This window comes from Heptranchias perlo, chromosome 8 (assembly GCF_035084215.1).
Source record: "Heptranchias perlo isolate sHepPer1 chromosome 8, sHepPer1.hap1, whole genome shotgun sequence".
Taxonomy (NCBI): Eukaryota; Metazoa; Chordata; class Chondrichthyes; order Hexanchiformes; family Hexanchidae; genus Heptranchias; species Heptranchias perlo.
Genome location: NC_090332.1, coordinates 34,598,848 through 34,718,012, shown reverse-complemented (window position 1 = coordinate 34,718,012; position 119,165 = coordinate 34,598,848). Strand labels below are relative to the sequence as shown.

Genomic DNA, 119,165 nt, shown 5'->3' with positions numbered 1-119,165 from the left:
CATGATTTTATTTCTAATACCATCTGAAAGTAACAAACATACACCAATAACTTCTACTATGACAGGGAGAAAGTGACCTTTTAGAGCCAGCTTCTTATTTCAACTCCATTTTAAGGTTATTCAATCAGTTTAACCTAAAGGTGACTTGAGTCTTTTACATTCAAATCTCAGAACCCCGAAATAGGAAGGAAGTAGTCCTCTGTGCAACGTGTAAACCAGCTTTAAATATTACACTGCCACATTCAGAAAATGTTATAGGATAGAAAACTATTTATAAATTAAAATGGAGTGAGTTGACTGGATTGCTCGGCATGAGGGACCTATTGTTGTGCAGAAAATTGTGAAAAAAGTGAAATCATGGCTGAGAACACTGCAAAGTTTAGCAATATTATATGATGGAAGTTTAATTATATCAGGTGTATTGCTCAGCATGAGTCTTCTCTTACTTTTTTCTAGGTTAGTATGAAGCATAATGTGAATTTTCAGCCTGATATTATTTGGGAGCAGGAGAACCATCAGTGATAATTATAGTTTACACCTGAGCTGTAACACTAAACTAGCACTGCCAGCAAGTAAGGGTGTGGAGATGCCGGTGATGGACTGGGGTTGACAATTGTAAACAATTTTACAACACCAAGTTATAGTCCAACAAATTTATTTTAAATTCCTCACCGTTCACCTGACGAAGGAGGAAGCCTCCGAAAGCTTGTGGAATTTAAAATAAATTTGTTGGACTATAACTTGGTGTTGTAAAATTGTTAGCAAGTAAGGGATTATCCCTCATTTCAAAACATTGGCAATAAAGGCTAAGTCGGAAGGGGCATGACGGTCAGCAAAGGCAAAGGGCAGGGATACTATTGCCTCTCAACCCAATCTGCACGTTCTGTGGCAGAACGTGCAGGAATCATTGCTAAGACAGCAGCTGCAGCCATGATTGTGGCTGGGAGTCATCTTGTCAATTGGACAGGACTCCAACCATACGTTCCCTATTCTACAGCAGGACGGTGACTTATTTCCAAGAATTTGCCAATAGCACTCTGGAACTAATTGCAGAAAGGTGCACAAAGTGCGCCAGGGTGACTTTCTGACCTAATTTTCCCCCTGTCTCTAGAAAACTGTCCAACTTCAATTTGTGCCTTCATCTGATGATTGACTCAAAGTTGAGAACTCGGTGAACTTTCAATGTAGGTTATACACTCAAGCTCTGCAGGGGGCTTTGAACTCACAACCTTCTGACTCAGAGTCAAGAGTGCTACTGCTGGGCCAAGTTGACACATAATGAAGACATAACATATGTCCAAAGCAATTGCCAGACAGGGTTTGCTGTTCATTTCTTGGATGCATGACCGAAAGCTTGCCTAGATCTCAAGACAAGGATAGGCACTCTCAACAGATATGGGAAGTTGGGACTCAGAAATGAGAGTGATCTAAGATATAATAATCTAGGGCAAGAAGGTTAGACAAGACCCAAAACCGTAATTGAAAGCACACTTAAAATGTTCTTTTTGAAACATTTAAATTTATACATTGTCTGGAAAAGCTTGAACAAAACAAATTATAGAAACAAGAAAAATGCTTTTATGTTAAAACTATGAAGGTGTCTAAAAGCATGGAGTATTTCAGCCTCAAAGGCAAAAGCAACATAATACATAGCAATCTGAGTCTTTAAGCAGAAAGATTTAAAGTAGGAGCATAGTGCACATTGTAAAAATACGAGAGGGAATTTTAATCCCTGAGCTTTCAGCCGGTGGAAGGCACGAAGGCTACCCAGCCAGCATTCAGGCAAGACGTGGGGAGGGAGGAGCCCCACAAAAATAATTTTTACACTATCTGTAAAAGACTCTGCTGCTTGCCCACCAGATTTTACTGACGTTCCATCCAGTAGGCCGTTAAAATATATTTGGGATCCTATGTACATCATAGGCCCCCGATTTATATGAATTCATGAGGCTCCTGTTTGAGTTGGGCTAGCTCCTGAAACATTCAAGAAAACAGTGGCATTAAAATGGCTGTGGGGCAGTAAAAGGTTAAGTGTACTGTTTTTCTTTTAACTTCTGTTCCACCAGGTTTTTGCTGGGCGGAGGGAGTTAAAATTCCCTCTATGGAGTCAATACCAATATGGCTACACAGTCTTCTCCAGTCCAAGTTCCCTCTCTGAGCAGTGTGAAATCACAAGGGATTTCTCGCATGGTGGTTCTCTCAAGGACAGACAGACAGAATACCATTAAAGGGCAGCCACCATGCATTCCAGATGAAAACCTCTGGGACATGGATTGACATTCAGCACAGACTGATGGAAAGAAAGTCCTCTTTGGCTGCTGGTTATAAGGATCCTGCATGAAATGAGTCTCAGTAGCCTCAATCCAGTTCCACAACATAAAACTACCCTTAATTGGCACTACATTAATCATCTACTAGATTAATATTCTCACTCAGAAAAACCACAATATAAATAATGTTGGAAATATAAAAATCTCATATTGATGCTATAATAGGTGCTTGTCTGAGGTTGTTGTTGTGACATTTTTAAAGAATAGTAGAAGGAGGTTCACTCTGCAACTAATCATGCTATATCTGACCTGGAAGTGTTTGATGCTGACATTGGGTAACCTCAGAGCCCAAACAGGTCAATTCAGTACTTGGAGACTTCTATCCAGAAGTCAAAGATCCTTTGCAGAGGGAGATTAAGATCTTCTCCACTTAAAATAAGAAATTCCACTTATACAGATACTTAAGACATCTCTCAAAAATATCCCAAACTGCTTCACACATAATGAACAACATTGTGGAGTGACTGTTATTTAGATAAACATGGCAGCCGCTTTGTGCATAGCAGGGTCCTACAAACAACAATAAGAAGAATGACCCAGTTATTTTTTTTCTTTTATGGTATTGGTAGAGGGAGGGCCACTGAGAGAACACTGAGAAGGGGCTTGATCGGGTGGATGCGGTAAGGATGTTCCCAAGGATGGGTGAAACTAGAACTAGGGGGCATAATCTTAGAATAAGGGGCTGCTCTTTCAAAACTGAGATGAGGAGAAACTTCTTCACTCAGAGAGTGGTGGGTCTGTGGAATTTGCTGCCCCAGGAAGCGGTGGAAGCTACATCATTAAATAAATTTAAAACAGAAATAGACAGTTTCCTAGAAGTAAAGGGAATTAGGGGTTACGGGGAGCGGGCAGGAAATTGGACATGAATTTAGATTTGAGGTTAGGATCAGATCAGCCATGATCTTATTGAATGGCGGAGCAGGCTCGAGGGGCCGATTGGCCTACTCCTGCTCCTATTTCTTATGTTCTTATGTTCTTAACCCCCTGCTCTTCTTTGATTGGTGCTGTTGTACCACTATCATTTCCTTGAGCCACTGGAAGAGGCAGATCGTGCTCAATTTTAACATCTCATCCAAACGTTGGCAGCTTCATCAATAAAAGTCTCTTTCAGTACTGTATTGAAGTGTCTGCCTGGGTTATACGCTCAGCTCCTGATATGAAGCTTGATCCCTCAATCTTCTGACTCAGAGATGAGGTGCTGCCAACTCAGTCAAGGTGACAAATTCTGTAGTAGAGACCTTTCACACTGAAGGATAATAACTTAATATGTAACATTACTTCAAATACAAAGCTTCAGTTATGAATATGTATGCTGCAAGATTCTGCTTCACCTTCAGCCAAAATCCCAGATGGAATGTGGGTGATATATCCTACAGCAATCCCAAACATAGACTACCCACTAGTGACCTAATCTCAAACATAAAACTGCTAAAGTATAGAAAAATACCCTGTTAAAGGGTTCAACCTCACAAAATATCGGTATTGAAAATTTCTCATGTTCTAGAGCTTCAAATTGGAAAAATCACATAGGGAAGTTGCACCCCATCAATTAATGACTGAATAGTTGGTAATTGGCTGGGAGGTAGGAGACAGGGAGCAGGGTTAAAGAGAACGTTCTCCGATTGGCGGGATATGACAAGTGGTGTTACCAAAGAATCTGTACTGGGGCCTCAGCTTTTCACCATTTATATTAATGACTTGGATGAAGGAATAGAGTTGTATATCCAAGTTTGCAGATGACACTAAGTTTGAAGCATAGTAAGTTACAAAGAGACATGGATAGACTAGGTGAATGGGGAAAACTATGGCAGGTGGAGTTCAATGTGGAGCAGTGTGAGGTCATTCACTTTGGATTTGAGAAACACAAATGGTGAGAGACTAGGAACCATGGAGGAGCAAAGGGATTTGGGTGTCCATGTGCACAAGTACAAAAAGTAATCAAAAAGGCGAGTGGAATGTTGGCCTTTATCTCAAGGGGGTTGGAATTCAAAAGTGTGGAAGTTGTACAGAACCTTGGTCAAATCCCATCTGGAGTACTGCATTCAGTTCTGGGGACCAAATTATTAAAGGATGGATTTTATTTATGATTAGATGTTCTATCTATTCCTCAAAATTGATGAGGTTCATAGTGTTGTGGTGAAGCACATATATTTATTAAGCTTTTTAAAATTTCAAAATATATTTTATTTCATTGAATTTAAAGTTATATCTATTAAGCATACAGTGCATGCAATAGTACTTAAACATATACTTAAAAGATCATACTTACAACCATACAGATGGTTGGGACTCAAACACATTACAGTTCTGAGCTCAGCATACAAATTGATTAAATCTTTTCAAATACTAACTATTTCTATAACCTGCCACTTTTTATACAATTGTAAACAATTTTACAACACCAAGTTATAGTCCAGCAATTTTATTTTAAATTCACAAGCTTTCGGAGGCTACCTCCTTCCTCAGGTGAATGATGTGGAAATGAAATCCTCGAAATGAAGTCGCATTTATAATTCACAGAACAATGCTTGGTGATTACAGACAGTTTTTTCTACTGCCCGTTGCCAAGGCAATCAGTGTGCAGACAGACAGGTGTTACCTGCCAGGTCTCAGAATATACAAATCACCAAAAAAAACAACAAACAAAAAAAAACAGAGATAGAGAGGTAGAAACATAGAAAAGACAGCAACTGACCCGTTATATTAAAAACAGATAACATTTGTTCGCTGGTGGGGTAATGTGTAGCGTGACATGAACCCAAGATCCCGTTTGAGGCCGTCCTCATGGGTGCGGAACTTGGCTATCAATTTCTGCTCGACGATTTTGCGTTGTCGTGTGTCTCGAAGGCCGCCTTGGAGTACGCTTACCCGAAGGTCAGTGGCTGAATGTCCTTGACTGCTGAAGTGTTCCCCGACTGGGAGGGAACCCTCCTGTTTGGCGATTGTTGCGCGGTGTCCGTTCATCCGTTGTCGCAGTGTCTGCATGGTCTTGCCAATGTACCATGCTCTGGGTACTGCCTCCCAAAGATACACAAAGCCAACACACCCGGACGTCCTATCGTATCAGGCAACGGAACCCTGTGTGAGAACCTCTCTGGATACATCGAGGGCATCCTGAAACCCATCGTACAGGGAACCCCCAGCTTCTGTCGCGACACTACAGACTTCCTACAAAAACTCAGTACCCACGGACCAGTTGAACCAGGAACACTTACCACGATGGACGTCTCGGCACTCTACACCAGTATCCCCCATGATGACGGCATCGCTGCGACAGCATCAATACTCAACACCAACAACAGCCAATCTCCGGACGCCATCCTACAACTCATCCACTTCATCCTGGATCACAATGTCTTCACCTTCAATAACCAGTTCTTTACCCAAACACACGGAACAGCCATGGGGACCAAATTCGCACCCCAATACGCCAACATTTTCATGCACAAGTTCGAGCGGGACTTCTTCACTGCACAAGACCTCCAACCAACACTATACACCAGATACATCGACGACATTTTCTTTCTATGGACCCACGGCGAAGAATCACTGAAGAGACTACACGATAACATCAACAACTTCCATCCCACCATCAAGCTCACCATGGACTACTCCTCAGAATCAGTTTCTTTCTTGGACACACGAATCTCCATCAAAGACGGGCACCTCAGCACCTCACTCTACCGCAAGCCCACAGACAACCTCACGATGCTCCACTTTTTCAGCTTCCACCCTAACCACGTCAAAGAGGCCATCCCCTATGGACAGGCCCTGCGAATACACAGGGTCTGCTCAGACGAGGAGGAACGCGATGGACACCTACAGACGCTGAAAGACGCCCTAGTAAGAACGGGATATGACGCTCGACTCATCGATCGACAGTTCCGACGGGCCACAGCAAAAAATCGCATAGACCTCCTCAGGAGACTAACACGGGACGCAACCAACAGAGTACCCTTTGTCGTCCAGTACTTCCCCGGAGCGGAGAAACTACGCCATGTTCTCTGCAGCCTTCAACATGTCATCAATGACGACGAACACCTCGCTATGGCCATCCCCACACCTCCACTACTCGCCTTTAAACAGCCACCCAACCTCAAACAGACCATCGTTCGCAGCAAATTACCTAGCTTTCAAGAGAACAGCGTCCACGACACCACACAACCCTGCCGCGGTAACCTCTGCAAGACATGCCAGATCATCGACACAGATACCACCATCACACGAGAGGACACCACCCACCAGGTGCATGGTTCATACTCCTGTGACTCGGCCAACGTTGTCTACCTCATACGTTGCAGGAAAGGATGCCCCAGAGCATGGTACATTGGCGAGACCATGCAGACACTGCGACAACGGATGAACGGACACCGCGCAACAATCGCCAAACAGGAGGGTTCCCTCCCAGTCGGGGCACACTTCAGCAGTCAAGGACATTCAGCCACCGACCTTCGGGTAAGCGTACTCCAAGGCGGCCTTCGAGACACACGACAACGCAAAATCGTCGAGCAGAAATTGATAGCCAAGTTCCGCACCCATGAGGACGGCCTCAAACGGGATCTTGGGTTCATGTCACGCTACACGTTACCCCACCAGCGAACAAATGTTATCTGTTTTTAATATAACGGGTCAGTTGCTGTCTTTTCTATGTTTCTACCTCTCTATCTCTGTTTTTTTTTGTTTGTTGTTTTTTTTGGTGATTTGTATATTCTGAGACCTGGCAGGTAACACCTGTCTGTCTGCACACTGATTGCCTTGGCAACGGGCAGTTGAAAAAACTGTCTGTAATCACCAAGCATTGTTCTGTGAATTATAAATGCGACTTCATTTCGAGGATTTCATTTCCACATCGTTCACCTGAGGAAGGAGGTAGCCTCCGAAAGCTTGTGAATTTAAAATAAAATTGCTGGACTATAACTTGGTGTTGTAAAATTGTTTACAATTGTCAACCCCAGTCCATCACCGGCATCTCCATATCATGACTTTTTATACATTTCTTTCATCCCAATTACGTGACAATTCACACGCTTCTGCATCACATGATTATACCAAAAGTTAAAATACAACTCCATATAAGGAGAATTTAATTGAACGTGTCCCTTATCAATAACTTCAGTTAATGGTTTCCTTTTACATTGGGCTAATGAGATTGGTATAACTCCCTTACTTTGTTATCTAATCAATAATTTTGCTCTTATGTATTATTGTTATACCACCAAGTGAATTATAAAAGTATGTCTTTAATTCTGTACCATTCAGCACTAGCTACTTGTTCCAGTCAACAGAAACCTCAAATTAAGAGACAATATTTACCCAGATGTTTTCCTTTTGCAGGAATAACTGTTGTCCGTGCATCCATTATCAAAGCTTACAGCTCCCTGAAACTTATAAACCAGTATGCAATGACATGTCTTTAATTAAGTTCCCTCATTAAGCAGGTGATTACTCCACTCTAAAACTGACCATTACTGTAAGGTCAGTCTCAGTTCAAATTTTAAACGGTCACTACTTTAATATTGAATCATACTTCCCCACTTAACAAACAAAGGCTAAAGACTATCATTACTACAATATAAAGAAAAGTCATAACAGTATTACACTAGCAGGCTTCAAATCAGTCTGATTAACCCTTTCCTTACTGAACCTCAGGAAAGATATATTAGCCTTGGAGAGGGTACAGCGCAGATTCAACAGAATAACAGGGCTTAAAGGGTTAAATTATGAGGACAGGTTGCATAAACTTAGTTTGTATTCCCTTGAGTTTAAAAGCTTGAGGGTAATCTAATAAAAGGTGTTTAAAATGATAAAGGGATTTGATAGGGTAGATACAGAAACTATTTCCATTGTTGGGGGGAATTCAGAACAAGGGGGCATCATTTTAAAATTAGAACTAGGCTGGTTCGACTGTCCAGTTTTATGATTTATGTGATTATTCTATTCTGTGTTTGTTTGCAAAGGACATATGCTAGGAGTTTTCTTGGTTTGTGCCCTGCTTGTAGTAGTTTCTCAGAAAACTGACAGGTTGGATGTCATCTGAATTGGGTTGCCAGATAGATTTAGCAGGAGGCAGTGTAGCAATTGTGGGGCGGCATTGTCTTGTTGTGTCCACCCTTTCGCATTCAGTGGCGTGTCACAGATCTTGCCTTGGCGGAGCCCTCTGTTGTAAGTGCTTTTTAATTAAACTGAGGGTCTTAGAGGTGAGAGAGCAATTTATAATGGTTATTGTAGAGCAAAGATGTGGGGAACAGTTTGAGCTTGCAGCAGCTTCAGTGGAGGGAGAGCCCGGTCTGTTTGACCAGGACAGGAAGAGAATCAATAATTCTTCAGTTCTCCTGCTCCCAGAGCTGGGTAGAAGGGAAGCTAGCAGAAGGGATCATGTTTGGGGAATGGAAGGTTGTTTCCCATGATGGTGGCCGTGGGCTCATCCGTAGCACTTCCCATTGCTGCGTGGGGTCTTCATTTCACACTATTTTGCTAGGTTTTTACTCGTGCTTGTGCAGATTTTGGGCAAAAGGCTGGCAGCCAGAAGGAGCTCTCTTAAGCTGCAGTACTGCTCATGCTGTTGGTGGAAGTCTTGAAAGTTCAAGTGTGGTAGCTGCATGTTTCTATTTATGAAACAATGTAATGTTGGCTAGCTACGACAGTTTCATGTCAAAACCAATCCAACTTGTCTCCACCCAAAGCATTTTAGCTAAGTTGTGTAGGAGTTTGTGTAGAAGGTGTGTTGTCCAAGAAACCTAAAGTGACCGGGGCGGGGTGGGGTGGGGGGGGAAGCTGCTGATTCCGAGGGTTTGTTGAATAGACCACAGAAGGGGATGTCATCATCTTATTCTGAATAAAAAATACTGCAATCACAATGTATCTGATTGTCTAATCTCAGAAGGTTTTCTTCAGATTCATGTTGGTGGTTAAATAGTTTTGGTAAGAGATCTGCTTCTCTTGCCACAGCATCTGCTATTTTTCTGTCTTCACCCAGAATCGCCTCACCTGCTTGAAAGAAGGTAAAACAAACCATGATGGATTATGAGTACTTCAAATTAATGGTTACTGGTCAAAGCCTGCAAAGAAAGATTGTATACATGAAGGAAACACCAGTCTATGTATATGCCCTTGCACAACGTTGAAGATTCTAACATTGCTCCAATTGAACTGGTTTTCCAGGTCATAAACCTTGAAATACAGAACCCCCTCCTGGTCCAGCAGGCATTCCAATTTTGCATTACTGTCCACCAAGCAGTAATTCGAAACGCAGATGCAACTTGCAGCCACCTCCAACTGGTTCTTTGTCTGAATGGCAGAAAAGAAGATTTCTGACAGTTGAAACTTAAAAGTTACTACACTGGCCTACATTTTGATTTTTATTCAACATAAAGTCTTAATCGTAAAGTGTCTCCAATGTTGATGGTTTATGGGAGTGACATTAATTCTCTTTGGTTTAAGAATGCATATTTTGATTCATGTCACTCTTAGAAATAAAATTAGAAATACATATTTAATGGGGTTTACAATCTGGATCTCACTCCTATCACTTGTCCCTCTACTCTTCCTCAACTACATCATCCACAGTCATGTGATCAGCTTCCACATGTATGCTGATGACACCCAGCTCGACCTCTCGAATGCCTCTCTGCTATCTGTCTGCTTGTCCCACATTTAGTCTTGGATAAATCCAATAGGAAATTCAGGAGAAACTTCTTTACCCAAAGAGTGGTAATAATGTGGAACGCACTACCTCAAGGAGTAGTTGAGGCAAATAGCATAGATGCATTTAAGGGGAAGCTAGATGAGCACATGAGGGAGAAAGGAATAGAAGGGTATGCTGATAGGGTTAGATGAAGAGGAGTAGGAGAAGGCTCGTATAGAACATAAACACTGGCATAGATCAGTTGGGTTGAATGGCCTGTTTCTGTGCTGTAGACTTGATGTAACTCGATGGATGAGCCACAATTTCCTTCAGTTAAGCATTGGGAAGAAGGAAGCCATCGTTTTGGCCCCTGCCACAAATTCCGTACTCTCGCCGTCAACTTCATCTGCCTGTCCAGCCACTGTCTCAGGCTAAACCAGATTGTTTGTAATTTCAGTGTCCTGTTAGACCCTGAGCTGACCTTACAACACCATGCCCTCCAACATAAAGACCGCCCATTTCCACCTCCGTAACATTGCCCAACTTCAGCTCATCTAATGCTGAAACTGTCATCCAAGTCCTTGTCACTTCCAGATTGAACTATTCTAATGCTTTCCTGGCTGGCCTTCCATTCTTCACCCTCTGCAAACTTCAGCTCATCCAAAAATCAGCTGTATGTATCCTATCCCACACTATGGCTCACTCGCACAGAACCCATGACCTCACTGTCGCACTTTGGCTCCCAGTCTCCCAACGCCTTAGATTTAAAATTTTCATCCTTGTGTTTAAATCCCTTCATGGCCTCGACTCTCCCCATCTCTGTAACTTTCTCTAATGCTAAAACACCCCCTTCCCAAACTTCTCGTTTCTCTGAAGGGGGGTGGGGGGGGGGAAGAACTTGCAACTTTTCCTGTGCCTGCCATTGTCCACAATCTTCATTTATGGTTGTCTGCAGCCAAAGTGCACCTCCACTTTAAGAGGTGCAGGTTGCCTTTAAATGACATCAGCAATGCGCATTATTAACCCCACCCTCCCTCCAATTAGGCGAGCTGCCAATAAATAGCATCAATAGCACTAGCAGGCTGCCTATTTTATTTTAATTAATCAGGGGCATCAATGTGGGACCTTAGTTAGATCCACGTGATCGGGCATATACTCTGAGCACAGCACCCATTCTTCACCTAAAAACAGACTTAAACCAATTTCTACCCCTAGGCAAACTCTGTTCCCTAGCCACCAACTCCATCCCTCTCCTTGGCTACTGTCTGAGGCTGAACCAGACTGTTCGCAATCTTGGCATCCTATTTGACCCTGAGATGAGCTTCCAACCACGTATGTGCTCCATCACTAAGGCTGCCTACTTCTACCTCTGTAACAGCGCCCGTCTCCACCTCTGCCTCAGTTCATCTGCTGCTGAAACCCTCATCCATGCCTTTGTTACCTCTACACTTGACTATTCAAATGCTCTCCTGGCTGGCCTCCCATCTTGCACCCTCCATAAGCTTGAGCTCATCCAAAGCTCTGCTGCCCATATCCCTAACTCGCATCAAGTCCTGTTCACCCAGCACCCCTGTGCTCGCTGATCTACATTGACTCCTGGTCCGGGAACACCTCAGTTTGAAAATTCTCATCCTTGTTTTCAAATCCCTCCATGGCCTCGCCCTTCCCTATCTCGGTAATCTCCTCCAGCCCTACAAGCCTCTGGGATCTCTGCGCTCCTCCAATTCTGGCCTCTTGTGCATCACCGATTTTAATCGTTGCACCATTGGCGGCTATGCCTTCAGCTGCCTAGGCCCTAAGCTCTGGAATTGCCTCCCTTAACCTCTCTGTTGCTCTCTCCTCCTTTAAGACACTCCTTAAAACTTATCTCTTTGACCAAGCTTTTGGTTACCTGTCCTAATATCTCCTTATGTGGCTCAGTGTCAAATTTTGTTTGAGAATTGCTCCTGTAAAGCGCCTTGGGATGTTTTACTATGTTAAAGGGGCATGTTGTTGTTGTAGTGTAAATTTATTTAGCTTGACACCATATTGATATAAGTGGGTACAAAATTTACAAGCCTCATGCACAAAATTGAATGTAATTTGCCACCTTCTGTAATGGGGAAAAAGGCGCCAAAAAGGATAGAATCCAGGGATGAAAATAACTTCTACCTGGCCGGAAGCCAAAAGAAAAGAACAAACAACATCTCTGGGGTCTGCTGTTCCCCACTCCTTTGCTGAAGGTGGTGATGCGACAGTTGGGGTGCAAGCTATATATAAAGATAATTAAAATCATTGTTTACCGATTTTCACAAGAAGTTTATGGGTTCTTACATGTTTGTGGATTGTAGTTATTTAATAGCTAGGAGCAGCAACTATCCATATGTGATTATTTCCTGTCTGTGTCTTATTATGTAAAATTTGAATGATGGGGAAATAAATGCTGAAATCAAATTTAAAACCAAAATAAAGGCTGGCTTGGGAAGACCTCCTTTTCTTGCCCACAGTACTGTCTACCTTAAAAAATAAAATATAGAATTGAAAATCTGTTTCTTTTTGTTACCCGAATCTGTTGCACTACCTCAGCGTCCCATCTGGCTCAGCTGATGCTGAACATTTTCCAGACTTGGCCATATCTAAGACTCCAGGAGAAGAAATCTTGGCAAACACAATTGAACACAACTGCTTCAAGCATATCCTTGCAACAACTGCCATCAAGGCTCATAAAAGTGATGTCTGTTAACAGTGCAAATAATTGTGGGTCGTCATTTAGCATTACTATGTCTTTTTGTTAGCCTCTTGCTTGTTTTTTGAGGTTTTGCGATGCTAGGGTTGCCGACCTTCCCGGATGCTGCTGCAAGCAGCCCAGGAGATCCACGTGTTTTAAATTTCCCACCACATCAGCGCCCCCCCAGCTCCATGACATCGCCAGCTGCTGCCGCAGAGAACCCTCCAGCTCGGTGTCATAACCACCCCCCCTCCCATTAAAGGGCTAAGTGAATGAAACCTGGGGATTTTATGATGTGTAAATAGTGAAAGATTGTTTCCACGGAGGGCAAATGGGGAACAAGGAGACAGAGATTGAGGATTGTCACTGGAAGAACCAAGGAGGAAGGGAGAAGGAAGGTTCTTGAACTGAAGGCTATTAGACTATGGTATGCTTCACCACAAGTGGCTATTGAAGTATAGATTAGAACATTGTTTAAAAAGGAAGGGGATAAATATTTGAAAAGGAGAACTATAAAAGGATCTGTGGGGAAAGGAGTTAGAGGAGAGAGAGCCTGAATGGCCTCCTCCTGTGCTGTAATTTCTACCATTTAATGAAAATTCTCCTTTGTTGAGTCTGAGCCCAGGGAGTGGTTTAGAAATGTTGGAGGGAGAAAGAAAAGACTTGCATTTATGTAGCATCTTTCACGACCTCTGGACATCCCAAAGTGCTTTACAGCCAATTAAGTACTTTTGAAGTGTAGTTACTGTTGTAGTATAGGAAACACAGCAGTCAATTTGCGCACAGCAAGGTGTTGATGACCAGATGATCGGTTTTAGCGCTATCAGTTGTGGGATAAATATTTGCATGGATATCAGGGAGAACTTCCCTGCTCTTCGAAATATTACCATGGGATCTTTTACGTCCACCCAAGAAGGCAGCCGGGGCCTTGGTTTAACGACTCATCTAAAAGATGCACCTCTGACAGTGCAGCACTGGAGTGTCAGTCTAGATTTTTGTGCTTCAGTCTCTGGAGTGAGACTTGAACTCACAACCTTCTGATTCAGATGTGTGAGGGCTACCACAGCCACAGCTGACAAAAAAGTGGCATTGACCAGGGAGCCAGACTGCACCTTGTGCAGTGTAAGGGATTCTGGCTCTAGTTTCAGAGTGAATATCAGCAAGTTATAGGATTACTATTAGTTATAGTTGGGATATTGGCATGACACCAATTATTACCAGTTACATATGGACTATCAGTGAGGTATTGTCTTACTGTTGGTTATGAGAGGAATCAGAGTGTTATCAATATTACTATTAGTTATCAATGTAATTTCAGTGAGTTACCATTAGTTACTGATGTAATCAAAGATCCTCCCACCTCTGGTTTCCCCTCTGCGAATCGCTTCCCCAACCTCTGGCTTCCCCTCTGCAAATCGCTTCCCCCACCTCTGGTTTCCCCTCTGCGAATTGCTTCCCCAACCTCTGGCTTCCTCCACCTCTGGTTTCCTCTCTGCAAATCGCTTCCCCAACCTTTGGCTTCCCCCACCTCTGGTTTCCCCTCTGCAAATCGCTTCCCCCACCTCTGGTTTCCCCTCTGCAAATCGCTTCCCCCCACCTCTGGTTTCCCCTCTGCAAATCGCTTCCCCCCACCTCTGGTTTCCCCTCTGCAAATCGCTTCCCCCCACCTCTGGTTTCCCCTCTGCAAATCGCTTCCCCCCACCTCTGGTTTCCCCTCTGCAAATCGCTTCCCCCCACCTCTGGTTTCCCCTCTGCAAATCGCTTCCCCCCACCTCTGGTTTCCCCTCTGCAAATCGCTTCCCCCCACCTCTGGTTTCCCCTCTGCAAATCGCTTCCCCCCACCTCTGGTTTCCCCTCTGCAAATCGCTTCCCCCCACCTCTGGTTTCCCCTCTGCAAATCGCTTCCCCCCACCTCTGGTTTCCCCTCTGCAAATCGCTTCCCCCCACCTCTGGTTTCCCCTCTGCAAATCGCTTCCCCCCACCTCTGGTTTCCCCTCTGCAAATCGCTTCCCCCCACCTCTGGTTTCCCCTCTGCAAATCGCTTCCCCCCACCTCTGGTTTCCCCTCTGCAAATCGCTTCCCCCCACCTCTGGTTTCCCCTCTGCAAATCGCTTCCCCCACCTCTGGTTTCCCCTCTGCAAATCGCTTCCCCCACCTCTGGTTTCCCCTCTGCAAATCGCTTCCCCCACCTCTGGTTTCCCCTCTGCAAATCGCTTCCCCCACCTCTGGTTTCCCCTCTGCAAATCGCTTCCCCCACCTCTGGTTTCCCCTCTGCAAATCGCTTCCCCCACCTCTGGTTTCCCCTCTGCAAATCGCTTCCTCCACCTCTGGTTTCCCCTCTGCGAATCACTTCCTCACCTCTGGATTCCCTTCTTCACCTGCTCACAGATGATCTCCTGGTTCTCAGAACTTCAGCCGCTGGCGTGAAACCACAAGCAAAGATGCTCAACTAGAGGGGACTCAACCTTTATAAGGCAAATGCAATACCATTTGCAGATGTCATGTGATTGGATGTCACATGATAACCATGAACGATGAGGAAAGAAGAAATCATGCATTTATATAGTGCTTTTTACGATCTCAGAATGTCGCAAAGCACTTTACAGCTATTGAAGTGAGGTCACTGTTATAATGTAGGAAACATGGCAGCCAATTTGCGCACAGCAAGGTACCACAAACAGCAATGAGATAATGACCAGATAATCTGTTTTCGTGATGTCGATTAAGGGATAAATGTTGGCCAGAACACCAGGGAGAGCTCCTCTGCTCTTCTTCGAAATAGTGCCACGGGATCTTTTGCATCCAACTGAGAAGGTAAACAGGGCCTCAGTTTAACATCTCATCTGAAAGATGGCACCTCCGACAATGCAGCACTCCCTCACTACTGCACTGGAGTGTCAGCCTAGATTTTACACTCAAGTCTTTGTAGCGGGATTTGGACCCTTAACCTTCTGACTCACAAAATAAAAACTGGAAAACACTTGAATAGTCTGTTTGTTTTAAATGAGCTGTAAAAACCGACTTAACGGTGCTTAATACATCCTTGTAATTTACTGTGAAATGCCTTGGATCTCTTTTTAAGGCGCTTTATAAATGCAAGTTGTTACCACCTGCAGACCCAAACCTGTATTTTACCATGAGCAAAGTCAGAGGGCGCTGCTCTAGACTGCAGTCGCTTTATTTATATAATTGAAAAAAAAACACAAGTTGGTTCCTGCCTCTCCTCCCGCGTTCTCTTCCTTTGTTCCGGAGCGTGCCTTGGAGGCACGCCTGACGTCGTGCGTAGTGCGTGCGGGGGGGTGTTCGGGTTCGGCCGGTTACGTGAAGGCTGGAGATTGTAGTCGGGACACAAGGAGAACGTTCTGAGAGTAAAATTGGCCGGGGTTCGGGTTCGGGAACGGGAACGGCGGGCAGTGACTGCGCAGCGCTGAGCCCCGCGCTCTGACCCTGCGAGCCATGTGAGACCTACAGTATGTGTGTTAATTGTTTAGCTGGGCTGCGACTTCGCTTAATTGTGGGGGGGTTTTTTTGCGGTGGGGGGGGGGGGGGGACGGACTCTAGACAGTAAAGCAGCCGGGTCATTTTCAAAAGGGGATCTTGCTTGTCCATTTCTTAGCATTGAGACTTCACTAAGCCTCTTATATCTTTCAATTGAGGGAGCCGTGGGATTACCATCGCGAGATTATTTGTATTTTTTTTATATAGGTGGGGGAGAAGGAGGGAACGTTTAATGTTGTAGTTGATCGACTTGAAAGTGAATATCGTAGGTTTGAAGTGTTTTTCTAAAATAGGCATGGCACTGAGTGAGGGAAGGGTTAGTTAGCACTTATCAGCTGGGGGGTATTGTGAACAAAATAATCACCGATTGGTTTATTTGTATTCTTTTCGTGTCTTATCATTCTTGATAGGAAACCAGCTTCTTCTTGGCCCAGTGGCTTCAGGCAGCTGATGCTCATCCCCGTTATAGCTGTGAGTAACTGCCCAGACGGTCAGTCCATGACCCCTCAGCTCCCTCTATAGTAACCATCCAGCGTCCTCTCGCCGTTCACTGCATCTCGGTCTTATTTCCATTTATAGATACTGGGTCACAAACAACATAGGTAAGGTTGTGTTTAATATTTCTGTTTGGATTGGGTGGTTCAGATATTATTCTAGTTTTAATTTTGCTCGATCGCATTTACAAAACCGTGGGCGTGGAAGTCATGAGCAAATCGTGCTGTTTCTATCAGACATTTATCCAGGCGATATAGAAAGTAAGTCGCCTGCTTTTTGGCAGTCGTGACAAAAGTATGAGGACGAGACAGTTTAGAGGGATAAAGTGCACCCTTGTGAGTGTAATCGGCAAGATTCCTGGCCAGGATTCCCAAATTTGAATGATCTGTATTTAGCCTGCGACTGTAAATTTAATCCGGGACTATCTTTTGGTTTTGTCTTTTGTAATCCAAAGACATTTTTTTTTGTTTTTGTTAAACCGATTAAAGGAAATAGAAATACAAAGTAGTGACGCAACTGGGGCGTGCGCTACTCCAATGTCCACTCCACTGATGCGTTCGTTATATTAAGTGCCTGCCTTTCAAAGTCGAAGTTTTCAGAAGTTAAAATTTGGAACGTCTCCTGTTAAATATATGTTGAGGTTAATTTCCCTTCTAATTGACCTTCACAGCACCACTCTCGTTATTGCCAATGAGAATCTGTTAATTGTTCATTTATGAATGTATTATGAAAGTTGAATGTATCTTACTCTAAATCCTATTTTTTTCAGTTCTTTGACTTAGGGCTGTAGGAGATGGTTTATAATTCCCATTTTCATAAGAATGAAATGTATGATGAGTGGATGGGATTAATATTCCATGTTTTATTTTTAATTTGGGAAAGAAGGGTTCAGTGAGAAGAGGTATTTGTACTTTTGCAAATTAATTCTGAATTGCTCTAACAAAGCTTCCAAACAGAAAAATTGTTTTTTTTTGGTTGCAGTTCTCAAGTAACTTTGGCCTTCTAGACTAAAACCTGTAGGCTTAGTCATAAACGGTGGTTTATGTATGCTTATTGTGTTGTGTTCCCAAATGCAGGATGATGCTTTTGCAAATTAGCTGCTGATAATGTCGAGTAAGTGTACAGTTACACTGCTGTTGTAAAGCAAAAATTATTGTAAAACTCTACAGTCAGATCCTAATCTGGTTCCAGTATGCAGTGGTATGAGACACCCAGAGGAGACTGTCACACCCGCTTGGGCATGCCACTGAGAGGAGTATAATTCCAGTCCAGTCCTGTGCAGTGTCAGTTTAACAAGTGCTCAGGTGGTCTATTGGATTTCCTAGGTATTTTATAAACTTTAGCTTTTTTAATGTTTTGAAAAAGCAAATGCTCCTCCCTGCACTCAAAACATAAACATTTTTGCAGTATTGACAGAGCAGCCGGTGTGTAATTCACAGCCAACAGTATAACTCCAGTGTTGCTAGCTTCAAATCCCACTGCAGTAATGGAATATAACCACAGCCTAAGCACGACCAAATATTGTGCATATAACCACACTTTCCCAAAGGTTTTTGTGATAGTTAACCCACTTATGTTTGACTAGGCCAGTTTTGTACAGTACATTTTTTAGTTGTGATTTGGACTTGTTTTTATTGTACACTGTGACCTTGGCAGCCAATGCCCTATGGGCAGTAGCTGTTCTGCTCCCTAGATAGTTCTCAGCCTTCATTTCAAGCTCTGCAACTGCTGAATTCTACTTCATAATGTTCAGCATTGCAAGGTTAGGCAATTGTTTTTAGATCAATTGCAAGATACACCTTTTTTTATACTCTGTCCAGCTTTTACATATGATAGGTACCAATACTCTTCATAGGAGTTCCTTTGACTGATGTTACCAGTACTTTTTAACTATAATCTGTAAGGTTATCACAGATGTTCATGTAGAACTTCAATACTAATTAAAGTGACCGAGATAAATAACTGCACCCTTTTTTATGGTCTTTGCTGCAGAATACATAATTTGTAATTGATTTTTTTGCATTTTGTACAAAAATCTTTCATTATTTCTACAGAACCAGGCAGAGGAGGTAGAGGCATGGCAATGAACAGAAAAGACATTCAGCGTGGGAGCTGGATATTGGTGAAAGGGACACTCCGATTTGTTTTTATGATCATCAACAACTTGGTTGCGATTCCATCCTATGTTTTGTATTTTATAGTCCTTCAGCCATTGAAATTACTTAATATTAAACTGTTCTGGCGTGTGGAAGGAATAATGTTCAAATGGCTGCTGGCTATGGTATCTTCATGGGGTTGGACAGCAGGCTACACAGGTAAGAATTTAAGAGATGCGTGTGTGTACAGATCTTTGCATTGCTAAATGAAGTACAATTTGAAATATTTGTACAGTGGTAGTATTTGTGTACATGTGCTAATCTTGGAGTAGAAATCAATAAATGACCAACAAATATGTTTATTTTTCCACTTCTCAAACACTTGTCCCTATCCATTCTGTTGTGAAGCAGGTTGGAAGGTAATCTGACCCAACAACTTGTCAGTCTTGCTCTGACCACTAGCTGCGAGGAGCAGTGAGAATATTTATGTAGGACTTGTCCACTGACTATATTTTTAAAAATGTTATTCCTCCCACCCCGTGGGCAGTATCCTGATCCACTTAGCACCTTGTCCTGACACTACTGAATGCAATGAGGAACTTATAGAGAAATGTATGGTGCCTGCAGCAAACAAACATTCATTGTCTTTTTTTAAAGATTTGTTTTTGTAAAAAGGTATGTTCCAAAGAATAATTAGGGAAACCTATTGTTACTGACGTACCACTATTCAGTACTGAGCAACACTAGCTTACCTACAGTGATTTCTCCTTGGAGTTTAATTCTGTAGGAATTATGGGGTTATATTTTTCTTTGGTAACTTAAGCAGAAAAAACAGACACGAGTATGAAAAGTATGTTCAAAATCTACCTCATCGATCATGCTTTCTGTCATTTCCTGTAACTTCTACTGCGCACTGTCTGTTTTTGTTTCTGTGAAGTACCGTGGGACTTTTTGCTGTGTTAAAGACACTACAAGATGCTGTTGATCATGATTTTTTATTTGCTAGAATTGGTGAGTGGTGGAAAATACATAATTATGTGGGGATAACCCTGCTGCTAAGAATTTCTGTTCATTGAAGTATTGTTGAGTGATGCTACCTTTTTCCCCTCTCCTCCTTTCTTTGTTCCCTATGACGCACCTTTCCTTTGGCTAGTGGCTTAATCCAATATGTCTGCTTCTGATACACTCAAAGTAGCCACTAGAAGGTGTATGATGGTCATCCTGCATAATTCCCCAGCTCCCCATGGATGTGGAGGATGTGCTTAATTGACTTGAAATAGTTGAAATCAGTACATGGTGCACAGAACTGAAGAGTCAAACATTTTGCTCAGCAGTACATCTGGTTCTTAGGAAACATTTCTAATAGCAATAAATGGGTACAGTTAAGATTATTAGTAAAGAATGTGTTCTGAGTCATCTTCCTGTACATGAGTAATGCTGTAGAAATGTATGTTGTTGAGCTTAAGAAAAGACTGTGATGACACTGCTTGGAGATTGGGAAAGTTCAACAAGGCTTAGTTGTTATTTGACTTGTATCATAGCACTGTGGCATATTACAACAATTTGTTCTGCTAAATTCTGCTTGTTCCCATTCTTGCTGTTTGTATCTTGAAGGAGAGACCAACTTTTCTACCCATGCTCATGATACTCCATTGACATCACCATCTCCTGTGGCCCCTCTACTCCAATAGTCTCTGTCATTGACGAGGCCATCTCCGACACTTCCTTGTACACATCACCACTCTCGTTCCTCTACCTACTTCATACTCCACATCCTTCTGTGTCCCCGGGGAAAAAAAATCTTGCAAGTCACCTACGACTGCCTAGCCTTTGGTCCTCCATTCGCCATGATACCTGAGCAGTTGCTGATTTTGCTCAACCACTCTCTGACCTCTTTTTTTGATGCCCTTGTTCCCAGCAAAACCTTCACTGTCTGTCACGCCTGCTGATTCCTTGGTACAGCACCCATCTTTGGTCCCTCCAATCCAGGAGGCGTAAACTTGAGTGTATCTAGTGCACACTTTGCTTTCTTATCTATCACTAGATGTGGCGGGACCACATTTTGCTCTACTGGGCCTCCCTCTCCTCTGCCAAAAATCTCCCACTACTCTGGGATTATCCTGAGGAGCAAAGATAATCCTGGCTTCTTCTCTCCACTACCACTAATCCCTGTCCCCTCCACCCTCACTTCTAACCACAAATGTGAGGAGCTCGTGAATTTCTTTGTTTCCAAAGTAGAGACCATCCGTTAAGCTGCCTCTGCTGCTTCCACCCCACTCCCTTTCTTCACCACCCTAGCTGCGAACACCTATCTTCCCCCTCTCCATGCTCATGTCATCCATGAGGCCCACCTCATGCTCCTTTGACCCTGTTCCTACTAAACTGACCATCCAACTTCCCTTCCTGGCCTCAATGCTAGCTAACATTGTGAATGTTCCCTTTCTTTCAAAACGTCCATCACCCTCCTCAAAAAAAAACACCATTGACTCCTCTGTCCTTGCAAGCTATCACCCTATTTCCAAGCTCCCGTTCCTCCCCATTGTACTTGAATATGTTGCTTCCCAGATCCACGCCCATCTCTTCCTCAACTCCCTGTTTGAATCCCTGCAGTCCGATTTCCACCCCTCCCATAGGACTGAAAAGACCTTAGCCAAAGTCACATTTTTTGTCGCTGTGATCATGGTGCATTATCCCTCAATCTGTCTGCAGTCTTTGACACCATCGACCCTACTATCCTCATCCAACACCTCGCCCCTGTTGTACAGTTCAATAGGACTGCCCTTGCTTGGTTCCACTCTTAACTATACGATCGAAGCCAGAACATTTCTACCAATGGCTTTTCTTCCCACCCTGCGTTGTCACCTCTGAAGTTCCCCAACGATCTATCCTTAACCCTCTCCTCTTCTAGATGTTGCCATTCAGTGACAGCATTTGTAATAATGGAATCATCTTCCACATGTACACAGCTGACATAAAGCTGTACCACTCAATGACCTCTCTTGCTCCCTCCACTGCCTCTGCTGTCAGACTGCTTGTCCAACACCCAGTCTTGGATGAGCCGTAATTTCCTCCAGCTAAATATTAGGAAGACCAAAACCATTGTCTTTGGCTCCCGCCATAAACTCTGTGCCCTCATCATCAACTCTATCTCCTTCCCCAACCACTGTCTCAAACTAAACCAGGTGGTTTGCAACTTTGGTGTTCTATTTTACCCCAAACCGAGGTTCCGACCCACTTTTTTGACCCAGCTTTTGGCCGCCCCTCCTAATCTGTCCATTGGCTTAGCTTCCATTTCTTTTCTGTTATGCCCCTGTGTAGCACCATGGGACATTTTTCTAGGTTAAAAGCACTATACAAGTTCAAGATATTGATACCAGGCAAGTTTCCAAAGAGAAGACAAGTTGCTCTGTGTCACTTGGCAACTTTCTAGCGACCACTTCATAGGCCATTGGATGTTGGGTACCTGCCAGCACCTCCCAGCAGGAATGGGATGTAAGGGAGGAAAAAAGGAGAGAAAATAAAATTCTGAAATGAGAGGAAGAAATCATGTATTTCAGAGACCAAGACTGAGAACTGCTTAATTTTTAAAGGCATTTCAACTTAATTTGTTGAATAAAAATGAAAATATATTGGCAATATGCATTAACATAGAAATGGTGCCTCTACAATCCAAACCATTTAGGTATTTAATTATTTGAACAAATATTCTCTTTATTGTTTAATGAGAATGTGTGACTCGATGTCAAATATGATCAGTTAGCTACTGTGTTTGACACTGAATGTGATCCTATATTACGGTTCACCAGTATGTTTTACTGGAGTGGGTGGCAATATAGAAATTTTATTAAATTCTAAAGATTTTTTTTCAAACAATGAACCATTTAAAATGGGAGTAGCTATGTGGTTCATTGTGAACATTGGGTGTGGCTTTTTTCAGATTTGTTTGCTACAATTTATCCTTTTCAGGATTTCTCAGTAGATTTTGTTCCTGTACAGTAACATACTGCTGGGGGCAGCATTCCACTCTGTTTCCATGACTTTGCTGTGCTACTTGGCAACTTTCCATGATGTCCTGGCAAGTACAACGTATGGACTTCCTGTTTGCCTCCCACGTTAATGGTGAGCCTTTTACTGACCTCGAGAGTGCAGAAACCACTGGAGTCGAACCCATAATCTCTTGGCTGCTTGCTGATCACCTACCAATTAGATTAACGGAATACTTTTTTTTAAAAAAACTGGTTGAGGAAAATTCCAAAATATCAAAAGATTAACAGATAATGTAACAGAGTACAAGTTGTATAAACTGGGAACAGTATTATTTATTTGACCAGTCCTAAGGTCTGACGTGTACTATTGACATATCAATTGCTAAGCAACATGGCTTCATACCTATCTGATAGTGTTAGAGGCTACTGGTGTTGAGAGGTGAAGTGGAACTTAAGGAATATATCACCTTCACAGAATTTCCATTGTCAACAGGCCCATCATTTCCTCGAATAGCTCCAGTAAATTTATTAAGCAAGACCAGTCTCCCATAATTCCATGCTGACTCCCTGTTACCATACCATACTTATTTAGATGATTGATTATCTCCTCACTCAATATGCCTTCTAATACAATGTCCACAGCAGATGTTAGGCTCACTGGCCTGTGGTTTCCTAGGTCATCCATATGCTCCTTTTTTAAAGATTAGTGTTACGTCAGCTATTTTAAAATTATACAGTACTACTCCCATTTCTAATGATTCCTTAACGATAGTGGCAAGCACATGACCAGTTTCATGGGCCACTTGTATGAAGTCCATCTTGGCCTGGTGCCTTGTGTTCCTTTACTTCCTCAGCCTGTCAATGATCACCTGATCTGAAATTTCACTTTCTTTAGTACTTTCTTGGTTACTCTGGAAATTCAACTTTCTTGATGGTCATCTCTGTGAACACAGAAACGAAGAATTAATTTAGTATATTTTCTGTCACTTGGCATCATTGCCTTTCTAACATTTCAGTAGTTCTGTTCATCTGCTTGCTGTGAATATATGCTTGACATTTCTTTTAATATTCCCTGCTATCGTAACCTAATTTTCTATTTTATCTCTGCTGTCCAGTTTCTTATATTTTGTTTTTATGTTCATCCCAGTCCATTGTGCAACCTGTAGGAACAATCTCTCTTTTCCCCTTATCCTAGCATTACTTTCATTGTTGTCCGCATTGCTCATTTCTTACTTTTACTCTGCTTTCCAATAGCAGGTGTCATGTTGTATTTTGTCAACGATAGATTGTATGTTGCATTTTTTCTTGTGGTCATAGTGCACACTTGGTTAAAATTTGTTACTGCTAGCTGCTTCTGCAGGCTGCAGAGAATATATAACCTAAACTGGCTGGTGTATACACCTCAGTACGAGGCAAAACTGAAGCTTAGTTCAGGAAGGCCTTCATATGATGGACCAATTTCTGTCATTGTTTTTGGATGGGGTCTCGCCTCACAGATCATTGAAAGTATTTGGAACTGATCAGTGGGTCAAAACATTCCGTTCAGTTACATCCGGTGGGGCTCTTTTCAGCATGTATTTGTTTGGCAGCTGTATTTTTGTGGGAAAATTATGTTTTGAATCCTGTGAATGTCTGACAACCTAATGCTAGCTATGAGAAGTACAGTTTTAATGTCCATTGTCCTGGGATATTGTAAAAGGAATCTGGAACTGTGTCTTGGGTGGTATTGCACAGAGGCGGCAGTCACTTTGAAGTCAGCTGAAATGAGGGGAAGGTCAGTGGATCTCTGGCAGTGTACCGTCATGTAAGAAGTAAAGGAACCACGTTTCAAGGGTCACCAATGGTGAGGGTTAGCCCAGGAGAAACACTCATTTTTTTTAACATTGGAAGGATTTTTGACATTTGAAGAACATTAGGAAGTTTATAATTACTATAAATATACTTTTTATACTGAGTAATGTTATCTGACTAATTGATAACGTTGGGTGCTGAGCCATTGTTAAGTGACAGATCCAAACTGTACCCTCAGTAATCCCCTTTGTTTTTTTTAAAATCATGAATGCAGCATCCCAGGATCCATCAAAACAAACAAACAATAGTGCAAAAGAATTTGTGTGGTCTGAACACAATGGCCAACAATTAAGTATAACTTGGGTTGGTCTCAGTCCAAAACACAACAGAGCAGAAATCGCCACAAAAACACCTATACTGGTACAATCTGGTAGTGAGCAAAAAAAAAATTGGAATTGTCAGAGTGGAAAATGTATGCACCTGAACTGTAGACTCAAAGCCCCTATCCCACTACCCCAGTAAGCAAAAACCAAGAGTGCCAGAACCACCCCACTTTAGGAAAATTATTGGAAAAAATTCTGAAGGACAAAATTAGTCTCCACTTGGAGAAGCAAGGATTAATCAGGGATAGTCAACATGGCTTTGTCAAGGGAAGATCATGTCTGACTAATTTGATTGAATTCTTTGAGGGGGTGACTAGGCGTGTGGATGAGGGTAACGCAGTGGATGTGGTATACATGGATTTCAGTAAGGCCTTCGATAAAGTCCCGCACAGGAGACTGGTCAAGAAGGTACGAGCCCATGGAGTCCAGGGTGCCTTGGCACTTTGGATACAAAACTGGCTTAGTGGCAGAAGGCAGAGGGTGATGGTCGAAGGTTGTTTTTGTGACTGGAAGCCTGTGGCCAGTGGGGTACCACAGGGATCTGTGCTGGGGCCCTTGCTGTTTGTGGTCTACATTAAGGACTTGGATATGAATGTAAAAGGTATGATCAGTAAGTTCGCTGATGATACAAAAATTGGTAGGGTGGTAAATAGCGAGGAGGATAGCCTCAGTCTGCAGGACGATATAGATGGGATGGTCAGATGGGCGGAACAGTGGCAAATGGAATTTAACCCGGAAAAGTGCGAGGTGATGCACTTTGGAGGGACTAACAAGGCAAGGGAATACACAATGAATGGGAGGACCCTAGGCAAGACAGAGGGTCAGAGGGATCTTGGTGTGCAAGTTCACAGATCCCTGAAGGCGGCGGAACAGGTAGATAAGGTGGTAAAGAAGGCATATGGGATACTTGCCTTTATTAGCCGAGGCATAGAATATAAGAGCAAGGAGGTTATGATGGAGCTGTATAAAACACTGGTTAGGCCACAGCTGGAGTACTGTGTGCAGTTCTGGTCGCCGCACTACAGGAAGGATGTGATCGCTTTGGAGAGGGTGCAGAGGAGATTCACCAGGATGTTACCAGGGCTGGAGCGCTTCAGCTATGAAGAGAGACTGGGAAGATTGGGTTTGTTTTCCTTGGAGCAGAGGAGGCTGAGGGGGGACATGATTGAGGTGTACAAAATTATGAGGGGCATAGATAGGATGGATACTCAGGAGCTTTTTCCCTTCGTTGAGGGTTCTATAACAAGGGGGCATAGATTCAAGGTAAAAGGCGGGAGGTTTAGAGGGGATTTGAGAAAGAACTTTTTCACCCAGAGGGTGGTTGGAGTCTGGAACTCACTGCCTGAGAGGGTTGTGGAGGCAGGAACCCTCACAACATTCAAGAAGCATTTGGATGAGCACTTGAAATGCCATAGCATACAAGGCTACGGACCAAATGCTGGAATATGGGATTAGATTAGACTGGGCTTGATGGCCGGCGCGGACACGATAGGCCGAAGGGCCTCTATCCGTGCTGTATAACTCTATGACTCTAACATAGTAGCACTCTTAACACCTACCCCTGCAGAACAAAAATCATGAAACAGAATTCCGGCTACCAAACCCACCTCCACTCTTAGCGGAAATTCATCCCAAATTCCCCCTCCCCTTACTGAAGACAAACTAGGCTCCTCCTCCCCCAGTTAGGACAAATTAAGCCTCCAGGAAACCTATCCACTGCAGGATGAAGAAATCTGGCCCTTTTTGCTGGATGGTGAAGAGAAGGAACTATTTGTTGCTAAGTTGCAAATTTTATGGTTGTATAATGGAAACGGGGAATGTTGCTGCTTTTGTCTTTCCTGCACAGTGCTCTTGGTATTGGAATTGTGGATTTCAGGGGGAAAAAAAGTGTCATTTAGTCCCACAGACCAGTCTGTGCTGGTCATTTGTCAAGCTGTGTTGAGTTAGGTGATCTCCATTGCGCTGCAGTATAATAGGCCTCAGTAACCTAGGGTGGGTGGAAAGTGCACATGAATGTAGGGACACTAGAATCAGGCTTGACTGATGTGCCCAAATAACATGTGTAAACAATCTTACAACACCAAGTGATAGTCCAACAATTTTATTTGAAAATCACAAGCTTTCGGAGGCTTCCTCCTTCGTCAGGTGAATGTCAGGAAATCCTTGAACCTTTTGCATTTATATTCAGAGAACAATACCTGGTGATTACAGATAATCATTCCAACTGCCCGTTGTCAAGGCAATCAAAGTGTTCAGACAGAGAGGTGTTACCTGCAGGACCACCGAATATACAAACGGACAGAACACAAAACAGAGAGAGAGAGGGAGAAACATCCGAAAGGAAGAGAAAGACAGAAAATGACCCGTTGAATTAAATACCGATAACTTTTATTCGCTGGTGGGATTACGTGTAGTGTGACATGAACCCAAGATCCTAGTTGAGGCCGTCCTCATTGGTGCGGAACTTGGCTATCAATTTCTGCTCGACGATTTTGCGTTGTCGTGTGTCTCGAAGGCCGCCTTGGAGTACGCTTACCCGAAGATCGGTGGCTGAATGTCCTTGACTGCTGAAGTGTTCCCCGACTGGGAGGGAACCCTCCTGTCTGGCGATTGTTGCGCGGTATCTGTTGTCGCAGTGTCTGCATGGTCACGCCAATGTACCATGCTCCGGGGCATCCTTTCCTGCAACGTATGAGGTAGACAACGTTGGCCGAGTCACAGGAGTATGAACCATGTACCTGGTGGGTGGTGTCCTCTCGTGTGATGGTGGTATCTGTGTCGATGATCTGGCATGTCTTGCAGAGGTTGCCGTGGCAGGGTTGTGTGGTGTCGTGGACGCTGTTCTCCTGAAAGCTGGGTAATTTGCTGCGAACGATGGTCTGTTTGAGGTTGGGTGGCTGTTTAAAGGCGAGTAGTGGAGGTGTGGGGATGGCCTTAGCGAGGTGTTCGTCATCGATGACATGTTGAAGGCTGCGGAGAACATGGCGTAGTTTCTCCGCTCCGGGGAAGTACTGGACGACGAAGGGTACTCTGTTGGTTGCGTCCCGTGTAAGTCTTCTGAGGAGGTCTATGCGATTTTTCGCTGTGGCCCGTCGGAACTGTCGATCGACGAGTCGAGCGTCATATCCCGTTCTTATGAGGGCGTCTTTCAGCGTCTGTAGGTGTCCATCGCGTTCCTCCTCGTCTGAGCAGATCCTGTGTATTCGCAGGGCCTGTCCATAGGGGATGGCCTCTTTGACGTGGTTGGGGTGGAAGCTGGAAAAGTGGAGCATTGTGAGGTTGTCTGTGGGCTTGCGGTAGAGTGAGGTGCTGAGGTGCCCGTCTTTGATGGAGATTCGTGTGTCCAAGAAAGAAACCGATTCTGAGGAGTAGTCCATGGTGAGCTTGATTGGTGAACAACAGCCAATCTCCAGACGCCATCTTACAACTCATCCACTTCATCATGGATCACAATGTCTTCACCTTCGATAACTAGTTCTTTACCCAAACACACGGAACAGCCATGGGGACTAAATTCGCACCCCAATACGCCAACATTTTCATGCACAAGTTCGAGCAGGACTTCTTCACTGCACAGGACCTCCAACCAACGCTATACACCAGATACATCGACGACATTTTCTTTCTATGGACCCACGGTGAAGAATCACTAAAGAGACTACACGATAACATCAACAAGTTCCATCCCACCATCAAGCTCACCATGGACTACTCAGAATCGGTTTCTTTCTGAGTACACAGGATCTGCTCAGACGAGGAGGAACGCGATGGACACCTACAGACGCTGAAAGACGCCCTCGTAAGAACGGGATATGACGCTCGACTCGTCGATCGACAGTTCCGACGGGCCACAGCGAAAAATCGCATAGACCTCCTCAGAAGACTAACACGGGACACAACCAACAGAGTACCCTTCGTCGTCCAGTACTTCCCCGGAGCGGAGAAACTACGCCATGTTCTCCGCAGCCTTCAACATGTCATCAATGACAATGAACACCTCGCTATGGCCATCCCCACACCTCCACTACTCGCCTTTAAACAGCCACCCAACTTCAAACAGACCATCGTTCGCAGCAAATTACCCAGCTTTCAGGAGAACAGCGTCCACGACACCACACAACCCTGCCACGGCAACCTCTGCAAGACATGCCAGATCATCGACACAGATACCACCATCACACGAGAGGACACCACCCACCAGGTACATGGTTCATACTCCTGTGACTCGGTCAACGTTGTCTACCTCATACGTTGCAGGAAAGGATGCCCCGGAGCATGGTACATTGGCGAGACCATGCAGACACTGCGACAACGGATGAACGGACACCGCGCAACAATCGCCAGACAGGAGGGTTCCCTCCCAGTCGGGGAACACTTCAGTCAAGGACATTCAGCCACCGATCTTCAGGTAAGCGTACTCCAAGGCGGCCTTCGAGACACACGACAACGCAAAATCGTCAAGCAGAAATTGATAGCCAAGTTCCGCACTCATGAGGACGGCCTTAACTGGGATCTTGGGGTTCATGTCACGCTACACGTAACCCCACCAGCGAATAAAAGTTATGTTTTTAATTCAACGGGTCATTTTCTGTCTTTCTCTTCCTTTCGGATGTTTCTCCCTCTCTCTCTCTGTTTTGTGTTCTGGCCGTTTGTATATTTGGTGGTTCTGCAGGTAACACCTCTCTGTCTGAACACTTTGATTGCCTTGACAACGGGCAGTTGGAATGATTATCTGTAATCACCAGGTATTGTTCTCTGAATATAAATGCAAAAGGTTCAAGGATTTCCTGACATTCACCTGACGAAGGAGGAAGCCTCCGAAAGCTTGTGATTTTCAAATAAAATTGTTGGACTATCACTTGGTGTTGTAAGATTGTTTACATTTGTCAACCCCAGTCCATCACCGGCATCTCCACATCATCCCAAATAACATGGCAACATTTATTATGCTCGTGTGAAGGATCACTTCAGTAAAGAAAGAGAGACTTGGCTTTGTTACATTGCTCAGAAGCATCTGTGTTTCACATACAATGAATTACTTTGAAGTATGGTGACTGTTGTCATATGGACAAAATGCTGTAACTATTTTTCACACAGCAAATCCCCACTAATAGCAATCAAATGGATGATCTGTTTTAGTTATGATTGAGGGAGGGGTGTTGGCCAGGATGCCAGGAGAGCTTCCTGCCCCTCTTCAAATAGTGCCATACGCTATCCAGCTTTGAACAGTTGCAACATCTCATCTAATGGACAGCACCTACAGCAAGTACTGTAGGAAGGGAATGTCAACCTAGATTATGTTTCCAAGTAATACAGTGAGACTTAAATCTGCAATCTTCTAACTCGACAATTGAGCCAAGCTGATGCATTTAGCAAAGTGCAACCCCATGGAACTGTACTCCAGCAATTGTTAATGCCTTCAGAGGAGGAAAGGATAAAGATATGTAGTTGGACAGCTTTCACTCTATCGTTTCACAAAGATCTTGGTTCCTAAATCAAATTTGTTACATCCTAATTTGTAGTTACTACCTTATCTAGTGCTTCAGTGTGTTTTTCTTAAATTATTTTGTTTTTTTTACTGTATGGATTCTTGACACTTTATGGACTTCTCCAGCTGGCCCCTCTGACTAGGCCATTTCCTGTTGTCACTAGGATTTCAGTAAAAGCCTTATGTTGAGTGTCTGAAGTGCTCATATGACTACTTTAACTGCCAAAAGCACACAGCAGTACAATTATAGAATTTTGTCCCTCTAAACTCTGTCAGGAGAGAGTATTTTGAATTTTAATTGATACAGGCTTGTTGGTGGTAGTGGTGAGGCAAGTTGAGGTAATACTTTGAATATCACGCAAGCATATTGGATTAAATTGGGGTTGTATTCTCTCGAGTTTAGAAGGTTAAGGGGTGATCTGATCGAAGTTTATAAAATATTAAGGGGAACAGATAGGGTGGATAGAGAGAAACTATTTCTGCTGGTTGGGGATTCTAGGAGTATGGGGCACAGTCTAAAAATTAGAGCCAGACCTTTCAGGAGTGAGATTAGAAAACATTTCTACACACAAAGGGTGGTAGAAGTTTGGAACTCTCTTGCACAAACGGCAATTGATACTAGCTCAATTGCTAAATTTAAATGTGAGATAGATAGCTTTTTGGCAACCAAAGGTATTAAGGGATATGGGCCAAAGGCAGGTATATGGAGTTAGATCACAGATCAGTCATGATCTTATCAAATGGCGGAGCAAGCACGAGGGGCTGAATGGCCGACTCCAGTTCCTGTGTTCCTATGTTCCTAAATGCAACTTTTACTGTAGTGTATTGATACCAATAAACTTAATACATCTATTAACAACATGGCATTTGTGCTATCGGCCAACTGCAGAGCAGCATTGATAGTCACAATAAAGAAACCACAAGGTGGTACATTGGCACTTTCTGCGTACAAGTTAAAGGAAAAATTATGGAGACATGGGGCACCCATGAGGGACATTAAATTAAATCAGATTAGAAATGGGAATTAGTTCTGTGGAACATGTTACTGCAGAACTCAGACTCAAAACCTAGTTAGTCCTACTCAGAATGTCGTGAAAAGGGAGGAACTGGGGGAAAGGGGCATTGGAAACATTTTGAGGATTGCAATAATGCGTTAAGTATATTTTCTTCGTGTTTTACATTATGCAAAAAACTTTGTCCTTTTAAGGAGTTCTCTTTAAATTCTCCAAATACAAGTTTTGTCATTCTGGTGGTGCTGCATTCTTGGTATCATTTCCTCAATATCTGATCAGTGGATCCTATCTCCTTCTAATTAAATCTTCCGTTTTTGGAATACAGCCTACAGCAATAACCTGACAGCTTGTAACTGAGATGGCCTTCAAACAGCGAAAGAAAAAGACTCTGACGTCAGATTGCTTCTATTGGGTTGTGCTGTGCATGGCATGTTTTTTCCCTATTTTATAATAAACTTTAAAAAGTTGTGATATATCTTTGTAGTAACCTAATTGTGAGTGTATTTCTCGGGCCTAGCCATGGAGCTACAACAGCTCTACTGGAAAGCCACACTTGATAAGGATTGACTTTCTAATCTTGCCATAGTCTCCAGCTTGGATTACATGCTTTCCTTTCTCCAAAGCCTACTTGATAAATATTCTAGCACTGGCTACTGTCCATAATGTGAGATGCACCATGTCAGATCTTTCAAGAATTACAATTACAGCAGTGCAACCAAGGCAAAGCATTGCACGGAGTTGGCTTGCTGTAGGGATACATTGCACTTCCTAATTCTTTTTCTTTTTGTAAATAAACAAAAAAAACCTCACTATGCAGTAGTTTGGGTGTGTGCAATGCATTACAGGTCAGTAGGAATAACCTGATATATCAAGATTCCTTGAATTAGCAGTTTCAGAGATCTCCTTGTTACAAATTGTCATGTTGCTGTTAACCTCAGTTAAAGTGAAACTCCTATATTAATCATATTGAAATAACCTTTGATTACCACTCACATTAGGATTTAAATCAAACCAAGATTGAAGACCTGATTGGTTACCCTCTGGTTGTAAGGGTTTTCCATGAAATGAATTTGAGAGTTCCTAGGTCAGTTCTTGGAGTGTGGGGCCACAGCATAAAACTACCCATAAATTGGCAATTGCCTGATGCTCAAGGCTCACAAATTGCTTGTCTGCAAAATGGAGGAGGGGGGGGGGGGCGGGTGGAGAAGAGGGAAATTGCATTGGTGCAATGGGGTATTGTACTCCTATGTGACCTGGGAGTGTTTGGTGACTTTGGATGCTAATAAATTTATATACTAATTACTGGCAAAATGGCTGCTTGCAGGATTTTGAGCTGTCCGAGAGTTGCAGGCAAGTTTTAATGTTCCTTAAAGGTACACGTTTCTCGTGGAAAAGTGCAGCAAATGTTTTGTTTACAAACATGAACCATGATGTAAATTGTGTTTTATATATGTTGTGTCATTTGCATGTGTAAATATCATACAGATCTCTCCTCATTATGGAAAAAAAAATTGCCATTTCTACATAATATCATGCCTCCTTTTATGGATTAGTTTCTTGTTATTATCTTTTTAGTTAAAAAAGGCAAGGGCCTATGATTACAATTTTTAAAAATATGCTAAGAGTATCAGAAAAGATAAAACTGTGATTTGAGATTATAAGAAACCTTGTTGCATTTTCTCATCTCTTCAGATTAGAACTAGCCTGGTTACAGTACAGATTAGCATTTTAACAAACGGATCTGTTGTAACTGTTTGGTGAGATCTTGCCCCTTCCCACCTGGCTATACAAGTACTTTCCATCACCTGCCCTGCCCTGCCCAAACTGCTGTGATGGTGGTGTGGCCTTTAACACCAAGTCACACCTTACTCTGCCACCTTCTCCTTTGAGTATCTCACTTTATTCCACCCCTCCTCTCACCTCTCCTTTAAAATCCTCAATATTACTGTGAAATATAGAATTTTAAAAATTAATTTTGTTTAAACTTTTATTTTGAGCCATTAGAAATGTTAATTACTGAGGTAAAGGGTGGCTGAAAAATACATTTCAAGAAGCATTTTGACAGAAGAGTTGGATCCCAGTGGCCAAGTTTGTAATCACAGGGTGAAATACTCTCACTATAAACTAGTAGCTTTGTGTGACATTTTTAACTCTGAAAGTACCCATCACAGCACAGCTTACAACAGATATTGCAGGTACTTATGAATTTTCAACTAAATGCTTGTGCCACGTACCAAATTTAATATATAGTAGTTGTTGAAAGATTGGGTGATGTAGCATTTCTTAATCTATTTTGTTAACTCACTATCAACTTCAATGTTGCTTGTTGTTCTCAGTAACAATTCTTGAGTCTTGTCTTTCCTATCAATTCCGACTCAGTAGAACATGTTAATCAGTATCGCTTCACCCTTTCCTTTGCTTTCTTGTAATCTATTAAGCATGTTTATGCTTCTCTTCATTTTGTTCTTCACTCACAAATTATTCTCAAACCAAATATTCCATTGGGTTCCCTTCCTGCATCTAAAACCAAACTGTTCCTCAATTCCCAATCCTGCCCTTTTCTTTCTCTTCAGATTTTTAGGTATACTTTCACAAAATGGTGCATGGTTCTACATTCTCCACATTCAGTCATCTTCGTTTTTTTTCAGGGGGAGGGAGTAATGTGAATGTGGTTCTGGCCAAATCCATGGTAGGATTCCTAGACTTTAGATCATATTACAGTGTTTTACACCAAGACCTCCCATATGTTGCAGTATCTGTTAGGACACCATCTTTTCCACCTGCCTTTCCTTTCTTCATTAATTTATAGCATGCTGACCTCTGTTCTGATCATTTATCACTTGTTATGTAGGACCCAAAACCATTTCAGTATTTCCTTTGCTCATCTTAACATTAGCTTACTTTTAAAATATTTTTCAGTGCACTATTCTATGTGGGTCAGCATACGATATGCCAAGAAATGTGCAAGAGTATTCCCCTTGTTTTTTACCTCTTTCTTTGAGTAAACATAAGGCCTCTGCTTAAACAAATAGGTTTTATCCTGGAGTATCGATACTTTGTATCTAATTTATAAAAAAATTCACCATGCAGCCTTATTTTGTTTTCGACCTGGTTCCCAGCACTTCCCATTGCTTGTTTTCCGTGAAGCAGTGGGATTGCTGGAACAACAACAATTTGCATTTATATAGCACCTTGAACACAGTAAAATGTCCCAAGGCATTTTACAGGAACATAATCAGACAAACATTGACAGGAAGCTGAGATTAAGCATAGAAACATCATATTTCACTGTAAAACCTCAAGATGGTAGCCCTGATTAGGTGGTCAGCAATGGTTTTTCTTTTATTCACTTTGAGGAAGGGGGTAACTAGGTCAAGATAATTTTCGGACAGATTCTTGATAAGACCATAATAAGGTTTTATTCTGAAGTATTCCTTTGTTTCACAATAGTTACTCCTCACTGATGCTCTGATAAACCACGGCCTTCAACTTGGAGCATGTTAGTTATGTAAAAAAAAGTTTTGAGAGTGTCTTTTCTGTAACCCAGACCTCAGTGTAACACAGTGGGATAATTGGCTTGGATCTCTTACTGAATCTCTTCCATGTTTTGTTAGTTTTGAATTAGATTGGGGGAGGAAGAAGTAATACTTATTTATGGTAAAGGCTGGTTCTAATAGTGGTTGATGTGACACAGAATGTGACTGTGAAGTCTTGACTGGCTTTTGTGTACATGACATCAACGATTATACAGAGAGCAAGTGCAGTATAAATGGGTTGTCCTTCTTAAACAAGCCAAATAGAGTGAAATAAAAGTTTATTTCAAAGTGTCTGATCATCAAAGAATGTTTGAGAGAAGCAAACCTCCAACATGACAACATAGGGATTGCTTGGCTCACTCCAATTCCTAAGGCAATACTTGTCTCTTGGCACAAAATATACATTCATTTGACTAACTTAACCAGTTTGTTGTGGCATTTAAGGGATTGCCAGTTGAAACTTGCTAATACATTTTAATCTTTTTTTAAAAAAACATCCTCTGGGTCATTTTTGTCTTCACTGCTCAGGCAGTAAACTGACTGGGCGGATCACTCACCTGTTGCAGAAATCACCTGATTTTCATATCCACAATGGAAGTGAAAATCGAGTGGTTTCTATAATAGACAGGTGATCCACCGAACATTTATTGCCTAAATGGTGATTAAAAATGATCACCCCACCCCATTTCCACTTCTCCCATCCATTTAATCCTCAATTATTGGGAGAAAGAACAAACTTGCATTTATAAAGCACCTTTCATGACCTCAGGTTATCCCAAAGTGCTTTGCAGCCAATGAAGTACTTTTGAATTGTGGTCACTGTTGTAGGGAAACATGGTAGCCAATTTGCGCACAGCAAGGTCCCACAAACAGCAATGAGATAGTGACCAGATAATCTGTTTTTAGTAATGTTGGTTGAGGGATAAATATTGGCCAGGACACCAGGAAAATTCCCCTTCTTTTCTTCGAATCGTACCAGGGGATCTTTTACGCCCACCTGAGAGGGCAGACAGGGTGTCATTCGAAAGGCGGCGTTTCTGCAATGCAGCTATCCCTCAGTATTGCACTAAAGTGTTATCCTAGATTATGTGCCCAAGTCTCGAGTGGGGGTTGAATCCATGACCTGACTCAGGTAAGAGTGCTACCATTGAGCCATGGCTGACCTATTGGGATATTTTAGCCGCAAGATGTCCCCAAACTGCTTGTACTGCCTTTTCAGTTGCTCCACCAACATGGAGACGGGTGTGAAGAGAGATCCTGGCTTCTAGGCCAGTTTACCTCTCCCCCGCCACCCCCCCCCCCCCCCCCCCCCCCCCGGCCCAAGCCATGCACAACTTATTTGACACTAATAAATCATAACCTGTACAAAAACTTATAGAATAACTTTTAGCAGAAACTGCTATTTGAAAATGGATCTCTAATATCAATGCTTCAATTTTATATCGAATGTTCCTTTTGGATGATCCTGATATAGAGGAAATGAGAGACTAGCTGTATCACTATATTCTTCGTTGTTTATACTTTTAACTGTGTTATCAATTTTTTGACTGTATTGAATCAATCTATTTTAATTCCTCCTACCACTGTTCTTTCCGAATCATATACCTCCTGTGGCAGCCTGGCATCGTGCTCTTGTGCTTCAGCCAGTGTTACTTGAGGCGTGCCAGTGCAACTGAGGGACACTGTTCCTCTGTCTGTTGTGGAAATTATATGCAGCTCCAACAAGTGATGGCACCCTAAAATTAATATTTAAAACTAGATAAAGTTCAGATCAGGTTTGCAACTTCACCGTTTTAAAAAAAAATGATGTTTAATTCGATACTGGGTGTGGAACACCCACTTAAAAAGCCCATTTTTTTGTTAACGTGAAATCTTTTTGTTCAGGATGCTGTATTCAATTAAACTTTCTGAAAATGTGTGATTCCTGCTCTTCCCCGTTTCTCTTCCCCCCCCCCCCCCCCCCCCCCCCCCGCCACGGGATAAACTTAATCACAGCTTGAAAAACCCATCCAAAAACTTGCATGAGTGATTATCAAATCTGAATAACTTTTTAAAAAGTATAGTCTGAAAATGCAAAATAAAACAAAAACCTCAATAGTGCTTTTTTGCACCCTCCTGTCGTTTTATAAAAGCAGTGAAATGTTGTTTGGGTTGAAGTTCTTTATTGTATTATGACTGATATTGAAGTCACCTTATTAATTATAATGGAGTGGAATCTGCTTGGCATACATAGCTCAGAAATTTGACTGTGTGAAAGTACACTGTGAACTTTAATGTAGCTTTTTGCTCAAACCTTTATTTATGCCAGCAGTAGAGATACAATAATTGCTCTCAACATTTCTAGACCAGGGAGAAAGGGGTCGATGACTCCTGACTACCACAGAGTGACCCCTATTGCATGTTGCACACGTGGACATTGATGAGAACAGGATCAGACTCTGATGTGATGCCCCCTTCCCCCATGTGCCGTAAAAACTCAATTGTGTAGGTTCATACATAAGAATGGCCACTTGGAGGAATCAGTGGTCTAACAGTGCCTGAGGGTCTCTCCTCCAGCAAGATTCATTACATTCAAGAATGGAAGAGATAAAATTGGAGGTGGGGTTGGGGGGGAGGTGAATCTCGTAAAACTAATGTAAAGAACAATGGTGGTTCGATTAATAGCACATTGCACTTCTAATTTCAGAAAATATAACTAGACCGTTGCATGATCAGTAACCTTGATGCTTGAATTTCATTTCAACTTGCTTGTTTACTGAGCCCATGAAAACGTTTTTCACATATTTGTGGTATTGCATGTTTGTATGTTTGCCAGCTGATACAGTGATCTATTACATATCTGCCATGGGTGTGAAGGGAGTTGTTTTTACCACAGACTGGTAATCATGCTACAAATGATTTTTCTGTCCTAGTGGTTGAATCGGGAGATGACGTGAAAGCAATTACTGAAGATGAAACCATGGTCTTGGTGAATCATCAGGCAACAGGTGATGTCTGCACCCTCATGATGTGTCTCCAGGACAAAGGAACGGTAGGGTCTGCAACCTTATGGTAGTTTGTGTCATCTTTGTATTCCAAGTTTGAACCAGACACACAGGGTGTTCTTTGAGTATCGCCGGCAATTTTTATTTTATTCATTCATGGGTGTCGGAGGCAAGGCCAGCATTTATTGCCCATCCCTAATTGCCCATGAGAAGGTGGTGTTGTTCCCACGTGCCTGCTGCCCTTGTCCTTCTAGGTGGCAGAGGTCGCGGGTCTGGGAGGTGCTGTCGAAGAAGCCTTGGCGAGTTGCTGCAGTGCATCCTGTAGATGGTACACACTGCAGCCGTGGTGTGCCGGTGGTATAGGGAGTGAATGTTTAGGGTGGTGGATGGGATGCCAATCAAGCAGGCTGCTTTGTCCTGGATGGTGTCGAGCTTCTTGTAGTGTTGGAGCTGCACTCATCCAGGCAAGTGGAGAGTATTCCATCACACTCCTGACTTGTGCCTTGTAGATGGTGGACAGGCTTTGGGGAGTCAGGAGGTGAGTCACTGCAAATACCCAGCCTTTGACCTGCTCTTGCAGCCACAGTATGTATGTGGCTGGTCCAGTTAAGTTTCTGGTCAATGGTGATCCCCAGGATTCAGCGATGGTAATGCCTTTGAATGTCAAGGGAAGGTGGTTAGGCTCCCTCTTGTTGAATATGGTCGTTGCCTGGCACTTGTCTGGCGCGAATGTTACTTGCCACTTATCAGCCCAAGCCTGGATGTTGTCCAGGTCTTGCTGCATGCGGGCACGGACTGCTTCATTATTTGAGGGGTTGCGAATGGAGCTGAACACTGTGCAATCATCAGCAAACATGCCCATTTCTGACCTTATGATGGAGGGAAGGTCATTGATGAAGCAGCTGAAGATGGTTGGACCTAGGACACTGCCCTAAAGAACTCCTGCAGCAATGTCCTGGGGCTGAGATGATTGGCCTCCAGTTGAGCAAAACGTTAACATTCCCTCCCACCCCTGTCCTGCCAATATGGCTTCAATGCTTCTCAGAATATACCATGCCAGCTCCAGTATTGTATATGCTATATGAAGGGATATATACTCATACAATTTTTGTTATCCTTTGTATTAAGATGTGGAGAACACTAATTAAAGCACGCATCCTTACATTTGGTGTGCTCACCCTATACAATAATGCTGACTTATTCTGAAGGGCAAAGGTTTAATTTTAAAGTGGCTTTAACTACCTTCTGAAAATATACAGGCTGATCTCTTTGCCAAATGTATGAATGCCCTGCTCCAGGAACTTAATTTCTCTCATGGCTCACCAGTTGGCCCCCTCGCATATAACTTTTTTGAGCAAGACAACTCTGCCCTGTTGTCGATCCATACTTTGTCAAATAGTCTTGTAAGTGTAATGCACCTACAGTCTACAAAAAGATATTCTGAGACTAAAGTGTGAGCAAGTCTGGAAATACATTGTGCCTTCTTAAAAACCCATCTTTTTGGCCACGCTTTCGGTAAACTTTACTAATTCTCCCACCATGACTCTGCATCCGTTCCTTTTTATATTTCTCTCTGCAGAGCTCCTCAGGATGTTTTTCTACATTAAAGGCACAATATAAATACAGTTCATTGTAGCCTTATATTAAATTTACCACTTTAAAGGCCGTCTTTGTCAGTTTATCTCAAGATTTGGGCTAATTCTTTATCTTGTCATTTAATATTTTATAGGATCCCTGGTAGTTTAGTAAGTTTATCCAACGAGCTGCTGAGTTACAGACCAGAAGGTCCCAGGTTCTGTACCCCTCAACAGGCAGCCAGGTGAAAGATGTGTGCTTGACTTGACACTGTTTCTCTTCTGATCTATTTAGCTGCCTTGCTGTTATATCAATGAATGTCAGAATGACTGTCTAAGGAGCTTGTACCATTGCAGCGCTGATCATTCCATTTTCAAGGCCGTTTTGTTTTCAAGTTATTGTCCGTGGGATATTTTTTCATGGCTACTGGGCACTGCATGACTGACGCATTCATCACATCTGATCTTGTTATTGCAATTTCAGTTTATATTAGTTCCTGTTGATGTTTAAATTCCAAGCTGTGTCTAACTTCCATCAAATACTTGTGGCAACCTGCATTATCCCTCATGAACATATAATTTCCAGCAAATATTATCAGTATTTATTAGTGGATACATTGATTTTCAGCATCTCACCTGCATAGTATGAGATCCCATTAATCGTTGATGAATGAAATAAGATATTGCTTAATGAAAGTCTAAGAAATCAGTTTGAACACGATATTAATAACAGTATATTTAATCTCCTTTAATGGTGCTTTATTTCTTAAACACATTAAGTTAGTTTTAAGAGCAGATTAACATTACAGATCTTTTACTGCAGCTCACTACAAAGTCCTTTACTGCGGCTGACAGATCTGCTTATTCTGAAGTTTCAACATTTCAGTAAATGGTTATACAGAGACTTTAGCACTTGGGATCATTGGCTGAAAGATTGGATTCATTAGCTAAAAATGGGTAGTTCCTACCCAACTTGGATTAAGGGTGGGGGGGGAATATTGATGAGGATGAAGCAAATATATACAATTTCTTGTAGCTAGGGTGATTGTAGTTAATTTTTAAAGGACAGTTGGAAAGTTAATATTGTCCTTTACAAATTAATATTTATTACTTCCTCCTTTCAATCATATCTCAAGCACTTTGCATCCAATTAGTTACTTTGAAGTGTCACTTTTATGTAGGTAAACATGGCAGCCAATTTGGACACAGCAAGATCCCACAATCGGCAAATGTGATTAATGACCAGTTAATTTGTTTTCTTGGTGGAGGAGTATTGACTGGGAGCCATGTACTTCGAATTGTGTCATTGGAACTTATGTCCACCTGGACAGGCAAATGGGCCTCGTTTAACATCTCATTCAAAAGAAGACACTGCCAACAATGGAAGGAGTAATTGATGCAGAGACACATGCATCTTTTAAGGGAATAGTAGATGAGCATTTGAAGCAGATGATGCAGGGCTATGGAGATAGATAGCAAGGATTAATCTTGGATTTCTCTAACAAAGAGCTGCCATTTTCACGATAGACCAAATGGTCATCTCAGGTGCTGTAAGCATCTATAGGGGTGATTTTAATCCTGCCCGCCAGGTAGGAATGGGGCATATGGGCGGTTAAAACTGCTGTACAGTACTTTCCACTGTGTTCCTATCAACCGCCATTTTAACTGTGCCCACAGGGACGGGGGGAGCCTCATTAATGTTTGCAAATCAGGGCCCAATGACACAATTAGGACCCCAACACCATTTTAACACAATCTCTGAAATCCCAGCACCCAACTTGCCAGTAAAACCTAGCAGAATAGTTCTTTCCGAATCGCTGAAGCAGTATTTAAAGAGGCACTCACCTGCAGGTAATTGAATCATAGGATCTGTATACCATTGTGCTATTTTGGATTGTCAGAGTTTCCAGCTTCCAGATCACTTCTTTCTTGCATTTTTTGCCTTACTTAAGTGCAGTAAGATCTATCTGCTTATTGTGGGTGCTGTTCTAGCTAGTTTCATTTGGATAGAGGAAGAGCCGCAGCCTCGGCAACCAGCATGAGTAGCAGCTGGGCCTATTAGAAGACCATAGATTAGGGGGCTGCTCATAGGAGGCTATATCCACCCCACAGGATGTACAGGCCAAGTGTCAGTTTTTTTGGATCTATCTGGAGCAGTGCATTAGGAGGCTGCGTTTCTTCAGGCAAACTGCTGCAGGACCTGCTGCCTGCTGGATCAGGGGGCCATGCTTTGGCTGTTAGTCACCACAGCCCTTAACATCATTGCCATTGGCTCCTTCCAGGCTGCTACAGGGGACATCTCCTGCATAACCCAATTTGCAGTACACAGCTACATGAAAGAATGGCGATATGTGTCCAAGTCAGGATGGTGTGTAACTTGGAAGGGACCTTAGAGGTGTTCCTATGCACCTCCTGCCTTTATCCTTATAGATAGTGGAGGTTGTGGGTTTGGGAGGAGTTGCCGAAGAAGCCTTGGAAAGTTGCTGCAGTGTATCTTGTAGATAGTACACACTGCAGTCATGGTATGCTGGTGATTGATAGGGTGGATATTTAGGCTGGTGGATGAAGTGTCGATCAAACAGACTACTTTATCTTAGAGATGGTGTCGAGCTTCTTGAGTGTTGGTGTTGCACCCATCCAGGCAAGTGGAGAGTATTCCATCACACTCCTGACTTGTGCCTTGTAAGTGGTGGGGAGGGTTTGGAGCCCTCAGGAAGTGAGCCACTTGTCACAGAATACCCAGTTTTTGACCTGCTGTAGTAGCCACTGTATTTATGTGGCTGGTCCAGTTGGGTTTCTGGTCACTGGAGAGTTTTCCCCCTGTTTCCCATTGACTACAATTTTACTAGGACTCCTTGGTGCCACACAAGATCAAGTGCTGCCTTGATGTCGAGGGCAGTCACTCTCACCTCACTTCTGGAATTCAGCTGTAGTATTATGTTTCAACCAAGGTTGTAATGAGGTTTGGAGCCCAAACTGAGCATCAGTGAGTAGGTTATTGGTGAGTAAGTGCCTCTTGATAGGTTGAGTCATCAACAGTGCTATCACTTTGCTAATGACTAGGAGTAGGCTGATACTGCGGTAATTAGCCGGGTTGGATTTGTCCTGGCCAGGATATACCTGGGCAATTTTGCACATTGTCAGATAGATGCTACTGTTGTAGCTATACTGGAACAGCTTGGTTGGGGGTGCGGCTAGTTCTGGAGCACAAGTCTTCAGTACTATAGCTGGGATGTTGTTGAGGCCAATAGCCTTTGCTGTCGGCCGTTTCTTGATGTTATGTGGAGTGAATTGAATTAGCTGAAAACTGGCATTTATGATGGTAGGGACCTTGGGAGCAGGCTGAGAAGGATTCAAATTCTCAAACTGCCATGATTGGGTTTGAACTTGCGTTCTCTGAATTATTGGTCTAGGCCTTTGGATTACTCGTCCAGTATCATAACCACTACACTACCATACCCTTGACTTAAATGAGTAATGCCCGCATCAAAAGCGCTTGTACGCATAGACCACAAGTAATTTTTTCCATCTATTGGTGTCTTTGGTCAGTAATGCCTTCTTCCATTAATACAATAATATTTTAAAAAAATATCTCTGAAATGCCAGATGACCTGGTGTGGACAAGTTCCTGCTATAACTCATTCTTTCCTAGGACATCAATACTTCTTAGCTTCCTCAATCTTTCCCCTCCTCTTAGCATCCAAGGGCTTTAAACATCCATCATTGGCATAATCTATTTGCTATTTCCTGATATGCCTTGGCCTCCTATTTTTAACCCTGTTGATATTTTGCGCCATAGGCTTGAGGCCTTCTCTAAGTTTTTATTAATTGATAAACCAGGGAAGTAGCAGGTCAGCTGTTTCTGCGATATATCCACTTATTTTAAAAATCATTTATATTCCTGACACCTAGGGTGATTTCATACACCATCTTTAGCGTTGCTGTTGAGCAGTTCCCACTTCACATTGATGCTAAAGAAGCAATTTCCAGATCTGATTGTCCATTGCCTGCACTTGATGGTTTCAGATCCAAACTGCGTATCTCAGACTGCAATATAAACATGGTGGTCTGCAATTCACATCTCAAAGGGCAAAGTTTAGCAATACTAAGAAGAAACTTTCTTAAATGTCAAAATTCATTGCAGGGGTTAGTGTCCCTCCGGAGGATAAAATGAAATATAATTTTAAAAATTCACTAAGTTGTTTTGTTTGCATATGTTGTGACCTCATGACATCACAACGCTGCCGGCAAAGGAGCTAACATGAGTTTGGTTGAGATTCTCGAGTGTTTGTGAATGGAGTGAGCAAGGGGCGATTTGGTCCCAACTTCCGTCGATGGAGTATGAGTGCGCCATTAAAGGACTTGCTGCAAATTTAAGATTGTGAAGATTCTGGCGAACAGAAATTTAAGTAAGCCAGAGTATTGGTTTAGCTGCACTGCTTTTTAAAAAATAATGTTTAAAAAGCCATTCTTCTTTGAGCAGGATTCTTCTCTTGTCCTCAGCTTGCCAGTTATATCTGTCGTGTTAAATAGACCTATAATAATAAAGAAGGGTGGGTACTACAAGAAAGCAAAAAGGACTGAGCATCAAATGGAAATATTTTATAGGCAGTACGAACAGAGAGGGTGGGTACAGGATTAATGTAATAGAATGAAAGGCTAATGTACATGTGCAGGCAAAAGAATAGATCATTGACCAAGATTTTATATTTAGGTAAGGATTAGGAAATGGCTTTGTGGTGAACAGAGAGAGTAAACTGTTTCTCAAGGTACATAAGTAGACTTTGGTCCTTTCATCCTCAAAGGATGTTTAATGTTTAGTTTATCCTTCCAAAGTAACATCCTCTGGGAACTTATGCCCTTTATTACAATGTACTCTTATTTACTGACTCTTTCCAGTAATTGTCCTCAGTTAACTGTTTTCTGATGCTAGTAGTTTGCATGCCTATTGATCCGTTTGTTTTTGTTGCTCTAACAGGTAGTTTGCCACATGATGTGGCTAATGGAATACGTTTTCAAGTTTACAAACTTTGGTGTTGTCTCTCTCATCCATGGGGATTTCTTCATTCGACAGGTGAGGGTAATGATGTCTGTGTTGCTAATTAGCATGTGTTTATAGCAATAACCACACAAACAAAACCAGTTGTTACTGTTTACTGCGGAGCATACTGCTTGTACATTTTCCAAACAGTCCTGAAGTTTGAATGTCAGGGGAAAGGGAAATAAAGCAGGGCATGTTATTCCCATGTTGGTAAATACAACACATTACCACTTTGCACCAAATAACTGGTTTAAGCACTCTTGCATTGAGTGGCAAACCGAATGCAATGTGAGCAACTCTTTCCCACACTCCAACAGGTCCCTTCGTATTTCTTTGTGCCCTAGCTTCTGTCTCAGGAGAGCGCACCTCACAGCATCATAATGGGTTTCCCATTTCACACTTGAGCCCTCTGTGAATTGATGTTTTTGTGCCAGTTAATGTTGGCATTAAGGATTACTTTGTGTTGCGGGTGCCCTCCATTAAAATTGAATTGCAGCTACCCAAACTAGTCTTTCTCTAAATTTTTTTTTGAAAACTGCACATGTTGGAAACCTGAAAATCTGTCCACACCAGAAGTATGAACTTCTGTGTTCTCCTGCCTGACCTGGGTGTTTCCAGCAATTTCTGTTTTTGATTCTAATATTTCTATATCTACATTAGCAGTTTTTGTTTGAGCTAAAAGAAGTCAAAGTGTATTTATGATAAATGAGCTGGCCTGGATAGTTTCTAAAAAAATTTTTTATTTACTTCATTAATTGTAAACCGTACCTGGAGGCCTGATTTGGGTTTCGTGCTTGCAGGTAGTTCATTTTTTTTAAACAAAAAAACAAATGCTGCTGTTTGTTTTTTCTTGTGTAACGAACAGAGATGGGTAGTGAGCTTATCGTGATTGGTCATGTTTGTGCGTTACTGGGTAAACAGTGTTCGGTCACCAGCTGGATGATATGCGGTTGAAATGCTAATTCACTTCCAGGATGATTGGCTTGCTGGGTGGGGATAGATCGGTGCTCAGTTTCCTTTTTATAATTGGGAACATTTTCAAAAATATGTTGCATTTTTCTTCCTAAATATATTAGTTGTGGAATCACTGATGTATACTTTACTGTTGCAAGGTAGATCTTTGATGGTCGCTAACAGGTTTTACTGAAGCAAAGATCCAAATTGTTCCAAGAATTTTCCTGTTCTGTAGTTTAGACATACATTGAAACAAATTTCATTAAATGAAATTGGCTGTTAGGATGTCAGTTATCAGACTGTATTTTCATCCATTCATTAAAAGGGATGTATTGATGATTAATGCTGTCCTTCTCGGTCAATGCTATGAGCAGATTCCAGAGATGAAATAGGATTCAATTTTCTGTTTATAAATAGGGCAATGGTTTTCGTACAATGAAAGCAACTCCCTACCAGACCAGGGGCCTCCCATTTGAGAATATGAAGCATAATGCAGGTTAGAGTGAGTTTGCTCACTTTCAAGAATATAGACCATTGGAAAAGGGAGTTCAGTGTTCCAGTTATTTTCTGGGGAGAGGTAATTCTTATGTGATCGAGTCCCTTTTTAAAAAAAAAATATGTGTAAAAATTAATGTTATTGTAAATATGAAGAAACTGTTTTATTAAGGTGGCATTATATAAAGTAGGCCATGACTGTAAAATAAAGGAAATTAGTGAATGCCAATAAACATTGTATTGTTTAAAAGGGACAGCAATGGAAGGCTCATTGGAGGAATTGGACAGAGGGCAACTGTTTTGATTTGTGTAAATTGATCCTTAAAGTACTACTAATTAGAATGGAAATGGTATTTTGCTCAATTTATTTATGTTTGTGGTGAGATCATCTTTCACAAAGATTTCCTTTGGGGCATGTTTGTATGAAGATGGTAAGTTAAACAGATGGTGGTAAACTATTAATATGAATTTGAGTCCTCAAAGATTTTTTAATTCCCTCTTTTCTACAAGATATCAAAGAAAACAGATCCCTGTGTCTCATCTATGGAAGATCCTATATTTTAGAACAATGTAGATCCTGGTGTTAATGGGCAATTAATGGAACACATTGTGATTTTAACAATATGAACCAGGACAGTCAGGTTATGTGTATCCTGCATGATGGTATAAGCAGATAGGTGCTGGCAATTTTTAGTTGTTGGGTTTCATTGTGTTGGTGACACTTGAGTTGATGAAGTAGACTTGTCTCAACCAGGTGAGCTGTTGTATTTTTTACTTCAACAGAACGTAATGATTTCATTGTTTCCATACTTGTCTCTTCAGTTTTGTCAGACAGGGAAAAACACAAGTGCACTAGAGAATACAAGAGAAAATGTCTAGCCTACAGGGAATATCTGATAATGATCTGGGAGCAGTGTGCATCATTAAGTATTTTAATTTGAAAAACTTCAGAACTGTACATTGTTGCAAAACCTCTAGAACACGAGTTTATAACTTTACATATTTCTGCATTTAGTTTTTTCCTCCATGTTTCGATTGTCTTTGGCCCCCACTCCGTACCCTTGTTACTAATTCCATCCCTCTCCCCAGCCGCTATCTTGGACTGAACCAAATTGTTCACCCCTTCAGCCTCCTATTCGACCCTAAGCTGAGTGCCTAACCCCATATCCTGCCCAACACACATACCGCCTACTTCCCGCTTTGTAACATTGCCCACTTATGGCCAGCCTCCCATTCTTCCGCTCATCCAAAATTCTGCTGCCCATATCTTATCCTGCAACAAGTCATACCCACCTATCACCTCTGCCCTTGCTGACCTACATTGACTCCCAGTTCCCCAACACCTCCAATTTAAAATTCATATTCTTGTGATTAAATCCCTTCATGGCCTCACCCCTCCCTATCTGTAACTTCCTCGAACCCCTCTTCTCTTCCCCCTGCCCCCTCCAAATTCTTCATTCCTCTGACTCTGGCATTCTGTGCATCTCTTTCTCCCCCCCCCCCCGCCCCACTTTGCTTCAACATCAATACAAAGAGGTCAGATTCACTAACGATACCAAATTGGAAGGGAGTAGTCAAATCTGAAGAGTAATCAAGGACCTATAAAATGAGCCAACTAAAATAAGTAGCAGATGAAATTCACTAATAAAAGTGTAAAGTATTGTACGTGGGAAGAAAGAAACGGCTGGCATAAGTATCTTATGAAAGGTATTAAAATAGCTGAGTCAAATTACAAGAGTTATAGGTGGTAATCGACTCAGCACTCAACATGTTCAGTCACTGGAACATCACTGAATTAAGTAGCTAGATTAGTTGAGTAAAACTTGTAGCTACCTTGATAAAACTGTACAGTGCTCTGGTCAAACAACAGTTTTGAGTGTTGTTTCCAGTTTTAGTCAATGAGATAGAGAAAGACATTTGAACCTTGGAAGTAGTGTGTGGAAGAATCATGAGGTATGTCCCTACTTCTGGAGCACTAAGCTTTGAGGAAAGGCTCAAGAAATTTGGGCGTTGCAAACGTGAAAGAGAGTTACTAATAAGGGATCTCCCAGGTGGAATACAAGATGCAACTATGTAGAAAAAGTAAATCAGGAACACTACTTCAAGTTAAACCAGAACAGTAGGACAAGGGGGCATTGGTTCAAACAAGCGACAGGTAAATTTAAGACTGAAGTTGGGAAGTTCATGATAGTGATCAAAACACAGAATGGACCGTTGGGCTTTGTAGTTGAGGTGAATTATTTAAGACACATTTGAATGGTATGGAACTTTTTTTTTTCTGGGAGACAGAAGGCCGTTTCATCTATATTGTGATCTTGTCAGTATATGTACTTCGCTGGTATTTAAAATTTGAATTTTTCTGGAGGATAAATGCCTCCTTTGTGTGTAATGGAGCCAAGTTGCTTCTTTTATAATGTCCATTAACTCTTTCATCTGCAATTTCCAGGGTAAAGCTCACCGTGACCAGCAACTGATTCTTCTGCGACAGCACTTAGAAAAATACTACCGGAGCCGGAACCGGAAGTGGATTGTTTTGTTTCCTGAAGGAGGTTTCCTGAGAAAGAGGCGCGAAACCAGCCAGTCATTTGCAAAAAAGAACGACTTGCCATTTCTAAAACACGTAACACTGCCCCGACAGGGAGCCACTGAAGTCATTCTGCAGACCCTGTGTGCACAGCATGAAAATGGAGCAGTTGGTGATGCTAATGGAGCAGGTAAATGTCAATCTGATGATGACAATAGTCTTTTAGTTGACAAACGTCCTCTTTGGTTGGTGTTTGGGTTATATGGCATTATTTGCAGGCATTTCTAAATAGAGCTATTTTGCTGCTGAAACTAATAATCTCTGGTCTGGCATTTAGAAATGGTGCATAAATGGCATGCAGGTGTTAATCCTCTGAGTGTCAAAGGTCCTTTTCAAAATAAGGGTAGATTTCAGTCCTATCACATAACCCAGGTAGGAATGCCTTTCTATAAATTTCTTGAGTGGGTGATGGTATAGTAGTGCTTCTATGCACAGTTAAATGGAGCAAGAGGAGATGGGATTGATCCTACTGTACTACAATTTTGTACATGAGGCACCATTGACAGGGAGGTGCTGTGTCTCAGAGGCAGTACCAAAAAGTATGAGGATGCAGGCCCCAATCCACCCATTCCACTCTGTCCCCATACAGCCTTGCTGAGTGCTGACTGAAACACATTCTGCAAGGTGGCAGGAAAAATTAAGTAGGGATAGCATTACAGGGCTGCTATTACATACATCCTGGTAGCCAACCAAGAATCATTGACTGAGGTATAGAAAGAGGTCTTCAACTGTCTTGGCAGAGTTGCAGGTCCAAGGCAGGAGTCACCAGAGAAAACACTGAGGCTGTGTGGCCTTCAAAGTTGTAATTACATTTTTTTCTTCACAATGAACAAGCAATCCATCTTTTTCCTGCTACCAGTCACAGAGGAAGTTCATCAGTTATTAAAAACTGGGTTGAACGTTTCATTTGCACACCGTCCTTTCACTTCTGGGACCTGAGTTTCAATTCAGGTTGATGGGTGAAAGTCTCCTTTTCCGCTGGTTGTACGAATTATTTTTGAAATGAGTTGGGGTGTCTTTTGTAAAGTGTATTTGTTCTTGTGATGTAGTTAACACTGGTAATACTGCATTATTGCCCTTCCCTATTGTCCCGAGTAGGTGGTGTTGAGCCACCTTGAGCTGCTGCCGTCCTTGGCCTAGTTTCTTGTTTGAGGGAGATCATAGAGGAGCTCTGTGAAAGATGCTTGGTTTGTATTTTGGAAGCATGTAAAACTAAAGCCAGGATATTTCAGTGCGGTGTAAGTTGGGCAGCTGGTATGTGAAAGTGGATGGAAGTCCCACTCTGCTGGAAATGCTCAGAGTTCTTCCATCCTGATGGATTTTTCTTTGGCTGGGACTAGCGCCTGCCTCAGAAGTAGCCATTTTGTTTAAATATTAATTTGAGAGTGTGTTAGCCCTGCACAATGTTCTGGCGTGCAGGACGCCAGGCACACAGAATGCCCATTTGAAATAGATGCTAGGGTTGCTAAATCAGTGTTGTCCGATACATTAGCCACATGGAGAATTGGGAGCCAGTAATGCTTAATTGGCCACAGCTTGCAAGATGCCATGAATCCTGGCACACTTGCCTGTAATTGACTGTGGGAAATGATCTTCAGTGCCTGCATCAGCAGAGAGGCAAATGTAGTGCTTTGTCTTCAGCTGCAAGTGCACCTGCAGCTGCTGTGGAGCATAGAGCTGACTCCTCCATTGACCGTAACAGTCTGCTGTGGCCTCATACTTCATTGCAACATCTTGCAGGCATGCTGTAATACTACTTCATGTGGAATGACAGAGTACAACCACACACACATCCTTCTTAGGCAGCACCGCATCCACTTCAGCAGCAATCAAAAAGTGGGTAAGGTGCTTAACTGCTCCACCATAAACCTGCAGACTAATGCTTGCACCTTAGTTTTCCTGTTCCTTTTATTTTTGCACATCTCTTCTTCATCCCCTCCCCTTTATCCTTGGCAAAGGCAGCAAATGGTTTTAGATGCTTTTTGGGGGTGTTCAAATTCTTCCAGAATTTTTGTCCCCCTATTGTGAATCTCATCTTTAATTGTCCCCATCCCTTTACTAAAATTTGACATGCATGCAATGTGTTGCTCCCACCTTTATAGATCAAATCTGCATCTGTAACTGTTAATGAGCTGACCTCAGAAAATTGGATGTAAACAGCCTGCGTCCATTTTAGTTTGTCTAGATGCCATACAGATATAAAAAAACCACCAATGTTGGGAAGTGTGATTTTTCAGGCTGAAGTGTGTAATTTTTGACTGTCTTTTCTTCCCATGTTCTTGGGAGGTGGAATTTATTTTTTGAAAAGGAGCATTGCTCAAATTTAAGGTCTGAAACAAATAGTCCTGTAGGAAAATATATAGGAACAGTTAGCTGCATATTTCCACTGGTCAGTTTGATTGGTTAGCAGAGCTAACCAATCAAATTATAGACAGGAGTTTAAAAACTCACTGGAAGAACTGAATATCGGTACCACCAGTTTTTAGTGTCCGACAAAGTGGAGGTGGCAGCAGTTCAGATGGTTTGTAATGGGAGCTGAAGCATGCAGCTTTAAATGTCTGGTTTAGAACCTGGTTGGTTTCGAGTAGACAAACGGAACTGCATTAACCAGTAGAGCGTGCTAGGTAAGCTCGTGGGGCAGATCACAGGATCAACAGTGATCAACAGAAGAGAAGCCAGCTGTCTGAGGTAAACATATTTGTAAATTTTTCTCCTCCTTGTATAGCTTATGTTTTAAGCATGGCGGTTCAGGAGAGTGGCTGGCCTCCATCAAAAAGCAAAATACTGCAAATATGAATCGAACAGAAAATTCTGGAAACCTTCAACAGGTCAATAAGCACCTGTGAGCAGAACAGACAAATTTACATTTTGGGTGTGGACCTTTCTTCAGAACTGAAACACGAGCTGGATATGCATTTTAATACAATTAGAAAACAGGGACTGGGAGAACGGACAAACCCAGAGAAGGAGAGTGAGTAGAATGATGTAGCAGATTATCTTGGTGATGTAATGGACAGAAACATTAAGACATTAAAGGAACAAAGATTGTGTAATAGCTAAGGAAGTCGGAGGCCTGGAGAAATAGGAGAAAATGGGTGAGATGAAAATCTGGGGGTCAGGTATGAAATTAAAACCAGTTTGATGAGGATTTCCATGCTTTCCGTCTCCCATTTTCTCTCATTTCCCCAGGTGTTCCATTTAGCTATTTGTGCACCATTTTTGTTTCTTTAATTTAATGCTTCTGTTTCCCCCTCTCCTTTTTTCTAATTGTATTAATATGCCAGTCCACCTCTTAAGAAGGCTCGCACCCAAAACGTAAACTTGTCTGTTCTCTCCTTAGATGCTGTGTGTTTCTGGCATTTTCTATTTTTGTTTTAGCTAAAGAAAAGGGTTCTAGCCTTAGAAAAGAGGGTACAAGAACTTACAGGGGCAGATAAATATATGGGGATTATGGAGAACAAGCAGATAGCACTAGACTTAGTAAGTTGGTCACCACAGGTCAGTGAAGTAGACAAACTAGCACTGGAGTTTGTGGGCGAGTCATTGGAGACCAAGGGTGGGGACTGGCAGAAAAAGTAAAATTAAACGGGTGCGGAGGGAAGTCAAGAAATTAAAGATAGATATAAAGCAAGGAAAAGTAATAGGAATGGTAAAGCTTGTGACACTACTCAGGAGGTGACAATAATGAGCAGATACCAGGTGCCATCCCTTAATGCGGAAGGTGACCAAATCTGTGCTCATGGCTTGAATCTACAACCCTCTGACTTAGAGATGAGAATGCTGCAATGAAGCCAAGCTGACACTTATGAAACGTTAATATAAGGAAGAACAGGATGGAGATCTTGCAAGGGGAGTTCTGGTCCCTTCCCCATCTACTCTAAGAATAAGTATAGAGAAGGGGCAAAACAGTTTAAAATAGTAAGCACAGGGAGTAAAGAGAGATGTACCTTAGAGCATATCTGTTGCCATATTGGGAGTACATTTATAGACTACCAAATAGTGCAAAAGAAATGAGGATGAGATTTGTCATGGTAATATTGTAATTATGGGGATTTTAGCTATCCCAAAGTACATACGGGTAAGTCAGAGGTTTATGGTCAAATTGGGAATGGTGTTAGAACACATCCAGGATGATTTCCTTAATCAGTATGCTGCTTGTCCAGCAAGGAAGAATGTCGCGCTGGATCTAGGTCTGGGTGACAAAGTAAATGACCTGAAGGTAGGAGAACACTTGGGAAATAGTGACCATTACTTCATTAGATTCCCAGTTAAAACAGATGAAGAAAAATGGTTTAAAATCAACATCAAGGCAGCATTCCACCGAGTATGACACCAAGGAGCCCCAGCAAAACTGAAGTCAATGGGGATCAAAGGGAAAACCCTCCAATGGCTGGAGTCATACCTGATTCAAAGGAAGATGGCGTGGTTGTCGGAGGTCAGTCATCACAGCTCCAGTGCAACATTGCGGGAGTTCCTCAAGGAAACATCCTCGGCCCAAACATCTTCAGCTTCTTCATTAATGACCTTCCTTCTGTCATAAGATCAGGAGTGAGGGTCTTTGCTGACAATTCCAGTGTTCAGCTCCATTCTCATCTGATAATGAAGCAGCCCATGCCAACCTACAACAGGACCTGATGACATCCAGGCTTGGGCTGATAAGTGGTAAGGAACATTCAAGACAATCAAATCCCAGGTAATGACCACCTTGAACAAGAGAAAGCCCAGCCACCACCCATTGACCATCAGTGGCACCCCCATTGCCAATTGGGGGTCATTGAGCTGAAGCTGAACTGGATCAGTCGTATCAACGCTGGATACAGGGGAGAGGGGACACCTATGTCTGTGGCCAAGATTTGGGAGTCTGGAATGATGTATTGCCTCCCTGGTGCCAGGGTGAAGGACATCATTTTGGAAGGTTTGGTTGAGCAGCTAATGGTCATAGTTTATATGAGAGACAATGACATTGTTAGGAGTGAAGAAGGGATCTTGCATAGGGATTATGAATATCAAGACTAGTATTTTTGGGAGTCTTACTGTACCCTATGCTAAACCTAACAGGCAGAGGACGATTAGGTAACAGAACATATGGTTTAAAGCTTGGTATAGGAGACGATTTCAGGTCTGAAGGGCAGTGGAATAGAAGGTAGTTCTACCTGCACCAGTGTCCTAACAGCAAGAATAGAGTTGTGGATGTGAGTTTAAATGGGGTTCAGATGGAGAAACTTACCTTGAAGCAGATGGGGGAGAAGTTAAGAATTATAGTGGAGGAAAAAATAGAAGAGGGAAGTGTATCGAGGCATGTCAGTGCTTTTATACAAATGTGTGTAACATGAGGAATTAAATTGGGGAACTGAAAGTACTATTTTGTATAGGGCAACATGACTATGTAACTGAGAGAAACTTGGCTTCAGCCATGGTAGGACAAGGAAATACACTTGACTATAAAATTTACAGAAGAGATGGCGAAATCAAAAAGGGAGGAGGGGTGACATCAATAAGGGCTTGATTACAGTGTTAGAAAGAAAGGATATCATTAAAGGTGGTGTCTCGAGTTAATTGAGAAATAATCAGACAGTTTCAGTGTTCCGTGCAACTTAGATTCACTAGGAAGATACCAGGGAAGAAAAGGTAGTTATGCTGAGCGACTTCAAACAATTCAGGCTGTATTCACTGGAGCATACAAGGTTAAGGGAGATTTAATAGCAGTGTTTGAAATTATGAAATGGTTTGAGAACAAATAGTGAAAGATTATTTTCACTAGTTGATGAATTGGTGAGGGGGTATAAACTCTGGATTAGAATTAGAGGCACGAAGAGGTAACTGAGGATTTTTTTCATTCAAAGGATTATTGAAATATGGAATACTTTACCACAAGGGCCATTGAAGCAGAGGCAACCACCACATTTAAGAGGAAATAGATAAACTTGAAAGATATTAAATGCAGGCAATTGGGACTAGCTTAGTGGTATAAACTGGGCGACATGGACATGTTGGGCCGAAGGGCCTGTTTCCATGTTGTAAACTTCTATGATTCTATGATCAAATGTTTTTTTCAAATAAGGTTAATAGACAAAAGTATTTCAAAACTGTTGGCGAAATAGATTTGGAACTTGCTCATTCCTTTCACCATGGATGAACAGCTCCAGTGCGTCATTTGCACTATTTTTGTGGGTGAAGAGAATTATGGGATCATTTTTTTTGCTTCTGCTGAGTTGACAGCCAAGGTACTGGGACAGTGTAAGATCTGCACGGGTGACCGATTTTTAAAATAAAAATCCTGGAGAAGCAGCAGTTCTTTCAGAGATCTCCTTTGACCTTGATTCTAAGCAACAACGAGATGTCCTGACAATCAGAGGGGTCAAATAAATGAGCACAGGAATTTGAAATTGAAGTGAAATTGAAGCAAAATAAGTAGTTGATACCTTCCTGAAAAGAGTAACTTTCATTTGAGTTTACTGGCCTTTTGAAAATCATCCCAATTTGGTCCAATTAAAATATGTTGTGAATGCCTGTCACTGAGGTCAGAGGAGTTCATTTATGTTTTTGTCTGAAAGGGAATGAATTAGTGTGGTTAAAAACTCTTACCTCTTAACTTGTTTGCGTACTGTTGTGCTTATCAGATGTTTACATGGACAGAGCTGATTATGCGTTTCAAGTTTAAATGTGGCTTATTTCGAATGAAGTTTACGTAATTAGCTGAGTCTCAAATAATCCACAACAAGAATATATTTAAGATGGAGCTAGATAGATTTTTAGGCACAAAAGGCATCAAGGGGTATGGGGAGAAAGCGGGAATATGTTACTGAGATAGAGGATCAGCCATGATCATATTGAATGGCGGAGCAGGCTTGAAGGGCCGAACTTACTCCTGTTCCTATTTTCTGTGTTTCTATTTTCTATGTTTCTAAGCTTCACCTGTAAATAAATTGCAAGCCCAAACGTCCTGAAACAAAACTACAATTTCAAATGTTTTGTCTTGGTATTTTTCCTTGGGGCACAGTCATATATCTACATTATTTTAAATGTTCTGCAGAGTTGCAGGACTTCGCTGGAAGAGTTAAAGAATTAATAATGAAAATTTGGTTAAATAATAAAAACTTTTACTGGAGACCTTTGCAACCTCTGAACCTGCTAATCAAGGACATAGCCTACACATATTGGAGAAAGGTGACCAAAATCAGAGATACTTTGTTATTGACTTCCTATTGTTTAGCTCCTCAAGCCTGTCATCAGTGCTGATTTTCATATTTCTATTATAATTGCACATCTTAAAGCTGTAGCTCTTGCAGGGAAGTGGTGTCACCAGTTATGCTGCTTTTATACTGTGCTTTTTGGTATGGTATCCAAAAGTGCAGTATACATTGGTGCAATGTTGCAAAAACTATCTGGAAAAAGTGATCTCACATGGTAAAGATAGACACTGGTGGTGGGAGGTCACTGACTGCAGTTCATGTCAGTGTTTGAGTGCACCTGCATGGAGCTTTGTGCTGCTCTCACCAATTTCACAACAATGTGAGCAAATTGGGATTACGCTTGTGCTGCTATGTTGGTGATCTGTTTTCATACCTGCATTTGCATGCTGTCTCAAAGTCCACTTTCACAGAGAGCAGTGTACGTGGAGATTGTAGCTGAATGAACAATGTTGTCAGTTCCAGCTCCTTAGAGCTCTAGTCTGAGGGAAGCACAAATTTTGAACCAAACATGCCTTTTATGATGACCAGCAACACAGTCTGTACAGGCAGGTGTAGTAAAGAGTATTTTGTACATTTAAAAAAAAAAGTAACACGATGGGGGTGATTTTAAACTCTAAGAACAGGTGGGAGTTGAAAATAGTTGTTTTTTGGGTCGCGACCGCAACCCGGTTTTATTTATGGGATTAACGTCGGCGCATGAAAGTACAGGCATTCCCACTGGGAATGCAAAGTCCAAACATTTTGCGGTTGTGACCCCAAAAAAACAACTTTTCAACTCACACCCGCCCCCAACCCACCTGTGCTTGGGGTTTAAAAGCACCCCCTATAAATCAGTAGCAAATGGTTCATTTTTAAGAGGAAACTGCAGGCTATTGTTCTCAAGTTGATTGTTTTGGCTGGCAAAAGTGGGAGGTAAATGGAATAGAGAGATTAGCAGTTCCTTGATTGGTTGGCTTCACTGCTTTCTGTTCAAGATCAAATGAGCTTTTGTAAAAAAAAACTCCTTTTCAATTTTATAATATGTTTCTGTTATCGATGGCTTTCTACACGGAATTGTGCATTCACAGGATGTTAGCATTATTACGACTATTTGAAGAGTGCATCTTGATGGGCATGTGGACAGAAATTTTCCGTTCACATCCTTGCTTAAGTGAGGTTTGAAGGGGAAATTGACCCTTTTATATAAGGTTACCAGATGAAAAGCACCATAATATAAATATTAAATATTGGGAAGACTGAAGCCATTGTCTTTGGTCCCTGCCACAAACTCCATTCCCTAGCCTCCGATGCCATCCCTTTCCCTGGCCAGACTGTTCGCAACCTTGGCATCCTATTTGATCCTGAGATGAGCTTCCGACCACATATCCACTCCATCACCAAGACCGCCTACTTCCACCTCCGTAACATCGCCCGTCTCCACCCCTGCCTCAGCTCATCTGCTGAAACCCTCATCCATGCCTTTGTTACCTCAAGACTCGACTATTCCAATGCTCTCCTGGCCGGCCTCCCATTTTACACCCTCCTTAAACTTGAACTCTTCCAAAACTCTGCTGCCCGCATCCTAACTCACACCAAGTCCCATTCGCCCATCACCCCCATGCTCACTGACCTACATTGGCTCTCGGTCTGGCAACCCACTTTGATTTTAAAATTATCATCCTTGTTTTCAAATCCCTCCATAGCCTCACTCCTCCCTATCTTTGTAACCTCCTCCAGCCCTACAACCCTCCAAGATCTCTGCACTCTTCAATTCTTGCCTCTTGCGTGTCCACAATTTTCATCGCTGCACCATTAGTGGCCGTGCCTTGAGCTGCCTACGCCCTAAGCTCTGGAATTCCCTCTCTAAACCTCTCCGCCTCTCCTCCTTTAAGGCGCTCCTTAAAACCTACCTCTTTGACCAAGCTTTTGGTCACCTGTCCGAATAATTCCTTATGTGCGTCTGTGTCAAATTGTGTTTGATAACGCTCGTGTGAAGCACCTTGGGACGTTTTACTACGTTAAAGGCGCTATATAAATGCAAGTTATTGTTGTTATAGTGCACTGGTCAGCAGCCTGGTGGCAAGTGAATATGCATTTATGAAACGGGAATGCCCAAATAAAAGGGCTTGTCCCCCCATAACATCTCTGATGTTGAGATTCATGAACATAATACTACTGGTTTGTGAATGACTGGCTCTAAGAGTGATGCTGTCGTGAATGATATCAGCTAATATTAAAAGATTTCTGTAACATTTGCAGAATCATTGAGTGAGAATCATCCTATAAACTCCTGAGTTCTGCCCACAGCTGCCACAGCAGATGGGATAACTTGTGGATGATCGCACAGTGAGTGCTGATGTCAGAGGATGACAATCACACACTGTTGCACTAACAGATTAGAATATTATAAGCTATTAAAGCAACATGCTACCACCACACACAGCTGTTTTTCTGCCCCCCATTTGAAGATCTAATTCCTCTCAATGAGCTTTCCGATTGTTCTGGCTCCCCATTGATCTATAAGTTTCTAAACTTAGATTGACATTTTCAAATCAATATATTTCAACAATGTATATGATGCACTATGGATCGATTTCCTCCCATTTTCTCCACTGTACTCCTGGGGTGCTGAATCCTGGCAGGGTATGTTTCCATGGCATGGGCAACTTGTGGCCATTCTCCATTTAGACAGTGAATGTTGGCAAGCTATATAGATGGTGTCACAACCAAGCCTGATGCTGTCCTCATCTGACATCTGCCTTCCATCAGGAAACACTGTGTACCAATCTTTGGAGGGAATGTCTGGGAGGCCAATTGGAGCACTTCAGCTGTTGCACTGGCTGAGATCAACTAATTTGGCATATATTAGGCATTGAATCTGGGACCTTCTATTTATAGAGCCTTACTGAATTTAATTGATCAAACTGAACTGCTCAGCAGATCTAATTAATTCTGTCTATTTCTCATGTGCTTGGTCTGGTTCAAACCGGGCCTACTTTTAAAGCCACTAACTGAGAACTTTCCACATTTGGAGAGTTAGAAATGAGCTTTTAATCTAAAAGAGTGAGATAGATTGAAGTCATTTAAGTGTAAAATTGTTTCTTTTTAAAATTGAGATGACTCAAAGTCAATTACATTTTTAAATCAAAATTGAGCCTTGATGTTCTGCCAAATGAAGAGAGCCATTTTCAATTGCTGTGTTGAAAATTAACCCGAGTATTCCTTCCCCCATCAACCCTTTTAAATAAAAAGGGGAAAAAAAACAATGCTTGTGTTGAAAATTAGGTTCAGAGGTATAGCTGTGTACATGAAAAGCGCCATGGAAGTTATTTCACAATTTTTTTTTTTAACCTCTTCCTCCTTTTACCCCCATCAATTCGAGCTGCCTCCTTTTCTTTTAACGGCATTGACTCTTTGCCGGTTCCATAGGCATCAGGCGCTCTGATACTTCATCCAAGATCATTCTTTGTGTGCGAGCGTAGGCAGTGATTGCCAGCAAGCTATTGGGCTGCATGGAGCATACCAATCAATACCTTTTCCTGTCCTCACCCTATATCCGTACTTGTATTTCTAGTAGGGGTCACTTAGAGCCTTAACAGGTGTCCCCCTGTTCCTCCCTCCCTCCCTCCCCCCTCCCGCCCCCCCCCCCCCCCCCCAAATTCAGGCCACTGAGGCCAATTATAGCAACCCTACTATTCCACTGGTGGAAATTAGTAATTCAGCACAGACCAGGGACGGAACCTGGGACCTTTCTGTTCTGTCTGGCACTGCTGCTCACTGCCTTAACAAGCAGGGGAACTTGACTTCCAGTGCTCTACCTCCTTTTGCGTTACTAATGCGCAAACCGGCCAGCGACTTGTAGCAAGGAAGAGATACCCCTTGACTTGCGAATCACCACAAGTTGCTGGCCGATTTGTGCCACTCCACTGTTAGCTTCGCGAAACCTCCCTGTGAGTTTCATGAAGTTGCTGCATTTGCACATTAATTGCCCATTAAACATGCCACAAAGTTAAGTCTAGTAATTATCAATAGATTGACAAATAACTTTCAAATGTATACAGTAAAATATCAGCTAGTTCATGTATTAAACAAAACTAAGGAATATTGACTTAATGCTGAAGCAGAGGAAGATGAAAATTAAGTAACTAAGTGGACTTGAATGCTGGGATACACTAGATGGTTTTCTCTTGCACCTGTTTCATGTTGGTGTCCTGATGGCACCCCTGAATCAGATTATTAGATTACTAGTAAACACAAACTCTGATATTTCAGAGACCAGTGTGTAAAATGTGTAACCAGTCACCCATAGGGACTACTGCTCACCCCTTTACTTTTTCTGCACCTACTACAAACTGTTTTGTTTGAAGGTAGTAAGAAAGCAGGCTGGGTAGTTTCATGAGATAATAGCCATTGCTCTTAAGAATGAAATGGTGATGGTGGGTGTGGGGTGGAAGAACAGAATTGTACTTGTTCACAATTTCAATCTTCCCATGCCACGAACAAATGATCTAGTCGTGCTAACTTCACAATTTAAAAAAAAAGTTACATTTTCTTTAAGTGCAACATGGGTGATGTAAAATTGCATTTTGTTTTATTTTTTCTTCCCCATGCATGCAGACAGGGTACAGTAATGTAGAGGTTATGTTACTAGACTGTTAATCCAGAGGCCTGGGCTAATAATCTAGAGAATGAGTTGAAATTCCACCGTGGCAGTTTGAGAATTTGAATTCAGTTTAGAAAATCTTGAAATAATAAACTGACAGTAAAAGTGACTCGAAACTGTCGGATTGTCATAAAATTGTGTATCATGATGCACGAGACATCACAATTGTATGGGGCATGCTGGATGGACCAGTAGTTCTTTTCCAGTCTGTCATATTTCATATGTTTGTATGTAAAAATCCACCTAGTTCACTAATGTCCTTTAGGGAAGGAAACTTCCTCTTTTATCATATATATGTCTAGCCCCACACAGATGTTGTTGACTCTTTACTGCCCTCTGAAGTGGTCTAACAAGCCACTTAGTTGTATCAAAACTCCCCCACCACCTCCAGGACAGCTAGGGATAGACAGCAAATGCCAACTTTGCCAGCAATACCCACATCCCGAAAATGAATTTTAAAAAAGAGACTTCTGCAGGTGCTCCTTGTATGCAGTATGACCTGGAAAGAAACTCTTATTCCAGACTGAGTTAATTGGTGTTAATTGTACCAAATTATGGACAAATTGGGACTCTGTATGCAGAACTTAGTATTTAAATGTAGCCATCTCTGACTGTGGTTTGTGGATAAAGACCTGACCATTTTTGGTCAGTATAAAATATCCACGGTACATGAGCATCTCTGCTATCTCAGGGTGATTTCACAAGGCCTAGATATGTGCAGAAAAATAAGTTTGCTTACCATTCTGTTTTTTTTATCTCTGTACAATGCAGTGGCCAAACACAAAGGTCTCCAGTGGGTTATAGATATTACCATCGGGTATCATAAAGCAAAGCCATTAGACATTCAGACTTGGATCATTGGTTACAGAGAACCAACAGTCACACATGTGCACTACAGGTAAGTCCTGTTACTCTTTTAAGTCTTTAACCCAATTCATGCAGCATTTTTCAACTGGCCGATTGGTAAACTATGGACTGCTATATTTTGGGGTGATGTGCTTGTTTAGCGGAGTGCAAGAGGGACCTATTTGTTATGATCTCATAACCTCCAACTTTTGGGAAGGGGTAATCATCAGTAACTAAGCTCATTGCAAGGATTGCTGGTCAAGCGATAGCTCTTATTCTGCTGTTCAGTGGTTTGTAGAAAGCTAGCCACAAAGCCTTTCTAAAGTATAGAAAGCTTTCAGACTTATCTGGGACAAAAGAGTTGATTGACTATTTTGCCTCCTTGATCCCAGAATGTTAAATGTTTTGGTTTGCCTTTTTTGATTATTAATTGATATCTACATAGCTTTTGATAAGCAACTGTTTTTTGTTTTTCTTCTGTAGATAACCCAAATCCACGAGTATAGTTAGTTCATGTAATCTGAAAATATTTGCTAGGACTTTGAGCATCACAAGTTAACAATAGCCTTCACCAATAAAGAGTTTGCTTCAGTAATAACTGTAATAGTTACTTGACACAGTATTGTTCCAGTACTGAGTGGACAATAACCACAGTTTAGTTGTTCTAAAAATACATTCCAATTTACGATTGTGCTTTACAAACACAAGAACAATACATGAATTGTTTCTGATGAAGTGTATGTTGATAAAGCACATTGTGATTGAGATTGTAGGATTGGAGAGGTTATTTCTGAAGTAATCTCACAGATGTCAAGATTGCTAGGATTTTCCTGGCAATTCAGCTCTAAATCCATCTTTGTTGTTCAGTGTTAGGTGTAATATTGGTTGGCCTCAGTTACACGCATTAGATTTGGTACTTGGAATTTTTTTCTCAGTATTTTGCTGATCAGTCTGATCAGTGTGTAGGTCTATGTGCTAAGTATCAACAACAACAACTTGCATTTATCATAGTATGGTACAGCGCAGGAGGAGGCCATTCAGCCCATCGTGCCTGTGCCGGCTCTTTGAAAGAGCTGTCCAATTAGTCCCATTCCCCTACTCTTTCCCCATAGTCCTGTAAATTTTTTCCCTTCAAGTATTCATCCAATTCCCTTTTTGAAAGTTACTATTGAATCTGCTTCGACTACCTTTTCAGGCAGTGTGTTCCAGATCATTACAACTTGCGTAAAAAAGCACACTTAAAAGGAAAAACAGATACTTAAGCACAGAGGATTTTCTTTTAGCTACCTTCAGCTAGCATCCTTTTCAGCTATTATCACATCATTTAGTAACAAAATCCTACTCTCAATCTCTAACACCGTTAATGGCTGTTACCGAGTAAGTGGAGGAAAAATCCAATTGGAAAATGTATATATAAAGTGGCAAATATACTGATGCTAGGAATGACAGATTGGGGGAGTGTTCTTCACTTTAACTCGTTCTTTGACCTGAGGAGTTCCAGCTAGTTCTGTTTGTATAAGCTGATATTTTGCTTTAGTTATATGAGCAACATTAAAACTTGTATGCGTATTTGTGCTGAGCACATTTAGTTCTGTTCTGGATTGAGTGTGTTCAATTCCTTCATCCCATGACAAAGTATCTCGCATGAATCTATTCAGCGGAATCAGCTGTGGCTCAGTGGTAGCACTCTTGCCTCTGAATCATAAAGTTATGATAAAGTTATGATTCAAGTCCCACTCCAGAGACTTGAATAAAAAATTGGTTAGAAGGGAGGAGTAGAAGTTAAGAGTTGTTTCTCAGACTGATTGGAAGTGGATAGCAGTGTCCCACAGTGTTCTATTCTGGGACTGCTTCTGTTCACTGTGTAGATCAGTGATGGTGCTAGAGGGAGCAGTGTCCAAATTTGCAGACAATGGTAAATAATTCTGATATTATTAAGATGGTAGAATGGGCAAAAGTGACAGATGAAATTCAATGTCAGCAAATGTGTGGTAGTACACTTTTGATTAAAGTAATAATGGAAGGCTGGATGATGTCGAAGAGGAGATGGATTTGGGGGTTTAGGTTCTCAAAACATTAAAAGCAGCACTTCAAGTGGATTAAGTCCATCAAAAAAGCTAATGAAATAATGGGTTTTACGGCAAGCGTTATAGAATATAAATGTTGAGATGTAATAATGAAACCCTGGTAAGACCACAATTGAAGTACCTTGTGCAGTTTTGGGCTCCGCACTACAGGAAGGATGTTGAGGCAATGGAAAGAGTACAGCACACAGTCACTAGGATGCTGCCTGGTATAAGGCAATACAAAGACAGACTTGAAAAATTGGAGCTGCTTTTGTTAGAACAGAGGAGATAATGAAAGGTATTTAAAATTATGAAGGGATTGAGCAGAGTAAATAAAAACAGACTGTTTCCAGTAGTTGGAGGGTCTAGAATGAGCACCAACATGGACTGAACATGGTGCTCTTTCTTAACCTGGTTGCTCGTCTTCTCCGCCAGCACGAAGCTAATGGCGTCCATGTGGCTTGATTTGCCCGAGCCATGTTGGGCTGAAAGGCCTGTTTCTGTGTTGTCATTTCTTTGGGGGTTGATAACTTCCCAATAAAATAGTGAAATAAACTGCCTCTCGTAAGCATCTCTGAGGTAACAAATGATTGTGAGTTACAAGGCAATGATTCAGTCAAGGGAATTCTGCTTATGATGATAAAACCACACAGGCAAAGTTCCAACAGTTTTTGAAAATCATGCAGACTTGGGGTTGAATTACTGCCTTGGATTTGCTGAGAACTTTTCAATCTCATACAGCTTGTAGTGTTTCATTTTTTTTTAAAAAGCGTTATTCTTTCCTCCTATTTGTGGAGCTCGTCCTCTGCTCAGGTTCTCACCTTGACAGTATAATCATTATAAGTCAGGAAAAGAACCCATTTGCTACAGCTCCGTGGTGCAACTTTAGTGTCGCTGTTGTGTTGTGCCATCTCTAAAGTGTTTTTCTGTATTTAGTGATGTAATGTTAGTTTATGTATTAAGGTGTGCATTATAGCAGAATTTAATATTTGTAATCTGTTCATTCACGTGGTGTATTGGTTACTGAGTGAATCTGTTCAAAATTATTTAGATGACGAGGTAATCACAGCGACTGATGTAAGCTCTGAATGCTCATTGCATCATATGACCAATACTGTAGTGTTAACAGCTTTTGCTAGGCCATGGTGTTGCAGGAAAATGCTGTGTATAGTATGTGTCATAAATTACATGTTAAGTAGCCAGGTAATGTATTAAAAAAAAAAGTCCTCCTCCTGTCGTGTGAATGCTGCCATAAGAATTAATGTCCCCAATTCCTCTCTTGTCGTTATTGGTTTTCCATTTGTTATATTGATCAAGACTACAAAAGCAGAAAGTACTGGAAATGCACAGCAAGTCAGAAAGTGGTAAGATAAGCCAATCTTAGGTGTGCCCCCTCATCAATGAAATGTTTTGCATTTTCTATTTTTTTTTATTTAGGGCTTTTAGCATTCATGGGGTTTCTTTTTACTCTACAAACTGTAGATGATAATCTGTTTATTGGCAGGATACATTTACTCAACAGCTTTAACGACTTGCCACTTTTATTTACCAAAATTGGCGACAAATGGCTCGAGAAACCTTTGTTTTAAAAAAAAAAGTCCCAATAAGAGGAAAAAGAACAAGTTTCAGTCAAGCAGGAGTGTTAAAAAGTGCATTTGTGAAAAACACCTTTTATTTCAATAAAATCAGTAACTGTTCAACTCAATACAAGAATATTGACATGTACATGTAGTACCATTACAGCAGCAACAAGAAATTGTGGGCAGTCAAGCTGGCACAATTATGGGCCCTGTTTTTCATGGATGATTGAAGAGACATGAATTTTTTTAAGTTCTTTTTTTAAAAAATTCTCTTATTCAGGTAGTACAATTATATTATGCCCTTAAATGACCTTATCCTTGAGTATTTGTGAGAAAATCAACTCCAAGTATTCTTGGGAACGTTTTTAAAAATAAAAACGCTTGATTTGGCTGGATCCCTTAACCGAGCCTCTACCTTTACCACTATTCTTAGTTTAGGTAATGAAACTAGAAGGTATATCTTTTGTTTCTTAACTTGTCCCATTACCACCCTCCTTGCCTTACACCATCATCCCTTTCGTCATTTAATCACTCTTGCCTTCTACCCTATCACAGACCTTCCCTTTTATTCTTTCCTTCCTCCCCCCCCACCCGCCTTTCCCCAGCTCTGTACTTGCTTAAAAACTTTAACTCTTCAACACCTTGCAGTTCTGACAAAAGGTCTTTGACCTGAAACGTTAACTCTGTTTCTTTCTCCACAGATCCTGCCTCACTTGCTGAGCTTTTCCAGCATTTTCTGTTCTTATTTCAGATTTCTATCCTTTCTTAGCCTTATCTCCCAGGTCATCACTCCCACCTCTACAAATCTCTACACAAAGTAATGAGAAGTGAGTGTGCTGGGGATTGAGCTCAAGCAAAGAAAAGTTCACTTTCATTGCCTGGCTTTGTAATCACTCTGAAAATCATAGCAGTGATTAGGAGGCTAGCCACCATGTTGTGAATTCAACCCATCGCAATTTTCTCCTTATTCTCCACTCCTTTCCTGAAGGTAGCAACTCTTGCTACAGTACAGTTCCAAAGCGCTTAAGTGTGTCATCCACGTGGCCTAAGCATTGAGTGTGAGCAAGGTCTTACATTTTGGTGGGTGTGTCATGGCTAAGCCCAGTCTCATACATGCCAATCTATCCATTTGATATTTTGTACCTACTTCAATAAATTCCCCTCTTGTCATCTCTTCAAGGCTAAGGGGCCCCACCTCTTAACACAGTACTTTGACACTTGGGATCAGCCTCGTGGCACTTTCCTGCATGACCTCTATGACTTGAATGTTTCCCTTGTGTCCCTGTGACCAAAACTGAACGCAGTACTCCAGATGCAATCTGACCAGGTCACTGTACAGTTTTAGCATGACACCTTCCAATTTATACTCCACTGAGCTAACAATATAATTCACGATTCTATTCACTTTGTATATTGCTACTCCACAGTGATTTGGTATGTTAATTGCAGAGTCATCTATCATACTCCGATCCCTTTCTGCTTCACCTTCGGTTATTTTTACACATTCCATAGAATACTTGTAACATTCATTTTTCCTGCCAATATGTAGAACCTTGGATTTATCAGTATTGAATTTCACCTGCCTCTGATTAGCCGAATTGGAGAATTTGTCTCATTCCTTTTGTAGGTCCCCAACATCTCGGCCTCCTCCCGATATCCCCACCGTCACAGAAGCCAGTCTTCAGCCAATTCGATTCACTCCACGTGATATCAAGAAATGGCTGAGTGCACTGGATACAACAAAGGCTATGGGCCCTGACAACATCCCGGCTGTAGTGCTGAAGACTTGTGCTCTAGAACTAGCCGAGCCTCCAGCCAAACTGTTCCAGTACAGTAACAACATTGACATCTACCCAACAATGTGGAAAATTGCCCAGGGATGTTGTGTCCACAAAAGCAGGACAAATCCAATCCGGCCATTTACAGCCCCATCAGTCCATTCTCAATCATCAGCAAAGTGATGGAAGGTGTCGTCGACAGTGCTATCAAGCAGCACTTACTCGCCGATAACCTGCTCACCGATGCTCAGCTTGTTTTCCGCCAGGACCACTCTGCTCCAGACCTCATTACAGCTTGGTCCAAACATGGACAAAAGAGCTGAATTCCAGAGGTGAGGTGAGAGTGACTGCCTTTGACATCAAGGCAGCATTTGACTGAGTGTGGCACCAAGGAGCCCTAGTAAAATTGAAGTCAATGGGAATCGGGGAAAACTCTCCAGTGGTTGGAGTCATACCTAGCACAAAGGAAGATGGTAGTGGTTGTTGGAGGCCTATCATCTCAGCCCCAGGGCATTGCTGCAGGAGTTCCTCAGGGCAGTGTCCTAGGCCCAACCATCTTCAGCTGCTTCATCAATGACCTTCCCTCCATCATAAGGTCAGAAATGGGGATGTTCGCTAATGATTGCACAGTGTTCAGTTCCATTCGCAACCCCTCAGATAATGAAGCAGTCCGTGCCCGCATGCAGCAAGACCTGGACAACATCCAGGCTTGGGCTCATAAGTGGCAAGTAATATTCGCGCCAGGCAATGACCATCTCCAACAAAAGAGAATCTAACCACCTCCCCTTGACGTTCAACGGCACGGACTGCAGCGGTTCAAGAAGGGCAATCAAGGATGGGCAATAAATGCTGGCCTTGCCAGCGACACCCACATCCCATGAACGAATGAAAAAAACACCTGGTTTAATATCATCTGCAAACTTGACCAGTTTGAATTGTTGTGCCTCAACTGAAATCTGCCAGCTCAGCACAGACCTTGGATTAAGCTGGGTACCATTGTCTGGGTCTATTCTTTCATGGTTAAACTAACACTGCTTACTTGCAGAGAAACTCTTACAGAACCAAGTTGGAATCTAAAATGTCTCTTCCTTTGTAATTGTTTCCCAGTACCAATGTAGTGGATCTGTGTATATAATGAATCCGAGTGCGAATATTTGATCTCTGTCCAAACTCACACTCTTTCTGCTTGAGGAAAATATACAGTTGAGGCTAACACTGCAGCATGTGAGAAAATTGGTAGAAATATTATGAATAGTTTTTTTTAATATGAATTTACACTGACTATGATGGTGATTGAATTGAGAATTTTGGTGCTTAAAGGACTTTTTTTTACATTTGAAATTCATCCTTGCAGGCATTGAACATTAACTGTGTTACATTCATTGAGGCCTTTTTTACAGTCTGAAGCTGAAATAGAATGAGAAACCACAGTAATACAAGAATTTATTTTTTAAAATCTTCCACCCCATCCCCAAACAATTTTTCTTTTAAAGAAGGGAGCCCTGAGGACATGTCACAGGCTGTATCTCTAGCTGAGACATACCATCATAATATGTCCTGTGTGGATGAAATCTGGCAGTGTTAGATTGTTGCTAGTCGTCGATCCTTTCCATTTGCTAGGGCTTGTGTGAGTCAGGAAAGAACTGCTGTGAAATTGAACTGGTCTTTCTACAAAGTAGACATTTGAAGAGTGGTGGTGATGTGCCCACTCGTTTATGTTGTATCACACGTGTGTGGTGCTTTTGTAGTGTCATTACCTTATGAAACTGAATTGCAACGCTGGACTAAAGTAGGATTTTACCCTTGACAGGTGGCTTTAATTGGATTCACTGTGTAAGTGTGAGATTTTCTTCCCTTTTTCTCCCCTCACCAGTTAGTGCTCCACATCATGCTTTGGACTGTGATGATTAAACTAGCTCTCAGAATAGTGCAGCTTTGCAGAGTTCTCCCCCTCCCAAATTGTTTGACGCGTGGATGGAAATGAAACGCATCTTACAAAAACACCAATACAGGATATTATACTTCCAGTGACCGCTATATGGAAATGGGTCATATAAGTATACTATTCTTGCTTCTTTTCTATCAACTTTTTAAAATGACTAACAAAGTTTTCCCTATTCCCGCCCCTGCAAATGAAAATAGAATCTTCTATAAGGAATGTTGGTAGGTGCATCTCTTTCACAGTGAGATAGTGATTTGCATGAAGCTTGTGTTTAAAATCAGGTAGAAAAATCCAATCTGAATGGACTCCTGCATGCTTTCTACACTCGTTTACACACATTGCTCATCCCAGTGCTGTGACCTTCTGGCAGTGACCTGTAATCAAGGTGACATTAGACATGTTTTGCCTCAGTGAGCTCTTGCCAGTAATGCCAGAAATGTAAGTGATCCTTCACTAGGAACATACATCAGCAGCCACTGTATACAGTGAATCCTGCCTTCATAAGACCAGTCTTGTTTGATAATTCTGCAGTATCACATTGTCAGTGTGTATCAGATAGTGGTGGACAGATTTTGACTGATTTGTGGTTTCTTCAATAGAAATATTTTTGAGGGTGTTGAGCACTATAAGCAGCTTCTATTATTTCTTGACTTTTTGCTAATTTATTTGGCTGAATGCCATGCAGCATTCCATAGTGCTTACCCTACTTATTTTATTACACTTGCTACATATTAGTGATTATTTAGCATGGGTCAACAATTCCTGGTTAGGTGATGGCGATGCCAGCCAGACAAGGACACTGTCCTCCATTTAGTGTTGGGAGTTTGGTTGGAGACACTGAAATACCCATTCTATATTATTGTGGAGGCTTATTTGTATTTGTGCCCTGGATATTGTAAAGGATGAATCACCTGCCAGCTAACAGAGCACCCATAATATCTGACCACTTTGGTTTGTAGGCAAATTACCTGTGATAGCATAAATATTCCCTTATCTACCCTTCTTTACACATTGAAACATGGGGTGAATTTTAACTCTGAGTGGGTTTCAGACAGGTGGGGGGCAGGGCGAGTGCAAAACGCACCCACTGTCATAAATTTCAGGCCCAGGATATTTTAACTCCCGGACCTTATTAACATTTGATTAGCAGGCTTCCTATTCTTTTGTATCGGGAACAGGCAGCCTGCCCACTTTCTGGGCGTAATTTCCAGCAGGCCACCAGAGCCCTGGTTAAAGCAAGAATGCACCTCTTAAAGGGAGGCTGCATTCACTTTATTGTCATTGGTGTCTTTTAGTACTGAAAACTGGAAGATGAGTCGTAAGCAAGCCCCAAGCTTCTCTCTCTTGGAGGTTCTATTGCAAGAGGTGAGGACAAGGCCAGACATTCCATTGCCCTCAAATGGGAGAAGGCTTGTCAAGTCTGGTATGCACCAGGCCTGGGGAGAGGTTGGAGAGGTTGCAGAGATGGTCAGCTCCAGGAGCATCATCCTGGATCCAATGCAGGAAACACATCAGTGACCTGATGAGAGCAACAAGAGTGAGTACAGCTCTTTTCATTTTTCCATCTCTCTCAACAACAGCTTGCAACAGTTCTTCCCCTCCCCAAGCACTCTGAACAGTTTCCTTCCATGCATCATATCCTTTACCACCTATCACATGGGCATACTACCACCTCCTATTTTCATTACAAATACACACTCACCTCTTGCTTGCTGCCTTCACATCAGCTATTAACAGTATTCCAGTCTCAAAGGATTGCCATTGCAGAATCGAGAACTCCTGTCATGACTCCTTCCTCATTTCACAGTCCAGTCACTTGTTTTCTATTCAACACCTGCCCATCTTGCTGCTTCTCCCTCTCAGCATATGCACTCTCCTTTTCAGGAGCCACTCACTAACTCTCTCCCTCTCTGCAGGAACTAATAGTGCACAATACAGCGGAGAAAATTGAGACCAGGGGACGACCACAGAGAATCATGATCCTCTGAGATAGAGGTGGATGCTCTCTAATTCAATGGCCCTTCAAGAGCGGTGCGCTTTGGAGATGGCGAGTCTGGGTGCTTAGCTGAACGGGGCCTCTGACTATTACTTGTACCCCTTCATATATCTGATAACATCGCACATTCAGTCAGCATAACAACTTCAGGCTTCATTGTGAAGCCTGACATCTACTGTCCAGACTGTCAGTGCCATGCTAACTCTTGTCTCTTTTTTTCTATTTCCTCTAGGTGTTCTTGGCAGCTAGACCCTGCAGAAGACACCTCGGAGGAGGACAATACTCCTGAGGATGCACCGTCACATGCTCCATCACTCCCAAGCACCAGCACAGAGATTGGCATCCCGGGTGGCTTGGGGAGTGAGGTTAGAGGAGTGTTGAAGCACCCAGAACAAGGGAGCAGGAGCAGATAGTTTCTCGCAGGGACAGCACAGGAGACGGCTAAGGAGGACAGAGATGTGGATTTTAGGGGCCCAGCTTTGAAAATAAACTGCTTTCCTCACACAAGCAGCTGTACCAGGTATTGGAAGGTCTGCTGAAGAGTTGCCACACCAGCTTGTATGGCGTCTTCTTGCACAGCATTGGCGCACTGCAGTCTCTACTCCCTCAATCCTGCTGTAAAGGACATGGAAACCATTCCTGCCGGCCATGAGCATCGCTAGGATCCCAACGTGAGCAACGGTGGCCTTCCAGCTGTTTGCTGAAGCCACTGGGGGAGTACCTCGTTCGAGTGGTAGAGTTAGGAAACCTTTTAAGAAAGGCATCATGAGTTGACACTTGAGTGTAAAATAAATTCAAGGCAATTATCATGTTTGGTAATAAATTAATCAACTTTATCACTTTTGGCACTTTGGAAGTATTTTTTCATAGCAGCTTCTGAATCTGTATTGGTATTATTGATATAAAGTTGGCTAAATGGTTTCCGTGTCCTTTAATGCAGGATTAAGGAAGTGGTGAAGGAGGTAACCAGGACTGTTAATGCAGAGGGGCTCTGTGTAACCTTTCAGGGGAGGGGAATAAGCAGGTCACCAGAAGCATTGTGCTATCAACTGTTCCCTGGCATCTCTGGGTCCAAGGCATTGAGCTGGCCCTCCTCCTTCTGCTTCCTGGCCTTCACCTAAGTCTTATTCATCGGATAATGATTGTTGCTGCTGCGACGCCTCCTCCATATGCAGTCCCCTTTATTGCCACGTTGTGCAACATGCAGCACACTGCAATGATGCGATAGACTTTGCGTGGGGCATATTATAGACAGCCCCCAGACTGACCCAGGCACCTAACCATTGCTTCAAGTGCCCACTAGTGTGCTTAATGGTGATCCTGGTGGTCCCATGGCTCTAGTTGCACCTGAGCTATTCAGACATCCATCACAAAGACCACCTACTTCCACCTATGGAACATTGGCCATCTCCACCCCTTATCCATGCTTTTGTTAGCTTCGGAATCTATTACTGCAATGCTCTCCTGGCTGGTTTCTCATCATCCACCCCCCCCCGCCCCCCATAAACTTGAGCTGATCCAAAACTCTGCTGCCTGTATCCTAACCCACACAAAGTCCCGTTCACCCAAGACCCCTGTGCTCGGCTGACCTATATTGGCTCCCGGTCCACCAACACTGCGATTTTTAAATTCTCATTCCTGTGTTCAAATTCCTCCATGGTCTTGCCCCCCCCCCCCCCCCCCTAACCTCCTGCAGCACTCCAAGAACTCTGCATTCCTCCACATCCCCCATTCCCTTTGCCCCACCGTTGGTGGTTGTGCCTTTAGCCGTCTAGGCCCTAAGCTCTGGATTTCCCTCCCTATACCTCTCTGCTTCTCCACCTCTCCTCCCTTAAGACGCTCCTTAAAACCTACCTCTGACTTTTAATTTTCTGTCCAAATTTTTCCTTCCTCGGCTCGGTGCAATCTTTGTCTGCTTACATTCCTGTGAAGCACCTTGGAACATTTTATTATGTTAAAGCCACGATATAAATGCAGGTTATTATTGTGGTGGGGTTGACTGTCAGAGGATGAAGTCAGCTGCCTGCAAAACTGGTACAGACTTGCATGATCTTTCTGCAGTGACCTCAAACCAGCTGGAGTGAAAGCCCTTCCTGTTGAGTAAAGCTGCTAACTGGTGCTTTGGTGGCTACATGAGTGTAGTCTATAACGTCCTGGACACTAGGGGGAAGCCAGCCACTGCTGCAAACCCCAGAGTGTGTTCATTTTGACTGTGGCATCCATGTGGTGATGTACTGGTTGGCCCTGGCAAATAGGGCATCTGTGACCTGCTTGATGCATCCATGCACTGCAGACTGGGACTTGCAGGTGATGTCTCCTGTAGCACCCTGGAAGGTGCCTGAGATACAAAATTTAAGGGTGGTGGTAACTTTGAGAGCCAATGGCAAAGCATGGCTACCTGACCTAGCAGGCAGCAGGTCTAGTTGCAGGAGACTACAGAGATCAGTAACAGCTTGCCCGGAGAAGCGTAACCTCCTCTTGCACTGCACCTCAGATATCCAGGAAAATGATTCTTGTCCTATAGACCCTGTTGGCTGGGTAAGGCTGTCTACAGGTAGACCCCTCACCTGCTCCACCTAGTTGTTAGGCAGCTATTGCGGCTCCTGTTCCTCCATCCCAAACAATGAAGCTAGAATGGCACCCGTAACAAGCTGTGGGTGCTTATTCAGGGTATGGCCAGAAGGATCAGAAACAAGCAATCTCCAAGCTCAAAAACCCTGTGGCAATCCAAAAAGCACAATAGCACAAAGATCCCTATGATCTGACTGCCTGCAGCTGAGTGTCGTTTTAAATAGTGCTTCCACTCCGCCTCTGAAACTAATCCCGCAAGGTTTTACTCAGCAGGTTGGGCGCTGGGTGGGACTTTTGATTTTTCACATTTAAGTAGTGTCAGGTTCCCAATGGCATAGGACCCCGATTTGGCCAAATTCACGACAGGCACCTCAGCTGCCTATAACTAAACTGCGCAGATAAAGTGGTGGCGGGCGGGAATCAAACGGGAAGGGCAGTAAGTTTTTGGAGGTGATTTTACTGCACTGCTGCCCCGTTCCCTCTGGTGGATTGGGTTAAAATTGTGCTTCTAATCTTGAGAGTAGGCAGTGTTGCTCTCTGAACGTGTGAAGAGCCTGTTTGAATATTGCTCTTTGTAACTGAGATTTTATCTCTTAAGTTGAATGGACAATGTGTGTTTGAGCCATTTTGGAAATGTTCTTCCATGTGACATGACTAGGTGAGATTCCACAATCTGGCACACAGAATGAAGCCATGCTCACTGGGAGCACGTCTCGGGGAATTGTGGGTGTGCAGCCCATGACTTTCCATCCACCTGTTGCGGAATCACCATTTACAAATACAGGATTTGCTTTTTTTTTCTTTAGATTGTAAAGGTAATTTTACCAGATGAATAGTATGTTAGTTCTGGTCGGTGATGTGCCTTTGACTTGTGTTTCTTTCCAACATGCTGTGATTAGGATATCATGGTGGTCCCTAATGACTCACCACCTAGCTAACAGAACACAAGTAATGATATCTGGTTACTTTGGATTGTAGGCAAATGACCTTGATGGCGTAAATATTAACTAACCTACCCCTCTAACACATTGAAACATACTCTTAGGGTAGGCAGTATTCCCACTTTGAACATGTTAAGAGCCTTGTGCATGCACCCTTAGTAGACAGACATTCATGATATTAATCAGTTGTACCACTCAAATGTAGTACCTGAACACCAGCCCCTTTACTACCTGTTGAGTTGCTCATTAGCATTGCAAGGACCTGGGGTAATTTCTGATGCAATTAATTTACAAATACTGACAAAAATGTCACGAAGGGTAACCAACTAGATAGATGCCCCAAAACAAAAGCAAAATACTGCTGATGCTGGAAATCTGAAATAAAAACAGAAAATGCTGGAAACACTGAGGTCAGGCAGCTTCTGTGGAGAGAGAAAGAGTTATCGTTTCAGGTCGATTTTTATATTAGACAGGTACCCTTCTCAACCGATCCCACCATGCACAAGCAGATATCACAAGAGCTTTGCGTCTCTGGTGATATCAAGACAGAAGATTTTTTTTAAAAAAAACACAGCAGCCTACATCAAGCTATTGCAGCACTCCCATGTCTCACAGCAACAAAAACAAACTTTTAGCTGTTTGAGGTATGACTGAGCACTGCCTCCATTGCAGTCTGCTCTAAATATGAACAAGTACAATTTCATGCCACTACATCTCAGTAATTAAAGGAAATTGATGTTCGTTCTCCCCCCCCCCCCCCGCCCCCCCAAAAAAAGGTTTTGGAGATATTTTAGGAATATGTTACAATAGACGAAAAAGATTATGGTGTACCCAGATTGAGATTTTTGACTTTGGGAAGGTAGTGCAACAGGAGGCTCTGGTAGGGAATGAGTTTATGCCTGAAAATGCCAAGTGAATTTTAATGTTGCCTATTCCAGCAGACAGAAAATGAGAAATTAGGTGCTTGCTAACAGAGAAAAAGATATAAAGCAGTCTCCCTGGGCTGTTTTTGTGCTACCTTAGTGGGTAGCCTGAGTTGCTTTTTTTTTTACAGACCTCTGATGAGATTGCTTGTCCACCCTTTCAAATAGGAAATGGCACAAAGACCTAAAAAGGAAGACAGAACTAGCCTCAAAAATGGTTTGAGTTGCAAGTCATTCAGGACTTGCCTTGTATTTTTCCGGGCATACTTTCACAAATCTTGCACAGCTGTGAATATCAGTGCTGACGCAATGGCTGCTGGCGATGCAAGCCTGGAGTATTTGTTTATGCTGTGTTGGAGGAATTGTGTTTGATAGGTAATTAAGCCTGAATGCTGACTATTCTGTTTGGGCTGAAAGGCCACTTATCACTCCTGTTGAGTTTTCATTTATCCCAGTTGAGCAATGCATTTGGTGTTTGAAATTATACCTAGCTCACCAAGGTGTTGTATCTGAATCTTGCCATCTCCTTTGGACCACCTTCCTAAGATGCGGCAATGTAATTGTAAGCAGGTTCTTGCTGCAGATGTAGTTTTTTCTTTCCCCTGTTTTCTCCATCTTCTCATCAGTCTTTGGAACTGAATGTGACTAAATAATTCATGGTTTAAAAAGCAGCAGTTTGGGATTTTCTTTTTGACTCGAAGTGGTCATACAGGAAACTGCTGTCCACTGTAGTATTGTGACTTCCTCTTTTCAGCCTAGCTGTGTGGACTCCAGAAAAGTCAACCAGAATGCCATGTGTTTCCTTAATTCACCTAATATTATGATTGATGCTTCCAAGATCATAGATCTCTCTGATGTGCACCATTTTGAAAAAGGCAGTGGTGCTCCCATTAATCTCTGATTCTCTATTCCATGAATGAATAATGATTTCTTAGAAGTGCACTGTGTCAACAGTTTACTCCCGATCTCAACACTGCAAAAAATAACTGTCATCTGCCTGAGTAAACCTGTTCATCTATCTACTCGAGTAAACGAGTGAAGATAAATCTAAGCTCTCTTAAGCAGAACTAGCTATCCTGTTAATGGAAAATACAAATTCTTTAGTATCTTTTTTGTACCATAGTATTTATTTAGATGGATTCTGAGGCATATACCCTAGTAAGTATGTCAGAGTTAAGAAATCTGATGCAGGCAAGTACATTTTAGGGAGTTAGTAAGTGCTTACCCCCCATTTGCTGTAACTAATAGGTAATTACCTACTCATATTTCTTACTATATACAAGCCAATCAAATCGAGATCTTTGTCTTAAAGGTGACATTGTTCCCTTTTGAATTTTGGATTATCTGAGAAAACGGTAAGAGGTTCAGATCTGATCCACGTCTCTGTTACACTGGTTATCTGGTAAATGGTTCTTTTTGCCAGCAAACCTGCACTATAGTTTATACTGTGAAACTCTTGGGAACTTTATTTTTAAAAAACAATCTGAGCTGAGTTTGTTGAAATATTTTGTTTGTAAGGCACTAGGATGGTGCTGTGCATTGGAGCCATGAGCATAACACCGTGAAGTGGAAGGAGGCAGGTTTGATCTCCCTCTCACTGCTGAGTTACCAGTGTGATCTGCCAAAAGGTAATGAGCATTTTTACATTTAATAAAGGGTCCGGGGGGTGAGCAGCAGTCTTTGCTAATGCCATGTGCAACTCCCCCACCCCCACTGTTTATCCAGCAGTGTTGTTATGACCGCACGTAGGGGATTGGGGTGCACTTACAAATAATGATTTTGAATGGGGACATATGTTAAAATGAATTATTATGTGGGTGACTAATGCACTGCACCAGACCATCTGCATTGCCCTCACACTTGGCTTGCTTATCCTGCCTGTGCAGCAATAGGGAGGTGCTGAGCAGAAGCCAGATGCTTCCTCACATGAAGGGAGAGAAAATCAGCCACTTCAAGTCAACCTCGAACACCTTTTTGCACTCAATTATAGAACGAGCCTTCATCCTGTTCTCTTGGCCAAGGAAAATGCACAGCCAGGAAGATGGAGAGTGTGGATAAATGGGGGCAAATTAAATCTTTAATTGTTTTCTCTTTAGAGACTAATTGCTGGTTTGGCGGTAACCTGGGAAGAGAGATTTGGGATACAGCTCCCTTGATATAACGGGTATTAACATTTGGTGATTCCTCAGAATTAATGCATAAGCTGAAATGTTTTTAAAAAGAGCCAACCTGAGAGTACAGAATACCTTGGAGGTGGCAGCAGTGTCGGGTTATACTGCCAGTTCACATAGGTGACTGCACACAAAGAAAACTCTCACATCCTTGCACAATATCTAATCCAAATAATTTTGTAGGATATCCTATTTGCTGATGTCACAACAAAAATATTTGGAGGGAATATTAATAATTAATTTAAACTTTAATTTTGATCATAACAATGCAGCCAAAAGCATGCCTTTCCCAGAAAGTTCCTAATTGGAATGGAAGTCAGACAAGGGATTCAAACAGAATGGTTGGAGAAGTGGCTGTGCAACTGGGTAGTAATGATGTGATAGACTTTAGAGATGAAGGGAGGTTAGAAAAAGAAAGAGAAAGAATGGAGATATCAAGCTGGGCTTTTAAGAAGGACAAGAATTTTAAAGGGGTGTGGGGTGGGTGGGTGGAGAAATAATACCTGAGCACGGGGAGAAGATGGTAATGTCTGCATGAACTTGGCCCAGGCGGAGTAGTTTGCATGGTTAGGAACTGAGTCAAGGTGAGATCGAAGGAATAGCTGATGGTTTGCTTGGAAGAAATCAGTCTGATAAGAGCTAGGGCAGGATAGTGGAGAAAATAGTGTATTCTGGGGTCAGCACTGGATGGGGAGCTCAGGGTCGGGAGGGGCCAAGTGGATGTTCTCAATTTTGGAGACAAAACAACCAACTCCTTGCACCAGATGTCGGCTGAGGATAGAGGATGCAGTTAATGATGAAGAGGAGGAGTTTGTAGTTAACCTTGCCTTCAACAATGATCCTATAGTAGTAAGAGGATTTGTCAGCAGAGAGGGAGATATTGTTTGAGGTGCTTGATCCCTCTTGTTGTCTTTTAGTCTTTGTACTCAGCAGCTGCAGATTTTCATTTAATATGCCGATGGTTTTCAGTGCACCGTTCAGGAAATGGCGATTTGTGGTATTTACTGAGTGTTCGGGAGAAGTAGGGTTAGTATTCTGTGAATTTGTCGAGAGAAGCTGATGTTCACTGTGTGCATGGAGTGTTGGAAGGAAGCATGACTCGCAGTGAGCTTGGGGAAGTGGTGGTACCTACTTTGCGTGGTTGAGCAGTGTTTTGGTTTGTATTCCTGGGGTGATCATTTATTCTAAGTACTTGAGGGGCGAAGAATAAAATCTCAGCTTTGGCATATTTACTTGAACCTTTTATTGTTCAGTATTTACAGTTTCATCTAGATCTCTATGCTTAAGGAAAATTTAGCGGAAGCAAAAGGTTTGGTGATTATATTATTTTCAGTGTGTAAATACTGTGAGAGCACATTCAGGTTAGGGTATCCTGATCCCTAGTATGGCATTGTAACCTACAAATGATTTCCAAGTGCTGGGAATTCTCTCCTATCCATCTTGTTTATTTGACTATCACATTGTTGTTTTTAGTTCTTCATTAAGTGTTTGCTACACAAACTAAAGCCATGTTTGCAATCTTAACCGCCTGCCAGTTTGGATATGTTTAAATCTCTCAATCATTATGACCTCTGTATATGTCCCGCAGCAACAATCAATATCATATTAGCACACAAGCGCTTGAAGGATGACTCCAGATGGAATAAAAGTAACTTGTACCTAATAAGATATACAAAGTATTCCTCCAATATCTTGCTCCTAGCACTACGTCCCTTTTTTTTATTGTATCTGCAATTGGAAATTATTCTGTGGCCTGGTGTAACAATGCAGTGCTCTGCAGAGTGATGGAATGTAGGCTTGTGTACCTGTGATTTCTCCATCAGGAGTTCAATGTTCAATTGGAATTTCATTGCCTAAACACTCACTGAAATATTTAACATATATGAGAGCCTCATGGTTAAATTGCAGACTGTTTAGAGGGTACACTGAATGAATGACTAGGTCTGCAGTTCCATATATTAGGGCTTATAATACAAGGGTAGGAAGATCTCCAACAGGTTTGTCATCTCAAAAGTGCAGGGATTGGTTCCTGAATTTGCTGCAAAAAGCTCACTAGATATCAAATGATGAGATTTGCCTTGAAGCTCAGTAGCTCGAGAGTTAAATACCTTTTGCCTACTCAGCCGGTTTTAATGTTTGGCATTATAACTTGCATATATTTAAGAAAGAAAGAATCTAGTTTTGTACTGCAGTATGCAATATGCAGTTTTGTGGTTTAAAAAGCAATTGGTCATGAAAAAAGTATTCACAGAATGGACTTTGTGCAGCCACATCACAGTCCAGGCTGATGAGATCAGAATGACTCAAACCATTGCATCTGTGCAAAGGTTGGGTTTGTCTAGGTACACTAAAGAGCTGTGCGTGTTAATTTTCTACAGTAACCAGAACAAGAAGAGCTGAAATTAAGGGACATCGCCCACTGGAAGCCACTTTTTTTTAAGTGGATGATGATTTGATTACCATCGCAAGCTTCTACTGTATCTGTCTCCACACATTCTCATTTAACTGATTTTGAAGAATACAGCCTGTGGGGGAGCAGAGACTGGTAGACATTTTTGTTAAAGGGGAAGAAAAGTCATGAACTCCCTTTTAATAGAAAAAATAATAGAATTTGTTTTCTTTTATAACATTAATTTTATCACAGTTATGGAGACCTATGAGTGGGATCACTAACTATTGTTAAAAAGTATCTGAGTGTTACATTGTACACAGACACAACTTCAAACCAGCCTGAGCTACCTGACCCAGGAAATCTGTGGCTGGTAAATCTCCATCCTCAGCCTGTAGTGTGGTTTCCAGGGGTCAAGTGGCTCAGTGACCAGTCTAAAGCACTGAAATGCCCCTAACCAAAGTCACAAATTACATCCTCTGTGACTGTGACCTTCGTGTACTATCCCTCTTCATCATTCTTAAACTCTCTGCAGGCTTTGACACACTTAACCAAAGCCTCTCCTCTGTTGTCCAGGTCAGTGGGACTGCCCATGCTTGGTTCCACTCTTACCTATCCAATTGTAGCCAGAGCATCTCCAGCAATGGCTTCTCTTCCTACCCCTGCACTATCACCTCGAGTCTCCCAAGGGTTTATCCTTGGCCACCTCCTCCTGCTCACCTACATGCTGTTCTTTGGTGACATCATCTGAAGGCAAGGGGTCAGATTCTACATGCATGCTGATGACACTCAGCTCTACCCCTCCTCCATCTCTCGACTTCTCCACTGCCTCTGTTGTCAGACTGCTTGTCCAACATTCGCTTCTGGATGAGCCACGATTTCCTCCAGCTAAACATTAAGATGACCAAAGCCATCATGGCCACTGCCACAAACTGCTTACCCTCGCCACCAATTCCATCCCCTCCCTGGCCACTGTCTGGGGTTGATTCAAACTATTTGTAATCTTGGTGCCCTATTTGACCCTGAGCTGAGCTTCTGACCCCATATTCTCTCCATCACATAAATGCCTACTTCCACCTCCATAATATTGCCTGCCTCCACCCCTGTCTCAGCTTGTCTGTTGCTGAAGCCCTCATCCTTGCCTTTGTCACCTCCAGACTTGATTATTCTAATTGCTGTCCTGGCTGACCTCCCATCATTTGCCTTCAGCTCATTCAAAACTCTGCTGCCTATATCCTATCCTACATCAAGTTGCGCTCACCAATCACCTCGCTGATCTACATTGGCTCCCGATCCCCCAACGCCTCCAGTTTAAAATTTTAATCCTTTAATTTAAATCCCTTCATGGCCTCACCCCTCCCTATATCTGTAACCTCCTCCAGTTCTATAAACCTGCCTAGAACACTCCATTCCTGCGACTCTAGCCTCTTGTGCATTGCCATTCCTTTCACCCTGCCATTGGCAACAGTACTTCAGCTGTCTAAGTCCTAAGCTCTGGAATTACCTCCCTAAATTTCTCCACTTCTCCACCTCCCTCTCGTTCATAAGACCCTCTTTAAAACCACACTTAATCCCTCCTAATATCACCTTCTTGAGTTCAGTGTCAATCTTTGATTTAAGCTTCTGTGAAGCACCTTGGGATGTTTTCTCTACATTAAAGGCGCTGTATACAGTGAAACTTGTACAAACGGACACTCCCAAAAAACAGACGCCTGCACAAAACGGACAATTATTGACAGTCCCGAATAACTTGCATTGTAATAGATACAAGTTGTACCGTGAAATCATGGACACTCGCAAATGACCAACTATGGATCAAGTCCATTTACAACTTAAAATATGGGACACACAGATAAGTGCAAGGTGGCAGCGAGTGCAAGAAACGGCTTATGTGGAATGGAGCTCTCTTTACCCAGCATCCATAGTGGCAGAGAAACCACTCTGTCTCTTGAATTGAATACTTGCACGGCTCTATCCCTGGGATAGAGCGGTTTCTCTGCTGCTATGGATGCTGGGTAAAGAACCCATTCACCAAAAGCCAGGAACTGCACTATGCCGTCACCCGCAGAGAGCGACAACTGGCCTGGGGGGGAGCCCCTGAAATCGCTGGGAAGGGGGCTCGAGGGGAGACGGGGGAATGGGAGTTCGGGGGAGCGATGAAGACTGGGGGCTTTGGGGGGGGGGGGGGGGTGGGGCCCGGGGTATAGGGGCCCGGGGGATGAGTAAGACTGGGGCATAGGGGCCCGGGGGAGAGATGGAGAGCATAGTTTTCCCATCTTCCCTGCCTGAGTTGGCGCGAAATCACAAATAAAGATCCTAACCTACAGGGAACCCAACCTTTAAGGTAAATCCAATAAGATTTGTAAAAATCATGCGATCAGACGTTCTGTCATCTGTCATGTCATCCAACATCAAAGGGCCAGATGTCATGTGGTCAGAATGTCACATGATCAAACCTCCAGGAATGCCTCCAACGAGAATTGGCAGCCCTACTCCACCAGTATGTCAGGTACTGATGAGCTGCTAACAGCCCCCTACCCCCCCCCCCCCCCCAGCACTTCAAACATTAGCAGCTGCAGCACACAGAGGAAGGTCGACCCGGACAGGGATCTGCAGGACATTAATTCTTCCCCCCCACCCCCACCATCCCAATATGGCTGCGATCTCCCAGGCAATCCTGCTCTACAGCAGCCACCTCCCCCTGTGGAGGCTGCCTACCGAGCAGATCCCAGGATCAGGGCCTCCCTCCCTTAATGCAAGAGGACCCCGGGATGCTAATGAACTGGGAAACCCAACGAATAGAAGATTAATTGAAATCACATCCCACTGGCAGGGCTCCAGAATTAGGTCCGATCCCAAGTTTGGGCAAAAAAAAAGGAATGCTGCAGGAGCCAATCCTGGGATATTTGGTTCATCCAGTTTACATTGACCATTTTGAAAATAAGGACACCTGCAAATAAAGGACATCTCATGCAAGTCCCTTAGGTGTCCCTAATTTACAAGTTTCACTGTAAATACAAATTGTTATAATGTCACCATCCTGCTGTTGGAATGGTGCCAGTCTGAAGTACATGGGACATCTGCATAATTAACATCACCAAAACAGCCTGGCGAAGAGCTAGACCCTACTTGACAATCACCATACAGATGATAAAATTGTTATTTTAAAAAATGTGGAAGAAATTTGCAGTATTATTTTCCATAAAAAAGAGGGAGTGCTTCCCCTGGTATTTCCTTCCTTCTAATGTCAGCGTTGGCTTCTCAGTAACATTCTTATCACTGGGTTAGGAGGTTGAGGGTTCAAGCCCTATTCCAGAACTTGAGCACCTAATCTATGCTGACACTTCAATGCAGTATGAGGGAGTGCTGCACTGTCGGAGTTGCTGTCTTTGAAATGGAACATCAAACCAAAGCCCTGTCTGTCATCTCAGGTGGATGTAAAAGAGCCCATGGCACTATTCAAAGAAGAGCAGGGGAGTTCTCCAGGTGTTCTGGCCAACATTTATCCCTCAACCAACACCACCAAAAAAATTATCTAGTCACTTATCTCATTGCTGTTTGTAGGACCTTGCTGTGTGCGAGTTTCCCTATATTACTACATTGATTACAGTTCAAAGCACTTCATTTGCTGTGAAGTGCTTTGTGACGTCCTGACTTGTAAAAGGCGCTATGTAAATTCAACCTCTCTTCTATCCCCCACCCCACCTTTAGAAATTAAAAACCCTGAGCAGGACATGTTATTTGATTTTCTTTGTTAGAAAGTATTGTTTTATTATCTAATAGCGAAAGTAGAAATTGTAAACACTCTGGATATTTCTCTCTTTTTATTTGTTCTTGTGATGTGGGCAATGCTAGCAAAACTGCATTTATTGTTCGGCCCTCGTTGCTTCGAGAAGGTGGTGGGCTTTCTTCTTGAGTCGCTGCAGTCCTTGTAGGGACGGTGCTTCCGCAATGGTGTTAGGTAGGGGATTCCAGGATTTTGACCCAATGATGAAGGAACAACGATGTATGTCCAAGTCAGGATGGTATGTGACTTGGTGATCCCATGATGTTTTCTGCTCTTGTTCTTGGTGGTAAAGGTTATGGGGCTGGGAAGTTTTGTTGAGGTAAGCTTGCTGAGTTTTTTTTAAATTCGTTCACGGGATGCGGGCGTCGCTGGCAAGGCCAGCATTTATTGCCCATCCCTAATTTCCCTCGAGAAGGTGGTGGTGAGCCGCCTTCTTGAACCGCTGCAGTCCGTGTGGTGACGGTTCTCCCACTGTGCTGTTAGGAAGGGAGTTCCAGGATTTTGACCCAGCGACAATGAAGGAACGGCGATATATTTCCAAGTCGGGACGGTGTGTGACTTGGAGGGGAACGTGCAGGTGGTGTTGTTCACATGTGCCTGCTGCTCTTGTCCTTCTAGGTGGTAGAGGTGCTGTCGAAGAAGCCTTGGCGAGTTGCTGCAGTGCATCCTGTGGATGGTATACACTGCAGCCACAGTGCGCCGGTGGTGAAGGGAGTGAATATTTAGGGTGGTGGATGGGATGCCAATCAAGCGGGCTGCTTTATCTTGGATGGTGTCGAGCTTCTTGAGTGTTGTTGGAGCTGCACTCATCTAAGCAAGTGGAGAGTATTCCATCACACTCCTGACTTGTGCCTTGTAGATGGTGGAAAGGCTTTGGGGAGTCAGGAGGTGAGTCACTCGGCACAGAATACCCAGCCTCTGACCTGCTCTTGTAGCCACAGTATTTATATGGCTGGTCCAGTTAAGTTTCTGGTCAATGGTGACCCCCAGGATGTTGATGGTGGGGGATTCGGCGATGGTAATGCCGTTGAATGTCAAGGGGAGGTGGTTAGACTCTCTCTTGTTGGAGATGGTCATTGCCTGGCACTTATCTGGCGCGAATGTTACTTGCCACTTATGAGCCCAAGCCTGGATGTTGTCCAGGTCTTGCTGCATGCGGGCTCAGACTGCTTCATTATTTGAGGGGTTGCGAATGGGACTGAACACTGTGTAGTCATCAGCGAACATCCCCATTTCTGACCTTATGATGGAGGGAAGGTCATTGATGAAGCAGCTGAAGATGGTTGGGCCTAGGACACTGCCCTGAGTAACTCCTGCAGCAATGTCCTGGGGCTGAGATGATTGGCCTCCAACAACCACGACCATCTTCCTTTGTGCTAGGTATGACTCCAGCCACTGGAGAGTTTTCCCCAATTCCCATTGACTTCAATTTTACTATGGCTCCTTGGTGCCACACTCTGTCAAATGCTGCCTTGATGTCAAGGGCAGTCACTCTCACCTCACCTCTGGAATTCAGCTCTTTTGTCCATGTTTGGACCAAGGCTGTAATGAGGTCTGGAGCCGAGTGGTCCTGGCGGAACCCAAACTGAGCATCGGTGAGCAGGTTATTGGTGAGTAAGTGCCGCTTGATAGCACTGTCGACGACACCTTCCATCACTTTGCTGATGATTGAGAGTAGACTGATGGGGCAGTAATCGGCCGGATTGGATTTGTCCTGCTTTTTGTGGACAGGACATACCCGGGCAATTTTCCACATTGTCGGGTAGATGCCAGTGTTGTAGCTGTACTGGAACAGCTTGGCTAGAGGCGCAGCTAGTTCTGGAGCACAAGTCTTCAGCACTACAGCTGGGGTGTTGTCGGGGCCCATAGCCTTTGCTGTATCCAGTGCACTCAGCCGTTTCTTGATATCACGTGGAGTGAATCGAATTGGCTGAAGACTGGCTTCCGTGATGGTGGGGATATCGGGAGGAGGCCGAGATGGATCATCCACTCGACACTTCTGGCTGAAGATGGTTGCTGCAGTGCATCCTACAATTATAATGTTAATTGTATCCATGTGATTTATATCAATTAGTGTTAATTGTATTCAGGAGGTGTGTATCATTTGGGGCTCTCGTATCCATATATAAAAGAGCTTATCTCGAATGTGGTGGGTGTAATGTGGATCTATGTGAATAAAGGCTTGGAAGCATCTGAAGACCAAGCTCTAGTATTCTATCCTCCTACACCTGGCTATCCAGTTTATTACAGACAATGCATGCTGCTGCCACAGTGTGCTGGTAATGGAGAGGTTAGATATTGAGCCTAGTTGTGAGGTGCCTGATCCAGCAGGCTGCTCTATCCTGGAAAGTGCCAAGCTCTTTGAGCGTTGTTGCAGCTACACCATAACCAGGCGAGTGGTGAGTATGCCATCATACTCCTAACCAGAGCTTTGTAGATGGTGGAGAGGCTTTGAGGGATCAGGTGAGCTATTTGTCGCAGATCACCAAGCCTCTGCCCTGCTTTTGTGGCCATGATGTTGATATGGCTGATCCAGTTAAATTACTGGTCAATGGCGACCACTCACCACCACCACCACTCGCACCCCCCCCCCCCCCCACCCCCAACCACGCTGCTGATGGTGGGGGCATGACGGTGATGCCATTGTAGGTCAGTGGGAAGTGGTTGGGCTTTTTCTTTGAGATGGTCTTGGCCTGGCATTTATGTGGTACAAATAATCTGGTAACCTGTCAATTGTTTGCTGCACAGGGGAATAAAATCTTTTATAGGTTTTTAAAAAAAATTGTAGTAATAAAACTGATTGCCTCCAGCACTAAGTTTTCCTCTCTGATTAGCTAAAGTGTACTTTCCCTGTTGATTTCCTGCAGGATCTATCCCATTAAGGACGTTCCTATAGAGAGTGAGGCTCTTACCAGGTGGCTCTACCAGCGGTTTGTAGAAAAAGAGGAACTCTTGACACATTTTTATGAAACAGGTGAGTTCTGTTTAGGATGTGGAAAAGGTATAAATTTGACATTTTTTTTCTGAGGCACAGACCTTGGTTTTAATTTCTTGTAACTCAGAGTCCTAAGACTGTGTATCAATTTAGTTGCCCTCTTCCATACCTTCACCAATGCCCTAATATCCCTCGTCATGTGTGGAGATCAGATCTGGATACAAAACTCCCAAGTGTGGCTCTACGAAGGCCTTGTACAACCTAAGTGTAGTATTACTACTTTTATGTTGCTTTGTCTTAGCAATACAAGCCAAAACCCTATTTGCCTTCCCAATGATCTTGGCGCATGGCTTGTGGACTTTGAGTTATCAGCAATGGCACCCAGGTCTGCCTGTTGTTCTATAACCTTTAGCAAACAACCCTGCATTATATACATTGTCTGGAATTCACCAGACCTAAACACTGCACTTAAGGACATCTACAGCAGACAGATCCACTCAACCCAACTTATTTTAATCAACCTGGGAACTTCCTGGTCTGAAGGGTTCAGCTGCTCACTGAATACTGTTACCTAAACTGCTATTATTTGCAAGAAGGAAGGTAGCCAGCAGCTTTCATTTTAGAATTTTCCATATGCCATGTGTAGCTTCAACACTAATACTAAAGTTTCCAAAAATTCAACTTTTCAAATTGTTGGAAACATTGGTCCTACGAGAACAATTGCTAACAATACAAAGCTAGGTGGGAAAGTTACCTGTGAGGAGGACACAAATAATCTGCAAAGGGGTATAGACAGGTTAAGTGAATGGGTAAGAAGGTGGCTGATGTGGGGAAATGTGAGGTTATTCACTTTGGTAGGAAGAATAAAAAAACAGAATATTTTTTAAATGGTAAGAAACTGTGAAATGTTGGTGTTTAGAGGGATTTGGGTGTCCTTGTACGAGAAACACAAAAAGTTAGCATGCAGGTATAGCAAGCAATTAGGAAAGCAAATGGCATGTTGGCCTTTATTGCAAGGGAGTTGGAGTACAAGAGTAAGGAAGCCTTACTACAATTGTACAGGGCTTTGGTGAGACCTCACCTGTAGTACTGAGTACAGATTTGGTCTCCTTATCTCAGGAAGGATATACTTGCTTTAGAGGGGTGTAACGAAGGTTCACTAGATTGATTCTTGGGATGAGAGGGTTGTCCTATGAAGAGAGATTGAGTAGAATGGGCCTATAGTCTCGGTTAAAAGAATGAGAGGTGATCTCATTGAAACATATAAGATTCTGAGGGGGCTTGACAGGGTTGATGCTGAGATTGTTTCCCCTGGCTGGAGAGTCTAGAACTAGGGGACATAGTCTCAGGGCAAGGGGTCAGCCATTTAAGACTGAGATGAGGAGGAATTTCTTCACTCAGGGTTGTGAATCTTTGGAATTCTCTACCCCAGAGGGCTGTGGATGCTGAGGCGTTTAGTGTTTAAGGCTGAGATCAATAGATTTTTGGACTCTATTGGGATCGGGTGGGAAAGTGGAGTTGAGGTCAAAGATCAGCCATGATTTTGTTGAATGGTGGAGCAGGCTTGAGGGGCTGTATGGCCAACTCCTGCTCCTATTATGTTAACAAAAAGTCTTCTTAAACAAGCAAAATTCCCATTCTGTGAGCTCCATTTGATTATTTTTGTGGCTAGTTCCTGTGAATTTTTCCATTTGTGATAATCTAATCAGATTCTCCCCCTTGACTGTGGATGGCACCTAGCAACACACTGACTGTGGACTGAATTACAGCGAAACTAACACTTTCATGACTCTTTGGTTTTGGGTTACGTAAAACACTTGTGTCATCTCACAGTTGTAAATGTACTTCTTTTGAAGGCTTCGAAGAGGGGAGAAGGAGCTTTCATCTCCTGTCATAATGTTAGTTCATCCTGTGGCTGGAATTTTATTTATCTACCAGTATTGTCTGATTATTGAAGTCAAGACCAATTTATTGAAATATGAAAGTCATTCAAAGTACTTTTCTTTCAATAAAACCACTAAAGCATTGAGTGGAAGTTTGAGACACGGCTCAAAATAAGTTCCAAGTCCAAGAGTGGGCTTGTTCAGGTCAGGTCACTTAATTCAGATTTGGTCAGACTTAGAAGGATGACCTTTCTCCATCTCGAATCATGAACACTCATTGTAAAAAGCCAGGCGTACACATTTCAGTTGGATCAAGGTTTGGTGAGTAAATTGCAAGATTTTGAATTGGCTGTGTTTAGTTTATTGCAGCTAAGTTGACTTTTCTCGAGTACAATCTTAAAATTTAACAGAGAGATCTGAAAATTAGAGGTTTTTACTGGAACTGAGAAGGTTAGGGTGACCTGATAGAGGTCTTCAAGATAATAAAGGATTATGATTAGATAAGAAGTGATATTGTTTCCACTGGTCAGTGAAATGGTAGAGAGGGCACAAATTTAAAATAATCATAACAAATTGAAGGAGGAGTTTAGAATTTTTTTTATACACACGGTTAAAATTTATAATTCGCTGTCACAAACTGTGGTTGAAGTAGAGTCCACAAGTTTTTTTTTTAAAGGAGTATTAAACAGTTACTTGAAAAAGAGTAATCTAGTTTATGGAGACTGGATTAAACCAGATTAGACCATGGAGAAAAACACCAGCACAGATTTGATGGGCTGAATGTCCTGTTTCTGTGCTATAGCATTCTGCGATTCTTACTCAGATGAGATATTTACTTGTGGAAGGATGTTTTGGGAATATTCTCAGACTGCAAGTATAAATGTAACTTAGAACTGGAAGAAAGACTACACTTATTTTTGCAGTCTTGAAGGAACAATTCAAAATATCTTACTGAGTATCTGACTCTGCCACACTGTACAAATTAACTTTATTAATAAATACTTATTTTTTTAAAATCCCATATCTGGGCAAATCCCCTTGAGGCTGACCTCTTCATAAGTCTCTAATCTTTGTCATGCTTCTTTATTCTGGTAAAGCTAACCATTGCCTGATGCAGTGAGGCTATTGAAGATTTAAACATAATTTTACTCATTCACATCTCTGAAACGAAGTGTCTTCCAGTCTGAATGTAAATAGGAGTGTTTTTACTCTTGGCTGACAGCATTGAAGTGGATAAAGATGAAAGGAGTAGGAATTGCTTTCTTCTGCTCCACTAACAGCAGTTGTGGGAGATTTTTACTTGGTCGAAGTTACCGTTGTATTTCCCAACCCAGATTGGGTAATTCTAAACCTCTTTTCTCCTTTGGTTCTCAAACTGTAGCTTTTGCAGACAGATAATTTGTAGCATTCAGTCTTATCTCCAGAATAGCAAGTGGCAATGTGCTAATCATTTAGTTGACCTTGGAAACCAATGCCATCTGCACAAAACCAATCTAATGCCAGCAGCAAGGCAAGCCATCTGGTCATGTTTGCTCTCACTTGAGATTCTATCCACCATTTGCTTCAAATTGTATAACAGTCATTCTAGCAGCCTTCTCCCTCCCTGTCACCTGATAATACTTATAGTTGAGAGTCATGCATTTTGAGTTGCTCCAGTTAATCTCACAGCCTGATCATGCAGAGGATTCAGAAGTAGATGGGCTAAGTAGGCAGGATGTGTGATACAGTATTATGCATTTGTTCAGCATGATAATAGCTACTGTATTTTTGAGAGTTCTACGCACCTCCCAGTCATAGTTTCTATACCAGAACAAGGGGAAAAGATGTTAGAGGTGCCATACTATGAACCCCAATGTAGACTAAGTATTGGCAAGGTATTGCTGTATCCATCTTAGAGGCAGGGTCAAGACCAAAATAACAGCCTTGAAGTAGGTTCATAATTCAACTTGGTGAAGGTCATCACCACATCAAAGTACAATTTAGCTACATAACTACCCTGGTTGCATGCTGATTATAGGAGGTTAGTAAATCACTTGTGGAGGTTAGTAAGTCACTTGGTGGTGGTGAACCCCACCTGCTCCGGATGAATGATCTTCATGGTGATTTTGGTTAATCTAAAAGCCACAATTTTTCACTAGAATCTCCTGAAAAACATGATTGTAATATTTGATTAGTTCTGCTCTGCAACTTCAGGCCATTGTGGATCACATTGGACATAATCATCTCTGTTTTAAACAAACGGCACTAGTTTTCTTTAATTAACTTTACAGAAATACATTAGGAAACCTTCTCTTTCAGGAGATCCCTGAAATGTAACTTCAAAATGCTGAACCTCTGCTAGTCCAGATGGTATTGGGATGGTCTCTATCATCATCTGAGGTTCAACCAACTATCTTACTGGAGAAGAAGCCATCAAGTTCTGCTTTGAAGGGTCGGCATTCAACGGAGCCGGAAGGAGGCTACTTGCCCACTGGATCAGTGCTACTGCTAACTCTTCAACCGGACTTCTCTTCTAATCCCATTTCTCTGCCCTTTCCCCATATCCTTTTATAGTTTTCCTTTTGTACAACAACTTGCATTAATATAGCACCTTTAACTTCCGAAAAACATGCCGAGGTGCGTCACAAAGACATAAACAGAAATGGACACCAAGCCAAGTAAGGAGATACATGGGATTATAGGGCTGGAGGAGGTTACAGAGATAGGGAGGGGTGATAGGGATACGAGGATGAGAATTTGAAATTGGAAGCATTGTAGTACCGTGAGCCAATCTACGCGAGCAAAGATGGGGTAATAGATGAGCGGGACTTGGTTCGGGATAGGATACGGTGGCAAAATTTTGGATGAGTTGAAGTTTTTAAAAGTGTGGAGCATGAGAGGCCAGCCTAGCGAGCTTTGGAATAGTCAAGTCTGGAGGTGACGAAGTGACAAAGATATGGAATGAGTGTTTCAGCAGAAGATGGGTGGAGACAAGCAGCGGTGCAAGCAGGTGGTCTTTGTGATGGAGAGTATATGGGGTCGGAAGCTCAGCTCGGGGTCAAATAGGGTTATGCTCTGCATTCTCTTCATGCTGCTGCTACTTGTCTTCCTGATCCCTTCCTGCCTTTTGGAGCCTTTCTATTCCAGGGCCTCCATGAGGAGACCTCTTTGTATGGCAAAATTGTGCAGCACTTGACCAGCTAGTCAACCTATATTGCAGACAATCCCCAGACCAACCCAGGCACCTGAAGCATGCCATCACAATTTGTATAATGTGCTTTATGATGACTCTGGTGGCACAATGGATCTCATTATAGTGGTACTCAGCTGGCCTCCTGGGAAAGCATAGAGGTGACAACAGCTGTGGCTCAATGAGTAAATGTAATGAGCCATACAGTCCAGGGAGCTCCAGAGGAGGAAAGAAAAATCATCCCGCCCAACAAAAACTCAATCAAAACAACTTTAGTGATCCCTGCTGGAAAGAGTACATGCCTAGATAATGGATCAAGAAAGAATTGGGGGTCAATTGTGATGCCTCCCATGATAAAATAGCATGCCACATGCTGTGTGTATTCTCGTGCATGAACAATGACCACTTTGGTGAAGTGCTGCCTTTGGGAAAATTTGGGGTGGGTGGAATTTTAAGCAGTGTTTATTTTAAATGATGGAGGTAGAGTGGTATATAGGACAAATATATGTACTGTTCATGGCCCCTGTCCATCACTATCTTTGGAGTTTGGAAGTTGTGTGACCTTGGGGTGCAGTTTCTCAAGAGTTGGCTTTTACATCTGTCTTCCAGAGAGAAAATGCTGTACTACATTAATCTGTACACAAATTGTGATGTACAATTTGTGTTGTGTTTGTAATTGCTTGCTCATTTTGCTATAAATTAGTTGCATTGTCATTTTGTTTTTATTTTTGTAATCACACTGGAATATATCTGACTCCAATATGAATCCTTATAGGAGGAATGGAAATCCCCTCGTTTACATAGAATCTTTTTTGTATAAGGACAGACTGAAGTTACTTTCCTTCTGTTTCTTTCTCCTCCCCACCCCCACCCCATCTCAACATCGTTCTGTTCCTTGCTCTTCTTGATGTGACATGGCTAAGAATGCAAATTTGTCAGATGGGGAAAATCATGGATGTAAAACAACATTTTGTCACTCCTTAATGCTTCATGTTGGTGTCCCAGTTGGTTGCATGTGGAAGTTCTGGTAATATCCCTGAACAACTAATATGATCCACAAGTTTATTAACAAGAGCGCATTATTTGGGTGCAGTCTGGTGGATCTAGTAGCATGTGTGTTGGAATTGTGCCTACGACTAACTGAGATTCCCAGTTAGTAAGTTTTGCCAACTCTTGGCCAATCTGCTGAATGGAGAGTTGGGTGATGGAGTGTGATCCATCGAGGAGAGGGAGGAAAAGTCTGTCCTGCCCTTAGGAAGTTTACACCCTGTCCACCTGTGACAGAGTGGCTTCAGTGGTGACCATAAGCCTACAGCCATCTGTAGCATGTTGGTCCCTCAGGCAAAGGGAAAAAAATCATAGAGAGGCAAGGAAAGTTGATTGTTGAAGTGGATTAATCAAGGATAAAAATTAAACAGAACATGCTGCCTTTCACCAAATTATTAAGAAAACTGAAAAACCATTTTGTTTTTTTTGCAGGAGCATTCCCACCTCCCAAAGGTCAAACAACAGCGACATCCAGAGCTATGACCCTTGACCCATTGTGGCTCTTCCTAGTACAACTAATGGGATTTCTTTCTGGCTACATGTGGTATAACGTTCTGCAGTATTTGTATCACTGCCTGTGGCTCTAGGAATTTTAGGAACTAAAACATTGAATTCGGACTTGAACCCAAGTCAAGCACGTGTGTCAGTGTCCATGTGTGAATGTAAATGTTTCTTGAAGGATGATAAAAAAAAAGAGAAGGATGGATTGGTTGCCTGTCATTTTTCGTCAAGATTTTTAGACTCAAACTTAAAATATTAATCCAGATCATCAAGTCTACAACCTGGTGTTAAGAGTTCTCACAGGTTTACGTGGTCCTTAAGCACCCTCACTGTTTAATTATGCTGCATATCTACAGATGTCCTCCTTGAGAGAAAAAAACGCTGGAGAAAACTTCAAATTATTGCAGTAAAACCATACCATCACTTCCCATTGCTTCAAGAGGCAAAATTGCCAACAGACGAGACTGTCACGAGGAAGCCCTCAATACTTACCTTTTCCATGTTAAAATGATGCTGATGAGAAACTCGTCAGAGCTGCCACTGTTTAATATGTTATTGACAGTGAGAAGTGTTTGTTTCCCATAGCATTTATTCAATATACTTGGTTTTGTGATTCATTAAAAGGCTACTGGTCTAAAGCATCTAAAATTCTAGTGATCACAGGTCATTATTAATTGTGTGACTTTGACACTTAAATAGTTACAGGTTATATAGTTAGGAAAGCTGGAAAAAAAACAGGCTTCATTCTAGTTCTAGTATGTATGATACGTTAAATCTGAGTAAGGTTTAGTTGAAATGACCAAATACAGTGATGCAGCCAATCATGTAGTATCTTACAGTTAGTAAGAAGCTGCTAGTTGTAGTTAGTTCAGGACAATTACAGCACTAATGTTGCAGAATAACCAGGCTGTCAGATAGCACTGAAAGTATTTGTTATAAAAGACTTCACACAATGGACTAGAAACAGCAAAAAAAAGTTTACAAAATAGTTGAAAGTACAGGTCATCTGAGTAGGTTTTACTCTGCTCCTTTGTTCTAACTCAGTGATTCTGGCTGCATCTTTTATTAAAGACAATCTACTGTTTAGACGAATCGTGTAGATGTTACTGATGGATTGTGTGAATCGATGCAGATCATTTTTAATCTTGGTCCATAAATCTATTGAGTCTGAAGAAATTTTAGCAGGAACTTTTGTGGTTGTTCCAATTTGATGCTTGGAAGTCAAGACTTAATTTTCAAAAGATTCATCTCTTGAACTTCAGTATTTCATTTTCAATTAATGGACTGGTAGCCTAGATGTTAAGATGAACATTTCACTGCCTGATACTGGATTCTGCTACCCACTTAGAGATCAGTTTAATTGTTCTTTGGGCCATTAGGACGAGCAAAATGGCTCACCTTGGGAAAAGGAAAATGCATTACTATGTACTCTAGTGTTTGGGGACTGAAGGTAGACACACTGGTTTATTTATTACTTGGAGTATGATGTTTTGTGCGTCAAGTTAACATATTCCATGTTTAAAAAAAATTAAATTATCTGAGTTAAAGCGTTGACAAAATAATTTGAAATTAGTAATTTTTCCTCCCATTGGAAATGAAGGAAATGCATATGCAAAAGTCCTCTTTCCTGCCAGCGTGTTTTAGGAACCTGGGAACTGTCTGCTCATGTGTGTTGTTGAGAGCATATGTGGTGGTCTGTTGCACTATGTTCCATTCATATATCTACCCCTTTCCCTGCAGCAAGTGTGCCTCCAGTTGTTTAAGCTTGGTACTACATTGGCAGAAAGGTTGTGGAGCAGTTGATAGCTCTCTCCATTCTTTGCTGCAGAAATAAACACTATGGAGGTGACAACCATCAAAAAAAACAAATGCCCTATTTTGATCCGCCAGCAATTTGGTGACCAGTCAGCATGTGGATTGTACAGGAGTTTGGATTATGAGGCAAAATATTTGATATAGGAGTTGGGAACCCTGAATGGAAGCTATTCAAACAGCTTTACTTTGAAACCAGAAATTACAATAACTTAAAATATAACAAGATGGGAGGAAGGGAGAGTTAGCTAATTAAGCATGATATAAAAGTTAAAAACTGATTTGAGAAATTATAGAATCTATATACAGCAGATGGTGATCTGTTGACTTTCTTTTTGCAAAAATGCATAAAAATCTGTACATGGCAAAATGATGTGATCTCACTCTCCTCTCTCCGCGTCCTCCCTGCCCCCCATGACGAGACGACTCTTAACTTCCTGACCTTTAGTTCAAGCACTGACATACACCAGTTGGCTCTTGATTATATTTAAATATTTAAACACTGAAAGAAAAAGCAACATTGATATTGAATTACTGAATTGTCTGGTCTGAGTGTATTGGGCCCTTATAAAGGGTGACCTTCTCTTGTACTTCACGTTCAGTGTTAATTGTTGTTACTTCGACTAGACTGAAATCCTCATTTCTTTCAATTAGATAGCAGGATATCACAGTAAAGCTACAGCAGGAGACTACAGATATCAAAACAATGATAAAATAGTTGCTGAGGCTTGCTACATACCACAAGGCTGTACTGTATTTTTGCTTTTGTGATTTTGGGAATGTCAACACAGAAATGTTAAAATAGTAATTTCAAGGAGTCTAACTTGCTGAATAATTTTCTTTATACTTTGAGTCATTGTATATATGGTGTGAGGCTCCAACACATATTCAGCTTTTGTTTTTGAATTGCATTTAATATTACATAACTTGAGATTTTCTGCTTTAAAATGTCAGTATTTCTGCTTTAAGAAATAGAAAAATAGTTAATTGTTTTTTTTATATATCAGTGGTGTCTCAATTGTTGGCATATGTGGATTTTTTTTTTAGAAATAAATATAACTACCTTTTTGCCATTTTTAAGATTTACTATGGGTATCCTCAATGGAGTCGTGCTAGATATAATTTTAGACAGGACTGTTTCTCAGTAACAAGACTGGTGTAACACAAAACAACTATACAATTGTTATGGATAGAAGCAATGGCTATGGAGGGCAGAAACCAGCCTGACACCTCACCTAGATCACCCCCTGGACAATCTTCTCTTTTCCTTGATTTGTTGTGTACCAAGTCCCACATCACTTGCACATCAATCATCCAGCTCATTTCATCCTTCAAAGCTGCAATCATCCACTGCTGGCTAATGCAGATCCTATATCTACTGCTGTTCAATTTAAAACGAAAAGCACTGAAACAACAAAAATAAACTTGAGGTGTAAGTAAACATGAATTACTATAAGTGGATTACACATTTTTGCCCTTCCCACCCCCAAATTTATACAGTTATCTCCCCAGGGCTAATCATGGAACAAAAATAAACCAACAAAATCTAAATCACATTCTACAGTGTGGCCCCCCCTACTTGGGGTTTGAGCTCATCTTTCTGGTCATTCAACTGCAAGGGTTCCTGTCCTGAGTTGGTTTGCAAACTGCAGCAGCTGTCTTGGTCCCTATTCATACCTAGCTTCTGGGTGCCTTGCAGCGCGTAACTGCGATCCCTACTCTGTCCCTCCCCTCTTTTCATATACAAGGATGACTGTAACTTCCTCAATATGGACTGTATTACTTAAAGGTACTCAAAACACACTACTTGGAAGCATATACAACCAAATGTATATAATGGGTTAAAATGTAAAGTTATACAAACAAATCAAGCAGTAGTAATCATTTGGAAGCCTGACTGTACATGCAGTTAGAATTAAAATTATGCATATCTCCATCTACACAAATTTTAACCCGTAACGTCTAAATTTGACTTAATATCAGTCACTTAACAATCCATCATTTTTCTCATCCAGCTTGGGTTGAAATATAGAGGTGGGGTGTTACAGCTTAGAGATTGGAAAGGCAGAAACTCATTTAGCTGGGAGACGAGCCAGACCAATTAATATTTTCTTTCATGGAGGGACTGTATGAACTTAAGAGGAAATTGGTCTTGTATCTTATAATGGCGGGTTCTTCTAATGTGTTGTTTATAAAAGTGCTTTATCCAATTTTGACTTTATACAGTGACATTGATCTCCCACAGAACTGTGGCGAATCCCATTACTCCACATTTCTGCTCTGAGAGATAAAGATTTATTCCATTGGGGTTGGGAACGTGGTAGAGAAAAACAAAATATTGGATTTAACGGCCTCCCATTTACCTTGAGGAATATTTATCCCCCCCCCCCCCACTTTGTGGAATCCATGTTTCTGGATATAGTTATGTTTTTGCTGAAGTAATGCTGCAGGTTCACAGTATTTTTCTTGTAAGATATTTCATGTTATGGATGTTAATCTTTTTCATGTGAAGAAACTAAAAAATCTATGTAAAAGTCCCACATTAACGGATGAATTAAAGTAGCACTGCATATCCAGGCATGTAGCAATTTAACAGGAAGCATTCCAAACCACAGATGGGAATGCTTCTTAAGCTGGCTTTCTAAATCCAAATCTGTTTGTTTTCCCAGAATCTAATGGAGGAGTTTGCAAAAGAATTAATACTACAAATCTGAAACAAATGAATTTTAAATATTGCTGTTTATTTTCTATGAGCCCAACCTAAATATAGTTGACGGCTGTGTTTGCATTTTACTCCTGTCATTTTCTTTTTAAAACATGCTGTTTACAATGTTTTTAATCTTAACTACTACATAAATTCGACACAAGTCATCGACCAGGTTACTGTCGATGTCAACTGCAAAAACTCTTGATAATCTTTGTACCTAATTGTGTTCATTGTTTTACAACTATTGTATACTAAAATATGCACAGAAGGGATATTAATAAAATAATACATTAAAATGTACTGATATGAATACTAATTCACCATTTCTAAAGACGAGAACTTTTCTTTTCAAGCCTGCCATGTTGTTTATCGACACCAATGGGGAGTTAGTCTCATTGCTAAGTGTTCTAAGTTGCTGTGTACAATGATGTATGTGTGACAAAATGTTGGTCATTTCAATGCAGAGATTGTTATTTCTAATAGGCTTTGTATTATGTTACATGATCCTTGTTTTCCATTCATAAATACTAGGTTCACTTAAATATAACAGCTCAATTTGTATTTTTAAAAATTATTTTCTCTCTGGCTCTACCATTGGGGGGGGGGGGAACAATCGTAGATTGAATGAATGTAGCCATATCCATACTTGCTAGTTTGATCAAAATCAATGCATTTTTTCATCTCTGGACAAAACACAGTTGTAGTTCATTCTCCGATTATGTATTAACCTGTCTAAAGAGTTAATTGAGTCCCAACATTTATGTTATGGTTAAAGATACAGATGTAACTTCAGTAGACAGCAAATTAGGGGTGTGGTCTGGGAGACCATCTCAACTCACTTAGACCCATGATTATTAATACATGAACAAGATCACCTATTTTAAAAAAAAATAACTTTTCCTTCTATTACATAAGTTAATTTATGCAACTGAACAGTTACAGAGATACATGGCTCTTGAAGGATATTTTTGTGACTGTCCAATGTATCTTTTTTGAGTTTTGGTATATTTGGTTACTGCATGGAAGCTTTTGACTTTAAATTCCATAGTAGTGTACGAAATCATTCCCTCCCGCTAACTGCAGATGCTCACAGATATTGTTTTTCTGATTTAAGAATTATGTATCAATGAGGCAACAGCACTAAAATGTCTAGGTCATAAAATTCAGATAAACCAGCAAATGGGCCTGTGTTGCCTGGACTTTGAGGGTCGAATTGCAAGGGCTCGGGGCTGCATTGGCTCTGGGGCCAAAGGTTATTCATCCCAGATTCATGCCTACCATTGCTACCTTGGTTTGGAGGCGTCATTCGTTTAAGCAGTCTGAGCATCTTTTATGGGATAAGAACAGGAAATGTTGGAGAAGCTCAGCAAGTCAGGCAGCATCTGTGGAGAAAGAAAAAGATTAAAGTCTTTCAACACCTTCCACTTTTGATGAAAGGTCTTCGACCTGAAACGTTAACTTTGTTTCTTTCTCCACAGTTGGTGCCTCACTTGCTGAGCTTCTCCAGCATTTTCTGTTTCTGTTTCTATTTCAGATTTCCAGCATCTGCAGTATTTTGCTTTTTCTTACTTTTGAGAGTTGACTAACACCATTCTATATTTACTTGTATGATAGCTTATCTGGACATGTAACAATAGGATCCCCTTGTGATCTGGACCGGATAGTCATGTCTTTTGCACGTGTATTTATTTAATTTTCCAATCGCAGATTGAGTTACCACCACATGAGACAAGATCATTAAGCTGCTTTATTTCACAGTAAGGTGAATATACAGAGCAACCGTTAAGATCAGATTACTCAGTTCAGTCAGTAAAACATATCTTTACGTAATCATATAAAACTAATGAACACTACGCTACCCCACTTCAGTGAATTGTCTAAACTCCACTGCATCCTGTCTGATAGGCCAAGGCAGAACCTCCTCTCCCTGTAATCTTTACAGCTTTTTTGCAGCGCTTTGCCAGCCTCCCTCCTGCTTTCACAGCTCTGTATCTTTAAAAAGCCTGACTTCAGGCTCAGCTCCTAGTCAATAACCCCACCCCAAGTGGAATCCACCAACCTAATTTGGCAGTGACCCCTGCTGAGTTTAACGGAATAGCATTATTGCAGAAGCAATGAGTGAACAATCACTGGAATGTTAAACTATCTTTCACTGCCTCCAGGATACTGGGTCAGATGCCCTGTCTGAAACCTTTTCTCTACCTGCCCATACTGTCCTGTGAATTTAACCCACTGAGACCCAAGTTTAGCTTAATAGTAGAATTTTTAATATGTATTGCACTACAGTCCCCCTGTGGTGGCATAGTCTGAATTCCTGCAAATTGACACCCCTGTTCTAGAGCACAGTGCTGTGTATAGGAACAGTTTTTAAGTTTTCACTGAGAACAATAGCATTGCAATCCATTACTTTCAAATGTAAGGAATCTTACAACAGCAGGTTATGTGTGACACTCACCTGACGAAGGAGAAAGCCTCCGAAAGCTTGTGATTTTCAAATAAAACTATTGGCCTATAACCTGGTGTTGTCAGATTCCTTACATTTGTACACCCCAGTCCATCACCGGCATCTCCACATCATTACTTCTAAAGGCAGTGGTGAATTGAAGTGTGCTAATGTATTTATAAATGTACCTTCTGCTTTCTTCGCAGATGATGGATAGTACAGGAACCACAGCAGCATAGTACATCAAATCACTAGTAGGTCGTCCTTGGACTAGAACGTTTAGTATTTCTGGGTTTTGGCACAGGCTTATTGAACACAGTATTTTGACTGCATATCTCTGGTAATGGAAAGTGTTGATAAGCCAGTTTGTACCTCCATTGGCCCCCTGGATCAACCTCTGCTGGCTCATGGTCAATTTTCCATTTCTCCTCGCCCTGTGTTTCCACCGGACAACCTCCAGCAATGCGCCCACTGATACTCTGCCCCCTGAACAGCTCCTGGATTCATACTCTCTCCACAACTCCAAAGCTGGACATCGGTTCATCAATGCGCCAAGCTGACTATATCCTGTTCACAAATCAAATCCATCTCACTACAGGACCTCAGACTTTAACTGGACACTCTCATAGCGACTCCATCCTGTCCTCTATGACAAAGCCATGTCTTTCCTAATCTCTGCCATACCTATGTAATCCGAATTCCCTCTGTGTCCATTCGTGTGCGCATTTTGGCTGTTGCTCCGGATACAAACCCATTACTTCTAGCTCCCTTTTTTTTTCCCCTCGATTCCCCTAGGACTCTTGTCTCTTGTCTCCTGTCTCCTCTCCTTCCTGTCACCAGTCATGCCACCTTTCATTTCTTCCCTCTTGGATACTTCCTTCCCTCCACTGCCTACCCAAATCCATCATTACTCACTTCCTACTTTCCTACCCCTGTTCCAGGCTTGAATCCCTTTTGGATAAGTTCACAGTTACTCTCTGGGCATTCTCCAAATGGACCATCGAGCACTAGTCACTACCTCTTTACGAGCTGCAATGCCAACCGCACCATCCTCTTGCTGATATTCCTGCCCCGTGTGCCTACTGGGGGCTAATCTCGCCAACATCCTTCCTGTCCCGTTCACCCCACCCACCACTGCTCCTGGAACTCTGCCAGTGGACCAACAATCACTGCCTCTCTCCACCTTTCTCTCCAGAATGTCCCTTCACTCATGAACAAGGCCCTTGCCAGCCACATCATTATAGTGGACGATTGCATTTTAGCTTTACTGAAACTTGGCTTACAGTTGATGAACACCTTGCTCCTACAGAAGCATCCCCCTCTAAATATACCTTCCATCACCTGCTCTGCTCAAACTGCCATGGTGTGGCCATTATCACCAAACCATACCTTGGTCTCCTCCCTATTCCTCTGATACTGTCTCCTTTGAGCACTTCATCTTGTTCCAAACTTTTCTCCTCTAAAATCTTTACTGCCCCCTTGCCAGCCACATTGGGAGAAATGCAGAAAAAGATTCACCCTACTGTCCTCCCTGAGCATCGGCATTAAGCGACTTATGCTCGGTGATTTCAATCTCCATCTCAACTCACCTCTTTTCTGATTTCATTGTTCCCGTCTCGCCATATAAACTCTCCTACCCATATTCACAGCCACCCTCTCGACCTTGCCATTTCATATGGCCTCTCTACTATGGTCACGATCACAAACTATCTCCAAGGAAGTGGTTGGACATGATTTTCACCTTAATCACCTGTATGGTAATCTGGTTAAGTGGCCCACCCGCACTTTGTAGAACTTGCCCAATTCTTATCCCAAGCCCCAAGCTCAACGTTAAAGGTGCTATATAAATATAAATGCAACTTACTGTTGTTTGTACTTTACCAACAGCATACTTATAAAACAAACACTAAGTGCAATGTAAGTGGCCACCCTAGTCACCTGCAGCATGGAATCCTTCAAAGAAGGTATATAGGCTGCAATGAATAGGGAGGTTCAATGCATTTCACTGAAGAAACACTGTGTATTTTTAATATCTGTTTACGAGTTGTGACTGGTCACTTTAAATTTGTTTTACTGCAAGCTTGCGTGTCTGGTTGGGATATGTTACAAATTTCAGGTCTCTGCTAGGTAGTCTCAGTTTCAGCACCACTGGTCTCTCCATAATTGGACCCTGTGTCCTTTACGACAGGAGTTTACCGTTACTGCCCCAAGGGCGTGTGTTGGGGGTGTAACAATGAAACCCCTTGAGTGTACTGGATACTGTAATCTCACATGCCCTCACACATTTCTCCTATCTTTCAGAAGATGAACTGTTCGGCAACAGACTAGTGAGATGTGGCCAATTGTAAATGAACAAGCTGGTTTATTTTACATGTATATGAACAAATGGAATACAGTTTTCAGTGTAAGTTAATTTTTTATATTACTCCTTGCAATATCAAAAATAACTATGCATATTTAGTCCCTAATACAGGTCGAGCTTCACTTTTACAAGTCATTATTAACTGTAATAGCTGGCTCTAACCTTTTGGTGGGAGATCTCTCCTCCTGTGAATTCCTGCAGACTGAGTTGTGTTTTAGCTCAATAGAAAGCCAAAAATGTGACCTCTGAAGCCCCTAGCTCTCCCATGATGGGGATTGGCAAGTCAAACCCACTATTGCTCCTAGGAGGGGAGGTCCCCTGCTGGTGAGATGAGGTGAGGCCATTCCAACACATTGTAAATGTCACCACAATGCACTAATTAAATGTTTCAACCTGATATGGTATACAAGAAGCATGCTTCAGTTTCAGCTTCAGTTTCAGCTACTGCATGGCTTGTGTGTTTGTGGATTTAACCCTTTGTGAGCTGAATTTAATTTACTAGCAGCATCTTAATATAAATTTACCCACATTTCCTCCTAAGCTGAACAGTCAAAAGATCCTGAAATGTGACAGAATCAAATCACGTGCTTATTTGTGAATGGAAATTACATTGTGAGGATACCAGTTCCACAGATTTACATTTATATGCAGCATTGTCATTTTATTAAAAAAAAACTTTCAACTGCTTACAAAGAGGAAAATGTGCAGCTTTTGTGATAAGAAAAAAACATATTCTGCTGCACATTGGAAAAAGAAAATCTGAAATATTTGAAAGTTCCTTTCATCTGACGAAGGAGATAATCTCCGAAAGCTTGTGATTTTAAAATAAATTTGTTGGACTATAACCTGGTGTTGTAAGATTCCTTACATTTGTCCACCCCAGTCCATCACCGGCATCTCCACATCATAAAATAATCCAGGCAATGATGTCCTTTAGCAGGAACAGCCAAGTAAATGATGTTTATGCCAATACTAACCCTGTAAAATTGGCTTTTAGGAGCATCTCCAAAAGTTTGGGAAAATGGATCATCTGGTGTAAGCCAAGCTGCTTTTGCTCCTGATGGTGATCCATGCTGAACTTTAAGGATGGATAGCGTGATGGTGGGCAACCACTGTGATTCACTAATGGGCACCCGCTCCCTGGAAAATCAGGCACCTGGGAGGCACTCCGTAGGCTCCAACGCAGGCATCAAGCACAAAGGGGGATGGACGTCTGTGCACAAGATATGGATGTTCGTCCATTAAGTGCCAGCTTGACCCAGTGGGAGTACTCTCACCACTGAATCAGAAGGTTGTAGGTTCAAGTTGCACTCCAGGACATGAGCACATAATCTAAGCTGACACGAGTGCAGTACTGAGGGAGTGCCGGAGATGTCATCCTTCAGATGGGCATTAAACCAAGGCCCCATCTACCTGTACAGATGGATGTAAAAGATTCTCATGGAACTACTCAAAGAGACGGGGAGTTCTCCTGGGGTCCTGGTCAAGATGTATCCTTCAACCAACACCAAAAAAGATTAATGGTCATTATCTCATTGTTATTTGTGGGACCTTGCTGCACGTAAATTGGATGCTGCATTTTGCACACTAAATAAAAGTAACTACACTTCAAAAGTAATTAATTGGCTGTAAAATATTTTGGGATGTCTTGTAGGCACAAAAGATGCTATATAAATTCATTCTTTCATTAGACTCCCAAGCTCCAGGCTACTGAGGTAACCACCCTTTAATGCAGCTGAGTAGCATTCCAGCTGCTAATTCCAAATGGGCACTGCTGGGGAGACCACCATTTCAATTTTTAAAAAAACAAGAATGCCACTACAATAGGCACAAAATCCTCAGCTTCACTTGCCAATTACACTTTTTTCCAATCAGAAAAACTGCACCAAGCTTTATAATGGGTCAAACATGGTTTTGCTGTCCAAATGAAGAGAAGGGGATATGAGTCTTTAAGAATCTATTGTGTGAATGAAATACACATCAAAGCTTCATTCATTTAACTCTGTGAGTACTTGATTCAGAAAACAAGCCTTTACAAGTTCAAGTCACCCTTTTTTTCATTTGGGTAGCAAAGCCACATTTGGTACATTACAAAACTTGTTACTTGTTACCCCAGTCCATCACCGGCATCTCCACTTCTTGATTCAAGTGAAGGGAAAAGCTTCCCTGCAATGAACGAATGGTAAGCTGGTGCACAGTTTAGTTGAACACACCAATAATATTACATGACATTACAGATTAAGTATACATCTTCATACAAGTTAATGCCTTTGTATAATATATTGTGGAATCAGTTTGTGTTACAATTTATTTACTTATCTAGATGATTGAATTTGCCACATACATGTTTAATTTGGCCTTCAAAGAGGCCACCATACAGTATCTCATACTACACATTGAGCATCAAATACATTTTAATATTTGCAGTTCAGATCATTGGAGTCTAAAATGGGAAATTAGTTAATGGGACATAATATGCCCTTGTGACTTGGCATTTTGTTAACAAACAAGGAATGGAAGTGCATTTATTTCCTTACTCTATAATTTTTCAAATGATTGGACAGAATCAGTTACTGAATTTGGAGTAGGTGCTTGGGAGAGTTGAATTTGAGTAACATCTTGTCTTCCATACATTGAAGACATACCTCGAAATACATAAGGTGAGGCATATTTAATGCACAACTCCTATTAATTGAGTAAAATATCCTATAAAAGTACTTATTTTACTCTAAATGAATTAAACATTAAAATACATGGAGCAGATAGTCATTCCAAATATTGGAGGTGACAAGGATGCTTGGCATAGGCTTGTTCATGGTCACCCTATTTTTGAGCAGGGAGCTGATAGTCTTGCATCCCTTTCTTTAAATTCATATTCCAATTAAGCCAACACTTAGTGTCATCATAGACCTGGCCTTATCTATGCTCCAGGTCTAAATTCCATTCATGAAAGGACCCCAGCAAAACATTGCTTAAGGCATAGCTAAAGGAATTAGATCAAACTTTATATTTGGACTAATTAAATCTGGTTAAGAAGGAGTTGGAAATTATTAAGTGTTGGCAACTTTCTATTAGAGCAGGACAAGAGGCTCCCTATCCTCTCAACTTTTTTTATGCTGCTCTTTGGATTCAAACTTCCCTCACCTTTAAGGCATAGCTAATCTACAAAGACTGCCTTTTGCTTTTATCACCAACAAATAAAAATCAATACATTTGTATTATAATTTTTCACAATGTTCTTTAAAAGGCCTAGGAGAAAGCAAATAAAACAGCGTTACCCAGCTGAGCTCTGGTCATAGGTTGTGTCTTTTGGTACTGATCCACATAACACATTGTAAGTGTTTTTGATACTAGCATAGTTGTAGCAGCATGCCTCCATCAACATCTGCCAAAGGTGTAAACACTATGCAAAATGTGGTAGCCCATTTGTCATCTCTGACCCTCATGGTTATTTTATAAAACGCTTGTCATCTAAACATGGACTTGCCAAATTTGCTTTAAGTTCACAAAACTCATCCGAAAGCAATGGCTGCATCATAATTGCATTATTCAGAACAAGGTAAACAAGCACTCCAGCCACATGCAGCTGGATATCGCTTAACACTCATGGTGCCAAGGACGTGGCAATTCAGTTGATATTGGGGACTCACCTATAATGGGACACGGAGATAGTGCTGGCATTGACTGGCACAAAGGACCCTTTTACGATTCACAGTGCTTAGAGCTAATCAGCACCCACTAGCCCAGAGAGAACACAACACGAAAAGAATGTTGACATTGACACAATCACCTTTGACAGCCACATATGTATCCCTGATCTCTCTAGGGAGGTAACTACCAGTCTGTTAACACAGGCCTCCCTTTAGGCAGGAAATCTCACCTCAGCCTAGCATGTGAAGGATGCAGAGTGAATAGGACAGGAATATTATCTACTTGGGAGGGTCTGCATTCTTCAAATAGTACAAATTATATTCCCACCTACCCCATCCTCATAAGCCCTGCAGGGGTATGGTTTTGGGATGATAGTGTTTATATAGTTTAGCTTCATGTAAAACCAAACAACTACAATAAGAGAGATTCAGGGGCTTTATATAACATGGGAATACGAGCCCACATGCACCACCGATCAGCAGTGCCATGATATTTTGTGTGTGTACACACATGGTTTTTTTCAGAAAACCCATCAAGCTGGGCTATACTCCTTTGGAGTTTGGAGGATGTATATAGAATTATAGAACTTTACAGCACAAAAGGAGGCCATTCAGCCTATCACTCCTGTGCCAACTCTCTCAAAGAGCTATCCACTTAGTCCCATTTCCTTCTCCATACTCTTAATTCTTTCTTGTAACAATATTTATCCACTTCACTTTTAAAAGCTATTACAGATTCTGCTTCCACCACTGTTTCTGGTAGGGAATTCCGTGTCCAAAAAACTCTGGGTGGAACAAATTCTTCCAACCTCTCCCTTCTTTCTTTCGGTGATCTTAAATTTCTGCCATCTAGTAACTGACTCGTCCACCAGTGGAAATATTTTTCTGTTTATTTTATGAAACATCTTCATATTTTGAACCCCTCTACCAGATTAGCTATTAACCTTTACACTAGTCTCCCCTCATAATTAAAACCTCTTATCCCCGCTCTCATCTTAGTAAATCTCTTCTGTAACCTCTCCATGGCCTATACTAGGGCATTCAAAACTGGACATAATGGGGGTGATTTTAAACCCAAGAACAGGTGGGTTGGGGGCGGGTGGGAGTTGAAAATAGTTGTTTTCTTGGGTCGCAACAGCAACATTTTCGGACTTTGCATTCCCAGTGGGAAGTTTGTACTTTTACACACCGACGTTAAACCCGGAAATAAAGCCAGGTTGTGGTCACGACCCAAAAAAACAACTATTTTCAACTCCCACCCACCCCCAACCCACCCGTTCTTGGGGTTTAAAATCACCCCCAATATTTTAGCTGCAGCTTAACCAAAAATTTGTGTAGATTTAGCACCACCTTTTTCCTTTGTATCCCATGCCCCTATTTATAAAACTTGGGATCCCATATACTTTTTATTTCTGCACACAGCTTTGTCCATCCACTTTTACAGAATGAAACAGATCCTGTTGGTTAGATACTCTTTCATTTCCAAGCATTCTATGGAACCTCATTTACTAGTTAGTATAAGTTGGTATAGTCTAAGCTATTGAGTAGAATGGATTTCATATTGCAATTTTATTTTTCTTATACTACCTTTGTAATCTACAATCATCTTAAATTACACATTGAAATTAAATGTTTAATAATACATAGTACTTAATTACTACAGCTAACTGCACTTAAAACTGCACTTCTTTCCAAAGTCTCTTATCAGCCCTTTATGTCATCTCCCTCTCAGTCATTCTTTTTTGTACTTTAGATTTTCACATGTTTATCCGAATCCTTTGCCTCTAGATCATATCACTGTCTCCTACAGGGACTTGGCCTCAAATGTTTAAAAAAATTTGCACACTGTTTCTTTGCCCTCTTCTCTTATCACCACCTTAGCTCCTTACACTCATCTTGACCGTCAATTCCTTCTTCTATTGTCTGTTGTTATTCTTGCTGTCCTTTTCTTGTTCTTTATCTTCTCAGTTTTATTGACAGACAGTTCTTTTATCCTTCTCTGGCAATTCTGATCTTCTTACTGATCGATAATAGATATGGAGTCTGTAAGAGACCAGTATGAAAAAGGTTAATCAGGGCTTCAGCAGGAATTGTGTGGCTGGCTTTATTTTATATAAGTGCAAATTTTAACTTTTTTGTCATACATGATAATATGATCCTTAAGCCACAATATCTTAAAGTAACAAATCAGTGCCTAATTACAATTTTGTAGGTGTATGTAAGGAAATGATTTAAACAGATTGTTTTTGAGTGAGTGAAGTCTGTGGTTAGAAGGTGATAAGAGTGTTGATGTTGGAAAAACAAGTAGGGTATGCCTTTACAATGTAATATTGCACTACAGGATGAGATAGGCAGACTTGGAAGGTGACAGAATGAATAGTAACCAGAATTATGTTTAACAGATCCATATGGTTGAACAACAATTGACAGCAGGAAGAGTGTGCAGTGTGAGAGGGTAACTGGTGCTTATTGATATAAATTGCAAGGATATCAAGGTGTTAATTCAGCAAAAGGGAACCATTTCCTTAAATGTAACATCCTTTCTTCATGTAATAAAGTTTATGTAAAGCCTGGGAGACAAAGGGAAGTTGCTGCTGGAGCAGGATGCTGAGTCTCATGAATAGTGAAAAGAAAAGGTATAGAGAGAGGGTCTGCACCAAAACTGGCAGCTGGAGTCTCCTCCCCAGAAGAAAGACGTCAACTGGCCGTGCTCCCAGGATAAAGGTAACTATGGTATCCTGTAAGTTAATGTTGTCTTATAGTGGAATGTAGTGCAATGTCTTTTTACTGCTATGTTGCATTCTTTGCTAGTATACATGAAGTCTATCATAAAGGTTAAATTGATTTTTAAAATATGTATATATATAAAATTGTGTCTGATTGGACAGGAATCCAAATTATATTTAAGGACATGGTGCATGATTATCTAATACTATTGTTTCTTTTCTTGTAAATTGACTGACATTTTACTTGTTTTGCTGTCGTCTTTTTCCACTGGGTTTTCACTTTTCTTTCCCCATCAGTTTTTTGACTATCTCTATTTTCTAATTGCATACTTAGGAAGTTACTTCAGTTTCCCTCCAACTAACTGAGACTTCTCATCTGTTCCCTTCATCCTTCTAACTGCCCATATCTCCCTCTCTGAATGTTCTGAGCCCTTCAACACCGATCCTCTCAAGTCTGTAAGGATACAGTTAAACTGCCAATTTTACAACACCAAAAGTGACAGTATAAATCTGGAGTCAGTCCCTGGAGAGACCATCTCACACTGTTTAGGTCTGGCGCAGCCTGGACTACCATTCCAGTGCGGTGTCAAATTAAGTTTAAACTTAGCACTTTCTAAATTTAGAGTTTCAAATGTTTTGAGAAAGCAGACAATCCCAATTATGCTCTCAAAACATGTAAACACACATGCTTGAAGCTCTCTTATCGCTGGGACAATTTGATTCAAAGACAGAAAGCATAAATAAGCTACTTGCTAGTTGGAACGGATTCTCTACAGTATAAACATGTTCTTAACCTGTTCTGTTCTCCCACAGTATGTCTGCAATTTACGGGCATTTATATACCACTCAAAACCGTGGCTCCTAGTTGCCTTGACTGCCCCATCTCTGCATGCTGGCTTTTCCATCTTCCTGTCTCACAGTTTTGTTCACCACTGACACACTGGAGCCCACTCAAACTGTGCCACATCCCTGATGGTTTAAAAAGCTGTCTTACAGAATTTAGGCCTAAATAGCCTGCCCTCCAACTCCACCAGCGGCAGGGCACTTTATTAAAGGAGACACATTATATTGCCTCTTGTGGCAGTTTTGCTCTTAGATTTGCAAATTTACCACCAATGTTAACATCTGTCACTCCATTTGACCCACAGACAGGATACAGGGAGTTGGGATTAGCTGGATTAAGGGATAGAATCCACATAGCAATGCATTAAACCATATCTCTGTGATGAATGATAACAAATCCAGTTAAGTATTTTTCAAATGCACATTTTTATCTGCAACTTAGCTTACTTTCTTAATTTAAAACATGCCCTGTGTACTGCATCCTCAAATGACAATTTCTATGGTCATCTGTGCTCACATCCAGCAATAAATATGGTGGCGATTCTATCATGTCTATCTCTGTACAATTTGCTACTCGTAATTTGGAATCAGTCTCACTCATTTTGATTTAAAAAGTGTCACTTTGCTCATGTAACTCACTCAGATAATCTGTTTAAAAGGGATTACAATTCCTCTCTCTCTTTTTGATTATACAAGTCTCACCCCTACCATTTCTCCCATTGCTGACAGCTCTGGAGTCAGACATGGCAGGGCTAGAGATTTGGAATGTTTAACCCTAGTCCATGATAAAGAATTTAGCACATGAATAGAAGCAAACCAGGTTAAAATACATTATTTATAATTCAAATTGTTTATAGTGAAATTGTAATTGCAGACATTCTACTGCTAACAATTCAATTCTGGCACATAGCTTCGTTAAATATTTACATTTGCAGGGATTCCATTTAATAATACCAGTTAGAACCTTCATACTTATGTAATTAATCACATGAAATGAATGAAGAATTGCTATTGGCAATATTTTAATTTGGATTCCAGGAGACCGACATCCAGGATTAGCATTTATACTACTAAATCTGGCTCCCTTATCCCAATGGCAGAATTGTAGACCCATGATATTTGTGAATCTACAAATCCACCACCAGGATAAGGCAACTAGATTTGCTAGTGTAAACGCCAGGAGGCAGCTCCCGAATGTCCATCTCCTGGAATTAGAATGAAAAGAGCCGCAATATAAAAGCAACTAAAGAGGCTTTTTGTTGAAGACTGTTCTTTTTACATCAACAATACAGTCTGTGCTATGTCAGCTGATAGCTGTGGTGATACAATTGACTCAGTAACAGGGAAAGAAAAATCAGAAAGGACTCTCACTCCTGATTGTAATCAACTGACTCCTGCTGGAAAGTAAGTGCAAGAGTGAGTGTGTGCATGTGCGCGTGAGAGTGTGCGTATGAGTGCGTGCATTGCACGAGTGGGCGTGTATATGACAGGCGAGGAAAGAACTGAACTCAGCTGACGCTCACTGTTCAGCCTCATGCATGAAGAATGACAACTTGGATGACGTACTGGAAAGGGAAAAAATTCTGAGTTGGTGAATGAATATAGTGAATGATCTGAACAAAATGGCAGACAAATTATAAAAAATGGCAATTATATAAATTATATCATGGCTTCAACCTTCCTTACTGCAAATTATCATGTGGGAGGAAATCCTGCAAAGACTAATGCAGTGAAAGTAAACGTAGATAGCTCAGATAAACAGATTATTTACATCTCATTTACTTGTATCTCAATGGAGATAAATGCAATAAAAGGATGTGACATTAAGCAAGACACATTATATTGCATACTATTGTTCCAAAGTTTAAATAAATAACATTTAAATGACAGTACTCTGAAGTACAAGGGAAGACTGAGTTGGGAGACTTGTCCTTAGTCTTTTTCTGTCTCCACAACTTGCTCTTTGCACCCACCTTTTCAACGCCATTCTTTTCTCAGAGTTAGACAGGAGAAAGGTCAGTTAGGGAGAGAAAAAAATTAACAATGAATAATCCACACACATGAATGAGAGAAGCAGGGAATTCCGCTCGTGATGGCATGAACTGAAATATCCAGAGGGATTCAATATGAAATGCACCATAAAGAAATGAACAAAGGCTGACTTGAAGGTAGGAAAAGATTTTTGGAAATTTGAATCAGTAGAAATGATAGGTCAGTGGGCATAGAACATCTTGAGAAATTGTAACATTTCTGGAATTTCAAGGTCATCTGGGCCCAAAAAAAGAGTAGGGGTTAAATTGGATAAGGCCCGAACCCAGGCGCGGGCACCGCGGTGCGCGATTAGCCTGTGCCCGTTGGTTCTAATGTTAGATTTGTGCTGCCACCTCGTTTACCTGATTGAAGCTCAGCATGGAGGTCTAGCTGCAACGTTCTCTCCAGCATCGGCACTTCTCAGCAGCAGCGGGGCCCAAATCTCGCGTGAGCTGCTCGCACCTCATAAAGGCATCCTGCACCGCTCAAAGGCAGCCTGTACCATACATATCAGTGCAAAATATAAGTCTGCATGGAGTCTGAACGGAGATCAGATATTGCACATGTAAAACACAGATGCCGGTCCCGTCCCTATGTTTATAAACAGATGAGTTACGCTAAAACACTGAATAAAGGTTGCACACGACTAAATGCCACATCCTCCAATCTGCACGCCAGACCGCACCAATCTGAGTTTGTACCAGGTCTGTGAGAGAGCCCAAGCTAAGGTTCTCTGCCGATGCACTGGAGATCTTGGTGCAAGAGGTGGACCGAAGGAGGGGCATCCTATATCCGCAGGGGGGCAAGAGGCCCTTCAGACATATGCTCAAGAGGCAGTGGGAGGCAGTAGGGGACGAAGTCAGTGCCAGGCGCATAGCACCACGAACATGGATGCAGTGCAGGAAGAAGTTCAATGCTTTGACACAAGTGGTCAAGGTGAGTGAGGTCAAGTGACATCACCTACCAACTGCACCACTAGCCACATCCACTGCGCCACGCACTACAACCCCACCCCCCCGCCATCAGCCACCTACCAACAACCTCTTTCAATAAGTACTCAACCCTTCCAATCACATGCGTCCTTTCACCTTCACATTTTACCACTGTTTCAAGCCGCACACCCACAACTCACAGGTTACACACACTGGCAGCTATTCAACCATGACAGGCACATCACCTGTACATCCTGCAGGACAGTCACCAACACACTTGCAGAAGAAGGTGGCGCATAACAGGAAGCAGCAAGTGGCAGTGGCATCTAGTCCCTCGAGCCTGTTCTACCATTCAGTGAGATCATGGTTGATCTGTGACCTATCCCCAGCCCCCTTTGGTTAACCTTTGGTTAACAAAAATCCATCAATTGCAGACTTAAAATTAACGTGAGCTAGCACCAACTACTGTTTGTGAAAGAGCGTTCCAAACTTCTCCCACCCTTGACATGTAGAAGCATTTCTTAACTTCACTCCTGCAAGTCCTGCTCTAATTTTTAGGCTATGTTCCCAAGTCCTAGTATTCATGTATAGGAGACCTCCAAAAACAGGTACAAATGCATCAGCAGCCAGAAACAATAATCCAGCAACTAACCTGTAAATCCTGCATGGTTCTTTAAATAGTGCTGGTGGGAGGGTCCTCCAGGCCGTCTAAGCCGTGTTCAGATGGTCGTGGTTAAGATAATGCGTTGGCTGCAGTGTTAAGTGCCAAAATGTTGTCTATCCTTTTAAATCAGCATTGCACACTGATCTGATGCATATTCACTTTACTTTACATGCAGCCGGCATTAAGTTACCTGCGCCTGTGCGAACCCCTTTACCAAGATGGCGTCTGGCATGTCACGCTAGAAGCATGCATATGCATTCCTGACGCCATTTTGGAACTTCAGGCGGCCGCGTAGCACCTATACTACGGGCACTACATGGCCGAATTTCTAGCTCATCAGGTGTTATCGTTAGACAAGCAGAATACCACAATATTGCATTGGCAGTATATTCCGTATTATGATGATACTACCACAGAACTTTCAATTTAAAAACTAAAAATATTCCTACGTTATTTAAATAAAATTGTAGTAGCCACTCATGAACGTTGGCTAGGCCCACCATGTTGGTTCAAAGTTCAGAACACTGAAGTTGGGCATTGGCACTGCTTCAATGAACTGATGGAGCGAGAAGAGTGTCTCCACGTCACCGTGACAACTGTACAAACAATTTACCAATAAGATTTAACGACAGAGATTATCAGTACATATTCATTAGAGCCCACTGTATGTTTGCAAGAAATATGAGAAAATCATCGCAATTTTTGTCACAGTTTTCTACTATGCCAGTGATACAATGTTGGGTGTATCTGCACCTTAAGTTACGAACAACCTTTCACTGCACTTTCAGTATAAGTACATGTTATAGGCCTATAATCAGGGTATTTTTGAGTTGTTAGCTTCTATTAGTTTTCTAGGTTGGAATATATAGGTCTGATTAGAGTGTGGTAGATCCTAAGGGGGTGCCTGCTGCTGAATGCGTGTCTTTGTATCTCTCTGCAGGTGGTACTGCTAGATACTTCTCAACTTCCAACCTTCTGAATTGTTTCAAACATTTTTCCAGCAACCGACTGCTCAAAATCATTACTAGATTTTTATTAAACATTTCTGTTCAATCCATTCAGTATTCTGGTTATTACTAATCACAGTTAGAGGCACAATACAGTAGAACTTACGTAAATCCTTTTGTGTAACATACAAGGATTGACCCTAAGAAGACTCTACTCTAATACATAGATGGATGCCAAGTGATAGCTCAGTATGGGCCCTTTCAGACTACAGCTATAGCAGATGGTTAGGGATGGATTGCTGAGATTTGTGTTATCTCTCATTTTCAAGCTTGTACATGCTTGTGGTTATAGATAATGAGAGTTGGCTCCTACAATCAGCTCTGGAACACAAGCTTTTATAGGGATGTCATTTGAGGAGTAAAATGGTTGCACACTTCCGTTTGAGGCAAGGAGTTGGTAAACTACATATACTTATCTGTTTGACAATACAGGTACTTGTAATCTGCACTCATTTCCATAGATCAAAGCAGTGGAGGAGCTTTGCGTACTGATGAGTCATTAGTAATCTAACCATTGATTCAATACATAGTAAACTGTGTATAGGAAAGTGCAGAAAATATTAAGGACAAGGAGTTTAAAGCAGGATTCACTTTATATTTTATAATGTCATCTGAACCCCAAAATCACAGTAGTGCCGCATAGCTCCTTCATTCCATACCCTCTGTAGTAGACACCAAACACCCATTGTGCTACAAGTATACTGTCTAGCTTTAAGTGAATTTGCCCAAGTTGTTGATATTTTTGAAATCAACTGAGCGGGAGTTATTTTGTACATAAGCTGAAAAGATCAGTAAAGAAAACGGTTTTCTAAACATTTACAGACTGCAAAAGCAGCAGCTTCACTTGGTTCTCTTTCACTGCAGAATCAAATCCTTGCAGGTTAGAGACAGAGAGAGGTCTCAATGTGAAGTCTAGCCCCAAGCAAGAAATAATGTAAGCACATGAATATGGTCACATCATATCACTGAGATGGACAATTAATTCATAATGGAGTCTATATAGTAATCCTGGGTCCACATTTGTATGCCAAGTCAGAGAAACATGATTCCCTGGAGCGATGCCCTCATTCTGTCAAGAGTGTGAACCACTCAGCAGACTCATACCAATCTTCCCGACATTCATTCCCTTCCTTGCAAGTCAAGCAGTAAAAGAGGCTATGTGATTGACAGCATAAATATCCAAATGTGTGCACTGCCCAGACAACAGCAACATGTTTAATTCCAATCCTTAAAATAAAAGGATAGGCTGCCAGTAAGGAAATCCGTCGCAAAGATTCTATTGTGGAGGTAGTGAAGGATCAGAGTGTTGCTAGCACACACTCTCCCTCATCCCTGGGCTCTCATTCACATGAGATCAAAACTTTGTCAGCTAAAGACCCTGGCCTCTACCCCAAAGAGACTAAACCCTGCAAGTGATATCTCAGGAAATGCACCAGTACTCCTGGTAAGTGAACTCAATTTTGGCACAGACAGATTACCATATTTATGTATAAACAGAAATACTGGAAACACTGAGCAGATCAGACAGCATTCTGTGGAGAGAACAGGCAAGTTGACTTTTTAGGTGTGGTCATCACCCGAACTGGTTTGATCACTAATGTAAAGCTTCTCTTGTATGTTGCAACATACAACAATTAAAAAAAATACTGGAGTCTTCCATAAAGTCAGCTCATTTACTGTATCAAACAGCCCAGTCAATGTCATTAATCAACATTGGTTGATGATTGTGGTCCTGGAGCTTAAAAAATTATAAATATTTAAAGAACAGGTTCATTTTTTAAAGAGGAGTTCAAGGTGATGGCTTGCATTATGCTATTGTCTTGGTACCTCGAGGTATCCTACTTGGTAGGCAAGTCTCCGTATTCTTTGTATGAAAATTTTAGTTGACAATTAAAGCTGCAATACCCAAAGCTGATGTTTCCAAAACTTAAGTAGAGGACACATTTTCTCAATAAGGAAGGAAAGTGGCTTAACTGCTCTTGCATACCCCACTTAAATTATGAAACCAATTCCACTGAAATTAGTTCCACAAAGCACAAAGGATAATGGTGCTCCAAATTCATCCTAGTATCATGGTGGAGACCATTCAGGGAACAGGAGCAACTGCACATGTGCAAGATCATGCATGTGAGCTGAAAAGTTGAATTAGTAACTTTTAAGTTTCTGGCCATGGATCTTCCCTAATGTCTAAGAGAAAGGTCCATAAGGTCAGCAATACATTGCTGGCTTTGGTGTCTAGATCAGAATAGCACTATTTTGCCTCCAAGGGCCCCTTGAAATCCCACCTGGTTCCAGCACTGCCTCTGAAGATGGGGTTGTAACATTAATGGGGCATTAGACACCCACGAGCAGTTAGTTACACACCAATCCAGCCTGACAACTGACATGCTGCCTTTTTCTTCGTTGGTGAATAGTGTATCACTAAATGAGCAGAGAAATAACTTACAAAATGAAGGTGAAGAACTGTTAAAATATATTACATACCAAATGTTGCAATTGAAATATGATCCATTTTGCAGATTTTTAGTTTTGATCAGATTGGAAAATTAAAGGGATACAGACATTGTTGACAAGTTTCATTAATGTAGTTGTGTGCTGAACTTTTAAACTTATTTTTAAACAAGTGTGTTTGAGATTTCTAATTAATTATTTAAATATGTAAATTTTGCTCCCAGTATTCATTTGTTCCAACTCTTGAAATGTGAAGCACCAACAGCTGACATAAGAACAGGAGTAGGCCATTCAGACCCTCGAGCCTGTCCTGCCATTCAATCAGATCATGGCTGATCTGGACCTCAACTCCATTTACTCACTGTTGCTCCATTTTCCTTTTAAAGACCTCAAGTAGATTACGCTTCAAGAGGTGACATTCAGGCCAAAGTGTGAGACAAATAATTTTTTTCTTTAATCCTCCTTAAATTTCCCCTTGATTTTTTTCCCATACTGGAGAATAGTCACACATGAGAGAGCCTGGGCAGTGATGGTCGGCAGGCTTCATCAGCTGAGCCCTCACCTGGAACCACATATGTATACTTTCTAGCAGGTGTCATTGGACAACTAAGAACGGCAACCTTCCTTTACAGCCAGCGGACACTGGGTTAGCATCAGGTACAAGTAGCTTCAGTAAAATTGGCTAACCCAGCACAGTTCACCAGCGATCAAATCTGAGACCTTCCTTGGACTGCATGGATCTGTGTTGTGCCACACTTACTGAGCAATCAAGGAACAAATATTTTTAGAGCCCCAATGTATTGGCATGCAACCATGGCTGCATCTGGCCCATTGAAGACAAGACTTCAGCTGTGTTCAAGAGGGTACCACTTTGTTTAAAAAAAACAACTAAGTAGAACAATTCTAGCTACAACCAGAATTGGGTCTCCATTATTCTAAGAAGTTTTTGAAAAGGCTTGGTGCACAGAATAACCTGCTGTACAAACACTACTGCACAGATCACAAGCAACAGATTGGACACTACATCTTTACAGCAACATTTCCTTTCAACACCTTTTGCATACTTGTATAATACATTTGTATCTAGACAAAAAAGTGCATAATTATGTTGCATTACTGCTCCCTACTTGTTTCGCAAGACACCTCTATCACTGCAACCTAAACCCAGTGAAGATTCCATTCAGCAGAGGTCAGTAAATAAATGGTTCAATGACTTACTGTTTGAAACTGGAGCTGGGATGAGGTCGTGTTCTTTCACAATTAGTGTTCGTATCTCATGTTCTTATGGATGAAACCAGATGCTAAGTATGTTGCAATCTGCATGTGTCTCAGTTGCATTTAATTGATTAATATGCTGACACAAGGCAGCCAAGGAAATTTGTTTTATGCATGAATCCAAGTATACTCATAAATTTGCAACCATATTAGCACCTGTACATATGAAAGTCCGTCCCAATTATTCATTTTGAATAACTTGTAAATTTTGTCAAAAAATATTTCCTGCATCAGGATTAATCTATAGATTTTTCAGCTTTACAAATGGATCAAATTCCCTGTTCCACAGAACCAGATGCCCTCTCAAACTTCCATTGCTTCGGTATCAACAACACTGACCTGAGCAAAATCACTGCAGTGAATCTTCAGTGAATTAAACTGTTTCAGGAAAATGCAGCTTTTTAACTGGGTGTTCATGGTGAATAGTTCCCACATTTTACTTGTTAGGGCTATTCTTCCATTGAGACATGTAACTCTATTCAAACACCTAATTTCAGAGGTTGTTAAAGAAGATTTTGAGAGTTAAAAAAGTTTTTCATTTGTATTAATTGAAATGAATTGTGTGTTCTGCAACCCTTATTCCCTATACCCTACAGGCAATTCAGGCACCATGTAAAATGTGATAGGTACATAGACTATGCCCAATGAGTTTGAGTCAGGTCAGCAAAACCAGGTCAGGCTTTCGACTGGGAAGTATGAAATACATCAAAAAATAACAGGCCTAATGAGAGTAAAGAAGCTTCCTTCTCACATCAATTTAATAGAAATTAGATAAGGTATAAAATCCAAAACAGTGACTATTTGCTTTAAAGCCTCTAATATAGAGATTTCTACCATCAGTGAGAGCTATTTTGATTTTGCTTCAGTCTAACCATGTCATTCATTTAATCTGAATTTTTCAGAGACTCTGCCAAAACAAACCACCTCCTTTAAGAATACCCTGCAACTTTGTGATGACACCATGCTTTTTATTATAAATATTTTCATATATCCATAACTTTTTCTTTCAAGGTTGCAAAAACATTTTACAGAATACAACTCAGCCCTCAAATAATCAGAAGCAGTTTCTGACAATTCTAATGGCAAATGAATAAAAACAACAGATTCTAGCCATGGTCTTTAAATTTCCATGTTGGTAAAAACAGCTTAATATTACATTTTTACTTTCTCATTAGAAATACACCAAACCTTTGTAGCAAACAGAATCTGCTGGAAAAGGTAGAATATATTCATTTTTTTTTTAAAGAACAGGTTCAAGTATGTTTATGTAAGCAACAACAAATACTCCATCCTCAATCTCACTAATTTGAAGAATGGCAGGCA

General features: G+C 41.8%; 1 protein-coding gene and 1 long non-coding RNA gene across 8 annotated transcripts; both read left to right on the top strand.

Annotated features, from left to right (window-relative positions):
• The first annotated feature begins 15,950 nt into the window (after positions 1-15,950).
• lpgat1 (lysophosphatidylglycerol acyltransferase 1) lies at positions 15,951-97,758 on the top strand. Of its 7 annotated transcripts, none has more exons than XR_010963659.1 (9): positions 15,951-16,131; positions 16,570-16,761; positions 18,709-18,969; positions 37,860-37,978; positions 44,484-44,579; positions 48,442-48,709; positions 61,186-61,312; positions 70,855-71,142; positions 86,272-86,378. XR_010963659.1 is itself a non-coding variant. In XM_067988952.1 (9 exons), the coding sequence occupies exons 3-9, from the start codon at positions 18,732-18,734 to the stop codon at positions 93,023-93,025; spliced, it is 1,110 nt and encodes a 369-aa protein (XP_067845053.1). In that variant the 5' UTR covers positions 15,955-16,119; positions 16,570-16,630; positions 18,709-18,731; the 3' UTR covers positions 93,026-97,758. The 7 variants fall into 7 exon arrangements, 6 of the variants coding, with proteins under 6 accessions (XP_067845055.1, XP_067845053.1, XP_067845050.1 ...); XM_067988952.1 differs by lacking the exon at positions 70,855-71,142 and adding an exon at positions 92,871-97,758 and having other exon boundaries at positions 15,955-16,119; positions 16,570-16,630; XM_067988949.1 differs by lacking the exon at positions 70,855-71,142 and adding an exon at positions 92,871-97,758 and having other exon boundaries at positions 15,955-16,119.
• A 2,346-nt stretch (positions 97,759-100,104) lies between these two features.
• LOC137324188 (uncharacterized) lies at positions 100,105-114,118 on the top strand. Its single transcript, XR_010963543.1, has 4 exons — positions 100,105-100,155; positions 102,203-102,305; positions 108,472-108,637; positions 114,050-114,118. It is a non-coding gene; the product is annotated as an uncharacterized lncRNA (long non-coding RNA).
• The last annotated feature ends 5,047 nt before the right edge of the window (positions 114,119-119,165 follow it).

Coding starts and splice junctions, on each gene's coding strand:
- lpgat1 (XM_067988953.1), top strand. CDS start 18,732: ATGGCAATGAACAGAAAAGACATTCAGCGTGGGAGCTGGATATTGGTG. Junction 61,313..86,271: donor GTCACACATGTGCACTACAG/GTAAGTCCTGTT, acceptor GATTTCCTGCAG/GATCTATCCCATTAAGGACG. Junction 86,379..92,870: donor GACACATTTTTATGAAACAG/GTGAGTTCTGTT, acceptor TTTTTTTTGCAG/GAGCATTCCCACCTCCCAAA.